General features: G+C 46.6%; 2 protein-coding genes across 6 annotated transcripts; one reads left to right on the top strand and one right to left on the bottom strand.

Moving 5' to 3' along the window:
- Nucleotides 1–30,887: 30,887 nt before the first annotated feature.
- On the bottom strand, nt 30,888–37,492 carry Mycl (MYCL proto-oncogene, bHLH transcription factor). 3 transcript variants are annotated; one of them, XM_036178297.1, is made up of 3 exons: nt 37,458–37,492; nt 36,252–36,756; nt 30,888–33,422 (listed from the first exon to the last, which is right to left on the bottom strand). In XM_036178297.1, exons 2-3 carry the CDS (start codon nt 36,745–36,747, stop codon nt 32,812–32,814), a joined length of 1,107 nt encoding a protein of 368 aa, XP_036034190.1. In that variant the 5' UTR covers nt 36,748–36,756; nt 37,458–37,492; the 3' UTR covers nt 30,888–32,811. The 3 variants fall into 3 exon arrangements, with proteins under 3 accessions (XP_036034190.1, XP_036034189.1, XP_036034187.1); XM_036178296.1 differs by lacking the exon at nt 37,458–37,492 and adding an exon at nt 37,119–37,340 and having other exon boundaries at nt 30,888–33,419; XM_036178294.1 differs by lacking the exon at nt 37,458–37,492 and adding an exon at nt 37,119–37,339.
- A 33,274-nt stretch (nt 37,493–70,766) lies between these two features.
- Mfsd2a (major facilitator superfamily domain containing 2A) lies at nt 70,767–86,031 on the top strand. Of its 3 annotated transcripts, XM_036179820.1 has the most exons (15): nt 70,987–71,029; nt 71,537–71,615; nt 72,825–72,959; nt 75,410–75,534; nt 80,830–80,968; nt 81,088–81,166; nt 81,657–81,814; nt 82,255–82,345; nt 82,483–82,604; nt 82,787–82,870; nt 83,271–83,354; nt 83,461–83,573; nt 83,792–83,935; nt 84,028–84,204; nt 85,565–86,030. In XM_036179820.1, exons 2-15 carry the CDS (start codon nt 71,562–71,564, stop codon nt 85,626–85,628), a joined length of 1,569 nt encoding a protein of 522 aa, XP_036035713.1. In that variant the 5' UTR covers nt 70,987–71,029; nt 71,537–71,561; the 3' UTR covers nt 85,629–86,030. The 3 variants fall into 3 exon arrangements, with proteins under 3 accessions (XP_036035712.1, XP_036035711.1, XP_036035713.1); XM_036179819.1 differs by lacking the exon at nt 71,537–71,615 and having other exon boundaries at nt 70,767–71,029; nt 72,828–72,959; nt 85,565–86,031; XM_036179818.1 differs by lacking the exon at nt 71,537–71,615 and having other exon boundaries at nt 70,768–71,029; nt 85,565–86,027.
- The last annotated feature ends 57,040 nt before the right edge of the window (nt 86,032–143,071 follow it).

Genomic DNA, 143,071 nt, shown 5'->3' with positions numbered 1-143,071 from the left:
GAGGATTCTGATGCAGAACTCTCAGTCCCTTTTGTAGTACCATGTCTGTCTGTGTGCTACCATGCTTGCTGCCATGATAACAGACTAAACCTCTATACTGTAAGCAAGCCCCAATTAAATATTTTCCTTTATAAGAGTTGCTATGGCCTAGCTGGTGGCACACGCCTTTAATCTCAGCACTCGGGAGGCAGAGCCAGGCGGATCTCTGTGAGTTCAAGGCCAGCCTGGTCTACAGACCAAGATCCAGGACAGGCACCAAAACTACACAGAGAAACCCTGTCTTGAACCCCCCCTCCCCCCAAAAAAAGAGTTGCTGTGGTCCTGGTGTCTCTTCACAGCAATAGAACACTGACTAAGACAGATCCAATGGGGAGGGAAGGAAAACAGGTGGGGTAGCCTCAGGCTTTCTTTTATTGAAGCTCACTATGTAGTACAGGCTGGTCCAAATTCAAATGGATCCTTCTATGGAAGCCTCCAAAATGCTGAGATTATAGATATGAGTCGCCTGTAAATTCTACCACTTCAGAGAAGCATAAACTTCAGATGTGAATTATTTTTAAAAGAATGCTAATCTACAATAATATGCAAATTATAAGTCTGTGTGACCAAAAAATGGGGGTGGGAGCAAATGATTAAAAAACTAGTACACAAGACAATACCAACCAGGTGTACTGGCACATATCCCTAATCCCAGCTTTAGTGTTACAGCTCTGAGGGTAAAGTTTTCCCCAATACAAATGTTGCAGCTCCGAGGGGAAATCCGCTGATGCCTGTTACAGCTCTGAGAGGTCCCCATGTAAGTGTTACAGCTCTGAGAGGTTCCCCATGTAAGTGTTACAGCTCTGAGAGGTCCCCATGTAAGTGTTACAGCTCTGAGAGGTTCCCCATGTAAGTGTTACAGCTCTGAGAGGTCCCCATGTAAGTGTTACAGCTCTGAGAGGTTCCCCATGTAAGTGTTACAGCTCTGAGAGGTCCCCTATATAAGTGTTACAGCTCTGAGAGGTTCCCCATGTAAGTGTTACAGCTCTGAGAGGTCCCCTATATAAGTGTTACAGCTCTGAGAGGTTCCCCATGTAAGTGTTACAGCTCTGAGAGGTTCCCCATGTAAGTGTTACAGCTCTGAGAGGTCCCTATGTAAGTGTTACAGCTCTGAGAGGTCCCCTATATAAGTGTTATAGCTCTGAGAGGTCCCCTATGTAAGTGTTATAGCTCTGAGAGGTTCCCCATGTAAGTGTTATAGCTCTGAGAGGTCCCCATGTAAGTGTTACAGCTCTGAGAGGTCCCTATGTAAGTGTTACAGCTCTGAGAGGTCCCCTATATAAGTGTTACAGCTCTGAGAGGTCCCCTATATAAGTGTTACAGCTCTGAGAGGTCCCCATGTAAGTGTTACAGCTCTGAGAGGTCCCCTATGTAAGTGTTACAGCTCTGAGAGGTCCCCTATGTAAGTGTTATAGCTCTGAGAGGTTCCCCATGTAAGTGTTACAGCTCTGAGAGGTCCCCTATGTAAGTGTTACAGCTCTGAGAGGTCCCCTATATAAGTGTTACAGCTCTGAGAGGTCCCCTATATAAGTGTTACAGCTCTGAGAGGTCCCCTATATAAGTGTTACAGCTCTGAGAGGTCCCCTATATAAGTGTTACAGCTCTGAGAGGTCCCCTATATAAGTGTTACAGCTCTGAGAGGTCCCCTATATAAGTGTTACAGCTCTGAGAGGTCCCCTATATAAGTGTTACAGCTCTGAGAGGTCCCCTATATAAGTGTTACAGCTCTGAGAGGTCCCCTATATAAGTGTTATAGCTCTGAGAGGTTCCCCATGTAAGTGTTACAGCTCTGAGAGGTCCCCTATGTAAGTGTTACAGCTCTGAGAGGTTCCCATGTAAGTGTTACAGCTCTGAAGGGAGAGGTATCCTGGCAGCTGGGAGCCAAGGAATACCACAAAGTCATACCACACAACAAACCTCACAGGAGAGATTTATTAGGAGAGAAAAACAGGAGGGTGGCCGCCTCTGCCCCAGCAAGCAACAGGAACTGAGCAGAAGACAGGCATATAGAAGGTCTTTGGGGGAGGAGTTTTCGAGGTTGGAGATTTCCAGGGTGGGGATTGGTGAGATTTCAAATCCTGAGCTTGGAGCAAAACCAGGGATTGGTGGATTTCATGCTCAGGGATTGGTGGGGTTTGGTAAGTTTTTTTTCACCTGGAAGTGAGCAAGGACCCCTACACCAGCTCTGGAGAAGGGAAAGTGGAAGGAATAAGGAGTTCAAGACTTGGCTGTGTAGTCAGCTGGAGGCTTGCCTGAGCTGCATGAGACCCTATCTCAAAAAACAAAAACACAACACACACACACACACACACACACACACACACACACACACACAACCACCACCACCACTACCAACAACAGCAACAAACCAACAAAATACCAAGCATAATACTCAGAAAGGTCTCACAAATCAATAACATACAAATGAAAACCATTGTACAGAAAAGAACACAATAAATGAGAAAAGAATATTCAAAAGCAGAAAAATGCAAAAGGCCAATCAATATACCCTTGAAAAGCCAACTGATGCCACTAAAAAAAGGAGGAAGAGGAAGAGGAGGGGGAAGGCAGCAGCAGGCAGGCTTATTGGTTATCAGACTAACAAGAATGAAAGACAGGTAATATAATACTGGGGTAGGGGGGAGACACATACCACTGATACAAACTTCCTTAAAAAAACAACAAAACATAATGTAATACATGCAGCTCAACAACAAAAAGACAAACAACCCAATTTAAAAATAAGCAACCAAGGGCCAGAGAGATGGCTCAGAGCACTGACTGCTCTTCCAGAGGTCCTGAGTTCAATTCCCAGCACCTACATGGTGGCTCACAACCATCTATGAGATCTGGTGCCCTCTTCTGGCGTGCAGGCATGCATGCAGGCAGAACACTGTATACATAATAAACAAATAACTCTCAATAAATAAATAAATAATAAAATAAATAAATAATGAATGGATAAATAAATAACTCTCAATAAATAAATAAATAAATAAATGATAAATGGATGGATAAACAAACAAATAAATAAATAAGCGAGCGAGCAGCATAAAGCCGCCTGAGGGAGGTTCATGCTTCTAAGTACAGCACTACCCGACTGAGACAGGAGAAGACCTACAACTTTGAGACCAGCCTGGGCTACATAGTTAGCCAGCCTCAGCTACATAGTTAGTTTAAAGACAGCCTAAGTCTACATATAGAGACCCTGGCTCAAATTAAAAATGAAGAAGGAAGTAAATAAATAAATAAATGAGTAAGTAAAGTGAGGCAAGAGGCTACAGTTCAGCGGTACAGCACTTGCTACAAGTGCTGGCGTATATGAGACCATGAGTCTCCCCTACACTGGGGAGAGTTACCAGATTTTTCGGAGTTTGGAGGCAGGGCTGGGGCTGTAGTTCGGCACTAGAGTGATCACCTAGCATGGACTCCATCCTTATCTCTGGGAAAAAAGGTCAACAAAACCACCAAGAGTCATTAGGGAACTATACACCAAAACTGAAATACTTTCATAATATTAGAATGATTAAAAGATACTACTTTCATAAGCATTAGAATGGCTTTTTAAATTTCATTTTTAATTTATTTAGCAGCAGGGAAGGGCATGCCCATGCCGTGGTGCTGTGTGGAGGTCAGAAAACAACTTTCCTAAGTCAGTTTTCACCTTCCATCAAGTGTGCCTGGGGTCAAACTCAGTTGTCAGAAAGTGTCTTAACCACTGAGCCATCTAGTTGAACCCAGAATGCCTCAAAGTCTTTTTTCTTTCTTTTTTTGAGACTATGTAACTTTGGCTGTACTGTAACTCACAATGTAAACCAGGCTGGCCTCAAACTCAGAGATCAGCCTGCCTCTGCCTCCCAAGTACTGGGATTAAAGGTGTGAACCACTACAACCAGCTTTAAAATAAAGATTAAAAAATATATACATCAAGTATTAGAGAAGATATGGAGAAATGGGCATCCTGATACACTATTGGTGGGAATGTAAAATTGGTGTGGTCATATGGTCATATTGGTTAAGAAGTTCCTTAAAGTTAAACACATAATTACCACATGACTTAGCAATGCTAGGTATATATCCAAATAATTGGGGTGGGGATAATCAAAAAGAGTACCCCAACTCATGAACATGCTGTTCCTAACATCCCAAAGGGCCAGTGGCCATCAGGTCAACGCACTTGCCTATCACCTAGTGTGCTCAGCCCCAGCACCTATGCATGGTGAGCAGGACTGAAGGCAGAACAAACCTACATATTTACCTGGCTAGACTGACAGGGAAGGGAAGGCTGACAGAAGCTGCTGGGGAGGGAATGGTGAAGCTGCTTAATGGGGGCTGGGATATTTTCTAGGGTGAGAATGTTTTGCAGCCAGATAGAAGTATTAGCTATATAACACTGTGAATTATGCCACAGAAACAACCATTTCATGTGGAATTTAAATAACCTCAATTTAAAAACAAACCCAACAGCATTGTCCTTAGGTCCGGGACTGCCATGGCACATGTATGACCCATTACCACACACACACACACAAATATCAGAACACTCTGGGAAACCCAGGACACACTACAGATTGCAAAAACCCACCAATTACAAATGTCTGCCACAACTAGAACAGGATGGGGGTGGGGACTGGGTATGGTGGAACACAACTGAATACTAGTATTTGGGAAGCTGAAGCAGGAGGATGACAGCTCCGGATCAGCATATGCACTTGCACACAGGCTTGCATACTTGTGCTCGCTCTCACACACACATAGACACTCAGGTAAAAGCAAAGGAGCTTACTACTAAAATCTGTGGCTAAACTAAAACTCCACAGCACTGTAGTTGGAAACTTTGGTGCCCACAGGAATAACTGCTGAGACTACTTTTCATGTTATAAGTTATATTAAAATGTAAATATATTATAGACAATAAGAAGGTGATTTCTGTTTACTGGGTTTTTCCCCTCTCTCCCTTCCTTTCTTTCTAAAATAGGGTCTCATGTAGCCCAGGCTAGCCTCAGATTCACTAAGTAGTCAAGGCTGATCTGGAACTCCTGATTCTTCTGTCTTTACCTCTACAGTGGTGGGGTTACAGGCATGTGCCACCACACCTGGTTTATTGTGCTTCTGGGGATGGAACCCAGAGCTCTGCGCTCATGCTAGGCAAGCATTCTACCTGTAATGCTACATCCCTAGCAAAAATGTTGTTTGGGGCCTTCTGTTTGTTTAGTTTTTGTTATTTGTTTGGTGGTTGGTTTGATTTCTTTTTATTTTTTTATTGTTAGGTGAGTGTGTGTGATGTGTCTGTATGAGTGTGGCAGTCAGAAGGCAATACACAGCGTGTCTGTCTTGTTTCCTCCAGCCTGTCCTCACATCTTCCATCATCATGATATGCTAAGAACTAGGAAAGTATCATAGGCATGAGCCCGGTCATCTAATCATGTGTCCTTGGTCTCCTCGAATCAGGAGAGCTTCCAGTTTTCCTTTAGCTTCATGTCCTCGGCTCATCTGATGGTACTGGTCAGTTCTTTTCTTCACCATCCCCCAATCTGAGTTGTGGTTTCTCACAATTAGTCTGGTGACACCTTCTGCCCTGCATTACATCAGGAATAATCAACCTGAGTTATCACCGGTGGCGGGAACTTTGACCGTTGAATTAAGATTGCATTTGTCTTGCTAGGTCTCTTTCCACACTACTCTGCCTTTCCATTCCAGTAATATGACAGCATCTGGTCAAATTCCTTAGAAATGAGTTACCAAAACTGCCCCTCGCTGAATGGAAGAGGATTTAGAGCCTTACATCCTGGAAGGATGGATAACAGCAGGATGACGGGATGGCTTGCAGGAAAACATTAAATACAGGACTGTGGTACTGGGAATGGTGACATATGCCTGAAACCCCAGCACTCTGGAGGCTGAAGCAGGAGGATTGTGAATTTGAGGCTATCCTGGGTGAAAGAATGAGATTCTGTCCTAAAAACAAACCAGCACGTGAGGATGGTTAGCACAGAGCCTGATGATCTGAGTTCAAGCCCAGACACGGTGAAAAGAGGGTACTCCCACAAGGTGTCCACAGACCCATCCCCACCATGACCCTGCACCTGCACTGTGGCACATTTGTAAGCACACACACACAATAAATACAAATTAAAAATCTAGAAAGAGCTGGACACATCTTTAATCCCAACACTCAGGAGGCACAAGCAGGAGGATCTCTGAGTTCAAGGCCAGCCTGGTTTACAGAACAAGTTCCAGGACAGCCGTGTGTGTGTGTGTGTGTGTGTGTGTGTGTGTGTGTGTGTGTGTGTGTGTGTGTGTGTGAGAATTCTAGAAAGAAAGCTCTTCCCAGAGCTCTGGTCAAGATGCTGCTGCAGAAAGACAAGAAGCCTGGGAGATCAACTACGAGTTTTGATTTGGTCCCTGCTCATCCAGCAGAAGATGGAATGTTGAACAGAGAAGATTTAAAGTCAATGGAAAAACTGAAAATCTGGGAAATGCTGTTCTCATTGAAGGCCTGAAGAATAAAATCACAGTTGTTTCTGAGAAACAGTTCTCTAAAAAAGCATCTGAAATACCTTACCATTTCTTGCTTAAGAAGAATCTTGGCATCTGACAAGGAGACTATGACCTTCGTTATTTCCAGGTCAGCCAAGATGAAGCTGGGTGACTGTCTGAGGACTATTTGGCCTTTGTTCTTTAATAAAATGCAAGTATGCTACAGAAAGAAACCTAAAAACAGACTTCAATTATCAGTGAATCAAAATCATTGTACTCTAAAAAAATTCTAGGGAAAAACTATCTAATTCATTCAACCACGCAGACAAATGCTGCAGAATCCAGGCTCCCTCTCTGACCCCCTCTCCCTTCCCGGTTTAAACCCCAAACCTCACAGCATGGCTTCTAAGGAACTCAACAATCCGTTCCTAGGGTCTGTGTTGTTAGTTTCACGTCCTACGACAGTCCCTCAAGAATTCTCTGTGCAGAGGGGAGCCTGCTGTTCCTGAAGTATGAAGGACATGTGCTTCTATGGAGACAATGCAATGCCTTTGGTATGTTGGTTCATTTTTTAAAATAATTTTTGATTTATTTATTCTAGGTTATGAGTGTTTTGCGTGCACATATGTACATGCACATGTATGCTGGTGCAGGAGGAGGTCAGAAGAGGGCATCAGATCCTCTGGAGCTGGAGTTCCAGATGGTGTGAACCATCTCTGACATTGTCAATGAAGCAGCAGGGCAGTGTCTCAGCTCAAGCCTCATCTGTGTTCTCCCCTGTGGTTTCCTATCAGCCAGTAGTCACTTCTCCTTTCTAACATGAGGGTCTCCCTGTGAGCAGCAAAAAGTGACCCTATATGCAGAACCTACACAGAGTAAACTGTATTAATATGGAAGTAAACCAAGTGAACCTAGGAACCATTATCTAAACACCGCCCCCTCTGTCTCCCTGTGAGTCAAAAACATTTGACATTTCCTTCTTGGCCTCTTGTCACGTTATTTTAAAGACTAGCTGCCGGTAGTGATAAAAATCCTCTGGATAGGCCCTGTCTCTTCCTGGTTAATAGGTCTTTGTGCCTTTTATCTGAGTCCTATGAAGCCACTATGAGGCACCATCCCATCTCTCCTTTCATATCCTGCCCCCCATGCCTCCCAGATCTCCCTGGAGCACTATCAGCCAGGCAGTCCTTTAGTACAAAACATTGTTCCTAAATTATGTCCCAAAGCAGACAAAGAGAACACAGAGTTCCACATCTATTGGCTGACACAGAGCCTGCTGACTAGTCAGGGTGCTAAAAGCTGTTTGCCTCTCTCCTGTAGCTTTGGGAAAACACAAAGAGAACTATGCTATGTCTGATACTGCTTCCCTCCAGGACTCAAAGAATTAGGGCATCAGAGACATTTCCTCTCCATAAACCCAAACAGATCCATTTGTCTCCTCTTAGCACACACTCAGTAGTCTCTATTTTCAAGCAGGCAGTGCACATGGTCAGCAACCGCCTTCAGGTTCCACAGTCACTGAAGGTGATGCACTCCATCTTGGATTTGCATGCCAAGATGCCAACCCAGACTGAAAGGAAGACCTTCAGTATTATCTTCCTGCACTGGATCAGACTCTACAAATGAGTTTGAAGAGCCAGATCCAATTTCCAGGTGTGCAGATGTCTTGCGGTATGATCTCTAAGCAGCTCTTTAATCTCTCTGTACCTCACTCAGTTTTCCATCCTGGAAAGCAAGGATTATGTTACTGGCTTCCCCTTGAATTCTGACTCTTACTGTTACATGAGAATATTTATGTTTCTATACATTGAGAAACAATCAGACTGTCAGTACAAAGGGTCGCTTCTGTCAGAGCCATACAGAAATGCACAGGAGAACCCAGAAGGAATCCCTAGGACAGTGATCCCTCAAAGAGTCGCTGACATCCCACTCCATAAACCACAGGCCTAAACCAGAGCCAAGCAGGACCTTCCCATGTTAGATGTTCAAGTCATTGTTTATTGGGCTCTCAAGACAAAAGCCCCACTTCAGACCTTACCAGTATGTTGTTATTTCATCTCAGTACTTAACTTTAGCACTCACTTCTCCCCCCCCACCCCAAACCCCGCTCCCTCTCTCCCTTCCCTCTTTCTGCCCAGGCTGGCCTCATACTCATGGGAATCCTCCTGCTTCAGCTCAAGTACAAGTATTTAATGGCATGAGCTGTGTCATTAAAATGCTTACTTATTCAATGCTTATCAAAAAAGTCTTCCCTAGAACAGTTACTTGTAAAAGGCTGCCATGGAATGACCCTGCCTCAGTTAGGATTTCTACTGCTGTGAGAAAGACCATGACCAAAAGCAACCTGGAGAGAAAGGGTTTATTTCATCTTATAACTCTCATGTACACACTCAATCAGTGTGTCAAGTCAAAACAGGAACCTGGAGGCAGGAACTGATGCAGAAGCCATGGAGGGGTGCTGCTTAGTACCTTGTCCAGCCTGCTTTCTTCCAGCACCTGAGACAACCGACCCCAGATGGCGCAGGGAGCTAGGCCCTCCTCATCAACCCAGAAAAGCACCTCGGGACAATCTGGTGGGAGTATTTTTTGAATGGAGGTTCCTTTGTCCCAAATGACTCCAGCTTAACCAAAAATTACCTAGGACAGTCCCTAAGGTTAAGTTAGGACAAAGGGTAACAAGATAGGACAGGCAAGACAATGAAGACAAAGGGCTAAGGCTCTAGCTCAGAAAAGTGCTCAGCCTGAGCTCAATCCCTAGTACCACCCACAGGAAGGGGCTGGGGGCGGGGAGGGCGGCTGGAGAGATGGCTCAGAGGTTAAGAGCACTGACTGCTCTTCCAGAGGTCCTGAGTTCAATTCCCAGCACCCACATGGTGGCTCACAACCATCTGTAATGAGATCTGGTGCCCTCTTCTCGGAATGCAGTCATTCATACAGACAGAACACTGTATACATAAGTAAATAAATCTCAAAAAAAAAAAAAAGAGAGAGAGAGAGAAGAAAGAAAAGAGAAAAGGAAGGGAGAAAGGGAGGGAGGGAGGGAGGGAGGGAGGGAGGGAGGGAAAGTCTAGCCAAATTCAGTAGCACATAATCTCAGCTCTTCAGGCACCTCCTAGGAGTTAACGAAAGAAAGATTAAGGAATGAAGACAGTCTGGGTTATGAGACCCTGAGGAAGGAGAGAGGAAGGAAGGGAGGGTGACCTAAGACAGTGTTGGGCAAGAGCTTGGGAAAAGGCTCCGTGAACACAAGTGCTTTGCTATGCAAGCATGAGGACCTCAGTTCTGATCCCCAGCAACCATGTAAGGGCCAGTGGAGCAATACACACCTCAGTCTATGCAGACAGGTAGGCTTCCAGCAAATATCAGTAAGCTCCAGGTTCAGGGAAAGACTGTCTCAAAGATAAAGGGGGTCAGAGAGGTGGCTCAGTGGTTACAAGCATTTGCTGCTCTTACAGAGGACCTGGGTTTGGTTCCCAGCATCCACAAGGTGGCTCAAATTGTCTCCAACTCTAATTCTAGAGGATCCAGTACTGCATGCACATGGTGCACTACTCACACATTAAAAAAAAAAAAAAAAAAGCCGGGCGGGTGGTAGTGGTGCATGCCTTTAATCCCAGCACTCAGGAGGCAGAGGCAGGTAGATCTCTGTGAATTTGAGGCCAGGCCAGCCTGGTCTACAGAGCGAGATCTAGGAGAGGCCCAAAGCTACACAGCAAAACCCTGTCTCGAAAAAAAAAAAAAAAAAAAAAAATCCTTAATATAATAATTAATAGCCTAGAGGTAGTGGTGCATGCCTTTAATCCCAGCAGTTGGGAAGCAGAGGCAGGCAGATCTCTGAGTTCAAGGCCTGGTCTACAGAGCAAGTTCCTGACCAGCCTGGGCTACACAGAGAAACCCTGTCTCAAAAAACAAACAAAAGCAACCAAGAAAGATGCCTGACATCAATCTGTGAATATGTGTGTGCACACGCTCAAATGTGTGTGCACAACCTGTGCTTATGTGAGACACAGTTTTACAATTTTGTTTAGTTAGTGGCATATTTCTGAATATAAACACTCAAAGAGCACACCAAATGGAATATTACAATTCAAAAGTAATAGTCACAGGGACTATAGTCTAGCTACTTGGGAGGCTGAGGTGGAAGATCACTTGAGTCTATGAATAGCCTGGATAATACAACCAGACCCCATCTCAAACCATAAACAAATAAAAATAAATTAAAACTCCACTTGGAAACTTGAAAAGCCTTTCTAATTATCACTCTCCACTCGCCTCCTTTTCATCTGTGGCTGTTAACAACAAGGAGGTTTCCAGCACTGCCTGGCCGCCCCACAGACTGAGTTTCTCCTTTGTCTCAATAAACATTCATCTTGGGTACCAACTTGATGCTAGATTCTATTTTGTGGCTATACCAAGTTTTAGTCCCTAACAACACATCCAGTGGCCAGTAGTCTGCTCAATACTCCATTTGACATTCATCACCATTATCCATATTATGAATCTCTCTCTCTCTTTTTTTTTTTTTTTTTTTTTGGTGAGTTTTAAAAAATTCTACTTATGGGGGGGGAGAGTTCACACATGCCCCAGAATCTGTAAGGAGGTCATGAGACAACTTTCGGAAGTCAGTTCTCTCTCACCACCATGCTGGTGCCAGGGATCAAACTCAGGGCTTCACTCAAGCTTAGCCACAAGCACCGTTACCACTGAACCATCTCAGCGGCCCTGCTGTTTGTTCTTTGAGAGCAGCCCTGGCCTCAAACTCAATATACAGCTGGAAATGACTTGATTTTCTGGTTCTTCTGCTTCTGCTTCCTAAGTGCCGTTACAATTTGTATACTGCCTAACCAGGTTTTCTATTATGAATCTTAAGGTACATTTTAGCTCCTGATCAAAATGCAGCATATTGCCGTGAGAGATGAATGGCCTACAGGTTAGGAACCATTCTCTGTGACTGAATCCTACAGCTCTTGCCTCATCTAAAGAGGAAAATCACTAGACATGTAAAACAGAAAACTGTGCTCAGTAACAGATCTACAGATCTTGGGCATAGTTCCTGAACTACTAAATAATGTCTACTTTATGTAACTTACTGTGAAGATTTAAAAATAGTATTAAGGGACTTGAGAGATGACACATCAGTTGAGAGTACTTACTGCTCTCGGAGAAGATGAGTTCAGTTCTCAGCACCCACACGGTGGCTCACAACCACCTGTAACTCCAGCTCTGGGGAACCTGATGCCTTCTTCTTGCTTCCAAGGGGACCCACACACATGAAGCATTCACACAATTATCACACATAAATTGAAAAAAAAATAAATTTTGAGAGTATAAGGCCTAGGGGCTGGAGAGATGGCTCAGTGGTTAAGAGCACTGGCTGCTCTTGCAGAGGAACTGGCCTTGATTCCCACATCCACATGTGGCTCACAACCATCTGTCACTCCAGACCTAAGGGATCCAATGCCCTCTTCTGCTCTCCACAGACAACAGGCACGCAAGTGGTATACAAATATGCATGCAGGCAAAACGCCCATACACATAAAATCATAATAATAATTTTAATGTTTTTAAAGAGTATAAAGCCATAGGGCAGTGGTAGCACATGCCTGCATTTATTTATTTTTTTTATTTTTTATTTTTTATTTTTTATTTTTTCCAGCGCTGAGGACCGAATCCAGGGTCTTGCGCTTGCTAGGCAAGCACTCTAACACTGAGCTAAATCCCCATCCCCAAGCACACGCCTTTAATCCCAGCATTTGGGAGGCAGAGACAGGCGGATATCTGAGTTTGAGGCCAGACTAGTTTACAGAGGGAGTTCTAGGGCAGTCAGAGCTACACAGAGAAACCCTGTCTTGAAAAAACCAAACATAAATAAATAGAGTATAAAGCCAGATATGGTAGCACATACCTATAACTCCAGCATTTAGGAGGAGGAGTCAGGAAGATGAGGAGTTCAAGATCATCCTCTGGGCTCTCCAGTTACATACTGAGCTTGAAGGCAGCCTGGGCTCCGTGAGACCTTGTCTTCAAAAAGACATCTTGTTTACATATTTATAAAATATATTCTGTGAAAGCATTGAAAGGAAGCATCTCCAGGGGTTGGAGAGATGGCTCAAAGGTTAAGAACACTTGCACACACACATATGCAAGCAAACATACATAAAATAAACATACACACATGCATACATACATAAAATAAAAATAATTTTTTAAAGTAGTAACTCCATTTGAGAAGCTGAGGCAAGAGGATTATGAGTTCAGGGCCAGCCTGGACTACACAGGGAGGAGACTTTGTTTCATAAAAAATAAACAACAACAAAAAGCATCCCCTCCTTCCAGGCTAGAAAATGAGCTCCAATTGTAACAGAACACAATGATGAGCTAAGACAGAAATGAAGAACTGGGTGTAATTGTGCATACTCAAGTCAACAGGACATAGATATTTTATTGCATATTTGCACTTAAAAGTAAAAAAAATCAAAGATCAATGTTCTCCAATTGGGACCAAGGGGGAAATGTTATAAACATCCAAAATTAAACACAGTTCAGAAAGATCAAAAATCTTCTATGTTTTTCATATATTAATAATCCTCAAGGATAAAGGAAATTTAATCCTCATATTCTAGTCACAAACATACAATTCTGAATGTGCCTGCAGGCATCCAGGAGCCAGAAGAGGCCACAGTGGATGGAATACAGGGTCTGAGAGAATGACCAGAAAAGGACCTCCCCTTCCCCTCAGCAGAACCCAGAAAACACTGAGGCTGCAGAAACCAACAACTCCCACTTGCCTCTCCTCTACCCAGCACCAAATGGAGCCTGCCAGAGCCAGAGGAGCTGAGAGACTCACCTTTCAGCTCAGCACAGCTGCGCCAAAATCACTCCATAAATGAGTGCTTTCTCCAGCTTGGGCAGAGACACTTCAGTGGACAGTAGTCAGTAACTGGTCAATGAGCTGAGAAAAATGGACTTAACTGCTCAGCTCTCAACAAGACACCTGTATCTATCAAGCCCCACAAGGCTCAGGGAACATCGAAGGGGTGGGGGTGGGACAGAAAAACAGTTATGAGCTGAAGGACTGGTCTCCATAGACACGGTTCAGTCAAGAGCACTGGCTGCTCTTTCAGAGGACCCAGGTTCCATTCTCGGCACCCACGTCGTGGCTCACAACTGTCTGTAACTCCAGCTCCAAGGGATCTGATTCCCTCTTATGACCTCCACAGATACTGCATGCACGTGGTATGCAGACATACATGCAGGCAAAACATTCACACATAAAAGGAAAAGAAAGAAAGAAGGGAGGGCGAGGAGAGAAGGAGGGAGGGAGAAAAGAACTGGAAAATGGCAAAGAATGCTATATCCTATCTTCTAAACATGACATGACTGTTGCTCTCATGGATTCAGAGTTCCTGGGTCGCCTACACAGATCAAGGCAGTCAAAATTCCATTGTGGATGATGGAGAAACCCTAGCTGAGGTGAAATTGGCAAGTAATGGCTGCTGGGGGAGGGGAGTAATTTGGGATTGTGGACACTGGTAGTTTGCTCATGCAGGCAGTACTCAGTGGGTTATTTTAAAAAAAAAAAGAGGGTCTGAATGTGGGAGGTCAGTGCTGGAAAAGACCCAGGACGGGTGGAGTGGGAATTGGGAATGTAGTAGTTTTGAGATAGAGTCTGTCTCGGAAACAAACATCATGATGAACAGCAGCTAAGCAATGACACCCAAGGTTATCCTCTGGCCCCCACAAACATGGGCACATGTACACAGGCACCCACACATACATAGCACCCACACAAAAGACGTGCTATTTGGGGTTAGGAGTGTAGCTAAATGGTTATGTAACTGTCCTAACATGCCCTAGGTTTGATTCTTAGCAACACAAGAAAAAAAAAAAGCACCATTTTAATGAAATGTTTTGTAATATTCGAAAGGTCTACCACATTGTCAGCAGTATAAGGCAGTGTCCTAATGGCCTACTCTACAACGACAAATAACTCAACTTACTCTCATACAACAGGGCTATGAGTAAATAACCATTCCTGAGACTACAACACTACAGAGAATAACCCTCATTACCAGAACCCACTTTAAGTAATTCATTTTAATTACTTAAAAATTAACAGAAGTTAAAATGATTGGCCAGAGTCAGGCAGTGGTGGCACACACCTTTGATCCCAACACTCGGGAGGCAGAGCCAGGCAGATCTCTGTGAGTTCGAGGCCAGCCTGGTCTACAAAGCGAGTTCTAGGACAGCCAGGATTGCTTCACAGAGAAACCCTGTCTTGAAAAACAAAAAAAAAAAAAAAAAAAAAAAAAAGATTAGCCAGGCATGGTGGCTCATGTTTGAAGCCTGACTGGGCTACAGAATAAGCTCCCATCTCAAGAAAATAACGAAACAACGACAAGATCACTTAAAACACGTGTTTGACTAGGTTTGATACATGAGGGATGATTTCTGAGAAAGGAATCAGCAAAGACATGGAACAAGTCGGATGTTTACGGAAAAGCAGGACGACCAAATCCAAGAGTCCTAGAGTATGCACCTGTCTACACCACTGCCCAATATATGCCAACAGACTTCGCCTTGGACGCCCTGTAAAATCTTCTGACTTGGAGCTTGGCCATTCTCCCAGGCCATTCCCCGACTCTGAATCCTGCATCACACTAGGCCATCTCTAGTAATGCTTCACCAGCCAGCCCAGAACCACAGAACACAAGGACTGGAGCGGCAGCTCCATCTTACTTACTTGCCCTTGGCAATCGAGTCTCCAAGGTATGGGGCACAGGACTATAATTCAACACACTTGAATTTCTTCATATGCTCCTCCCAACCATTATGCACACTGCTTACAAATCAGTGTTCCTACCACACTGCTCTTACCTGAACTCATCGCCCAATCCAGAAGACTCTGCCACGGTCCTATTGGCGCACGTCTCTTCACTGCCCTACATACTTTCCGCCCATTCTGTCTTCTTTTGTGTTCCTTCCTACTTCACGCCTTTCCTTTTTGCTTAGTTTTCTTTTCTTTTTTGGTTTTCGAGACAGGGTTTCCCTGTAACATTTTTCTATTTTTCAAACCTTCCTTTTATTTTTATCTTGGGTTTTTTTTTTTTTTTTTTTTTTTGAGACAAGGTCTCACTCTGTAGTCCTGGCTGGTCCAGAACTTCCTATGTAGACCACGTGACTCCCCAACTTATGGCAGTTCTCTTGCCTCAACTTGCTAAGAGCAAAGGTTACCATGGATGCCACCCTGCCCCACTTCAAGCTCTTCTTTAAAATTCATATTTACTTATTCGTTTCTTTTTATGTTCTGAATTTGTGTATCTGTGTATGAGCGCACGAGTATGTGCAGACACGCACATTGAGGCCAGAGAGGTCAACGGCAGGCATGCTCCTCAATTGCTCTCTACCTTACATTTTGAGACAGGGTTTCTCATTGAACCCAGGGTTCACCAGCTGACTAAACTAGCTGGCCAGCAAGCTCTGGGGATCCTCCAGTCTTATAGCCCCTGTGCTAAGGTTACAGATATGTGGTACCATACCTGGCTTCTTCATATGGGTCCTGGGGATCTGACCTCAGGTCCTCACTCTTGTGTAGGAGACGTTTTGCTGACCGAGCCGCCTCCCCAGCCCCGGGACTTCATTAGCGACTTTCCATGGCCTTCACTGACTTCTCCCTTCCTAAGAATTCTATAGCATGTAACAGTTTCTCATGATACTCAACACTTGTAGTCTATTTTCCTGGACCTGCCCACCGGCAAATGCTCTGTGAATAGCTCTGCTCACTTATTAGCTCTGCCTTGTGTCAAGTTTACCCAGACTTAATTCCCTGATAGAAGGAGTATGGTCTTATCGGCACACACAAAAAATAACAGCTGCCATACTTTTCCCCTATTACTATATTTGTAACACTTGTCCTAAGTTGTATTAAATGCTTCACATATTGTAGTTCATCTAATCATCCCAATGCTGCTGCTGAGATCCTTCCTATTTTAGAAAAGAGGAAGCAAAAGCCTTTTTGTTCAAGTCAGCCTCAAGTTGGGAAAAATGAGGCTGAGATTCAAGCTAAATTCTATCCCCCAAAGCTGGCACAAAGCAGGCTGCAAACAATACGGGTTGCGTTATCCCACTATTTAGTATATGCTGGTCTTACCATGAAATAAAGAGGGTAGAAACCACACCAGGAGCCTGAGGAGGGAGACTGGGGTAAAGAACTACCTTTTTGATTAGTGCCCATCGGTTGAGGTTCAGTGACTGACTGTGTAAGTTCAACACCTTTGAACATGTCTAACAGCTTTTGTAATCCTCCTCACATTCACCCCAAACGCCACCTACTCTCCAGCACACATGCTCCCACATGAGATGAATACTACATCCCTTCTGCACCTACTATTTCAAAGAGGACAAAAAGGTTAAAAAAAAAATCCTCAGCTTCGGCCAACATTTATCACAATTGTTGACCTTTTTCAGAGCTGGCCACCCTGCTCTCCAGTGTAACACTCAAACGTCTCACTTATTAATCACTTCAGCCTCGTGACTGAGGGAAATGGCATTTCCTCCACTTTACAAACAAAATAATGTTCAAATCAAAGGCACTGTTAATCTGAAGTCACGAGGCCAATGGCTGCCTCTGACAGCATTCTGGGTCGTCTTGACTATGCTGCTGCCCAGGAAGACACAGGTGGCATCTGATTTATCTTGGTCTCACTGGGCTAGAATTAAAATTATGGCAAAAGTTACGGGGTAATTTTCATTTATTGAAATTCACCGGATACATGTCAACCTTATACGTTCAAATACCTCTCCTCCACTTATTTGCAATGTGCCACGCACAAGGTCGCTTCACATTCCCAAGCCCCAACATTTTTATCCTTAAACAAAACTATTGGTAATATCTATTCAAACAGTAACGGCCTGAGAAGTGATCACAAGATACAGTCGGTACTGCCTGCCGTTGGATGGGTGCCTAGCAGGTGTGGGTTCCTTTCATCGGTATCCCCACAAGTGGGTCCACCCACTGCAGCCACGCGACAGGGTGTCGAGGAGTCCAGAGGCCAGCACGCGACCTCCAGGGTTCCCAGGCCCCGGGCCAAGCACGCTGTCATACCTGCATGGAGTCGGCGCTGACGATCTCGCCGCCGAGCCGCTGGCCTAGCTGCAGAGCCAGGGTGGACTTGCCAGTGCCCGTGGCCCCGAGAATCACTACAAGTGGCAGTGTTCGCCGCAGGCCCCGGAATCCAGAGCTCGCAGGAACCGCTCGTGCAGCCGCCGCCGCCGCCATCTTGAAGAGAAGTGCGCCTGCGCCGAAGCAGCTGTCCCCATGGCAACACTCAGTGCGCCGGCGTGGATCTCCGGCTCTGAAGGGAGGGTACAGAGGAGGAGGAAACTGCGGGACAAAGGTACCAAGCTTGGGAGGTTTATGACGTAACTGCCTTCGACTAGCTGAGATCATCTCAAGGATTTGCTTTCTCAAAAGAGAGATGGCAGGCCGTCTAAAATATTTCTGCCTACATTGTGTCCAGGTGCCCAGTTCGTTTTCTTCATAGCATTAATTCCAGTATAAAACTGCCTAACTGGCGCAGGGTGTATTGCTTGAGTTCTATACTACAGGCTGTTGTTAGTTTCACAAAGACAAGGGGCAAATTCTGACCAGATTATTGCTGTATCTTCCATGCCTAGCAGAGACACTCAATAACGATTGAGTGGACAGAGAAAAACGACCTGCCTACTTATGTTGGAGCTAGTAAGCTCAGAGACTGGCATTCTTCAAAGTCAGACCTGTCCAGTTCTCAGGCAAGGGCATGGCTCTCATGTTTGCATTCCACAGTCCTTCAGACACAGTCAGAAAGCAGGACAAAACTTTCCATCGGCATTGCCAAAGCCGTCAAGAGATAGGCTAAGAACAAAAGAACAAGCCGTGAACAACAGCCCACAAAATTAGAAAAGGAAAAACCCAGAAAGGATAAAGCAGATTTAAGTGAGGAAAAGAAAAATTAGAGCCAAAGATGACCAAAATTCAGAAGATTGCACACAAACCCTTTTAAGAAATGGCTTTAGGGGGTCCAGTGAAGATGGTTCAGCAGGTGAAGGTGCCTGGTGCCAAATCTGATGACCTGAGTTCAATCCCCAGGATCCACCTGGTGGAAGGAGTGAACTGATGCTCACCTCTGTGTACACAGACAGACAGCCACAGGCAGACAGACACACAAAATGAATTTTAAAATTAATAAAGAATGCCTGTGGACTCAGACAAACCTGGATTCACATCCCAGCTCTCAGGCTTGTCGGCAGTGTGACCTTCCATGAACATCACTTTTTTCCCCTCTTGTCTGGCGATTGAACCCAGGGCCTTTGCATGCTAAACATGCACTCTAGCACTGAGCATACCTCCAGCCCCTTACTTCACCTCTTAACCTCAACGATTTTATCTTTCAATTCCTCTGAGGATTGCCATAAGGGAAAGTGAAATGATGTCTGGAAAGTGCTTGCTACAAATGCCCTGGCGCATAACCACCACCATTTGTTGAACAGTTTGTATTATTATAATTGTACAATCCCATCTGCCTCCCCAAAGAAGTAACAGCAGAAACCTAAGGGCAGAGAATGTCTCAATAATGTGTAAAGATACTTGGATACCCCTTCTGTAGCAGCAGTTCTGCCCAACCTCCATCTAGCTGGGCAGTTTTAGGGGTCTGAGGATGCGGGTTAATGGTAGATCATTTGCCAGGTAAGCATGAGGCTCTGGGTTCAGTCAGCACTTGGGATGGGGAGGGGACATAAATGCTTTTTCTCTGAAGCTGCTTCTGTCTAGCTCCCAGGTTAAGCCAGAATTCCTTGTGTCAAAGTTTCCCCCTGAGAAATCCAGAGCATATGACTGGCCTGCCTAAAATGACTGCCATGGTATTTTTCAGTCACTTTGAATCTCTTTAGGCAAAATGGCTACTCTCGCAGAACTAAGCTAAACAGTATAGCTACATATGTTGTTTTGGAGAACTCCAGTCCCTAGTTCTTGGTCCCTAGTACCTCCTTTACTCAATCCAGGCTATTTTGATGAAAAGCCTTGTTCTCTCTAATTTGTAGTGCTCGCCTGGGGCTGGGTTTAAAATGGAGATGTGTGGCCACATATTGGCAGACACTCTCACTTGATGGTTGTTAGCTGTAGAGCCTTTGCCTGGAGACTTTCAGAGGGTATGGTTACCATGACAACCACCAGAAAGATGGCAGGCCAGAAGAATGATGCACATAAAGAGAAAGGGGAGGCTGATTTCATGATGACAGTCTGCCGATAACAGACTATGCTCACTCACAGACAGGCCAGCCCTGTCCCAGTTATGACCAGGTGACTGTTACCAGAGGAAAAGAGAAACAGGAGGGTGGAATTTACCACCAAGAGACCAGAAGAGGAAGAGGCTGGTTACCAAGGCAACTGGAGAGAAAGGAATGAAAAAAAAAAAAAAAAAAGGGCTTCACCACAGCAGCAGAAAATTGCTTCTAGCCAAGCAACACGGGGCTGTTGCTATAGAAACAAGGAGAACAGGGATCCTGTAGACCATGGGGAGAATCATCACTGAAATGCTGAGCAGCAAAGACTCCTAAATCAGAATGGAGCCTGTAGTCCAAAACAAATGAGGAGCAGTGAGAAAAAGCACAGCGCCGTTTCCATTCACTGCATTTCTGCTGGTCCTACCGAAAGAAAAGAAAGGCATTAACCCCCCCCCCCCTTTTTTTTATTTGTGGTTCTACTGTAGTGATCTTCTGAACTCTGAATTATACTAAAAACAATTCCTGAAAGATATTCGTAATTCGAAATTCTAATCAGAGGCATTGTGTTCAAGGGAAAACTAGGAAATGGAAGTCTATGACCAAGAGTTGATAAATGCTTCTGAGATGGCAAGTGCATAAAGCCTTCGAACGGACGGGAAGCACTGCAGAGTAATAAAGAAATAAAAGAAGGCACATGGAGAGTCAGGAGAGCTGTTTGTACTCACGCCCAGGTACTGAGCTTGACCCCTCTCTTCCATGAGACCAGAAGGGAAGAAACTCTGTTCTGAAAGGAGGCTCAAGAGAAAAAAGTATGTACATCACTTAAAGTGTATGTACACCCCAGGAAGAAAGGCTGCTGCAGAAGCCCACCTCTAACATCCTACATGTATCATGATCAGACTATAGCAAACAAAGAAATCCTAGAGGGTTTTTGTTTGTTTGCTTGCTCGTGTGGTGCTGGAGAACAAACCCAGTGGGTTCGTGTTTTTCGGGAAGGCACTCCACCACCATACTAAACCCTCAGCCATGAAATCCTACTTCTGAAGCAGATTCTTTCTACTTAGCTGAGGATGGCCCTCCACCATCCTCCTACCTCTGCCTCCCAAGCACTAGCATTAGAAGCATGAGCACCATGGCAGGCTTTCAGAGATCTTACTTTTAAATTGGGGTTGGTGGCACATGCTAATAATCCCAGTGCCTGGGAGTCTGAGACAAGAAAATTGTCATCAGTCTGAGGCTAACCTGGACTACATAACAAGTACCAAACCAGCCAGGTCTGCCTAGCAAGATGTAGTTTGGGGCACTCATCCCTGTCCAAAAAAAAGAAATCCTAGTTTTAAAGGCAAAAATGCCAAGATAGGTTTAGTTCAGAAGAGTAAGTTAGAAACATAAGAATTAGCTGGGTGGTGGTGGCACACGCCTTTTTATCCCAGTACTTGGGAGGCTGAAGCAGGTGGATCTCTGTGAATTCAAAGCCAGCCTTGTCTACAGAGTAAGTTCCAAGACAGGCTCCAAAGCTACACAGAGAAACACTGTCTTAAAAAACAAAAACAAACAAACAAACAAACAAACAAAAAAGAAACGTAAGAATTAGGTTCTAGGGGTTGGAAAGATGGCTCAGTGGTTAAGAGCATTGGCTGCTCTTCTAGAGGGTCCAGGTTCAATTCCCAGCACCCACAGGAAGCTCACAATGGTCTGTTACTCCCTTTCCAGGGGATCAAACAGACATACATGCATGCAGGTAAAACACCAATCACATATAAACACATAAAGCACTAAAAAATTAAAAAAAAAAAAAAAAAAAGCCAGGCGGTGGTGGTGCACGCCTGTAATCCCAGCACTGGGGAGGCAGAGGCAGCCGGATCTCTGTGAGTTCAAGGCCTGCCTGGGCTACAAAATGAGTTCCAGGAAAGGTGCAAAGCAACACAGAGAAACCCAGTCTCGAAAAACAAACAAACAAACAAAAAAAAAAGAGTTAGGTTCTGGGAACACCCAGGCTACTTGGAGGATATCACTATTCCTTCCTCCCCTTCTGAAATACCAAGGACAGCCAGCCACCTAATTTTCCCAGTGTGTGTGTGTGTGTGTGTGTGTGTGTGTGTGTGTGTTGCACATATGTGTGTGCAGGTGCACAAGAACATCTGTGGAGACCAAAGATCGACATCAGATGTCTTCCTTAGTTACTCTCCAACATATTTCTTGAGAGAGTTTCTCAGTGAATGTGGGGTCCACCAGTTTGGCTCCACTGACTGGCCAGCAAGCCCCAGGACTCCTCCTGTCTCTGTTGGGATTACAGGCACATGCCACCATGCTCAGCTTTTTATGCGGGTGCTGGGAATCTGAACTCAGGTTCTCGTGTTTGCACAGCAAACACCTTCCTGATCAAACCATCTCCACAGCCCCCAAATAATCTATTTGTTTTTAATTTTTAGCAGGGGGAGGTATAAGAAGGCAAAAGATGAAGCCAGGAGAGTAGAGGGATCATCTAAAGCAGATCATGTAGAAGATGTAAATATTTAAGGTGGCATTCTGGAGGATACTGTGGTGTTCAGAGCAGAAAGCTGAACAGGCCATGGGAGGCCTGAATTGTTGGTCTTCCAGGTGAGAAAGCTGGGTCAAAAGCAAACACACTGGACATGGTGACACACGTCTGTAATCCCAGCACTTGGGAGGCAGAGACAGGCTAGCCAGGACTACACAGGGAGACCCTGTCCTAAAAAAACAAGTGTGTGTGTGGGGAAACACTAGCTTTTTGATACAACCCAAGATACCCTGCAGCCCAACTCAATCCTACACATCCCAAAGAAAAACATATTTCCTCAGGGAAATATTTTGTAATAAACTCAGTGCCTAAATTCACATCTAATTCCTAGAGCTTCTGTAAGGGATTACCATTAAACTAGGTGGCTTAAAACAAGAGAAATTAATTTTCTTACAGTGTTAGAGGCCAAATATATGAAGTCAAGCTGTCTGAAGGCCATGCCCTTGTGTTCTGTCTTTTTGCTCTGGGTAATTGCCAGCAACTCTTCATAGTCCCAATGTCTGCCTATTTTTACATGAGTTATTTCTTCTCTTTCTTTCTTTTTTTTTTTCCCTTTTTAAAATTTTGTTGTTGTTTTTCAAGACAGGGTTTCTTTGTGTAATCCTGGTTGTCCTGGACTAGCTCTGTAGACGAGGCTGGCCTCAAACTCACAGAGATCCACGTGCCTCTGCCTCCCCAGTGCTGGGATTAAAGGCGTGTGCCACGACCGCCCCGCTCCTCTCAGTCATAGAATTTGCTCCAGAGCACACTGGCATCTCCTCAGAGACAACCTGTTCAGCCTAGTAGGAAATCTACAGTCAGGGTGGTGGAGAGTCAGAATGTGCAGACCTGTCAGAGGGGCTTTCCCATCCTAATCTCACGGGTGTTTCAAACTCTCTCTATTTGTCACCCTTCTCTTTCTCTTGGATGACATTCTGGGACTTACACATCTTTATATCACTGTGAGTTTCAAGCTTGTGTCTTCTATTGAAATACTTTTAAATTTTGTAGTATGTTTTATTTTTTTCATTGTGTGTGTGTGTGCACACGTGCTATGGTGTGTGTGTGTGTGCACGTGCTATGGTGTATGTGTGTGCAAAAGGCAGAGGACAACTTGCAGGAAGAGTTGGTTCTCTGCGGCCACCTTGTGGGTCCAAGGGATAGGACTCAGGTCACCAGGTCTGGCAGCAAACATCTTTTCCTGCTGAACCACTTCTCCATTGAGATCTTGTTTTGGATTTTGGTTTGCCATTTGAGACTTGGTCTTACTATGTAGCTCTGGCTGGTCTCAAACTAATGGTAACCCAACTGCCTCAGTTTGCCAAATGCTAGGTCAAACCATTTCTTAGACTGTATCTCCAGCTTTCTGTGGCAGCTTCACTTTGGGTTATCCCATCATCTCAGTCTTAATGTGCTCCAAACCACAATCAGTTTTCAGTTTCTTCCCTTGACTTCCTTATCTCTGAGTGTGTGTCCATTGTTCCTAGGACAGAGCTGTGTGTGTGTGTGTGAGTGTGTGTGTGTGTGTGTGTGTGTGTGTGTGTGTGTACATTGCTTAGGACAGAACTGTGCATGTTTGTGTGTGTGTGTCTATTACTTAGGACAGAGGTCTGTGTGAGTGTGTGTGTGTGTATGTGTGTGTGTGTCCATTGCTTAGGACAAAGCTGAGAACTTTGTGCATGCTAGGCAAATGCTTCTATTGAAGTACATCCCCAGTTCTGACTTCCCTTTTAGAGAATTTCAGGAGGATGTTTGTTTCTAACAGGATCCCTTAAGAAACCTCCTGTGACTCTAATTTGTCAAAATGAGAGTACTTGGCTGATAAATTGGACCAGATTGCTCCCCTTTACCTAGATCTGATACAGACTTCTAAATTTGTTCTCCAGTCTGTTCTCTGATCCCAGTACATCCTCCTCTCCTAGTATACTTAAATACACCACCTGTACGAGGACTTCATTGATGAGATAGCCACTGCCGTTCTCTTCTCTTTCAGAGTCTGCAGCCCTTGTCTGTGACCCTGTGACCCAGGCTCCTGACTAGTTTTATGACAACTTGACATCTGAGAGGAAGGAATGACAGAATGCTGCCGTAAAGACTGAGCTGTAGGCAAGCCTATAGAGAGCATCTTCTTAGTCAGTGATTGATGGGGGAGGGCCAGGCCTCTGCATCTGCTTCTGCTCCCAGGTTCCTGCCTTGGCTTCTCTCAGTGGTCTGTGACTCATGATATGTAGGTCAAATAAACCCTTTCTTTTCCAAGTTGCTTTTGGTTATAGTGTTCCATTACAGCTATAGTCACCCCAATAAGACAAACAGCCAGAAGGGAGAAATCAGAGCTGCACATACTGCAGTATGCATGGCTTTGACTACATGGGAGATGATACTCTAAGCACCCGAACCAATGTTCTTCTAAGTAGCATCTCAAGGCCACTAGCTTGCTTGCCTGTTAGCAGTATGTGCTAGCTAGCTGTTCTTATGTCAACTTGACACATGAACTAGAGGTATCTGAAAGGAGGAAAACCTAATTGAGAAAATGCCTCCATCAAATCCAGCTATAAGGTATTTTCTTAATTATTGATTGATGGAGGAGGGCACAGCCCATTGTGGGTGGTTTAATCCCTGAGCTGGTGGTCCTGGGTTCTAAAGAAAGCAGGCTAAGTAAGTCATGAGGAGCAAGCCTCCTCTATGGCCTCTGCTTCTGCTCCTGCCTCCAGGATCCTGACTATTTGAGTTCCTGTCCTGACCTCCTTCAATGATGAACATGGAAGTATAAAGCTGAATAAACCCTTTCTTCCCCAACTTTCTTTTTTATCATGGTATTTTGTTGCAGCAATAGAAACCCTAACTGAGATACAGAACAAATTCCAGGTCCTACCTTGAACTTCTGTGACAATCTTGGGGATGAGGAGACACACAGAGATTTAAGAACCATTTGCTTCTGCCAGGCCTGATGAGGCAGGTCGGCAATTCCAGCTTCTCAGAAGGGTAAGGCAGGACAATGGCAAGAGACCTGCGTGGACCTATCTCAAAATAAAAGTTTTAAAAGAGCACCAGGCATGGTTGAGACCCACCTGTAATCCTATCACTTTGGGTGGCTGATGCAGGAGGATTACTGCAAATTCCAGGTCAATTTGGTCTAATAGTAAGTTCCAGGCTAGCCCAGGTTACTTAGGGAGATCTTGGGTCAAACACATTAAGATTTTAGATAGAATAACTGGATGGGATCAGTTTGCTATGTCTGTCGAAAGGCACCACAGTGCCCTGGGAGGTAGAATGGAGGGTTTAAAACAGGCTTATAGACATACTATAGCTTCTGCCCACAATAGGCCCTGGATGCTTGCGGCCAGTCAGAGTCTCCAGTCTTTGCTCTCACCTGTTTTTTCTGCCTATCTCACTCACCCAAAACCCTTGGTGATCCTTCTATGATCACTCAGCATCACATGAATACACCAATGTGGGCACTACAGTTTAAGAACACATTCATGAAAATTTCATGTGTCGGGGCTGGGGTGCATGTTTGTGTGGAGGAAGGCAAGATATGTATTCAAGAATGTGTAGACACCAGAGGTCACTTCCCCTCAGACACCATCTACCCTTTTTCTTTTGAGACAGGGTCTCTCACTGGGACCTGGGGCTTGATGATGGCTAGGCTGCCTGGCTATCTACCTCCCCAACACTGGGATTACACGCTGACTCTGCCATGCATGGCTTTTTGCCTGTGGTGGGTTTTTTGTTGTTGTTTTGTTTTGTTTTGTTTTGTTTTTTTTCCTTTTTTTTTCCAGACAGGGTTTCTCTTTGTAGTTTTGGTTCCTGTCCTGGATCTTGCTCTGTAGACCAGCCTGGCCTCAAGATCTGCCTGGCTCTGCCTCTCGAGTGCTGGGATTAAAGGTGTGTGCCATCACCGCCCTGCTGGCTTTTTGCTTTTAAATGGGTTCTGAACATTGAACTCAGATCCCCATGTTTGTGGGGTAGTACTTTACCAACCGAGCCGTCTCCCCATTCCATGGGGGAAAAGTTTCTCATGTTACAAATTCCTTCTGTCCATCACTTTTCAAATAAGACTAATCTGTTGTCTAAATGTGGCTTGTTTAAAAAAATTTATATATGCATATGGGTGTTTTGCTTGAATGTTTGTGCACCACATGCATGCATGCCTGCTGCCTGTGGAGGCCAGGAGATCCCTTGGGACTGGAGTTATAGATAGTTGTGAGCAGGCACACGTAAGTGCTGGGAATGCAACCCAGGTCCTTAACTCTTAACTGCTGAGCCATCTCTCCAGCCCACTAAATTGACTTGTTAATATGGTTTCAATAATACCAATCATTTACTGAATAGCTAGCGTTGTTCACAACAACCCAATTAGGAAGGTGCTATTATTTTTACCTTTTTAAAACTTTAATAGTTAGGGAAATTGGAGCCAGGCAAGGTTAGTAACATGCCAACAATCATACAGCTAGAGAAATGCAGAGCCAACCTTTAGAATTGAGGTCTGTCGGGTCTGAGTGACCCCTTAACTATATTGTTTTCCTCAATTTTAAAGGCAATCCAGTATTTGCCAGGCTCCTAGTAGACCCCTGGCACTGAGCCTAATCGTTTAATAGCACACCTGATTAGAGACTTTAAGAACATATTTACATTTCCTTGCCAGGAGAATGGTAACATTAATATAGTTGATCCCTTTGGCAGAGCTGTTCTAAATAAACAGACATTAACAAAAGGCCGCCCACTGAGTTTGCAGTAGCAATGTCCACTGGTAAGGGAACTTTAAGCTGACACATTTAGAAACCTTCCTCTCCCCTCGATAGTCACTCAATCGTCAATGATCTCTGGCTACCTTATCCTTAGAAAGAAACATCTCCAGCATGCCTGTCACCTTTCAGCTCATCCCAGGCATCCTGACCCCTTTCCTCTTCTAAATCGAACATTCTGGAACACCCGAATTTCGGGCACACCTTTGACCACTTCAGGTCAATTGGAATAGTCTAGTGCGTCTCAGTTCCCCTACAACAGCCAATTGGAGCAGGAGTTACGCATGTGCTGCATGCACCTTAGCCTGGTATTGTTGTCAAAAGAGGATGACCTGTTTCCTATGTTGAGTGTAGCTTTTCCATGGCCCCTTGATGTGTGCATGCCAAGATGGGGGTGCAGTCCTGCAGGTGTACCTTTCAGAGTCAAACCTAATTCGTAGGCACCACTCTCGGAAATCCAGGAATAAACTCTGAGTTATTCTCAGACAAAGACAGAGGCAGGAGTTTGCAGAAATGAGCTAGGAAGGAGCTTAAAATACTTCACATTCCAGAAACTCCCTCCCTCCCCGCCGGAGACCGCTTTATTCCCGCTCCTTTCTCAGTCTGACTCAGAAGAGCTGAAGCTTGCATCGCTCCAGCTGGTACTGTGTGTGCGTTTAGATAACAGCTTTACTGCCTCCGAGTTGTCCAGTTTGCTCTTCTGTGAAATGGGGCCATCATTGTCCCCTGCTCTCTAGGTTCCTTGTAAAGATGAAGGTCTGCAAAGAACCGAACATTGATGCCTTTTCCCTGGGTCCTTATCTTTCTAGGAGTGCCCAGGGATTCTTTCAAGGTGTGTGATGAGGGGGTTGGGGGGAGACAAATCAGTCTCTTGAGAAATGGCCTCAGAAGAACATATATCTCGAATGTACCAGGTCCTGGGGTCTATTCCTAGCACCATCAAATATACCAAAACAAATAAAGAAGCAATTGGGAGGGCTTTTGTTTGTTTGATTGTTTTTTATTTCGAGACAGGGTTTTTCTCTGTAGCTTTGGAGCCTGTCCTGGAACTCTCTCCTTAGACCAGGCTGGCCTCGAACTCACAAAGATCCGCCTGCCTCTGCCTCCTGAGTGCTGGGATTAAAGACCTGTGCCACCATTGTCCCGCCTGCGAGTTTTAAGAATTTTAAGAACAGCCATCTTTGCCAGGTTTGAGGGCATAGGCTTGTAACCTCAGCATTCTAGAGGTGGAGGTGTGTGTGTGTGTGTGTGTGTGTGTGTGTGTGTGTGTGTGTGTAGTTCAAAGTCATTCTTGACTACATAGTGAATTCAAAGCCAGCCTGGCTGTCTTAAAATAACAACCACATAAAGACAAGAAAGCAAAAAGCAAAGAAAATGTTCCAGTAATCCTAGTCTGTCTCATAAAGTATCTCAAGGCTTGGAGAGAGAGAGATAAATTGCTCAGTGGTTAAGGGCCCTGGGTGCTCTTTTTCCAGAGGACCGGTGTTCAGTTCCCAGACCACATGGCTGCTCACAACTGTCTGTGACTCCAGTTCCAGGGTGTCCAAAGCCCTCTCTCCTGTCCTCTGTGGGTCCAGAACTGCATGTGGTGTAGACATATATGTAGGCAAACACCCATACACATAAAATAAAAATAATAAATAAATCTTTAAAAATTAAAAAAAAAAGCTTCCTGAAATATCTTCTTAGGTTCTAGGTATGTGACAGAGGGGCAGTCAGACAGAGAGCTCACTGGACAAAAGATCAGGCTTGCAAACTTGATTTTACTATATGAAAACCCACTGGGCCCAGTACGGTATGGTGATTATTGCTCATTTACCAGGCTGTGATAAAGATCGCCTCGGAGGCCAGGCGGTGGTGGCACACGCCTTTGATCCCAGCACTTGGGAGGCAGAGGTAGGCAGAGCTCTGTGAGTTTGAGGCCAGCCTAGTCTACAAAGCGAGATCCAGGACAGACACCAAAACTACAGAGACCAAAAACAAAACAAAACAAAACAAAACAAAACAAAACAAACAACAACAACAACAACAAAAAAAAACCCTTGGAAATCTGAAGAGCTAAGAGCTTTTCTGTTCATTTTTGATGCTACCTGAGATTGAACTCAGGGTTTTGCACATGCCAGGTAGGTGCTCTACTCCTGAACAATGTCCTAAGCCCCAAGAGAAGCTTCTAGAAACTTCTTGACCCTATTCAGGCTCCACAGGCATCCAGGCATCAGGCAGGCAATAATGCCCCAACTGTAAGGTAGGATTAGTGGAGACCCTGGCAGCCTTCTCTCACTGTAATGTTCATGGCATTTTGAAAAGCAACTGTTTTCTTTCCCCAGAGGGCATCTTTAGAGTAAAATTACCCAACCCCGCCACAGATGCAAGCTGATCATAGAACATTTGTTTCACTTCTGCCCAGAAAGGGCCAGCCAGACACAGAGGCCCCACACAGAGGCCATTCCATCAAACAACTATGGTGGCTCCCTGATTACTTCTTAGCACATCCCATGTTAATCAAACAAGCTGATCAGAATCATGTAACGGGTAAAGACCTCTGGCTCTAGGGAGAGGCTGAACTCTACTCACATCCCGATGCCCATACTCCTTTCCTAGCTGGGTGATTTTGCTTAGCTCTGTTTCTTTGTAGAACCTCATCATCTTCATTTGTAGCCCTGGAAAAATGGGGTTCACTGCGGGGCAATGAGCGGTGCCCCATGAGGACGGGCCATGGACAAATTCTCTCACCTTGCACTTAGATCACCGTAATGGGAGAACTCCGGAGAGCCTTAATTTTCCTTCCATTAATTGAGAGAGAGGAAACAACAAAAACATTACACCAGAAATTCTCAGAGAATTGTTTTAAAACTATCCTACAGCTGGGTGGTGGTGGCACACACCTTTGATCCCAGCACTCGGGAGGCAGAGGCAGACAGATCTCTGTGAATCTGAGGCCAGCCTGGGCTACAGAGCTAGTTATAGGACAGACAACCAGAGCTACACAGAAAAACCTTGTCTCGAGAAACTAACTAAATAGATAGATAGATGAATAAATAAATAAAACCCTCCTACAAATGGGCTTAGGAAGCTGGGTGTGGTGTCGTCTCACATCTTTAGTCCTGTTACCTGGGAGGCAGAGGCAGGTAGACTCTCTCTGAGTTCAAGGCCAGCCTGGTCTACATAGGCCAACCAAGGATATATAATAAGACTCAGTCTCAAAAGACCAAAAACAAGCTGGGCATGATCGCTCACGCCTTTAATCTCAGCATGTGGGAGTCAGAGGTAGGCAGGTCTCTGAGAATTCCAGGCCAGCCTAGACTATGTAGTGGGTTCCAGGATAGCCATGATTATGTAGAGGAGCAGACCGTGTCTCAAAATAAAATAAAATAATGAATAATCTCCCACACAAAAAAGACAAAAAATAAAACAAGAACTTCATAAGAACGGCCCCCATATTAAAGACTAGGGCTGTATAACTTAGAAGGAAATTCAAAACCTACAACTTCACTTGAAACCTGCAAAAAAACCCACTGAAATATTTCCACCCATCTCACAGATAAGGCATTGGGATTCAGAAAGGCAAAAATAGAAGGCCACAGAAGCCCTAGAGCTGGGGTTTCAAGTCGTGTACCATACAATTCAGCACTCTGCAATTCACAAGAGAATTTTGTTTTCGCTGAGCCCTGAGCAGACAGGACATTGTGTAGACATGTCTGAAAGGGCATTCAGGGACCCAGAGTGGGATGACCAGGTTAGCAACAGGGTAGAAAAATGCAGCTACCCAGATCGCTTGTGGCTAATCTGAAACAGTTTTCTCTGGCTCAGGAGGACTCAGATGGCGTATGCTACCCCCACTCTGACAGTTTTGAGAAATCTTTTATTAGAAGATGTCCCAGAAGGCAACAGTTTAAAATCAAGCAATTAATGATTACAACTAAATACAAAATTTCAGGTAAACTTGCCTTTCAAAATAAACCAGACCCTTGCAACAGGAGGTTTTTTTTTTTGTTGTTTTTTTCTTATACAAAAACAGTTAACACCACTTTGCAAAAAGCATACAAAAATACAGTATTAAAAAAAAAGACTCCCCACAGCACGTAACCCAGCAGCAGCTTATAAAACACAAGCCGTTCAAATGAGTCTTCAGTAGCCTGCTCCCCACCTGTCCTTCCAACATAGTCCCAGGAGTCCCTTGGTGCCTGAAGGTCCTGCCCCAGCAGGCAGAACAGCTTCTCCCAAAGCTTCCTCTAAGGCTCTCTGGGGCCATCATGGCCGGCCACTTTGGAAGTGTTAGCTGGTTTTGGAGAGCCACAGGTAGTATTTACTGTCCGACCCCCTCCACTGTTCCCCTACTTCCAAACCCAGGGCCAGCAGAAAGCAGTCTGCCTTCCTGGGCAGAGTTCTGAAAAGGTTGACTCTTCTTTCAGGCAGAGCTTAGGATCTCCTGAGGATGCCCACATGACAGATGCTAGCTAGCTTGGGTGACTTTCCCCATTGAGGACTGTACCTAGACTCCACCTGACACTGCAGAACAAGCTGGAGCAAGTCCCTATCTATCCCAGTTAACTGAGCAGCGCTCCTAGAGGGACCTTGTCAAGCCACCAGGGAGTGAGTGTACCTTCTGGGGCTCCTGATGAATCCAAGTGGCTACCCTCAAAGTATCTATAAGGCCCAGACTCTGGGGAAAGGATGTGTGTGACTCGGGGAACCCGATGGTGGCCGCAGAGCCCATAAACTCCTTGAAGTTGCTCGAGATGGACAGGTTTACACCGTTCCAGCAGAAGTTAGACAAAGTCAAGAACTGACTTGAGAGGCAGGTGGGAAAGAGGAAGTGGTCAGGCACTTCCTTCTGAAGCGCCTTCTATGTGCCTTGAGAGAAGGTTCCACGCTGGGCTTCAAATGGCCCTGCAGAAAATACCTGGGCAAGGAACATGTTCATAAGCCAGGATGCCAAGTCTTCCCCCCGTGACCCATTTTCCTGCATCCTGGAGACATATTTCTGATCTGCGTGAAAGGGTGCTGTGGTGCCCATTGCATTAACAAAAGCAGAAAGAAACCAAAACAATCCCTTGTGAGGATAGACAGGTCTCTCTCTGAGAAGGCCCAGAGAGCTCTGAGACAAAGATTCTACAGGCCAAGCCCTTTAAATGTTTTCAAAGTCAGCATTGAGAGGGGAGGGGAGGGTGTGGCCTAATATGCAAATGTATCTTAAAGGTTTCCACTCCTCGGCCACTGTAAAGTGTCTTGACAGTGAGGTAATGGTCCATGCTGATCAAGTCTGCAAGCTTGTCTTCACCCAGGACAGCTCATGTGTCTCCTGGAAAACAGAGCCTCGGGGACAGTATCCAGGCCCAGCTGTCCTTGCATCATCCCCAGAGACACCAGCATCCTTTCCTAGCCCAAAGCTCTAGCACAGTGTGAGATTTCATGCAGGCTGCAGCCCCTGACATTGTCCACCACCTGTTGCATAGCATCTGTCAGCCTTTTCTCCAGAGCTAGTGAGCTAGGCAGACCCCAAGTCTCCTCAGTCAGCTGCCTGCTGAGAAGCCAAAGGCGCCAGAGAAGACAGCACTCCCATGAGTCAGGGAAGAGGGAGAGTTGGGTTTCGAGGTTTCCAAGAATGCAAGCCCTTATTGTGTGTGCACTGGCTGCAATGCATTCTGGGATCTACTGTCCAGACTGCCCCCGCTGTAACCAAAATGTGCAAATTACTAAAAGGGAGAGAGAGGTTAAAAAATAAACTTGTGTGTGTATGACAGAGAAGTCAGGCTTTGCAGTCGGTTAGTAGCCACTGAGGTACGCGATTCTTTTCTGCAGTTGCTGCTGCCGACACCGGAGCTGCCTTTTCTCGGTAGCCATCTTCTTTTCAGCCCCTACCAGGGCTTGCAAGTACTCTAAAGCCTTGCTTAGGATCACGACTTTGGGGGCCTTAGAGCAGCTGGCCAGGGTGGGCACCTGGTCCCGTAGGGCTAGGAACCTCGAACGGAGGTCATTCCTCCTTTTTCGTTCCAAGAAGTTATGGTTCTTCCTCTTGGTCACATCCTCAGTATCAGAACTGACAGGTTTGGGGTGGCAGGACTGGGGAGCCTCGCTTTCTACCGGTGGGGGGCTCACAACCTCTTCCTCCTCCTCTTCTTCCTCTTCCTCCTCTTTCTCCTTGGGAGCTTCTATCTCCGGAGCCTCTTCCTGGGGACCCCTCTCAGGAGCCACCTCCTGAGAGCAGCTTTCTGGTGGAAAGCGGGCAGCATAGTTATGCTGTTGTTGGTGGATGGAGATGTGGAAGTGCTTCATGCAGGGGTCCAGGGGGTCTGCTCTCACTGTGATGGTGACTGGCTTTCGAATGTCCAGAGATCGTCTCTTCTCCACCGTCACAACGTCGATTTCTTCGCCTTCTGTGCAGGAAGAGATAGGAAGAGAAGAGACATACCCCATGAGGAACACATATACACACACCCTACAGCCTCAGTTTTCCAGGTCTGGACTTGTGAGCGTAGTCCATAATTTAGGTATCACCAAACTGAAGTGAGGAAAGAGACGGCCGATTCATTTATACTAGGGAAGTGTCAGAGGACAAGGGGAAATAAAATAAGGAAAATATTCTCCAGTTTCCTTCTGTACAACAAGGCTTGGATAAGAACAAAAGGCAGACCCAAACCAACAGCCCCCAGTCTGCACAGGCTCCCTCCTCCCCCACTGAGGAGATGGAAAGAGCTACTGGCCTGGGACAAAGTTTAGCTATACAGATCTTCCCCATTCGGGCTCTTTCATGCCCCATCAGAATTGTAAATGAGGGGTCTGTGGGCAGAGCTGCCCTTTGTTCCTGCCCAGCACAGCCTGCGCTTGGGAATTGTTACTTTTCACAAGTTATAAATCCTATTATTCCCCCACCTCTCTATTCTGCCATCCTTTCAGCTGAAGATGCAGAGAAGGGAGGGCTACAGCCGGGTCTCTTCAGTCACAGAGAGGAGGGAAGGGTTTCCCTCAGGAGCATTTTGTTCCCGGGTTCAATGGGTTTCTAAAGCCATCCATCATTTATAGGTCATCTGCCCCACCCCCACCTCTGGACCAGAAGTGGGTTGGATTTATAATCACAGGTCGCAGGAGCCTCAGGAACTTCACAAAGGTACAAAAACGACCATTTTCCCAAGGAGCTGCACCAGAGGCAGAGCAGGAACATGGGAGGGACCCAGATAAAAAGGCCAACATGCCAGGGACTCAGAGCCACCAAGAAGTAGCCGTACCATTTCCCTAGCTGGAAGGTCTGTGAAATGAACCCAACCTGGTCAGGCAATTAGGGAAAGACCCTACATTTTGTAGTCCTCAGTCCAGAAGGCCACCTTGAAAGCATTCTGGCCGACAACAGAGGGGCTCCCTTCTCTGCCTCCTTTGCATATCAGGAGGCTTGAGCCCCTTTGTCAGGAAGGTTTCCATTGTGTGGACAATCGCATTATTTCTCCATTAATAAAACCTGACCATTCAGCCCCTTGGCCTCAAAGCCTGTGATTGGCTGGCTAAGCAGTGTTTGGAATGCTGTTTTCCCCAGCCCCTAATCCCTATTGGCTGATCTGTGCAGTCAGTCACACTCCCCACCCCACCCCCTCATTGTTTGCAATCTGTTGCATTTTGTTCTAGGCCATGTGGCCAGAGAGTGAACCAGGAGCCCACAAACAGGTTCCGGTTAAAGGGCAGGTCAGAAAATGATTCAAGTTTCTGTCCATCCCAAACCTTTCGTTTTCACTGTTAAATCTCACAGCACAGAAGGCTGTATCTACGGAAGGTATCATTTAAGACACCCTTCTCCTGGGCAGAAAACAGTATCAGATTCCACAAGATAAGGGATGTCCTCGGCTGGACAACCAAGTTCATCCCTCCTCATTTTCAGAAGAAACGGAGGCCCAGATCAGATCCACTCTCTGACACTCCTATAATGGTCTGGATCGCAAATAAAGAACTCCAAACTTCCAAGATGATGATCTTTCCACACTAGCCCTCCTGGTAGAGCTGGACCTTCATTAGTTTCTGGTCTCAAGATTTCCATTTGAGCCGTTAGACAAACACAAGCTCTTGTTGCAGGTTAAAAATGACTTTAACACAACGGATCGAAGAAAAGACGACTTTTAATTTTGTTCTTCTTATTTCCCCCCCGTAAATGTACAACATCTTCCACAGCCAATTCCCCAGTTCCCTCTCAAATACCCATATTAGTTATTCTTTATTGCTGCAGTGAGTTTTCACTGTCTTAGTGAATGTGTCCAAAGCTTCCTTCTGCACCTGCAAGAGCATCCTCTCTGGTATTCTCATGAGTAGGGGGTTAAGAGGCTGGGTGGTCTGACCTCCCTTAATTCTGCCCTTTATCAGAATGGAGGGTGGCCTGGAGCATGGACCATTACCTCAACACCCGTTCTTCTCCCAGAGATGCGACAAAGTAGGAAATCACTGAACATTTGTTGAGTGTAGACTGAGCAGCTGAAGCCCACAGATGTATTGGGAGGGAGCGTAGACACCAGCTAAATCCAAAGCAACAGGCATGGTAGAGCCTTTCTCAAATAAGCTGCGAGTTAGACCCTCTATCAGGAAAGACTAGGGTAGAGGGTAGGAAAAAAAGCTGTCTAGGCAACAGGAGGATGGGGCCCATGCCTGTCTCTAACCCATCTGTTAAGAGGAGCGTTTACTCTCCCCCACCTGTCTCACGGGTCACACTGGCGATGAGGGTGCCTAAGTGGTAAGCAGTGGAACTGGGATAAGAGAAAAGAATCAGCAACTTGAAGTAAAGCATCGTGGTTTTTGCGAGGATGAAGGCTTTGGTTCTACACAAAAGGTTTCCTTAGTCTTTCCTCCCTTAGGGAAGTGTGAGTGTCTCAGGGCAAGAGACAGCAACAAAAAGCTTAGGGTGACCCTCTCAACCTCCCAAGGGCAGAAATCCCCTACAGTCCAACCTTAGTATTGTCCTCTCTAAGGGCCAACTCTCACCAAGTCGCCCCTGTCCCCTGGGGCTCCAATCACCATCAGAGGGACGCTGGCTCCCTCCTCACTTCTCCAAACTGTTTACCAACACACCCACGTGCCAGACAGACACAGCTGGGGGCTACACCGACAGCTTCAGTCTGAAAATGGGGACGTGGTGGGAAGGTTTAAGACCCAATGCTTGACCTCAGACAGCTGTAGAGGTTCTGGCCACCCATGGGATGCCTCCCTCTTTGCTAGCCCGGGGTGGTCCTTACCGGAGTCGCTGGGGCTCTCGGACCCGGAGCAGGCCTGAGTCTTGGGCTCGCCCAGCTGACATGGGGTGGCGGGCGCCGCGTTACTGGCTTCCAGGCTGGGAGAGCAGTCTGGGGTGGCGGGCGCTTTGGGCAGGTTCCCCCGGGGCGCGCCTGGGGCGAGCCGGTCGCTCACTACTCTCTCCAGCCGTTCCCGGGCGGAGAAGCCGCTCCACATGCAGTCACGGCGGATGATGGAAGCATAATTCCTGCCCCAAGCTTTCGAATGGCCCCGAGATTCCACCTCGTCCCCGGCACCCCCTCCGGGCCACGGCTCCCCGAGACTAATCCCAGAGGCTGGGTCCCCGGCGCCGGGACCTGAACCCCAGGGCGGCGACGTGGGGGGCGACGGCACCAGCTCGAATTTCTTCCAGATGTCCTCGCTGGGCGCCGTGGAGCGGTAGAAATCTTCTCCGCAGTCATAGTCGTAGAAATAGTGCTGGTACGAGTCGAAGTCCATGTCCGCTCCCTGCGGGAGGGAAGAGGAGACGTGCTGACTGCGGTGCCAGCCAAGGGAAGAGGCGGCTCCGAGTCCTTCGCCGCAGTCGGTTGCGGGGTTCTGGTCCCTCCCCAGGCCCACCGGCCTGCAGCCCGTGCCCTGACCCCTTGTCCCAGGAAGCCTGGCCTGGGGTCAGCACGCTCAGGACAGCTCGCAGCAGGCGGACCAAGCTGCGGGGAGCGAGTTCAAAGCAAACTTTGCCAGCACCGCCCGGAGCGCAGCTCTCAGGGCACAGCAGGGCCGGGCGGGGGCGCGCTGTCTCGAAGGCAGCCTGCAGCCTTGCAGCCTGCCCGTCCCCCGGGGACCCGCTCCCGGGCCACCCGCAGCCTCACCTCGCTCCCGCCGCCCGCCACCTGGAGCGGAGCGGCTCCCCGCCGGCTCGGGGAAGCCCGGCAGCCCGCACACACACACATGCGCGCCACCGAGCGCGCGGCCCCGCACTCACGAGCGCGCCCCCCGCGCGCGCTCCCCCCGCCTCGCTCGCACACAGCAGCCAGGACGCTCCCGGGATCGACGCGGGAGCGCGATCTGCAGGCGCATTGTTTCCCCGACTGCTTTATATCTCGTCGCGTGCCCGGGGCTTGGGGACCAGGAGGGGGGGTGGTCCCTAGGAGACAAGCCCCTCCCCCTCCCGCCCTCTCCCCGCTGGCGACAGGTGGGGCCGGCCCCACCTCCTGGCTGCACTGGTCGTCTCTATTCTGTCCCTTGAAGCCCCCCTAACAAATTGCACGCTGGGGAGCGCAGAGCAGAAGAGCTGATGTAGCCCCGCAGTCTCCTGGTGGAGGCGTGACTCTTCAGAGAGGCTCCTGCGGTCCCAGCGACCTAACTAAAGCCGCTCTCTCCGCCTACTCAGAACCAAGGACTGGAGCTGCTCCCCGCCCCACCCTGCTAGCCTACTTCCCAGGGCGCGCCCCAAAGGGTTCAGGTGCGTCCCACCCCTGACAGAGGTGGGGTAGGGGTGGGGGGAGGACACACTGCACCTCCACCGCGCCACCTGGCGGCCCTCTGCTCTGAACCCGGGCTTCTTCAACCCATGGCTTCAGCAACCGTTAGCCCCTTTCTTAGCTCGGTGACTCAAACCTGAACAGCAAGTGCAGATTCTGGTTTATGAAGCCTGCAGCATATAACCTCTCTGAGCCTCGGTTTCACATGTGAGATGAAGGGATGGTCATAACCTCATAGTGTCTCCTGGGAGAATTTGTTTACTAAAAAGAGCATCTTGGGAAGGGACATGTGAGAATGTGAACAGCACCAGCACAGGCTTAGCCCTGGGGAGGATAGTCAGATGCCCGCTCCAGGTCATAGCTGACACTTGGCCCCTCCTTCACTGCCCTGACTCCCAGAACTCATCCTCTGCACAAAACTCTCCTAAGAGCCGGTCTAGACACTGGGCTCTAGGAGTGTGGTAAGTTCATTCTGGCCCCTATTTTGCACTTCCTTGACTCCGTGGAATCGAGGTATTTGAATCTTTGCCTGGAATTCCTGGCCAAGATGATGGCTATACAATTCCTTTGTGTTATCATACACAGGCTACCTTCGGAGAAAGGAAGAAACTAGCTATACAGCCTGAGATTTAAGTCCAAGGAACTTAGGATAGCAGCCAATGCATCTAGAATCTTCCACCTGGCATCAAGGTCTGGTGTCTGGTTGTCTGCCATCTTCCTCCTACACTTTTTATCTAACTACTCCAAACTCCACGCTGTTGCCACCCTCGCAGACTGAAGCCAGGAGTACAAACACGTCCCTTTGTTTGGGGGCAGGGGACAGGAGGTGTGAGATGACCCATGAGTTGGGTGAGAAGGCAGGGGTGTGTGTGACTCTTTCCACTTGCTGTGTCTAAGGTGTGTGTGGGACATCCTTGAAAGCAAGAATCGGCTCTTAGTTGCTTTGTAACCCCTGGCAATATTTATGCACTGACTTCTGAGTGACCTAGCCAAGCAGATTTTATTGAGACAGCCTGTGTGCCCTGTTCTGTGCTGAACCAAGAAGCTCAGAAAAGGCTCCAAGTTTGATTGTAGCTCTGGTGCAGAGGGACTAGACTGCCTTTTGGTGTCTTGTTCCCAAGCTTGGTGTTGTTGGGGGTGGTTGCAGTACTGGCCAGGGGTTTTGGTTAAAATGGCAGAAACTAATATAAGCAGGAAATTAACTTTATAGGAAGAATTTGTTGCATAGAATTCATAGGAGGCTGGGAATCTATGTTTGGAAAATGGATCTACTTGGTTATTCATTTTGTTCGTTCCTTTTTTTTTTTTTTAGACAGAAAGAATGTCATTCTGTTGTCCAGGCTGGCCTAGAACTGACTGTATAGGGCCAGGTATGGTGGCTTATGCTGTAATCCCAACACAAACTTCTAATATGTTAAGACGAGGACAATCTAGACTGTCACCTGATTAAAGATTTTAATGTAATGAGGGCACAATGAAACAAACTTGTAATCCTAGCTACTTGGGGATCACTTGAGCATTGGGCAACATATTGAAACCCTGTCTCAAAAAAATTTTTTTTCTTCAGTGGTGGGAATTAAACCTAGGGCCTGATATAGGCTGGACAAAGATTCTACTCCTGAGCCATATCCCCAGACCCAAAGTATTAATATAGTTAAGAAAGTGTGGGTGCTAGTCAGTTGGTGCTGTGTCTGAGCAGCAGAGAAAGCCAGAGATCACAGAGAGTTGCCACGGTAATCACCAGCATTATCCATCAAGATGTCTCTGGCTACAAAAATGCTGGTCCAGAGGCCAGGGAGATGGAGGCATCATACTTTGAAGCCACCCAGTTCATGCCTGACCTAACTTACACTCTGGATCACCCAGCAATCCTCTGAAAGCTGTTCTGCTCCCCCATGTAAATTGGCCCACTGGAAGAGAATGCACTCAGCAACAGAGAAATCCAGACTGTTCCAAAGCCCCACTCCACCTTATAAATGAATGAATTGGCATCTGATTTGAAATATCAGTCTCATGAGCCTGGTTAATGTGTGTCTGTTCTGAGGAGACTGTTGCTGCTTTTAGGACTAACAACTGTGGTTTCTGAGTTAATGTCTGGACCCAGAACGGTGATACATTCACCAAGGTAACAAATGTTACCCTGGAGACATCCAAATTATGTGCAATTTTGTTGTTGTTGTTCTAACTCATTAAAAAATGTACACACACACACACACACACACACACACACACACACACATACACACGGGGGTGTATGTGACAACTTGTGGGGGTCAGTTCTCTTCCACCATGTGGGTTCTGGGGATTAAACATTGAGTTTGGCAGCAGGTGCTTTTACCCACTGAGCCATCTCACCAGCCCTGATGTTTTTTTTCTATTTCTTTGAGACAGAGTCTCATCCAGCACAGCTTGTCCTTTTTGACCTTACTATGTACTTAAGACTGCCTTGAACTCCAGATCCTCTTGTCTCTGCCTCCCATGTGCTGGCTGGCCTGCATTTTTAAAAATGTTACTTATTTATCTAGGTGGGATTTTTTGTTTGTTTTGTCTTGTTTTTGAAACAGAATCTTCTTTAACCCAAGCTGACCTGGAACTGGTGTCAATCCTTCTGTCTCAACTTCCCAAGTACTGGAATGATCTATCATTCACTTATTTGTTTTTGTTTTGCTTTGAGACAGGGTCTCACTCTGTAGCCCAGGCTGGCTTTGAGCTCATGGCAATCCTAAGGAAAGGGTGTGTGTGTGTTGGGAGGGGGGACTTATGCATTTAGTTGCAGACAACCATATAGTCAAAATAGCATGGATATTAACTATTTGTTTACTTAAAAACTGAGGACTGCTGGTCCGTTGTGGCGCACGCCTGTAATCCCAGCACTCGGGAGGCAGGTGGATCTCTGTAGTTCGAGGCCAGCCTGGTCTACAGAGCTAGTCCAGGACAGGCTCCAAAGCTACAGAGAAACCTTGTCTTGAATAAACAAAACAAAACAAAAACAAACGAACAAACAAACAAAAAAACCCCTGAGGGCTGGTTAGGTAACTCAGAGTGTAAAAGCATTTGGCCTTCAAGCCTGAGGACCTGAGGACTATATTTAATTTAACTATTATTGCCTGTATAGTTGGGGGTATGTGTGTGAGGGCTGGCATGCTTGTCACTGCCTATGAGTGTGTGGGTCCAAGGACAACTTTTGGGGGTCAGTTTACTTCTTCCACTGTGGACTCCTGGGTATCAAACTCAGGTGGTCAGGTTTGTATGGCAAGTGTTGTTACCTGATGAACTATCTTGCCCACTTGACCCAGCTCTCTCTCTCCCTCTCTGTCTCTGTCTCTCTCTGTCTCTCTGTCTCTCTGTCTCTCTGTCTCTCTCTCTCTCTCTCTCTCTCTCTGTGTGTGTGTGTTACCAGCCCAACTTTACCACTCCTTTTTAAACATTCTTCAGCATTGAATTGCTTCATTTTTCTTTTGTTTCTATGTACCTATTCGGTATTGAAACACCCGCCTCCCATTCACACCAGCTACAAGGATTACTTCAGTCCCTCCAACATACCAGGTTATCAATTTGTCAGTTACATTTCTCTTTTCTTGGAATTACTGTCTGGGAACCATTTGTCTTCCTATTGGAATACAAACTTAGTGGTTTCCTGGCCAGCTTCACCACTCTCAGCCTAGAACTTCCCTTCTCTCTCATTCTGGAAATCCCCGCTGCTTCTCTCCTGTGTTGATGGCCTGTCATCTAGAGCTCATTTCTTCCTCTTTCTTGATTTACTTCCTCACTCTAGTGAAGCACATCATCCAACATCAGCCTGAGAAAATGTACTTGGAATGAAAAGATTCTGAGATGCAGCCTTTCTGAAATGGTGTTTATTATACCCTCAATTTGGGTGGCTAGTTTGGCTTGGTATAAAATTTTAGAATTCCCCTGAGAATTGTAAAGGTGTTGCTTTCTTGTTTTCTAGCAACCAGGGTGTACTAAGAAGACCAGCATCATTTGTTCTGCAAGCCTTTGTATGTCACCTGTCTTTCTGAACTCTTTGAGCTTGTTCTCTGTCTCTGGCATTCTGAAGTCAACAATGTGCTCTTGTGTGGGTCTATTGTAATAAAGAATTTGACTAGACTTTGTCGCTGGGAGGCTGGAATTGAGTCTTGGAATTCCCCAAGTGTCAGAAGTGTCTTCATTATTCACGGTGGCCCTGATAGTTTGTACTAATAAGGTGATTCACTGTAGACCCTTATATAGTTTAAGATGACACATGCCAAAGCACCCAACCACATGATTAAAAATTGGTGCTTTGAGCCATCTGGTATCGATCTAATCTCTGGGGAAGGTGATGTAGAGCTAGAGTTGAGTTCAGTCATTTGAATAATGATCCCGTGATGACACCTACCATAGCATGAACCACCACCCCCCATTCATACTACCAACAATGAAACTCACAATTTTTGTGGGCTTACTAATTTTTTTACCATTATAGTTTTTATTTACTAAATGTTTTTTTTTTTTTAATTTCCTAAATGTTCCCTCTCTTCCTCTTCTCTCCCTACTTGCTTTTTTCTGTTTTTGTTTTGTTGTTTCAGACAGAGTTTGGCTTTATAATCCTAGCTCACATCAAACTCATGTTGTACCCCAGGTTGGTTTTAAACTTGTGACCCCCTGCATGCTGGGACTTCAGGTGTGAAACATAATGCTACACTTCTCTAAACGTTCTCTTTTTGTAGCTTCCTGTTCTTCCCCCCCTCCTCCCCTCTGAGGCTACTTATGGGTTTTATATTAATTTTAAAGCTTGAAAATTTTCTTTTTCCCTCTGTTTTTTTCTTTTTCCCTCTGTTTTTTTCTGTTCTCTTTGAATTCTTCATTGTTGGCAGTGCCCTGTAGCTTTTTGTCGGAGGACCTCCTCAAATGCATGCTGAGCCTTGCTGCCTGGTTTTTCAAAATTTATTAAAAATAATTAGGTTTGTTGATTGTATTTTATGTGCATGAACGTTTGCTTATTTGTATGTGTGTGCACCACATACATGCCTGGTGCCCAAAAGAGGTCAGAAGAGGGTGGATCCCACAGAACTGGAGTTATAGATGGTTGTAAGGTGCTGGGGATTGAACCTGGGTCCTCTGCAGTAACAGTAACTGCCCCTTACCCTGAGCCATCTGCCTAGCACCCTCCCCTTTTTCACTTTCTTGATAGTGTCTTGGATTCATAAAAGTTTTGCTAATTATAAAAAATTGGTTTCATGGTTTAAATTTATTTTTAAAATTTATTTTTTATTATTTTATTTTATATCTATGAGTGTTTTGCCTGCATGCCTCTCTGTGTACCATGTGTGTGCCTGGTGCCCTTAGAGGCCAAAAGAGGGCATCAGATCCCCTCGAACTTGAGAGACAGATGGTTGTGAGCCACCAGGTGAGCCTTTGAAATTGAACCCCCACCTCACCCCGCTCCCTGGAAGAACAGCTAGTGCTCTTAATTGTTGAGCCATCTCTTCCTTTACTTTATGTAATAGTGAGGCCGTGGTAGTGGGTGAACACGCGTGTGCAGAGCACATGTGTGGCGATCAGGGTTGGTTCTCTCCTTCCACCCTCATGTGGGTTTCATGGATGAATTCAAGCCTTGGCCTCGTTAATCCCCTGCCTCTACCTCCCAAGTTCCAGGATTATAGGCACCCACCACTGAACCTGCTCACCACTCACCTTTTAAAAATGATAAAAATTAGCTGGGCAGTTGGGGGCACACGCCTTTAATCCCAGCACTCTGGAGGCAGAGGCAGGAGGATCTCTGTGAGTTCGAGGGCAGCCTGTCTACAAAGTGAGTTCCAGGAAAGGCGCAAAGCTACACAGAGAAACCCTATCTTGAAAAACAAAACAGGGGCTGGAGAGATGGCTCAGAGGTTAAGAGCACTGACTGCTCTTCCAGAGGTCCTGAGTTCAATTCCCAGCACCCACATGGTAGCTCACAACCATCTGTAATGAGATCTGACTCCCTCTTCTGGTCTGTAGGGATACACACAAACAGAACACTGTATACACAAAATAAATAAATCTTTAAAAAAAAGAACAAAACAAAAAAGTTATATGTACGTGAATTTTTTTTTCTGATTTGTTGTCTGTCAACGTTTGATTTTTATACCTATCTTATAGACCTACATACCCAGGGCCATGCAGAAATTCTTCAGGTAAAGTTAGGTGTGATGACACATGCTCTTAATCTCAGCACTCAGGAGGCAGAGGCAGGCCAGCCTGGTCTACATAGTGAGCTCCAGGCTAGCCAAGGCTATATCGTGAGATCCTGTCTCACAACAAAAACTCAGGTGAAAGGTATTGGGAAGGAAAAGAGTTTAAAGGAGCCTTGGCACAAAAGTTTTTAGATGCTCCTCTATGGCTAGCCCATGTAACCCAGGCTGGTCATGAACTCAAAATCTTTCTTTCTCAGCCTTTAGAGTGCTGGGATTACAAGTGTGAGCCATCATGCTTGTCTGAGTATTTAATTTTGATAAAATCTAATTTGCTTTTTTTTTTTTTTTTTTTTTGCTGTTGTTACTTACAAATATTGATGTCATATTTAAGAATCAGTTGCAAGCCGGGCGGTGGTTTGTGGTGCACATCTTTAATCCCAGCACTCCGGAGGCAGAGCCAGGTGGATCTCTGTGAGTTCAAGGCCAGCCTGGAGTACCAAGTGAGTTCCAGGAAAGGGGCAAAGCTACACAGAGAAACCCTGTCTCGAAAAAACAAACAAACAAATAAACAAACAAACAAACAACAAAAAAAAGAATCATTTGCAAAATCTGAAGCCTTCTAGACTCATCCCTATGGTCCTTAAAGAGTAGAGTTCTAGTGCTTTTATTTAGATTTAGGTCTTTGTGTACATGCATGTGTGTGGTGCATATGTGTGTGTGATATACACGTGTGTGTGTGTGTGTGTGTGTGTGTGTGTGTGTGTGTGTGTGTTATACACGTGTGTATGTAAAGGTGTGCAGAGAGGCCAGGGGAGGGCATGGGGTGTCCTCCTCTATCTTTCTCCCATTTCCTTTGAGGAAGGGTCTCACACTAAAATTGGAGCTTGTATTTTTGAAGGGCTGGTAGCCAGCCAACAAGCTCCAGAAATCACCCCTCTCAGTGCTGGAGTTACAGGTCTATGTGAGACTTCACCTGGCTACTGGATGGGACCTGACCTCCAGTCCAGTGCTTGTGAATAAGTGTTCTTGTACATGGGGCCGTCTCTTTGGCCCCTATATTTAGATCCATTTGAATATTCTTTCCCTCTCCTCCTCTGTCCTCTCTTTTGTTTGAAAGGGTCTTGCTGTGTAGCACAGGTAGGCTTGAAACCTTCCATTCTCTTGCCTCAGTCTCTGGGGTGCCGGGATTCCAGGCGTTAGACACCACAGCCAGCACGAGTTGGTTTTCATATACGATATGAGGCGTGTGTTCAACTTTTTATCTTTCCTTCATTTTGTCCTCGTGAGTTTAAACGTCAATTGACTTTTTCCTAAACCACTCGTGGCATCAGTGGAAGTGCAGGAGTGAGTGGAGATAAACGCCTGTGTGCTCAGCCCTCACACTCAGCCAGCAACCTGCTCCTCCTTGCACACTACAGTTCTTACTTTCCTTCTGCAGACTGGACCAGGGAGTGTGGAGGGCTTTCTGGAGGAGGGAAATTTCATCTGAGCCTTGGAGATGTTGAGGATTCCAGGGGCTGGGGATGTAGAATGGGTAAGGCTTTGGTCTGAGGCCTGGCACTGCAAAACGAAACAAAACAAAACAAAAACACCAAGTCTCCCAGCAAAAATGAAGAGAAAGTGGGGAGAGGATGAGAAAGGGGCGTTAGAAGCATTTTAACCAGATTAAGGGCTAATTTTTCATTCCATATCAGTGGCTCCGTTATCTCTGCTTGGGTTTCACTGCAAAGCCCCCCTTCCCTGAGAACCCTCTAAGGAATGTGACCTTGCCCTAAGCACAGTGGGAAAAGGGTTCTGGGGACTTTGTGCTTAGCTCTGTAGACAACCTGAGGAAGCAGCCAGGCCCAGCAGGACAACAGCAGCTTTCATAAAGAGAAGTAAGTGGGTTGCACAGAAGAGGTCTCCATTAGGAAGCTGGTCAAAGTAGACCAGCTTGTACCAATCCTCAGTTTCTCCATCTGTAAGGTGGTCACCCCCAGTTTTAGTGCAATGCAGAATTAAAGTGCCGTCTGCTCAGCCTGGTGACTTGCCTGTCCCAGACAACTTCCAGAGTGCCAGTCTTCTGCTCTTTTTTTTCTTGGGGAATTGAGGCAAATGATCTGTTGTTGATTTCCCAGTCAATGCTTGACTCCATGACAGAGAAGCTGGAAAGCAAAGCGATGGACAGTCATGGTTTGGGGGCAGAAGAACCCAGGTGGAGCTCCACTTTGGGAAGATTACTTCCCAATATTCCAAGCACAGTGAGGGAGGCGGGGTGTTCTGAGCTCAGCTGGGTATCTGATTGTCTCCCTTTCCTTCTGTGTGGATGTCAGCCTTGCTTCCCAAAGTGGCTCTTCCAGTTTGCCTTCTTAGAGACCTGATAACCGGAAAGGGAAGGCTGGCCCCCAAGTCTGATGGGTTGATGTAGCCATCCTGAGCTGCTACTCAGGGTATGAGGTGTGTGTGTGTGTGTGTGTGTGTGTGTGTGTGTGTGTGTGTGTGTTGGCGTTTGTATGGAGGCCAGGGATGACCTTGAGTCAATCACCTTCTGTTGGAGTGCACTGTGTAGCAGGGGTCGGTTGAAGAAACAAGGCACTCCAAGATGAAATTTTAAGGCCTACGTGGCAGCAGGAAGGTCCAGCCTCTTCTGATGGATTGAACCCTGACCAGCTGTACAAAGGCATATTGATTGTTACACAAAGTCTTTCCTCATACCTGGGTCCCTAACCCTAATTTACATGTCTTACTGAGGAGACCCTCCCATGCCTCCATGACTCTAGTCCTTCATTATGTCTCGTGTGCAGTACACAATAATGCAAGTCTCAGGTGTGTGGGGCATCTTGTGACCAAAGTCATGGGATGCTTACAAAGCCCCTTCAGCAAAACAATCACTGTTTTCCACAAGGATTATTTAAGGTCAAAGTATTTCTAAAAAAAAAACAAAAACAAAAAACAGCTGTTCATTCTAAGATCTAAATTTCCACAACTTTTTGAGACAGGGCCTGTTGTCGCACATCACTGTACTCAGCCCAGACTAGCTGGCCTTTGGCCTTCTGGGGCTTCTCTTCTTTCTACCCCGCTTCATCATTAGTGTTCTGGGAATACAGAAACATACGAAAGTCTCTGCCTCTATGTGGGTTCTAGGGACCTGAATTCTTGTCCTCACAGGTGTATGGCAACAGCTTTGTGCTCTGAGCCATTTCTCCAGTTGAGAGATAGGGCTTTTGAGAAATCCTGGAGATAATGTCATTCACTGGGATGGAATACCAGGTGTGTAGTGCTTCAGGACAATTGAAAAACTATTGTATTTTTTTTTTTTTTTTAAAGCCCTGGCTGTCCTGGAACTTGCTCTATAGACCAGGCTGGCCTCAAAGCTCACAGAGATCTGCCTACCTCTGCCTCCCAAGTGCTGGGATTAAAGGTGTGTGCCACCACTGCCCGGCACTATGGTCTTTCTTGAAAGAACTTCCTTCTTCTTCTTCTTCTTCTTCTTCTTCTTCTTCTTCTTCTTCTTCTTCTCCTTCTCCTCCTCCTCCTCCTCCTCCTCCTCCTCCTCCTCCTCTTCCTCCTCCTCCTTTTCTTCTTCTTCTTCTTTTAGGTTTTTTAAGACAGGATTTTTCTGTGTAGTTTTGGTGCCTGTCCTGGATATCGCTCTGTAGACCAGGCTGGCCTCGAACTCACAAAGATCGGCCTGGCTTTGCCTCCCGAGTGCTGGGATTAAAGGTGCGCGCCACCGCCACCCGGCTGAAGGAACTTTCTTATGCACATAAATTCATACAGAGTGACACAAAGACACATAAATAAATAAATTTTTAAAAGAAAGAAACGCTTGCCGGTGAGTCATGGCAAACACTGCATGCCGTGCTCTAGGCACAGTTTCAGAATTACTTGGAAATGACTCTTCTGTCCACTAGAGGGAAACCCAGGCTAGAGAGATGGCGAATTCAACCAGGCTGGTAAAGCCAGGGAGACCACAGCCGGGGATCTGAGGGATGATGGAAGCCCGGTGCTTTGTGGGAACTGGCTTGTATCAGCTTGATGAGGGCCACTTGTTGCGTTTTCAGAGCTCGTGGGAGCTGGTTGTTAAACACAGTCATTAAAAAATTAAACTATACAAATGTATACTTAAATCAACGGTTCTAGAAATGACTGCAGCTGGGCATGGTAGCACATGCCTGTAATCTCAGCACTTGGGAGGTAAAGGCAAGAAGATCAGGAGTTCAAGGTCCTTCTTGGCACATAGTGAGTTCAAGACCAGCCTGGACCATATGAGACCCTGTCTCAAGATAAATAATATAATGATGCCAAACATAAAGTTTCAATTTTTACTCTACTTTACTGGTACCATCTCTGTTATGCAAGGAATATTATATAGTAGCATGCTACTGTCTCTCTTCAAATCTGATGACTTGAAATTGTCCATGGAAGAATATTAACTGCATGGAAACTCACACATGCTACAAAGCAGGGTTTCCCATCCCTGACTCCTCTCCACCGCAGGTTGATCTAAATGCATGCTATAATATCTTCGCTTAGGTCATTCTCATACCAGCTGCTGTCCTGAGGGGCTGGGCTTTTCCAGGTCTGGCCAGAGACACACTCACAGATGTCCCTGTGGAGGGACTGGTCCATTTCATCAGACTAGGCTGTTGGGGGCCCCTGGGATGTGTCACTGCTGTGGCATTGTCCAAGCGTGACCTGAAGGTGCTAGCCTCAGGCTCAGGGTCTGTAGCAGCTGCTGCCTACTCCAGAGACCTGTTCAGGCTTCCTGCCTGCCTCAAGGCCATCTTCTGGGATGGAACGTGTTTCCCCATCAGAAGGGAAGCTTCCTGAGGATCAGGGTTGGCTTCTACCTTCATCTACACCTCCAAGCTGGCTTCAAAACACAGCGGTGCTGGGAGCGCGTCTGTAATCCCAGGGAGGCAGAGGCAGTAAGATCTCTGAGTTCCAGGACAGCCAGGGCTACACACAGAGACCCTGTCTTGAAAAACCAAACAACGAAACCAAACAAACAAAAACCCCACATAGCATACAAGAAGACAGTGAACTGGGAACTAAGCTTGTGCCACCTGCTAGCAGTATGACCAGGTTAAGGCACTTTAACCAACAGATCTGGTCTTCTGTCGCTTAGCTTGGAAAATTAGGTGAACACTTCTTTAAAAGAAAAAAAAAAAAAATCCTGTGTATATCTGTGTCTGTCTCTGTGTGTGACTTGTGGGAGTCCTGAGACTGAACTCAAGTGAACAGACTTGGAGACAGGCACCTGTTGAGACATCTCCCCCAACCCAGGTAAATACTTGTTTATCAACAGGTCTGGCTTCTATGTAGACACAATGAGTTCATCCAAGCTCTCAGCCGCCTATTTCCATACCCAAGAAGGTGTCCCACGATGTGAAAAGTGCTGAATTAAAGGGACGCGCCCCCCTGCCCTGACATTGTGTGTTAAGGAACGAAGAGGGGTGGTGGTGGGCAAAAAACCCTGAGGAGTTAACAAACCCAGTAGTGAGGGAGTCTGTCCGAGGACCACACCGCTGGCAAAGTGCACCCTCGACTGGTACTAGCTCTCTGAGCCAAAACACTGCCAAGTGTTCCGCGCCTGATAAGGGGTACCTCTTCCCTATGGCCGTGCCCTCCACCTTTGCCCGGGCCTCTGGGTCTGGGATGCAAGCAGCCGGATGTGGCAGGCCCAGGGCTGCGCTGCAGGAAGCAGCGGCCGGGGCTGTCCTGAGCCTCAAAGCAGCGGAAGGGAGGGAGCAGCCAGCACCTGCATTGTGCAAGTCCCGCTTCCCGCTGAGCCGAACCGAGAACCCCTAAGCACATTCTGGCTCCCTGGTCAGGGCTGTGGTTCTCAAGCAGATATAGGCCGAACCAGAAGAGGATTTCTATGCTCTCTCACTGAGGCATTCGTGTATTCTTTCACCCATCAATCTTTGAGCAGATTCCACAGATCTTTGGCTCTTCGAAATCGGAGGTGGTCTCTGCAGAGTGGGTTGGAATCGTGGCTTCTCTACCAACTAGTGCGCAACTGACAAATGAACTCTGAGCTGTTGGAAGACGTTTCTCTGTGTTGGATTAAAAGTATGGAGGGAGCTCAGCCGCTCTGGAGAGTGCTGGAATCAATGAATTCTGCGTAGAGTACATCAGCAGTTAGTAAATAAGTGAAGGATTTTTAAAAACTAGTTTTGATTTTTATTATGACAAAAGATCGTTGGAGGGAGGGCACAAAGCTGCAAATTGAAAGTCTGTACAATGGTTTAAAAAACTTTCAAACTGATATACAACATTTAAAAGTTGTGAAATTTCAACTCAGAGTTTGGAGTCTTTTGAAAAAAATTGACAATGTGGGAGGTTGTGTTTTATAAGCTGTTGGGTTATCCTTAGAGGAGGTGTGCTCTCTTGCGCTCTCTCTCTGTATTTTTGTGTTCCCTCTTGCAAAGTGGTGTTAACTGTTGTATAAGTTTAAAAGAAGACCTCTTGGGCAATTCCCTGTTGCAAGGATCTGAAAGACAAATTTATTTTGAAACACAGATTTTTTTTTTTTTTAATTTAGTTGGGATCCTTGATTGGTTGATGTTTTTCAAAAATGGCCTTCTGGGACAATCTTCTAATGAAAGAATTTTAAAATATGTCATAATGGGGCAGTGTGTGTACCCATGGGGTTATCCAAACCCAGGAAAAGAGCTGAGTGGGTACAACTGGACCTGAGGCCAGGACTCAATAACGGGGAAGATGTAGCCACCTCACGTGGGTGGAGTGGACAGGACTGGTGACAGACAGTTGCTGAAAACAGGATTGACAGAACGTGGAGCTGCAGAGAGGGAAGACTGATGTTTGTGTTTCTGGCCTGGGAGAACGGGCGGGAGGCGGTCCCATTCACTGTTTTGAGGGCCTAAAGGAAGGTCTGTCTGCCTTTTAACCTGTTGGGTCAGAGAGTCTGGGTCAGTCACAAGGAGACTGATGGACCACTAGACCTCTAGTGGCCGGGAGAGAGATCTGGGTTTAAGATTCATTGTTGGTGAGACAAGACTTGGAGAGGGATATCATCAGTGCCAGCATTGTGTGCAGTCAGATGGGACCAGTTATGAGGATCCACTTCCTGTTAAGAAATTATGTTTAAGAGAATTGGAAGGATGTCAAAGGGAGAAGAGGTGCCTGAAAAGATCACCCCCAATCTGTAGTAATGGGCCGCTCCCCAGTGTCTCACCACAGAGGTGGACTGAGGAGTGGGCCAAGGGGACTTGGATTGGATCCTGCTGTAGTCAGGTAAAGGATGAGGTGGGGCAAGGTTCCAGGCTGGTTCAAACCCTTTTAGTACAGCTTCCTGCCCTCCAGGGTCACTTGATGAGCCCCCAGGTCACTGCTGGGAAGAGGAGGAAGAACCCAACTGGCTGGAGAGGGGGCAAATAGGACTCCAGGACATTCTTTTCAGCTGGGAGTGATGGGGTGCCATGCCAGCTCCCCAGACTTTTCCTGCTTCACTTCCTGCGGCTTTCAGGACCATCACCGAGGTCAGCCAGCATCTTGCTTGGGAGCTGGAGATCAGATGCAACAATTGACAGTGTGTGGCTCACCCTCAGAAATGTTTTGTCTAGCCCTCCTATATTTCCTCTGGAGGAAATAAAACTTTTCCCATTCTGGAGAAGAGGAAACTGAGGCTCAGAGAGCGGAAGGCACACAGCTGGAGAAAGGCAGAGCTGGATGGACAAACTCACCCCTCTAGTCTCTCCTGCTGTGGCCCCATTCCCCAATGGTCTTTCAGCCTTCCAGCCGGCTTGGAGTCTTGCTAGGCCCCACCTCTAGACAATCACCACATCCTGTAGATCCTGCCTCTCTACAGACCCAGCCTCTGCCCCCTTCCCCTTTACTTATGAGTCACTCTCCATCCGGGGCTCCTGGCCCGGCTGTGCCATTGGCTGCCTCTCTGATATCCCCACCTCCAGTCTCTTGTTCATATCAGCAGCCAGAGGGTTCTTCTACAGCATGATTCTGACCACGTCACCACCCTTAACTTCTGTCAATGATATCCCCTTGCCCTCTGAATAAAGTTCACGTTCCTAAGCAAGTCACCAGAGTCTACGAGTTGTTATTACCAGAGCGGATGCCACCGTCCTGAGCGCAGCTGTGCACTTCAGCCAGTCAGAAAGCTAGCCTACCTCTTCTGAACTGACTCTGTCCTGGGCTTTCTTGCTTGTTCCCACCACCTAGACCACCCACCACAATTTTTCCCCACTTTGATCTCTCTTACTCAACTCTGCCAACTGACACTTGGACCACCCTTTAAGCATAGCTCCATGCAGGGTCCTTTGCCAGAACGAGGTGAACCTGTGGCCTTGGTCGACAGGTGAGCAGCCACACCCTCTGTCTGTGCTCAACACTGTGCCTTACATATCGGCGAGGTTCTGCTAACACGTGGTGGGACTGCCTTCCTCTCAGCCTCCATCTCCTCCCTCCCAGGTCTGGATCAGCCCCTTGTCCTGGCCTGCATCCCTTCCAGCCACTGGTGGTAGCTTCAGGTCTGGTTCTTGGTTTAGTTCCAACTCTAATTCTAGCCCAGACCTGCCTCAAACTATGCTCAAACTGTAGTTCTTGGCCTGCTGCCAGCTTTGACTCAACATCCCAGTCTATTAAGAGCTTAACTCAGCCAAGTGTCTCCCCACTCTCCTGATCCCCAATTTTACTTCCCTTAGGAGAAGGTTCTTGCCTCGGTATTCCTAGTCAGAGAGAGTGGAAAGTGAGAAGCCTAAAAACAGAGCTCCCACAGCCTGCAATCATTACCCTAGCCTCGGACCAGCTAGCTGCAGCATCCTAGCCCTCAGGACACTGTGGGAACCAACAGCCCCCAGTTCAATGCAATAAACTACCATTGTCAGGCTTGGTGGTGCCTTTAATCCCAGCACTAAAGAGACAGATGCAGGTGGGTCTCTGTGAGTTCGAGGCCAGCCTGGTCTACATAGTGGGTTCCAAGGCCAACCAGGCTACTTAGTGAGACCCATAGTGAGATTCATTACCATTTACTGGCTGTGAGATGTAAGCCTCTCCTTGGGCTCCATGTCTGAGAGAATACAGAGGAGCAGGGGGTGTATTTCTATGGCCTCATACAGACAAGGCCCTGGGTTCTATCCTTGATACCTTAAGAGAATAAGATGAAAAGACATCTGGTGCAAGAATGACAGGAAGCAAAGCTGTGGACCATGAGGACTATGAGACCTTTTGCCCTTTCCTCGGGTCCCCAGGGTCAACTGCTATTGCACAAGGCTTTCTACCCCCATGGCATTGGTGGGCCTGGCACAGGTTGGCTTCCAGGCTCTTGGCTGACACTGTTGTCTCCAGGGTATCTTGTGTAGTAGATACAGAGCCCAGGCAGCATGCTGGAGCTCCTGCCAGAACTCCATGTCCCTGACGTCAGGAACACACAATGGTTCATAGGGTAGTAGGGCAAAGGCCAGTATTCCTTCTTTCCTATGGGCCATGTAGATGTATTTGGGTTAGAGTAATGTCATCTCTTCTCCAACTTCCTCTTTGAGTCTCTGTCTCCTTACAGGGCAAAAGGCAAGGATTCCTACAGATATAAGAACTTGGCACCAGGAATGGTGGCACATGCATTGAATCCCAGCACTCCGGAGGATCTCTGTGAGTTTCAAGGCCAGCATGGTCTACATAGCGAGTTCTAGGACAGCCAGGGCTCCATGTTACACAAAAAGACCCCGTCTTGGCCGGGCGGTGGTGGCACACGCCTATAATCCCAGCACTCGGGAGGCAGAGGCAGGCAGATCTCTGTGAGTTAGCGGCCAGCCTGGTCTACAGAGCTAGTCCAGGACAGGATCCAAAGCTACAGAGAAACCCTATCTCGGAAAACCAAAAAAAAAAAAAAAAAAAAAAAGACCCTGCTTCAAAAACAAAACAAAACAACCAAAAGAAAACTTCAGGGTGTACCATGTAGCACAGGTCAATTGAAGAAATAAGGCACTCCAGGATGAAATTTTAAGGCCCACATGGCAGCAGGAAGGTCCAGCCTCTTCTGATAAACCCTGAACAGCTGTACAAAGGCATATTGATTGTTACACAAAGTCTTTCCTCACACCAGGGTCCCTAACCCTAATTTACATGTCTTACTGAGGAGAGCCTCACATGCCTCCATGACTCTAGTCCTTCATTATGTCTCTTGTGCAGTACACAATAATGCAAGAGCCTCAGGTGTGTGGGGCATCTTGTGACCAAAGTCATGGGATGTCTGCAAAGCCCCTTCAGCAAAACAGGCACTGTTTTCTACAAGGATTCTTCTTTAAGGTCAAAGTATTTCTAAAAAAAAAAAAACAAAAAACAGCTGTTCATTCTAATACCTACCCCATACAGTGATTCGGCTAAATTCCTACAACAGAAAAATGTCAGGCGGTGATGGCACAAGCTTTTCATACCAGCACTCAGGAAGCAGAAGCAGGTGGATCTCTGTGAGTCTGAGGCCAACCTGGTCCACAGAGCAAGTTCCAGACAGCCAGGACTACACAAAGAAACCCTGTCTTGGGAAAGCAAACAAGCAAAGAAAGAGCTTGGGGACCTTGCTTGGAAAACATAGGAACCAACAACACTGATGGAGACCCGGATATGATGTAGCTATAGGTGCATGTGTGCTATGCATACATATAGCATTATATATATATATATATATATATATATATATATATATATATATATATATATATATATGGTATGGATATATTAGAATATTGAGTAGTGTGTCTATATCTGCAATGTGTGTGCCAGGGAGTTGGGGTATATAGGGTCTATATGTGATATGTGTAGTGGGAGGGCTCTGCCTATATGTCACATGTGTGTGGCATATGAGACCTGTGTGGGAGAATACGTAAGTATCTGGAGACAGATAAGGACCTGGGTGTCCACGTGCATTCAGTCTATATGTATGTATGTTTGTTATGGAAGGGGGTCCAGGGAACATTGAGTTGTGGAGCTCTGTCAGGCAGTGAGCAGGTGTTGGAATATTTGGGATTTCCAGCTGAAAACTCTCTGAGGTGACCTGGGCCAAAGTCATTGTCCTCTTGCTATGGGAACAAAGGACAGTAGAGACAGAGCTTTGGGACCTGACTTCATTTCTAAATAGCCAGATAGCTGCCCTGCCCCCCCCCCCATGTGTGTAGCCACATCAGAGAAATAAACACAACCTTTGGAAGGCTTGTGATATGTCTGGGAGGAGGCCCCAACAGGCAGTTTGTGTGGCCTCAGCACCCCACAAATTGCCCTGCCATTGACCGGCAGCTGAGATGCCAGGGCCAATGGCCATCCTGCCAATGACCAGTCCTGGGTTCTTCGTTCAGTGTCTGTGGCCAGCTTCAGGCTTTCCAGAGCTTCCTTGCCCAGGGCACTTGATCTAATTGCAAATCGACATCTCTTGGAACGCAAACCCGTGCCAGGGAAGTCTAGGGACACTTTCAGAGCCAAAATGTACATGGGCTAGTTTCTGCAGGAATCTACTTTTAACTGGGGTGTCCCCTTCTCCTCCACCCCAAAGTGTGCCTCTTCCCTCTGCAGAGGCTGTTCTTTCCCTCTCAAGATGACTGAAATGTGTGATTTTGGGGGCTGGGGAGATAGTTCAGTGGTTAGAGTGCTTGCTCAAATTGAGGGCCTCACCCACAAATCCCAGCAATCCATATAAAAAGCTGGAGTGGCCACATGAGCTCCCATCACCCCAGCACTGTTGGGGACAGGGGTCACTGGGATTTTCTGAATGCCAGCCTAGCTCCAAGATAAGAGAAAGATTCTATCCAAAGGGAATAAGTCAGAGAATACAAGAGTGGGACCATCCTAGTGAGTACAGGCCCCATTTCCCAAGAACCTGCACTTCCAAAAGTGCTCTCTGTGGCTGGGGTTGTGGCTTGCTTGGTAGAGTGATTATCTAGCGTGCAAAGAGCACTAGGTTTGATCCGCATCAAAGCACAAACTGGGTATTGCGGTACATTCCTGTAATCTCAACACTCAGGAGATAGAAGCAGGCAGATCAACAGTTCAAGATCATCCTCAGCTGCAGATCTAATTCAAGGCTAGCCTGGGATGCTTGAGGCTGTCTCAAAGAAAACAAAATACCTAAATGCCCTGGGTAGCCCAAACACCCTTTTCTGCCTCATTAACTTGGACTCATATCTCAATTTCAAGATACATGTCAACTCTTAAACTGCAACTACTTCCTGTCCCTTGATATCCATTACTGGGCTTGTCACTGGGGCTTCTTCTTCTTCTTCTTCTTTTTTTTTTTTTTGCTACCCCCATGGTTGGCATGGAGTAAAAAAAATCTTTATTTTCCAGAGTTCCTTGAAGTTAGGTGTGGCTGTGTGACTAAGTGCTGGCCAGCAGCTTAGGCAGAAGTAATTTGTGCCACTTTGGGGAACTGATGTAAAGGGGGAATGAGCTGTTTTTCACTCCAGCTTCCTTTAGGCTGGCTAGAATCTGACTGAGTATATTGATTGGGCCATGAAGTATCATCGTTCAGGATGGCAGGGGTTGGAAGAGAAGTATAATGAAAAGCACGAGGACTTTTATGACCTTGGATCTATTGCACTAGCTTTGGACTAATTATTTCCAGACTCATAACTAGTTGAAGAGTGTGTGTGTGTGTGTGTGTGTGTGTGTGTGTGTGTGTGTAAATACGAGTGCGCTTTAGGGGGTTGGTACTCTCTTTCTTCCATGTGGTTTCTGGGTATCAAATTCATGTTGTCAGTTAGGCTTTTTGGCAAGCACCTTTACTCACTGAGCCAGCTCACTGGCCCAGGTTTGAGCTTTTCTGTCGCCTATAGCCAAATCTAAGTCATACGAGCCCCTTAGGTAAGCAGATTTTCTTGGTTTCCCCAGCTTTCTCTGCAGACACACTGTATTCTAATTGCTTGATGTATCTGTTTATTAGTTCATGAGCTCACAAGGTTGGAGTCCATGTCATCTTCTAGACACGTGGCCCAACAAGGGATGTGCTAATTATATGAATAAAAGCATAAAATACACATTTAAGCACCTGGATATAAACAGATTCCAGTGGCAGAGGATGGCATAGACAAGAGGGTTAAGAGAAGAGGGCCCCTGAACACTATCATTGAAGGACACCTGGAGGCAGAAAAGCCCTTGAATAAGGCTGGATGTGGGGAGCCAGTGAGTGAGCAAGGACCAGGTAAAAGCCTACAGGGTATGTATGATACCATCATCTCTACTACCAGTTCACAGTGGCCTGGAGCTGAGAAAGGAGTCATTTGGAACTGACCCAAGATGGCGGAAGAAGAGGCTGGTAGGTGTGTCAGCATCCTGGGATAAAGAATCAGGATAAAAATCCTGAAGACAGGCTAGGGGTGGCTGCCCATGCCTTTGGAAGCAGCACTTGGGAGGCAGAGGCAGGTGGATCTCTGTGAGTTTGAGGCCAGCCTGATCTACAAAGTGAGTTCCAGGACAACAGGGCTGTTATATAGAGAAACCCTGTCTTGAAGAAACAGAGGGATAGAGGGTTGGCAAATCCTGAATGGCTTAGGAAGCAGGTGATGTGGGAAGGAATTCACACATGAGTAAACTGAGAACTAGACAGGTTTTTTTTCCAAGCATAATGAGGTCTCACCCTACCTACGATTCAAAATAAACTTACCAAATAGTTGTTGGGCTTTTTGTTTTTGTTTGGTTGGTTGATTTATTTTGTCCTCTGCAGGACTCTGGCCTCTCTCAGATTTCTCTTGGAGAGCTCCAAGAATCCCAGGGGCATTTCCCAGATACTTGGGCTCCCACAATTCCCTCCCTGCTTTCTCTCTCTACTGAAACTCCCAGTGGAGATGAGCCTGGTCAATGCCAATACTCCCTGGGGGACATTTATGTTGGGAAACCTCAAGGAGACCTAAGAAGATAGCTGGTGTATCTCTGGTCTGCACAGAAGCTACTGTCCAAAGTCAAGGGCTTGGCGTTAAGGGAAAAGCTTAGGACTCTAGAGTCGGGGGGCCCTGGATGTGCATCTTGACTCTGTAGTTCAGTAGCTCTGTGACCAACAAGTTGCTTAACTTCTCTGAGTCTCAGTTTCCCTATCTGTAGAGATAAGATAATAAAGAGTCTACCTCATGGGGTTGCTATGAGTTAATATGAGAAAATGCATGTGAATCCCTTAGCTCAGTGCTGGGCGTAGAATGAGTGGTTAACAAATGCTGCCGATTATGACTTCTGTTATCATAGTTCTTACATTCATGAGTGGTTAACAAGTGCTGCCAATTATGATTTCTACTACTAGAGTTCTTGCATTCATTAACTCTTTTAGCAAGTGAGCGCTAGGCATCCTCTCCTGGCATGTGCTCGGTGCATCAGCCGAAATGTTATTTTGAAGACTTCCTGGTATTGTAAACATCCCTTCGGTCCTCTTCTGTGACATTGTACGAGTAGTTTGGTTTGCTCTGACAGCCCTTTCCTCCTCAACTACCTGGAGAACTTGCCCTCGGAACTTCAACTAATGTTTGGTCTCCTCAAGGCAATTCGTTGGACTCCCCTGGCTGAGTCAGATGGCTGCTTTGGGTTCATTCCCACATGCTGAAGGGCATCTCATTGCAAGCTCTTTGTGGGGGGGGGGGAGACCAGGCATATGGACCCCCAGGACTGTGCACCATAGCAATTTTATCCATATCACTGCTGTTTCCCTCTGTCGTCATTTTTATTACTCTTATTTTAGTGATTTATTGACGAGTTTGCCCTCCCTCAGACTCTGGATGGAGGGATTCTGTCTGACACATGGCTCAGCAAATGCTGTCTGAAGTGAAGGCATCCTCAACTAGCTACTGCATGGCGGAGCTCCTATACTAGATGGGAAGAGAGAATGACCAACATGAGACACATCAGGAACTAAATGCAAACTCTGGGCCTGTAATCCCAGCTACTGCAAAGGTAGAAACAGAAGGGCTGAAAGTTCAAGGCCTGCTGGGCTACAGGAGCAAGTTCAAAGACAGCCTGGGCTAAGACAGTCTCAAAAATAAAAATAAAGGGTGGGTGGGCGGGGAGCTGGCTCAGTAGATAAAGTGCTTGCTGCACAAGGGTGAGGACCTGAGTTTCAATAACCAGCATGCGTGTAAAGTCAGGCATCATAGGCCAAGTCTGGAGCTGAATACTCCTATGACAAGATGGAAAGCAGAGCTGAAGAATCCTCTGAAGCTCAGGAGACCACACTTGGTTATGCAGCTGTGAACAACAAATGACACTCTGCTAACAAGGTGGACGACACATGTGTGTCCCTCTAAATGCACACACACACACACACACGCACACGCACACGCACACGCACACGCACACGCACACGCACCCCACACGTTAAAAAGAGCAGAGAAGGGTGAGATGGCTCAGTGGGTAAAGGCACTAGCTGCCAAGCCTGTCTACCTGTGTTCAGTTCCTGAACCCCACACTGAGACACCAACTCCCACAAGTTGTCCTCTGACCTCTACTTGCATGCAGCAGCATGTGCACCCTCCAGGCAATAAATAAATAAATGTAATTTAAAGAGAGGGGGCTCTGGGATAGAACTCAGTGGTAGAGTTCCTGTCCTAGCGTGTGTGAAGCCTTGGTTCAATCCCCAATACTAAAACGAAGAAAGAAAGAAAAGAAGGAAGGAGAAAAATCCAAACGAGAGCACACCCTTGAGGCTTTTCAAGGACGGATAAACAAGGCTGGACCATGGGACCCAGTGGGGACCAGAGCAGAGGCCAAAGGAAGAGAGATGTGCTTAGACAACCAAAGGCCCACACTTCTGGATTACTGTGCACAGGGGTGGGAAGAATTCCAGCCCTAACCCATGATTTTCACCTGGTCTGCGGTAAAGACGTGATCATTTCAAAGCTCTTATAGGAAGGTTATGCACCTCAAAGGAACCATTATGGGTTCACGCTTTCTGCCAGGTCTCTTGCTATTGCATGGTGGGCAGCGGCACAGACAGGACACATGCAGAGGTTTTGTTGTTGCTGTGGAAATACTTTGAGCCTTAGCATCACCGTAGGCAGGTGCCAGATTATAAAGCCTTTCAGAAAGCACCTCTTCTTCAGTATGGATTTAGGTTGTGCTACTGCACAGAAAAACCACTTTCGAAGTGTCTGCTTGATCCACATTTAGCCACCTCACTGCCATCCCCACTTGTTCTCAAAGGCCAAGTCTGAACAATAAGGAGCAGGCATAGCTTGTCGCTTCTCACGGGCAGAAAGATTTTAAGGGGACAAAACTCTGAAGTTCAAAACTGCCCCACCTGCCCCACGCTGAAACCCGTTTTCTACATTCCTCCATCCTGCCGTGATATGATTCCGGACCCCATAACAGACTTTGGGAGTTTCCTACCATTTCTTTTCTGATTGAGTTTGCCCTGTGTGTCTTGGGGAGTGTGGTTTTCTGTATAGAGCCTACTGGAGATTTTGCTGGTGGAGAACTGGAAGGTGGGATTGTAAGGAGGATCTGGGACAGGGGATCAAGTTAGGAACTGAATGTACCCCTAAAACAGCTGTGAAAAAACTGACCAGGTGATGCTGTTGTAACCCCCTTAGGGAGGGATGACATGTTCAATTTGTTTGTTTTGAGACAGGGGTTCTCTACAAAGCCCTAGCTGTCCTGGAACTCACTCTGTAGACCAGAGTCACCTTAAACTCACAGAGATCCGCCGGCCTCTGCCTCTCAAGTGCTGGGATTAAAGGTGTGCGCCACCACACCCAGCTGACATGTACAGTTTGAGATTTCTTATTAATAGATGCATTTCCCTGCAGCCATTCCTGTCACCTCAGTGAAGTTGGTTGCCTTGAGTTCCTGTGCTCGGGGGTAAGTGAAAGTGTAGGGTAAGCAAAGAGATCAGCTTTTCCACTCCTTGCTAGCTTCTCTGGAAGTCACTGTGAAGGAAGAGAGTCCACAGGACCAGTGGGGGCAATCTCACTGGGCAGGAGGCTTTGGAGCATCTTAAGGAGGAAGGGGGCAGCTAAGGGAGCAAATATGGAGTGGGGCTAGGAATAGTACAATGCTTGCTGAGTAAGCCTGGGCCTTGAGTTCGAAACCCAGAACCTACACAAAGCCAGGCACTGTGACTTGTGTCTCTCATCCTGATGGGATGGCAGGCAGAGACAAGAAAGTGCCCTGAAGGTCCCACGCCAGTTGGCCTGACTCACAGAGACCCTGTCTCAAATGAGGTGACAAAGTTGTCCTCCATGAGTGTGCATAAGCCCAACTGTATGTGTGCATGCACATCAACACACACACACACACACACACACACACACACACACACACACACACACGAGAGAGAGACAGAGACAGAGACAGAGAGGCAGGGAGAGACAGAGACAGAGAGAGACAGAGACAGAGAAAGTCTGTTATGAGGGAGAAGTGATCCAGGCAAGAGTATGCCTCTTGTAAACCCCCCCACTCCCACCCTCACCCCCCACACCCACACCCGCCCTCACCCCCCACACCCACACCCACCCTCACCCCCCCCACCCCACACCCCACCTCTGCTTGTGGCTAGGGGCTAGAACAGGGCAGTCTCTGGGAATGAGGATGAGGATGGATACTCCTCAAACTCAGATTCGAGCCTTGCATTCTGCCTCTCTCTCATGCTGATCCCCAAGAAGCCAGGCTGTGGGCTAGATCAGTGCTTCCTCAATGTTCTCTGCTTAGCAGAAAGGTCTTAGTAATAGGCAGGATGGCCTCTGGTCACCCGAGGACACTCCATATGCCACTTGCCCTATCCTTCACCTTCTACTTCCTCCTGGCAACTCAACCAACCTACTAGTACCTTCTCTTGGCCCACTGTCCCAGGAGGCGCAATGTTGAGCTTCTGAGAGGAAGAATGGGGTAAAAGGCCTTACTCCCTTCAGGAACATTCCACTGTAACCAGCATAAGCTGCACGTCAGAGACCACAGTTGACTACCTCAGTCTAGAACCCCAACCAGCCCCTAAGTTCATCTAGGGATGAGATCCAGAACCCAGATATCAAAACCATCCCAGTGCTAATATATAATCCAGAGCCCAGAACCCAGAGCCCAAGCCAGTCCAACCCTAGTGCAAAGTCTCAAGCCCAGAACCCAGGTTACAGAACTCAGAGAACAACCTGGGCCAGGCCCGAAGTCCAGCCGGAGCCAAAGACTAAGGCTCAGAACTTAGGTTCAATCCCAGGACTTAACCCAGCTCATAGACTCAAAGCCAAGTGCACAGAAGGCCCACTGTTCTGGTACTAGAACCCAGATCAAAGCAAAATGAGAGCAGAGCAGTTGAGTCCAACTCAGAACCCACCCAAAAGCCTAGAACCTAGGTCAGGTGCCTAGACCCTAGGTCAGGCGAGGCCCCATCTTTTTTGTTGTTTGTTTTTTGAGACAGGGTTTCTCTGTGTGTGTAGTTCTGGCTGTCCTGGAACTTGGCTCTATAGACCAGGCTGACCTCAAACTCAGAGATCTGTCTGCCTCTGCCTCCTGATCAAAGGCATGCACCACCACCGCCAGGCTTGCCAGGCCCCATGCTAACTCCAGATTTAAGAATCCAACTTTAAGCCAGGTGTGGTGGTGCAGCCTTTAATCCTAGCACTCGGCAGGAGGATCTCTGTGAGTTCAAGGCCAGCCTGGTCTACAGAGCAAGTTCCCGGACAGCCAGGGCTACACAGAGAAAACCTGTCTTAAAAAACAAGAAAGGCTAACTTGAGCAGAATTCATACCTAGCACTCTACACCCAGTCCAGAGGATACGGGCTCCCCGACACTCCTCCTAACATCAGCCAAAGGAGTCCAAGGATAGGACCCAAGGAGGGGGTTTCAGATGCCAACCTAACCCCTGGCGAGAGCTCCTGGAGGAGGTGCAGAAGGGCAGGTGGGTGTTCTCTAGTCTGGATGATCACTGTGAGGATTTGGAGACCGGACAAAGCAAGAGGCTTCCTCTGCGAGGGCTGCTCCTCAGAAGCCGGCTAGGGCAGGAAGCTGCAGCTGCTGCCCCTCTCTGACTTTGGGCCCTTCTCTTCTCTGGCCTCAGCACTCACAGGAAATGAGGAGATGCTTACTGAGACTGACTACCACAGAAGACCCTTCTTCCAGGTTTTCCCTTGGGGAGGGTCTGGAGGTTTTCAGACAGAGACTCTATTGCCCAGTCTAGTCTTGAAGTTGATGTGTAGCCAAGGAGGGCCTTGAACTCCCGATCCTCCTGCCTCTGGCTTTCTAGTGCTGAAAATACAGGGGTGTGCCACCATGCCCCACTTAACTTATCCTTACTCATCAACGTTTATTGAATGTTTAAAATTGGTTGCTTCAAATGGGAATAAAATAGTTTTGGTTTTTTGTTTTGTTTTGTTTTTGGTCAAGGTCTCCTGTAGCCCAGATGAGCCTCAAGCTTGCCATGTATCTGAGGATGGCCTTGAACTTGTGTTGCTCCCTACCTCTACCTCCCAAATGTTGTGATTACTGGCATATACCACCGTGGCCAGACTGTGCTGCACTGAGGACTGAACTCAGCATTGTGTGTGTGTGTGTGTGTGTGTGTGTGTGTGTGTGTGTGTGTGTGCCCTTGTATGTATGTGTGTAGTTGCATGTGCATGTGGACATACATGTGGAGACCAGAGAGCAATGCTAGGTGTCTTCCTCAGCCATTCTCCACCTTTTTATTATATGTGTGTGTGTGTGTGTGTGTGTGTGTGTGTGTGTGTGTGTAAGTCAATGTACAACTAGCAGGAGTCAGTTCTCTCCTACCAGCTGGATCCCAGGGATTGAACTCAGGTCATCAGGCTTGTCTGCAAGTGTCTTTCCTCATTGAATCATCTCACTGACCCTCCACTTTATTTTGAGACCTGTCTCTCATCAACTTTGGAGCTCACAATTGGGCTAGACCCACTGGCCTCCTTTCTTAGCACTGAGATTAAAGAAGCATGCCCAGCTTGGGATCTGAATTCAGATTCATATGGGTGTGCTGTGAGCTCTTTAACAATTGAGCTATATCCCCAATCCAATTTTTGTTTGGTTGGTTGTTTTCGTTTTTTGTGGCAGGGTTTCATTATACTGGCCTGAAACACACTAGATAAACCAGGTTGGATCACAGAGATTCTCCTGTTTCTTCTTCCCAAGCCCTGGGATTAAATGTGTGTGCCACCACTGCTCGACTCAGATTTTTTTTAAAATCCTCTGATTATTATTAAGAATTGAGTTCGGCGTGGTGGTGGCACATGCCTTTAGTCCCAGCACTTGGGAGGCAAAGGCAGATGGATCTCTGTGGGTTGGAGGTCAGCCTGGTCTACAGGGCGAGTTCCCAGACTATACAGGGCAACCCTGTTTCAAAAGGGCAAAAAGGAAAATTGAATTGGAGGGATTGAAGTGCTGCTGCTGTCGTTTGAGAGGATAGGATGAGAATCTGAGGATGCTTAGCAAGTGTCCTCTTTACCAAGCACACCACTAAAGCTCAGCAGATCCCATCACCCAGCTCAGGTTCTGAACCTCCCTCTGTAGCTCCGATCACTTCACTCTTGTGCTCCTCCCAGGGCTCCACTCTGCCTGTCGCACGATGCAAAGCTCCCACCACTGACCTTCACAGACCACGCATTTCCATAGCAACCAGTGCAAACTGCTGACTTCTCTTTGACCTTGTCACACCTGTGTCCCAGGCCTTCGCTTTGTCTCACATCCTACTTCCTCACCTCATCCTACAGCACTGAGCTCGGTCATTACCTCCTCATGAAGCCTTTCAAGACTTACATCCCTCAAACAGAGGTGTTCTCAATTCTGGGCACTCAGACGGAGTTTGACAGGCCTTGGTCATATCATGTGGTCATATTCTGCCTATATTTCCCTCCACAACTAGGTGTGATCTCTTCAAAACACAAGATGTGTCATACCTTGTTCATCTCTGTGCTGGTCTGAAGGAGGCTTAGATGACTGCATCCATAAGGCCACCCTAATTCCTTTACGTATCCTTTTGTGCTCTCCATCTCCCTCTCTTCCCACCTCTACCCACAGCTACATTTCAAAACATGATAAGAAATTTGTTTTCCCAGTGCCTCTTGGTCAAAAGCATACATCGTGGCAACCAGGAGCAGGTGAAGAGAAGAAGCTATCATGTGTTGTGACCTGTAAACTTTGTTTTGAAAACAGACGCTGTCTCGTTAGATCCTCAGGATAGCACCATGAAGCCTAAGCACAGATCCCATCAGATACAGGAGGCACAGAGAAGTTGTGACCTGCCCCAAATCACATATGTAACCAGAGACAGAACCCTGACAAACCTAGCTAGGTCCCAGCTTTGCTGTTATCTCTCCTTGCCTTTAATCAATATAAATGAGACCAAACATTATCATAAGGTCCTGGCGTGCCTCAGTGGAGATGGCAAGCAGCTATCTGTTCAGATGGACGAAAAGGAAGCCCAAAAGAGGAGATAAGACTCCAAGGACAGGGAAGCTCTGTTCCTTCCTATCCAATTAACCTGAGTCTAGGCTCTTCCAACTATTAATGTGTCAAGGCCATTGGACTAGGGCAAGGCCTCCTTGCAGAAACATGGTGTGAGCATGGGGAGGGCATGGTGCTAGCTAGTCAGGTAAGGAGAGGTGTGGCTCAGGCACTCATCCTCACTCTCTGACACTCTTTGCCTGGGCTCTTGCTCAAAGAGCTCTTCACTTGATCTCAGGAGCCCCGAGGGCACCTAGTAGCTTGGCATAAACCACTGCAGCTTCCCTACCCAGCACTGGATGGTCTTAGCATGGCCTTGTGAGCCTAGGATGACAAGCTTTGCCCACTTCTGCCATTTCATCTTTACATCTCCTCAGCAGTAGGAGTAGGGCTCTCTTTTGTCTGGAGACAGGGACCTTGAACTTGTGAGAGTGCAGAATAAGAAGACCCTGAGGCACTAGTTGGAAGCAGGGGCACCGGTTGTCCCACGGAATCTCTGTGGACTCTCTATGTTCCTCAGGTCCCGGAGAACAGGGGGTTGGAATCACCTATCACCAGCTCAGGAAGCTTTTCTGTGGAGTGGTCCATGGCCTCATGAGATCAGATGGAACGGTCTTAAGGCCTCTCCTGATCCATAATTACCTAACCAATATTCCAGGAACTAGCAGCCTCAAGTGGCTTCAAGGGCCCTCCAGACACTTCTTCTCCAAGGAGCCTCTTTTGGGACCCTCAAAGTTCCCTCCTCCTCATTTTCTGCCCCACCTCCTCTTCATGGGACAAACAAAGGGACAAGATCAGAAACAGGCTGAGACATCCCTACCTCAGCAGCTACTCCAGGAAGCCTTTGCTCCAGGCCCTGCCTGTTCCCTACAGCACCCCCACCCAGGATGTAAATTTGCCAGTGAGTTGTTGAACCAAGTATGGGCTTGACCCTCTTCTCCAGAAGTCAGGGTCATAGGACTGACAGGTTGGGACTGCAGTCAATCTTACCACTAAGTGACAGATTGCAAATGCTCCACCTGGCAGCAATAGTATTCAGCAACCCTTCCCCTCAACAATAACATGCAAGTACCAGCTTCCAAGTCGTTCTCTGGTTACTTGCCCTGGCAGCATCCCAGTGGGCCAGAAATACCATCTTGAGTCATTAGATGTAATCTAGCCCCCAACCATTTACAACAAACCTTTTTTTTTCTGCTTGTTGAGACAAGGTCTTTCTATAGCCCTGGCTGTGCTGGAACTCTCTATGTAGACCAAGCTGGTTTCAGACTCACCGAGATCTGTCTGCTTCTGTCTCCTGAGTGCTGGGATTAAAGATGTACAGCTAGTTACAAGTAGATTTTATCTCTTTGACAAAAAGAACCTTACTTGGTGAGGTTTTGCCCGGTGTAGAAAGTATGATACAAACAACAGCAACAATGAAGTATACTTTATACACTGCTTACCGCCGTGGTCCTCAACCTTCCTAACGCTGCGACCCTTTGATACAGGTCCTCATGGTGTGGGGACCCCAACCAGAAAACCATGATTATTGTTATTATTATTTGTTGGTTTATTTCGAGACAGGGTTTCTCTGTGTAGCTTTGCACCTTTCCTGGGTCTCGCTCTGTAGACCAGGCTAGACTCGAAGTCACATAGATCCACCTGCCTCTGCCTTCCGAGTGCTGGGATTAAAGGCGTGCGCCACTGCCGCTCGGCTAAAACTATTTTTGTTGCTACTTCAAAACTGTAATTTTGCTACTGTTATAAATTTTAATGTAAATATTTGGTATTCAGGATAGCTGGTATGTGACCCCCAAAGGGGTTACGACCCACAAGTTGAGAACCATTGGCTTTCTGTGTGTCAAGCTCACTATTTTAAGCATTCCATCTAATCTTCATATACTCATGCCAAACCAATGAAGTAGTGTGTGTGTGTGTGTGTGTGTGTGTGTGTGTGTGTGTGCATGTGCGTGCACGTGGAGGGGCAGTGTATATTCACCCAGGAGCACACATGTGGAAGCCAGAGGGCAACATCTGGTGTTTTCCTCTATGGCTTTCTACCTTTTTTTTTCTTCCAAGACAAAGTCTCTCTGTGTAACCTTGGTTGTCCTGGAACTTGCTCTGTAGACCAGGCTGACCTTGAACTCAGAGATCCACTTACCTCTGCCTCTTGAGTGATGGCATTAAAGACATGCACCACCCCCACTCCCACTCTCTGATTAGGCTAGCTAGTCTTGAAGAACCCTCCTCCCTCAGTCTCCTAAGTGCTGAGATAACAGGCATGCACTACCATGACAGACTGGGAATCAAACTTGGGGCTTTATGCATGTTAGACCAGCATCCTACCAACTGAACAGTATTCTTATCCTCTCTGGGACCTTTGTATATACTCTACTTCTCTACTTCTGGAAAGGATGGGGGATCCAGAAATTCTCTGGGGGAGTACCCAGTTGCAACCTTGCATGGATACAGAGAGGCACAGAGCAACACAGAGAACTTACACTCATTTGTCCTTACCTGAGAGCCTGGGCTAGACCCAGAAAAGGTACTGGTGGCTAGGACAGTCCTACCATTGGATAGGCAGCTTCCTGCCCACTAGGGAGTTCTTTCTCTCTTGAGAGGATGGTGGCTGTGAACAAGGGGTCCAGGTTTATGATCCAGTCTTCTGAGTCTCATAGAGCTGGTGAGGTGTCCAGAGCTCTAACAGTCACCTAGGTGCTGGGCCTGGTGGTCTGGATAGGAGGAGGGAGAAAGAAGAATGTCTAAAGGGACTAATGGAGTCACATGGTCAGAACTGTAGGTACCTGAAGGCTAACAACCAAGTCTGTTATCAAGTTTATAAAATCAAACCCTTGCTAATCTTCTTTCAGTCTTCAGTGTCTCTATGGAATGGAGGTAATAAAAACACCCTAGCTGGTGCTGGAAGAAATGAACTAGATGGTATATTCAAAGCAAAGCACTGAGCACAGTGCTTGCTCAAGACATGCTGGGTATGTGCTAATTGGGAACTGTTGTGTTTATGCTGCTCTGACTCAGCTTACGGTGAATGATTATCTCTAGGGCTGTGTTACTGGGCTCCGTCCTGACCAATACGGATAGAAATGAAGTTGTCAGGGCGAGCTGGACCTGAATTTATAGTGGAAGAAAATTGTGGGCAACAGAGCCAGGATTCAAAAAACGATTTCTACAGGCTGAAATAAGCATGATGACATTATTCTGCTGAGAGCTTGACAACATTACACAAAATAGAGGATGGTGAAGAACCTTGACTTGACCCCAAGCTCTGGTGCAAAGGATCTGAATGATTTAGTTAGCCACAACCTGATGGGAACTGATCACGGGAGAGAAAGGCTCTGAAGCCTAGCAGTCTTAGGCTGCATTAACAATGTGTCGTGTCCGGACTGGGGGAAATAATAGGCCTATTGTGCTGGCTTGGTCAGGCCATATCTGGAATCTTGCATTGCTACACTGACAGACTGGAATCAGGCCAGGAGGGGACCAGCCCAGCCTCAGCTCCTGAGCTCTTGTGCTAAATGCTTCCTCTACAGTTTCTTGTCATATCCCCCAAACAACCCTATTAGATAGGTTCCTACTTTGCACACAAGGAGGTTAACAGGATTGTCCAGGATCAACTGTAGAGCTGGTACAGGGAGGTGCCTGCGGCTTTTCTGAATGGGCTCCTCTGGTGTTTGAACATGCATTCACTGTAGTTTAGTGAGATGTGGAAGTAAAAGAGATATAGTTTTTATTTCAAGGAGCGTAATCTGGCCTGGTGATTCAGATCATTTATGAGATGCTATGATTCAAGGGAGTAAAGAATTTAGGGCTGAAAGAGATCAGAGAGGACATTGTAGTCAAATCAAGACTAAAACAGGGAAGAGAGAATGGGTAGGGTCACACGGCTCACAGTGGGGACATGGAGCCCCTCTGTGCCTTCTTATGGGACAGGGTTGTGTCACACAGCTCACAGTGGGGACAAAGAGCCTGCCTATGCCTTCTTATGGGACAGGGTAGTGTCACACGGCTCACAGTGGGGACATGGAGCCTCGTCCATGCCTTCTGATGGTCTTCACCGTTTCACTGGCTTGTTTCTGTACAGCGGATGTGCCCAGATGGGATCTGCCAGGACGCACCAGGGAGCATGCTGTGATCATCATGGGGGAGTCGGATCTCAATATCTCTTCCCTGCAATTTGAATTAAAAGGGGGAAAAAAAAAGGAGTCCGGCACAGAGAAACACAGGTCCTGTGTGAGTGGCCTCTGAGAATCTCAGCAGTAACTTCACTGATGAGGGAGAGCTGGATTTCACCCAGGCTGCTGGGGATCTGGGAAGCCTGGGGTGGTTAGCAGAGGTGGAAGAAAAGGCTGCTCTTTGCTGGTAGCTATGCCTGGTCTGTTTAGATGAAGGTCCTCTCTTTCAAGGACCACATTCCTCTGTATTCTCTTTCTCAAAGCTTTCCTTTTTTTTTTCCTTTTTGAAACAGAGGCCTTTTGGAGTCTTGTATCTCCCAGGGCTTCCTGTCTGGGGGCACATATACCCAGTTCAGCCTTCTGTAATTTATGCTGAGAGGCAGAAAGGAGAGTCATGAGCAAAGACTTAGGAACCGGACAAAACCTTCCTGGCTTGTACACTCTGTCATAACAGCTGCCCTCTTCTCCGTGTCCCCCTTTCCTCAGCTATAAAATGGGGATAATAATAGTACCACCCTCAGATGGAGTTTGTGAGCACCCAATGAGATTGGGTTAAGCCTTTTAGAAGCTATCCATAAAAGGCTGCTTGCTGTGCTCATGACTCCTTCGTATGACTTGAGAGCTTCCCTGCTGGAAGGGGCAGCCGATGAGCTGGCTAATTTTTTTCTCCCATTGAAAAAGGCTCCCTAGAGCTGGGCAATGGTGGCGCACGCCTTTAATCCCAGCACTTGGGGGGCAGAGGCAGGCGGATCTCTGTGAGTTCGAGGCCAGCCTGGTCTACAGAGCGAGTTCCAGGACAGGCTCCAAAACTACACAGAGAAACCCTGTCTCGAAAAGCTAAAAAATAAATAAATAAATAAATAAAATAAAAAACCAAAAAAAAAAACAAAAACAAGAGAGAAAAAAAAAAAAGAAAAGAAAGAAAAAAGAAAATGTCTCCCTAAATATCAAAGGCAAAGGAATGGCCGATCTTGAGACATGAGAGGGGTACATTGATAATGAAAGTTGCAGCCTATGACCTCAGGTTTGGGGGAGGTGAGAAGCCACCTGACTCCAGACTTTACAGGAGGCAGATCGGGGTTCAGAAGTCGTGGGCTAGCAGGCTCGATTAAGGAAGAACTCACTCTGGGGGACCTCGGGTAGGTCACTTTCGGCCTTGGGCTTCAGTTTCCTTGGGCGAGTCAGGTGGGTTTCTCAGCCTTGCTTAGGTGGTTAGGAGCACGCGTTGCCGGACGCCGGCTTTGAGAACGTGGCTGAGCAGCGAGGCTCCGCCAGCGGAGTAGGGCAGGCGCGTGAGGGGATTGGCTGGAAGCTCAGGACCGAACCTTTAAGAGGCGCGGAGGGGGCATGCGAGAGGAGTTTTCCTTGCCGGCGATCCTGGTTTGCTCAGAGCTGGCGAACGTGCTGGTAGCTGCTGCTGCGCCTAGGACGGGGAGACCCAGGCGAGTGCGGGCCCGCAGAACACAGGAGCATCCCGGCGTCCCGGTTCCAGACGGCGTGGCCCGCGGGTCATGGCCAAAGGAGAGGGCGCCGAGAGCGGTTCCGCGGCAGGGCTGCTCCCCACCGGCATCCTCCAAGCTAGTGATCGGCCGGTCCAGGTGAAGGTGAGGTCCCGAGAAGTGGGCACAGGGGCTTCTGGGGTAGGCCTGGTCTTGGGACACTGTGGCGGGTAACAGGGTACGATGAGGCTTGGAAAAAGAAGGAAGTTCAAGTGGTGCTCCGGGACCGGAGAGTGATGGAGAAAGTCTGTAGCCTCTTTGCTCAACCCTCCACTGGGTTTGCGCCAAGAGCGGTGCCGGCAACTCTGCATGGCGTGGGGCTCTCCCCAGCGCTCTGGCTTCTCCTGTGTTGAGCCACGCTCGTTTCTGTCCTTAGATCTGGAGAGACGCCCCCAAATCTGAGAGTCCCCTTGGTTCTCCATCTCTCACCACCCCCTCCTTCGCCCCCTCCACTCTCACGCTTTAACTCTGAGAAGGGCCACTCAAGTTCATTCATAAGAACAAGGGCTCTGCTCTTAAAGGAGCCGCATTCCGAAAGCGTTTGTGTGACTATGAGGGTTCACAAGCGCAGCGTTCCGCGTGTCTCCACTCTCTTTCTCTGACCGGTCCTAGCTCTGCGGATCTATTTAACCAGCCCATGGAACCATGCGGCCCCAGGAAAGGGATCGCCGACAATAGACCTGCTTGGGAGGTGCTTAACTTTTCCTTTTAATTTTATTAACTGATCTTGGAAGGAGCGAGTGAGCAATTATGCTGTTACCCTGTATGAGTAATCTCTACTTTCCCCGGGCAACCTCAGCCTCCCCTAGTGCTCCACCCGGAGAAGGCCGAGCCCTGCACCTGGAGCCCTTTTCACCCCTCTCCAAGGTCCCCTAGTTGCTGGATGGGGTCTGTGTCAGGGAGCCGGAGGGTAGGGCTGCTCAAGGGTTTGCCTGGAGCTGAAGATTGCCTACAGGGGCCCAGGAACTTTGGGGCAGATGGAAGGAACAGCTGTGGCTGCAGCGGGCTGGGCTGGGGCCTCCGGCAGCCTTGGTGCCCTCAACCAGTAGGCAGGTGGATCCTGGCTCTTGCGGGGCATCAGGGAGGGAGTCTGGGCTGGGCTCAGGCAGCTTTTGGCAGCAAGAAGATTTACAGGTTGTGGCAGCTAGTGCGGGGCGGGCACCAGTCCACTGCTACAACATGCTCTCTCTGGGTGACTTGGGAAGGAACAAAGGCTGAGGACCTGGGAGTTTTTGTTTGTTTGTTTGTTTGTTTGTTTGTTTGTTTTGGTTTGGTTTGGTTTGGTTTTGGTTTTTTTGAAACAGGTTTTCTCTGTAGCTTTGGAGGCTGTCCTGGAACTCACTTTGTAGCTGGCCTTGAACTCACAGAGATTCACCCGCCTCTGCCTCCCGAGTGCTGGGATTGCAGGCGTGGGCCACCACCGCCGGCTTTTTTTTTTTTTTTTTTTTCCCTTTTTTCTTTCTTTTTATTGAGCTGAGGATCGAACCCAGGGCCTTGCGCTAGTGCTCTACCAGGGTGCTAAATCCCCAACCCTATTTTTATGTTTGTTTGTTTGTTTGTGACAGGGTTTCTCTGTGTAGTCCTGGCTGTCTAGGAAATCGCTCTGTAGACCAAGCTGGCCTTAGAGACCTGCCTGGCTCTGCCTCCCCACACCTGGCCTGGGAGATGATCTTTAAAGATGGAGGGTGATAGGTTTCCTTAAGAGTCAAGGGGAGATGGGGGAGGGGCGGGGGGATAAGACTGAGTTTAAGGGCAACTTCCCCTGGGGTAGGGGAAATGGGATTTCCCTAGGTGGGAACTGGGCAGGGTGGAGGAACTGTTCCTCCTGGCCCAGTTGGCTGGAGACTAGGTTGGAGGCCAGAATCCTGGGTTTGTCTTCAGTCTTCCCTTCTCCCCTCAGAAGGAACCAAAGAAGAAGACCCAGCAATTGTCCATTTGCAACAAGCTTTGTTATGCAGTTGGAGGGGCCCCATACCAGCTAACGGGCTGTGCCCTGGGCTTCTTCCTGCAGATCTACCTGCTGGATGTGGCTAAGGTGAGTGACCTGAGCCTCCTCCAGTATCCAGAGGTGGGAGGTGGGAGGCTGGCTCTTCTTGGTAGGTTCTTCACCCGGTTATCCCCGTGGTAAAACAGGACCAGAACACATTCCTTGGCTGCCACTCAGGGTCGCAGTGGATAAGAAATAAGGCTTTAGGAAGTGTCCAGGAAGGGAGTCTGTCTTTCTGCCCCAGGAACCATGGCTGGCAACTCTCCCTTGCCTGGCAGGCGCAATAGAGCCTGGAGGACTAAGCAGTGGCTGTGAGGGAGAATGGGACCCGTTGGTGACGCTGTTCTTAGAAGAGACTGGCACACCATGTCCCTGGCTGGAAGACAGTCAGCTGGCTTGGCTCAGGGTTTTAGTGGATGTTACCAGGCTCTTAGGAGAAACGTGTCTCACCTTCACCTGAGAAGTGGCAGCCTGGTGGTGGGTAGGGAAACCTGAAGGTGTGGACATGTGTTAGAGTGCCCCAGTACTTGGGGTCTCTGATGGGGAGGGGTAGTTTGGGTGAAGCAGGGCTACTGTGTGTATTTGAGAAGCCTTGGCCAGCAGCCTGGCATCCAAAGAATTCACCCTGTCTGGATGAGAGAGTGGGAGACTGAGTAACCATGGCTCCAGCCAGGGTGCCCTCACTGGCTCTTTTCTGGGTAGCATCACTGGGCAAGTGAGGCATATTAGTTTCCATTTGCAGGTGTGGAACACTGAGCCCCAGAAAGTACAGAAGACTCATTCAGTAGCTAGGTTTCAAACGGTTCCCATGGCTGGGCCCCAAGGGGGTTATAAATAAGAGGAACCTGCAGTTGAGCATAAAATGGGGTTAGAGTAATGGGGTGAGTGTAGGGTAGGGGCGTAAAGTTCAGGAAGGTGGCCAGCTTTCCGGAGCGGGGTTTTAACAACTGGACATGGTGGCACATGCCTGTTAGCCCAACACTTAGGAGGCTGAGACAGGAGGATTGAGATTGCAAAACCAGTCTGGGACCCTGTCTCAAAAATAAAGTATAAAAAAAAAAAAAATCAAGGATTTATGGATGAGGTTGAAACCAAAAAATCTGTATTTAGAACCTAGAGTGTTTGAAGGTGACTGACCACTTTCTAAAAAGCATCTATAGAGCAGGCATAGTGACACACACACACACACACACACACACACACACACACACACACATACACACACTCATCTATAATGCCAGCACTGGGAAGGGGGAGCCAAGAGGATGATCCTTGCAAGTTAGACACCAGTTTAGTCTACTTACCAAGTTCTAGGCCAGTCAAGAGTACAAATGAGCTCTCTCTCTCTCTCTCTCTCTCTCTCTCTCTCTCTCTCACATAATGTCATGGTCAGGGGAAGTCACTGGACAGATTGCTCAGTGATTAATGGTTTGCTGCTCTTTTCAGAGGACCTGAGTTGTGAGTGCCTGTACCAGGCCACTCAAAACCACAACTGTCTAGAACTCCAGTTTTAGGGGATCCAATGCCTCTGGCCTCCTGTATTCATTCAAACAACCCCCTCCACACACACACACACACACACACACACACACAATCACATAACTTAAAACAATAAGATGAATTCTTAAAAAAAAAAAAAAAAAAGATAAAGGAAAGCATCTATAGATTCCGTTGTCCATATCCAGGATAAAGCCTGACCTCATAAACCACACTACAACCCATAACTCTTACACAGATGAGCAAACTGAGGTTCACTGCTGTTGCCCAGGGGAACAGATACTAGCTCTGTTATCAGGTGGTCAGGGACTCGGAACTGTGAGAGGGAAGGAAGGAAATGATTCTGTGTTCATTCTGTCTGGTGAGATGTTTTTAAGTGTGGCAGAGGGAAGGAAAGATCCAGAGAAGCTGTGAACACAGTCCTACTCCGATAGCACAGTTATCAGAGGAATGCTGTTGCCTCATCATAATCATTATTACTATTATTTTGGTTTTTGGAGTCTATGTAGTCTTGACTGTCCTGTAACTCACTCTGTAGACCAGGCTGGCCTTGAACTCACTGAGATCTGCCTGCCTGTGGGATTAAAGGTGTGTGCCACCATGCCCAGTTGCTGTTGTAATTAATTATTGTTTTCTCACAATGTGGGGGAATTGAACCCAGCACCTCATCCATTCTCAGCAAGCTACCACTGAGCTGAGCCCCCGGCTCTGCTATTGTCACTATTAAGGAAGTGAGGGAAACTGGGCAGTGGTGATACACATCTTTGATCCCAGCACTGGGGAGGCAGAGGCAGGTGGGTCTCTGTGAGTTCGAAGCCAGCCTGGTCTACAGAGTGAGTTCCAGGACAGTCAGGGCTACACAGAGAAGCCCTGTCTTGAAAAGAGAAAAAGTGAGTGAAAATGTCTAACATCCGGGTGGGAGCGGGTCTCCACGGCCGGGCTGACAGTGAGGAAATTCCTGCTGCGGTGAAATGTCTTCTTTGGCCTCTTCCCCATGGCAGGTGGAACCGCTTCCTGCTTCCATTATCCTTTTTGTGGGCCGAGCCTGGGATGCCTTCACTGACCCTCTGGTGGGCTTCTGCATCAGCAAATCCTCCTGGACCCGGCTGGGCCGCCTCATGCCCTGGTAAGTAGAGATGCTCCTTCACAGTGCAGAAGGCGAGGCTTCCGGTCTAGTTGTCCGTCAGTCCTTCTACCTCTTGTCACAGGCTGGGGCTTGAGGGGGACAAGGGGACACAAAAGCTCAAAGGTGTTGAAACCCCAAGCTGAGGCCTTCGCTGCCCCAGACATGGGCGCTGGGACACCTAGCCAGTTCATTTCTGGGCTGGCCCAAGTGACGTTGGTGACCCTGGAACCCTCAGTTCTCCCACTGGTCACTTCTGTAGTGGCAGAAGTTGGTCTTCAGAGCGGTTGGGAGGTTGCCTGGGTTTCAGTGGCAGCGTCGCTACTTACAGCTGTGTTGTCTTGAGCAAGTTACTTAACATCTCTGAACCTTAGGGAAAATGGAGGTATGGTGAGGATTTTAATATGTACACCACTCAGAATAATGCCTGGCAGGTATTGATACGCAATTTGACGTTCCTTCAAGGTGGTCAACGGTAGGACACTTGGGTGGGGGCGACACTAAGAATGGGATTGTTCCTACTTCTTCCCTTGGTGCTGTTCAGCCTCAGCCTGTGGGACAAGGTTGGGGGAGGCAGTTGCCATAGATCAGACAGGGATGGAGACGCACAAGACAGGCCAAGCCCGGGCTCTGGTTCCCTCCAGGACATCCTGCTTCAGGGGGTGGGAGGGGGGGTGTACCCCTTTCATCTCCAGCCCATCCAAGCTTAAGTGGGCGCCTTCCTGCCCCAGGGGCGCCCATACCTGGTCTCCGGCCTTCAAAGCTCTTCCAGCAGCCTCTGCACCTCCACGGTTTCCTTTCCCACGAGGCCCCCCACCCACCCCAATCCAGCCAGCCCCTGGCAAAAGCCCAGCTTGAGGCCTTTGATCCAGGCTTCATGGCCAAGGGGATGGAGGGGAGGGCAGGAGAGCCTCCTTTACCTGGGCAAGCTGCTGAGGGAGCTCTGAGCACCAGCCTGTGAGACTTGGCCGGGTGCCGGCCTCCTGGCAGCTGGTGGCAGGCGGGGCCCGGCTCCCACATCGCCTCATGAGGCCCAGCCAATAGGAGGCTGCTGTCTGATGCGCTGCCTCACAGGGTTACTCCCAGTCACATCGAGTTCCTAGGCCAGCCTGGCCGACCAGCGGCCTGCCTAAGAGGATGAGGAGTTTGGGGAAGGCTGAGGAGGAGCCCTGTTCTCTGAGGAGACAACGTGGAGGGGGTGGAAGGAGGAGGAGGGCCAGCAAGTACTCCCTGAAGGAGGGAGGTCTGAGGACTTTTGCTTGGTCGGTGTGATAGGGGAGTTGCTGGGGACCCCTCAGGCTGCTTTCTGGGTGGCAAGTGCCTGGGCGTGTGTCAGAATACACAGGGGACGGCTCATAGGCTGAAGGGCGCTTGTGTTCATCCCAGGCTGCACCTCCTCGCGCCCAGAGACCAGAAAGAGTCTGGGTCTGTCAGAGTTGGTTAGTGTTAGCCCTAGCCGGGTCTCCTCCCAGACGTTAGGGCAGTTCCGAGCCCAAGCCCCTCCTGCAGACCCCAAAGATGCTGCTGTTCTCTTTCCCAGGACTTCCTAAGGCCCTCTGTGAGACCCTGTCAGCAGGGTCACACCGCGATGCAGCAGGCTGCCCCTGAGGTTGGTTACCAGGCGTTGCCCACTTGTGGCCCTGGCCTGTAGTGGTTCGGGAAGACCTCTTCTCCTGCTGAGCCTTCCTGATGTGATCACAGCAAACACTTGACCTCCCAAGTACTGTTCAACATTTTTTCTGTCAACTCATTTAGGACTCGAGCCTACTCCAGAGTTGAAGTCCTTACATTTATTTGCCTGTGAGGTGTCCCTTTCTCCACCTTATCTCCTGATTCCATCTCCCTTGCTCACTGCACTCCAGCCCATGGGCCCTGCCGTTCCATACTCCTTCCTAAGGACCTTTGCACAGACTGTCCCCTGCCTGGGCCCACACTTGCCTCAGAGGTCTGTAATGCAGCCTTTCTGACCATATCCACGCCTTCTCAGTTACTGCCCTCTCAGCCAGCTGTGAACTGCACCTCAGTCTCCTGGCTACTAGCCTGCTTTAGTCTCTACAGCTTTAGACTCCTCTAGCTTGCTCCCTTCTCTCCACAGCATTTACCACCGTTCGATATGTTTTACCTGTATAACGACTATGAGAAAATATATATAGCATAGCATTTCCCTTATTTGTGGGTTTATTTGTGGTAGAACCCAAATGTAGGGCCTTGCCCATGCCAGGCAAGCGTTCTTCAGCCTTGATCTTTGTTTGGTTGTGTTCTTTGAAGACTAGGTTTCCTGTAGCCTAGGCTGGCCTCCAACTCATGGTTCTCCACCTCCTAAATGTTCAGATGATAGTCATGTACCAACACCTCCAGCTCAACCCTTGTTTGGTTTGGTTTGTTTTTGAGACAGGGTCTCGCTATGTAGCCCTGGCTGCCCTGCAACTTGTTATGTAGACCAGGTTGCCCTCAGACTACAGAAATTCACCTGCTTCTGCCTCTTGAAAACAGAGACAGGGGAGTCCTTGAACATGAGGCCAGCCTGGTCTGCATGATTACATAGAGAGACCTTGTCTCAAAAAAATGAAAAAGCAAAATCACACACACACACACACACACACACACACACACACACACACAGAGTGTATGAGTGTTTTGCTTGCATGTACAACTGTACCTGGTACCTGAGGAGGTCAGAAGAGGACTTTGGATCTCTTGAAACTGGAGTTATGAATGGTTATGAGCTGCCATGTGGGTACTGAAAATTTAACCTAGGTCTTATGCAAGAACAAATGCTCTTAATTGCTGAGCCATCCCTCTAGCCCATGTCCTTCATTAAAAAAACAAAAAAGGGGCCTGGAGAGATGCCTCAGTGGTTAAGAGCACTGGCTGTTCTTCTAGAGGTCCTGAGTTCAACTCCCAGCACCCACATGGTGGCTCACAACCATCTGTAATGAGACCTGGTGTCCTCTTCTGGCATGCAGGCAGAACACTGTATACATAATAAATAAACAAATCTTTAAAAAACAAAACAAAACAAAAACAAAAACAAAAAAAAACAAAACAGATCTCACTAAGTAGCCTAGGTTGACTTTGAACTCACAATCTTTTTGCCTCTGTCTCTTGAATGTGGGGACTCTAGTCCTGCACCACTCTGACCAGCTCATTGTAATCTTTTGTTGTTGTTTTTTCCAGATAGGGTCTCTCTGTAGCCCTGGCTGTCCTGGAACTCACTCTGTAGCCCAGGCTGGCCTCAAACTCACAGAGATCCACCTGCCTCTGCCTCCCCAGTGCTGGGATTAAAGTCACCTGGCTCATTGTAAACTTTTTTTTTTTTTAAAGATTTATTTATTTATTATGTTATGTATTCTGCCTGCGTGTGTCCCTACAGGCCAGAAGAGGGCACCAGATCTCATTATAGATGGTTGCAAGCCACCATGTGGTTGCTGGGAATTGAACTCAGGACCTCTAGAAGAGCAGTCCGTGCTCTTAACCGCTGAGCCATCTCTCCAGCCCTCATTGTAAACTTTTAAGGTGTCCGATAAAGTAGTGTTAAGCATATTCACACCCTTGTGTGACCATCACAGCGTTCTGTCCCATTATCTTTTTGTTGTTGCTATTTTTCTGCAAAGCCCTGACTATCCTGTAATTTGATTTGTAGAACAGGTTGGCTTTGAACTCAGAGGTCTGCCTACCTCTGCTTCCCAAGTGCTGGGATTAAAGGCACACACCACTACTGCCTGGCACATCCCAATGCTTTTTCATCTTTTCAAACCAAAACTTTGAGTTCATCAAAAGATAATCCCTACTTCCCCCTCCACCTATCAATCTGTCAACCACTTTTTTGTTTTGTTTTGTTCAAGAAGGGTATATGGTGGTGGGGTGTGTGTGTGTGTGTGTGTGTGTGTGTGTGTGTGTGTGTAGGTCAGGGGACAACTTTCAGGAGTTGATTCTTTCTGCCATATGGGTTCTATGAATTTGAGCTTAGGTCATCAGGCATAGTAAGTGCCCTTAGGAGCTGACACATCTTCCATATGAAACTATGGATTTGACGACCCCCCCCCCAATAAGTTAAACTGTATAATACTTGTCTTTTAGACACTTGGCCATTCCTCAACGTTCTCTGTTGTAATATGTGTCAAGAATTTCATTTAAAAATGAATCTGAGGGGATTTAGCTCAGTGGTAGAGTGCTTGCCTAGCAAGCTCAAGGTCCTGGGTTCGATCCTCAGCTCAAAAAAAAAAAAAAAGAATCTGAATAGCATGTAATTTTTGTTGTTTACCAACTAGACTGTGAGTTCTGTAAGAGCAATGGTGTCTTTTTCTTCACAGATACATCTTCAACAGTCAGAATAGTTCCTAGCACATCACCAAGCTCCATAAATATTTGAGTAAATGTTGAATGTAGGCAGTGTACTATTTCTCATTTTCATATGTGAGGAAATGAGTCTCAGAGAAGTTAAATAATTTGCTCGACTAAGTTTGTTTTTTTTTTTTTAGACTAAGTTTTTATAGTGACAAACTCAGAATTGGACCTCAGAAGTATGTGTAACTCAAGGCCTTTCTCTTTTTAAAAATATGTATTGTGCGTGTATGTGTGTGTGGGCATGTCTGCAGACACGTGGGCATGCCACAGTATATGTGGAGGCCAGAGGACAACTTGTGGGAGTCGTTCCCTCCTTCCACCTTGGTGTTCCGGGGAAGAGTATCAGGCTGTTAGGTCTGGCAGCAAACGCTCTTACCCACTGAGCCGTCTTGCTGGCCTGAGGCCTTCTTCCGTTTAACCTTTGTATTTGGCTTCCTGTGCTAAAGCTGTGAAGTTGATCCATCCTGAGGAATAGCCTCTCGTGAGAGTTTGGACTCACATGGGAGCCAGACATTTGTTCCCCATCCTCCTTACAGTTCTGTGACTGGGTCCAATCCTCTTCTGCGGACCCTCTCTTCTCCTTCACCAGACGCTGGCCTCTCCCACCCAGTCTAGTTTCCCTGTGTGTATACAAATGAAGCATGGAGGGCAGAGGACAGGTGTTAGAATGTCCCTTTCACTGGGACTCCTGCTCCAGGAAAGACATGCATGAGACTCGGAGTCTGACCCCATGCTCCTTGCTCTCTGACCCCTTCAAGCTCCTTGCTCAAGATTTTGATCCAGGAAGTTGCCTTCTTCGATGCTCCAGGCACAGCCATCAGTCTCTTCCCCTGAGGCTCTGGGTCGGGAGAGTTCAGAGTAGAAATTTCCTTCTCTGTTGATGGGCACCTGTGGGACAGATTTGGGCTCTTAGAATCCTCTTGCCTCCGCTCAGACCTTTCCCTTCCTCAGGATCATCTTCTCCACTCCCCTGGCCATCATTGCCTACTTTCTCATCTGGTTCGTGCCTGACTTCCCTCTCGGGGTGGAAAGGTCGCATGGGTTCCTTTGGTACCTGCTTTTCTACTGCCTTTTTGAGACGCTGGTCACGGTGAGTGTGGGCTCCTCCCCTTGGTACCTTGGTGAGGGGCAGGGTCAAGGGCGATCCCGGGGGACCTCTGCGTGTCTCTTCATCCATCTAACTGGCCGAGAGTGTCTCTTCCATTACAGTGTTTCCATGTGCCCTACTCAGCACTCACCATGTTCATCAGCACAGAGCAGAGTGAGCGAGACTCCGCCACTGCCTACAGTAAGTCCTTCTCCCATCAGCGGGGGGCCCTGGACCTCTCTGCTCCTAGCCCCCCTCCCATACCTTGTGCTTTGTGGGCCCAGCTCTTTGCTCTACTCTTCAGTGTGTGTGTGTGTGTGTGTGTGTGTGTGTGTGTGTGTGTGTGTGTGTGTGTGTGTGTGTGTGTGGTGAATCCCCTTCCCTCTGTCCCCTGTCTCTCTGTAATGCTGGGGATTGACCCCAGAGCCTTGTGTTTGCTAAGCAGTCACTTGACCATTGAATTATATCCCCAGCTCATGAAAGGATATTAAAAAATAACTCAATCCCTTTATTACTCAAGCGAGACCCAGAGGGGTACAAGTACTGGTCTGAAGCCAGGAATGTAGGTTGAAATGTCATCCTCCCGCCCCGTAGCTCAACTCACCTGGAGCCAAGAGTGGCTCCTGTATGACTCTCCTCCCTGGGCCTACAGGCCATGTAGCACATCTAAAATGACCCTTTCCCTGCCTAGGGATGACTGTGGAGGTGCTGGGTACAGTGATAGGCACAGCGATCCAAGGACAAATTGTGGGCCAAGCCAATGCACCTTGTCTCCAGGACCACAATGGCTCTGTAGTGGCCTCAGAAGTTGTCAATCATACACAGAGCACCGCCTCCCTCAAAGAAACGGTGAGGCCCCTGGCAGGGCAAGGATTTATTGGGGGAGAGCAAATGGGGTGCTTTGCAGTTCTCCTAAAAGCAGTAAAAGTAGCTAGTGTCTATTAATTAGTGGGCATCTGGTAAATGTAAATATTAGTACGTGCATCTACCCACTTTATAGACAAGGAAAGTGAAGCCTGGGAGGCTGAGTAACTTGTCTAGGGTCCCAGTGGGTTGCAGAGGTGGGGGAAGACTTGGGGTGTGGGCTCACACAACTACGTAGTCTGGCCGTGTAACATTTTGTATACTTGGACTTAGCCCAGCCTTGGGAAGCAACAGCAGGTCCAGGATGACCGTCCTGGTTCACAGATGGAGACAGTGAGGCCCCCACAGGAGAAAGGCCTGGCCTGAGATCGTGGAGTGGGGCTGCTGGGCTGAGATCAGACTGACCCTGTCTCTGTATGTCATAGCAAAATGCATACCTGCTGGCAGCAGGGATCATTGCCTCCATCTACGTCATCTGCGCTGTCATTCTGGTCCTAGGCGTGCGGGAGCAGCGAGGTGAGAAGCTGCTGAGGAGGGTTCAGCCCACAGCCCGGGGGTGGGGTGGGGTGGGGTGGAGCAGAACCCCTTCTGCCTGGTCCTCGGGCTTTGGGAGGGACTTCTGCTCCCTCTTCATTATCCTTTCTGGTCCCTAGAGCCCTACGAGGCCCAGCAGGCCGAGTCGATGCCCTTCTTTCAGGGCCTCCGGCTGGTCATGAGTCATGGCCCCTATGTCAAGCTCATCGCGGGCTTCCTTTTCACCTCCCTGGCTTTCATGGTGAGTGAGTGGGGCCTGAGATGTTCTTCCTCAGAGTGGGTCTGATAGGAGTGGGGCTGGAGGAAGATTTGGCTTGTGGTGAAAGCTCGGGGGCAGGTAGGAGAGAGTGGGGCAAGTAGGGGTCTCTGGAATCCCTAAGTCACCTCTTTCCTTTTGTTTCCTTGTCCTGCCCCATCTCCCAGCTGGTGGAGGGCAACTTCGCCCTGTTCTGCACCTATACCTTGGGCTTCCGAAATGAGTTCCAGAACCTTCTCCTGGCCATCATGGTGAGTACAGGGCATATGGTTAGCTGATGAATGGGTCTTTGGACAGTCAGAGGGTACCTTCAGGCTGGTCCCTAGTCTTGAAGGGATGAGGGAGGTTTCCCTGGACCTCACCAGCAATCGCTTCGGGAGGGCTTATGAAAGGAGGATTTGAGGCTGGATGGTTACAGTGCCCAGTCCAGGAAAAACAAGGACACCAACAACTTTGTGCAGCTTTGCATTTGGAGCTCTGAAAAGCCCGGAGGATGGCTTGCTCTCAGTTCCCCCGGGAAGCCATCAGACATGCCTGTCGACTTCCTCACTGCCAGTGGCTGACCTGGGAGCCTCTTCGGGGCCCTGGAAAAGGCAGGGAGGTTCTCTGCAGAAATAACCCACCTCCTTCACCGTTTTATGTTGCTCACAGCTCTCGGCCACATTCACCATCCCCATCTGGCAGTGGTTCCTAACCCGCTTTGGCAAGAAGACAGCTGTATATGTTGGGATCTCAGTGAGTGGGGCTCAAGGGGTGGAGTTTGGGCTGAATTGGGTCTGTGAGGAGGGGCTTACAGATGGGAGCCTCCCAGGTGACCCACCTTCCCCATTCTCTGTCCTAGTCAGCAGTTCCTTTTCTCATCCTGGTGGCCCTCATGAAGAGCAATCTAATCGTCACTTACGTGGTGGCCATAGCAGCTGGCGTCAGCGTAGCAGCTGCTTTCTTGTTACCCTGGTAGGTAGATACAGGCTCACTGAATTTATTCCCCTTCCCGCCCCCCTCCAGCTGGGGAGTGTGCTCCGGTGGCTTCTGCCCTGCCTTTCTGTGGGTCTGGGATGAGGGGGGTCTGCAGTCCCTAGAAGGCAGTTCCTTCCCATGGACACGGATACCCTATGAATGGGCTGGTGGCTAGGTGGGGGTAACTCATGGCTGCCACCACCCACTCTGCGTAGGTCCATGCTGCCCGACGTCATTGATGACTTCCACCTGAAGCACCCTCACTCCCCTGGCACTGAGCCCATCTTCTTTTCCTTCTATGTCTTCTTCACCAAGTTTGCCTCTGGAGTCTCCCTGGGTGTCTCCACCCTCAGTCTTGAGTGAGTGGCCTGTGAGTCTTGGGCAAGGCTGGGGACGGGGGCAGGGCCCAGGCACTTCATTCTTACCACTCCTTGCCCACTGGGTCCCACAGCTTTGCTGAGTACCAGACACAGGGATGCTCCCAGCCAGAACAGGTCAAGTTTACACTGAAGATGCTGGTGACCATGGCGCCCATCATCCTCATCCTCCTGGGCTTGCTGCTCTTCAAGCTGTACCCCATCGATGAGGAGAAGCGGCGGCAGAATAAGAAAGCTCTGCAGGCTCTGCGGTGAGAGCGGGGGAGGGGAGGAGGGTGTGTGTGAATGTGTGTGAGTGTGAATGTGTGTGAGTGTGTATGTGTGTATGAAGGTAAATGTGTGTGTGTACGTGAGTGTGTGTGAGTGTATATGTGAGTATGTGTGAATGTGTGTCTTATGAGAGTGTGTGTGAGTGTGTACGTGAGTATGTGTGAATGTGTGTCTTATGAGAGCGTATGTGTGTGTGAGTGTGTGTGTATGAGTGTGTGAAGGTGAATGTGTGTGTGTGAGTGTGTACGTGTAGGTGAGTGTATGTATGAGTGTATGTATGTAAGTGTGAATGTGTGTGTGTGTGTGAGTATGTGTGTGTGCATGACAGTCTAAGTGCTCAACTTGTACCACTGATGACAGATCCAGCAAACGCATAGCTACATGCTAGGTACTACATCGACTACTTCTGTATGTATTTACTCAACAAGCAACAAGCACTTTCTGAATGTCAGCATTGTGGTAGGAAGAACAAAAACAAACAAAAACAGAAAACGGCCAGGCTTGGTGATACACGCCTTTAATTCCAAAACTCTAAGAGGCAGAGGCAGGTGGGTCTTTGTTAGTTTGAGGCCAGCCTGGTCTACATAATGAGTTCCAAGATAGCCAGGGCTAGCCAGGGCTATGTAGAGAGACCCTGTCTCTACAACCAAACAAAACTCTCTGTCCTGAAGGAGCTTGTGTTTAGAAGTATGCTTTCAGGACAACCCCCGACACACTCCTCACACACTCCCCCCCCCCCACTCCCACTCCCACCCCTCCTATCCTCCCCCACCTTTTCCGCCTTTTAACAAGCCCATCCTTAGGCAGCTGAGGTGTTTTGTTTTTGAGGCAGGGTCTGTCTCATTTAGCTCAGGCTGGTAAACTAGCTGTGTAGCCAAGGCTAACCTGGCTCTGCCTCCTAAGTACTAGGGTGACAGCCACCACTCCCATGGCAAGATTCTTATGATTCCTGTCCTGCAGATGAAGAAAATTGAAGTTTGGCCAGGAACTGTGGATAAGGCTTTGAGCCCTGCCCTGTATTCTAGCTGTAACCTGTACTCTGATACCCTCCTGGCAAACAGGTCCTCTGGCGTGGCCAGAAATGATAGGGCAGGGTGCAGTGACTCATGCTACCGTGTCAGCCAGCCAGAGCCAGTGGCTCTCTGAGGTTTGCGGTGGCCTCCTTCGTTCAGCAGGAACAGCAACCAGAAGTTTCTGGGCCGACCGTAGGAGTGAGAGCAAACAGTGCTATGGTGTAGACAAGACTGACAGCTGGCTTGAACTCCAGGGCCAAGATTCCTAAGGCAGGTGGCAGCGGAGGAGGGTGAAGATGCTTCCTCTAAGCTGTCTTTTCTGTTGCAGAGATGAAGCCAGCAGCTCAGGCTGCTCTGATACAGACTCCACAGAGCTGGCCAGCATTCTCTAGGACCTGCCATGTTACCTGAAGCCACCACACAAACGACCTGGGGCACCCAGGTAGCATGAGGCACAGGATCTTTTTTGTCCTCGCACTGAACTGCTGTTCTTCCTGTGTCAAGACAGGGACCAAGGACTGGATGGAGGGCGAGCAGCCCAGGGCATGTGTGCTCACTGCAGGGCTAGCCACTCCCTCACCTCCTCACTGCCTGCCCACAGGGCCAAGCCCTAGGGCTGCTACTGTGAATATTTTATGCCAAGGACTGACTGGGGCTAGCTCAGGACACTAATGTAGAAACGTTTTATACAGAGACTAATTAATAACTTAATGACTGTGTACATAGTGATGTGTGTATGTATATGTCTGTGAGCTATTAATGTTATTAATTTTCATAAAAACTGGAGAACAAAGCTTCCTCTTCCATCTATGTTCTTTACCATCCATGGTGGGTCCCGGATAGCCAATGGGCTCACAAAGTCCTGGGTGCCAGTGAGTGTGCCTGAGGGTACAATAGCAGCCTTGGCTGACATTTACTCTGTACCAAGTGCCTTATGCTAGTTTGGCACACAGTTCATGGTGATCTCACTGAACCTGTGGAACTCTTGTGTCATGGCAGGACTGTCCTTGTCTTAAAGAGAAAAAAAATGAAAAGCCAAGCTCTAGCATTAAAAGAGGTATGGCTGGCTGGTGGCGGTGGCCCACGCCTTTAATCCCAGCACTCAGAAGGCAGAGGCAGGCGGATCTCTGTGAGTTCAAGGCTAGCCTGGTCTACATCGTGAGATCTAGGACAGGCTCCAAAACTACACAGAGAAACCCTGTCTCAAAAAACAAAAACAAACAAACAAAAAAAGGTGTGGCTAAAGGCACATGGCAAAGAATGATGTAAGTGGAGCTCTATCCCGTCTCTGTGAGACTCTTAGCACATTAACTACTGTTCCCCGTGTCCCCATGTGTGAGAAGGGCTAAGGAAACAGCAGGCCACTGCTGTTCTGTCTGTCACCATGTGTATACCTGAGCCTGTGGGGCTAAGTGTACTGGTTGGGGGAGGGGGGTCTGTCGTGTCCCTGGAGACCTTTCCCATAGCTGTTGTCAGTGATGCTGAAGGTGGAGACTGTATGTGTGTAGGTGTGGGTACTAGGTAGTGGCCTGGCTCTGGTGGGGAAAGGCCCTGGTTAAAGTATTTGTCCCATTCCCGACTCGTCAACATTCCCACTGTAGCCAAGTCAAGTTACTCTTGCTTGTACCATCTTGTAAATCCCTGAAAACTTAATAGTTGGCTTTTACAAGTTTGCAAGGGTTAGCCTGCCATACCGCTGGGTTGCACACACCCAGGTCAGGCTCCTAAAACACAAGGAAGTGAAGCTGGCGGGACCAGGAGAGACTAGTCCAACCTCCTTGTTTTACACACAGGTAAATGAGACCCTGAGAGAAGTGTTGGCACTGTTTGGTGCTGCTTGGCCTTTGAGTTCGGGCTCTGTTGTTACAGAGAAATTTTTTGTACGTGTTTTAGTATACATGTTCTTGCACACTAATTCATTCAGTCATGAGTTCCCTACGAGGAAGGTACTGTTATTGCTCTGGCTGTACAGATAAGGAAACCAAGACCTGAGGAAGCTGAGTGTCTTAACAAAGGTCATTAGTAAGTGGGTGGGTTGATTTAAGTCCAAGCTGTTTGGCTGTTGGCCCTGTGTCTTTCATCACTTTAATGATGACTAGTTGGATCCTGCTAGGCCAATCCAGTGGCCTTTGTAACTGCCATCTTCAGTCAGGCCCCTGGCAAGACAGGGGCCACGGGGCCTAGGCTGGACCCTGCATCTGGAGCACTCAGGGATCCCCCTCCCCCATCTCAGGGATTTTTACAATGTTTACAAAGGCCCCTCCTGTTTCCCTTCCCTTAATTCTAACCAATAACTACCAAGGTTTGTCTTTGTGTAGCTTTTGCGCCTTTCCTGGAACTTGCTTTGGAGACCAGGCTGGCCTCGAACTCACAGAGATCCGCCTGCCTCTGCCTTCCGAGTGCTGGGGTTAAAGGCGTGCACCACCACTGCCTGGCTGTCTTTGTTTTTTATTTTTGTTTTATTCTTTTGGCACTCCTGGGGATCAAACTCAGGACTTTGCTCAAGCTAAGCAAATGCTCTGCTACTGTAACACACCCATAGCCTACGGCTTATCTTTTTTTTTTTTTTTTTTAAAGATTTATTTATTATGTACATAGAAGAGGGCTCCAGATCTCATTACAGATGGTTGTAAGCCACCATGTGGGTGCTCGGAATTGAACTCAGGACCTCTGGAAGAACAGTCGGTGCTCTTACCTCTGAGCCATCTCTCCAGCAGCCCCTAAGGCTTATCTTTAACACAAAATAACAATGATGATGATGTGCATATTGTTCAATAGAGTGCTTGTCTGCCATGTATGAGGCACTATGTTCAATTCCCGGTGCTGCAAAAAACAAACAAACAAAAAACTACAAAGATTAAATTTGTAAGTTTGCTCCTTTTCTATTGCTACAATTATTTCTCAGATCTCTGCTTACCTGGGCCTTCATGCATCTGCTCCCTGGGGATGTCGATGGCCCTGCAACCCACACCCACCCCCACCACACACACAGCCTGAGATCCGGATGCAGTCCTTTCTTTAGCCCACCTCTTGATCCTAGACTATTCTTCTTTGGCTATACTACTTGCAAGTGCTCACCCAGCAGGTCTTGGTTCCAGCAAGCCTCCGTGAGGTGGTTCTGCTCCCTAAGCCAGCTCCAGAGCCTTACCTCCCTTATGGTCTCTTACACATAGGCCGTGGCTAAAAATGGTAGGGTGGGCACGTGGGACTGGATGAGTGAGTGAGAGCCCACTGGAGAACGCTTAGGTTAAACAGGGCAGACCAGGCTCCTCCTGACCCTCTAATATACTCTTGTCTGGGGAGTCCCCCAAATGTTCTATGGAGATTTAAACGCATAACCCTGCCTCTCCAGTTCTGTGCTCACAGAAAAGTGCCTTTCTCCTCAAAGGCCCTCTTCTGTATGCATAGGAGTGACTCGGCCCGTACAGGACATAGCGAGACGGGGAAGGAAGTGGTCTAGGATTCCAGAAAGTTTTCCTTAGACATCTCACTAGTGACCTCGAGAGGCATTGACTACCCCAGGCCCTTCTAGATCCCTCACACTCCCCATCCATTGGAAGACATGATATGGGGCTTCCATCAGTCTGGATCCCACATTCTGCAGCCACCTCTGTCTTTTCCCAGGTCCTGGCCCCCAACTATTTAACATTCCCCCCTCCAACTCCCACCACTGCAGAGGACCAGGTGTGCTTTTGGCGCCACCTACTGGGAGATAAGAACAAGACTGTCACATTGTAAAAAACAAAAAGTACAGCTCAGTCATTGATCTGAGATGTTATTCCATATATACAGTGAGTCTGTCATATGTCATGCATCTGCTAGGCTCTAAGGACATTGGTGGAAAACCACAGAGCTTGAATTCTTGGTGGAGAAGCACAATGACTAGACAGGATGTAATAAATAATCTCAGATTGTAAGGCCCACAAGGTGGCTAAGTGGGTAAAGACCCTTGCCACCAAGCCTGGCCCGAGTTTGATCCTCAGGAATCTCATGGTGGAAGAAGGGACCTGACTGGTACATGCTGCCCTCTGCCTTCCACATATGTGCCATGGTGTGTATCCCTCACAGTATCCATTAGTAAGCAAACTGATTAATTAAAAAACAAAATGAAATAAACCATTTTAGAGGACTAGAGAGATGAATTAGTAGTTAAGAGCACTTGCTGCTCTTCCAGAAGACATGAGTTTGGTCCCAGCAACCACAGGATTCGCTACCTTCTTCGGGGCTCTTCAGGTACCTGCGCACATGCGGCATTCACTCACACAGACACACATCTAAATTAAGAAAAATATTTTATCTTTTATTTTATTCTGGATGTGGTGGTACACACCTTTAATTCCAGCACTCAAGAGGAGAGCAGGCAGATCTGTGAGTTTAAGGCCAACTTGGTCTACACAGCTAGTTCAGGGCCAGCTTGAGCTATATCATGAGACCTTGTGTCAAGAAAAAAAATCTTAAAACAAAACCAAAACCAACAAAATATAATTTCAGATTGTAATAAGCATATAGAAGAGAGGGAGAGAGAGAGATGTGACTGTAGATGTAACGGGCTTGTTAAATAAGAAACACAGAACCGATTGCAGAGTTAAAAACCACGAGGTCAGAGCAAGAGCGGAAAACCTTACCCTTCACTGCTTCTGCTGTCCTTCCTCTCCGCAAGAGACCTACTTCTGTGCATCCTGTCTATTTATAGACTTTCTGTTCTCCTCTCTCATTGGTTGTAAACCCAGCCACATGACCTCCTCGTCACTGCCTGTTTGTGCAGACCTCCAGGTCTTCTATGGTTGGTATTGAGATTAAATGCGTGTGTCTGCCATGCTGGCTGTGTCCTTGAACACACAGAGATCCGCCTAGCTCTGCCTCCCAAGTGCTGGGATTAAAGGCGTGCCCCACTACTGCTCGGCTTCTGCTTTGGCTTGCTCTGACCTCAAGGTAACTTTATTGACATACAAATAAAATCGCATTTCAATACAAATAAATTATCACTATATGTGACCAAGGAAGATTAGGTTAGAATGTTCTAGAACTCATTGACATTTGGCTTCAATCAGGAAAGAGAATTAGCCAGATGTTTAAAGAGTTTAGAGTCAAGAAGAATAGAAAGAAGAAGTAGCCACTACAGGTCCTGAACTACAGAAAAGCTTGGTGTGTTTGAAGGACAGAGAACCTGGTGCTTCAGAGTGGAAGGAACTTAGATCATGGGCAGGCCAAGCTTCAGCTAGGGGGTTTCAAGGTCCAGAACCCCCAGGATTTCAAAGACCACATGAGGATCTGAAATTAAATTTGAGTGCTGTCAAAATACCATTGAAAACATTTAAATAGGAAAGCGATTTTCATTGGAGGAAAAAGTCTGCTGGCTCCTGATGATTGCATTACCAAGAGTCAACCTCACTAGGCATGGTGGCTGCGCAGGCCCTTAATCCCAGCACTCTGAGTTCGAGGCCAGCCTCATCTATACAGTGAACCCAAGACAACCAGGACTATGCAGAGAGCCTCAATTTAAAATGAAAGAAAGAGAGGGAGGGAGGGGAGGAGGGAGGGAGGGAGGAAGGAAGGAAGGAAGGAAGGGAGAAAGAAAGAAAGAAAGAAAGAAAGAAAGAAAGAAAGAAAGAAAGAGAGAAAGAAAGAGAGAAAGAAAGAGAGAAAGAAAGAGAGAAAGAGAGAGAGAGAAAAGAAATCTTGAGGGCAGGAGCGCACAAGGCTGGATGTGTGGCACATATCCCGTATTACCAGCTGAAGGTTCCTAAGTGTGGGCCTTACAATCCTGCCCCCATCAGAGGAATCATATAAAGTACCAAATCAGAGGAAGTACATGCCAAAAGCTGTCATGCACTAGGACACCAAGGGCAGACACTCTAGTTATTGGACACAGTATTGAGTGAGCCCTTCTTCTGCCCCGCCCTCTTCTAAGAGTAGGGCTTCAGCGCAATCCCGCCTTTGTGGACTCTTTCCACGCTCGGAAAACCGAGACTGAGCGAACATGCTCATGAACGTTACCAGGAAGAGGAAGGAAATACGGAAGTAACAGTGAGATTAGATTGAAGAAAAGCAAAGAGAAGAGGGAGACCAGACGAACTGCCTGTGCTAAAGCTTGGAGGCCAGGCTCCGGCATCAAGGAATGAAGAGCAGAGGGACAAGAGAGGCCGGGTGGGTGGCAGTGGCGGTGGCGCACGCCTTTAATGCCAGCACTCTGGGGGCAGAGGCAGACGGATCTCTGAGTTTGAGGCCAGCCTGGTCTACGGAGTGTGCTCTAGGACAGGCAGGGAGGACTACAGGGCTACACAGAGAAACCCTGTCTCTAAAAACTAAAAGAAATAAAATCAAAAGAACACCAAGTCAGTAAGGGGAGGCTGAGGGTGTAGGCAGAAGAGGATGGGCACACACAGCTTTCAGTCCTGTGCTAAGACGAGTGTCGTTAATAATTTGAAGCAGGTGTGACATATTGCACATGAAAGATTTAGAAGGACCGTATCAACTTCTCTGAGGCGAAAGTGTAACAAATATCAAATACGAGTACTATAAAACTTGTTTTGGGGACAAGTAATTAAAATCTCTTTCTTTTCCTCACCTTGTGAGACTTGTATGCAAACGTTTAAACCCCTCTGCCCCTTAAAGGCTCCTACTGCATTCCAGGAATCTGATGGCTTAGAACAGCGGAGTCCCCTTCCCTTCCGCCTTCATTTCCTGTTCTTTTCAGCCCAGCCAATCGGATAAGACTGTGAAGTGGATGGCAGCCAATGGGGAAAAGATGCCCTGAGTTAGAATGAACCAAGTACTCCTGCCCCCCTGCTTGCTCTTGTGAGCATGCTCTCTTCACCAGGAGTAAAGTTGGCTTGGCTCAGACACTTCAGTTGGAATTGTGGTCTCTTTTCATTTCGACCCCAAACTTATTTCTAACAAAAGACTCAAGGAAGGGAGAGTAGTATAGAAAGCAGGAAAACTTAAAAAAAAAAAAAAAAAACTTTTTAATTTTTAAACACTGCTGCTGCTGATCATGTTGTGTGTGTATATGTGTGCATATGTGTGACACGAGAGGGCACACATGCCATAGCATGTGTCTGAAGGTCAGAGGGCAACTTTGGGTTCTCGATTCTTTCCTTCTGCCTTTATGGAACCCAGTAAGTGCCCTTACCTGCCCATGTGTCTCACCAGCCCAGTAGGAAGCCTTTTTTTTTTTTTTTTAATTTAAAATGTCATGTTCCCAGAGTGAATGAAGTTCTGAACACGCCACCTGGGTGCTGGCGGTAGAGAACAGAGACGGTGGCTTGGCAGCAAGTTAGCCTGGGACAGATGGAGGGAGCGAAGAGAGAGGGAAGGACAGGGAAAGGTGGTGCCTGGGGTGGAACTTGGGAAACAGTGAGCGGCATCCCATTTGGCAACACACAAGTCACCAGAAGAGCAGCCAGCACGAGAGGAAGAAAAATCTATCTGCCACTTGTTTCTACTGTTTTTCGTAAAACTGAGAGAGAAGTTGCCCTTAGGTGCTCGGCTGTCCATGCCAACACGGCTCTGGGTTCAATTCTTAACGATGAAATAAAGGCGGGTGGAGTGGGGGTGGGGAGGAAGGAACTCACTGGTGAGGACAGGACAGTTATAACCAGTCTTGTCTATTACCAACGTCAATATGTAAATTACAGTACACAATGCCTGGAGTAAATGGCACATGCTTATAATCCCAGTATGGAGGAGGCTGAGGCTGGAGGATGACCAGTCAAAGGCCAGCTTGGGCTATACAGTGAGACCCTGGACATGAAGCTCATTAGAGGTCTTGTTTAGCATAAACAAGACCCTGGAATTGATCTTCAGGACCACAAAAGCAAACATGTAAATAACGGCACTGGCCAATGCAATTGGATAAGAAAATAAAATGAAAAGGGTGCTAGAATAAGTAATATTACCTTCGTTTGTCAAAGATGTGTTTATTCCAAGAGAATCCAAGTGAATCAACTGAAAAACTACAATTAAACAAGAAAACTCAGTAGCCGGGCAGTGGTGGTGCACGTCTTTAATCCCAGCTCTCGGGAGGCAGAGCCAGGTGGATCTCTGTGAGTTCAGGCCAGACTGATCTACAGAGTGAGTTTCAGGAAAGGCACAAAGCTACACAGAGACACCCTGTCTCGGAAAAAAAAAAAAAAAAAAAAAAAAAAAAAAAAAAAAAAAAAAAAAAAAAAAAAAAAAAAAAAAAACTCTGTAAGAAATGGGGTATAAAATGAGTGTACTTGAGCCCCATCATTACCACTGCAAAAGTGAATAGTTTTAAAAAACAATGTACAGGGTTGGGGATTTAGCTCAGTGGTAGAGTGCTTGCTTAGCAAGCACAAGGCCCTGGGTTTGATCCTCAGCTCCCCCCCCCCAAAAAAAACCCCAAAAACAAAAACAAACAAACAAACAAAATGTACAAGGCAGGCCCTTACATATACAAAATGCAATAAGTTGTAACTAACTACATTGTGGCCCATAGTAACCACTATCACGTGTGGCTATTAAATTCATTATGATTAAATTAAATTCAACACAATTAAAAATTAGAATTCATTTCCTCAGTCACATAGAGTCCCCCTCCAGGTTCTCAGAGCTACATGAGGCTATGTGCTGTGTTGTCAGAGAACATTCCCACCACTGCTCAGGATCGAGTAAGAAGATACAGTAAAATAGAAGACTTCATTTCTGAGAGAGGAAAAATAAGATAATAAACCAACGCATCATCTAGTAACAGGAAAGAAGTAGTTTTTTGTTGTACCACATGACGTAGTTTTTGGACTTCATATACAGATCTCCCTGAACATTAGGACACAAAATGCCATCTTTTTGAGACTCTTTTCTCTGATTCCTTCAACCTGGGTGATCTTCACTACTCAGAATATTCCATATTGTGAAGTTGTCTACTTGGAAAAACTAATGGCAACTCTCTCTCTCTCTCTCTCTCTCTCTCTCTGTGTGTGTGTGTGTGTGTGTGTGTCAGGGGGTTCCAAGACAGAGTTTCTCTGTGTAGCCCAAAACCAATACTTTCAGTCACTCATGGACAGACCCAGAACAGCCAAACTTTTGATAGCCTGATGTGCACACCCCAGCTGCAACAGTGGCCATTCCTTTATGAGTAGTCTTCTGCAAGGCTGTAACCACTCTTTTTGCCATGCATTCTCATTTTTTCCCAAGACTAGGTTTCTCTGTGTAGCCCTGGCTGTCCTGGAACTCATTAAGCAGGCAAGGCTGGCCTTGATCTCAGAGATCCACCTGCCTCTGCCTCGGAGTGCTTGGATTAAAGGCGTGTGCCACCACCACTTGGCTGCATTCTAACTTCTAAAGGGAAGCTGTGTCAAAGAGATTAAGACGTTTACTGCTGGTGTGCTCTTTCTTCAGTACGCAGAATCTAGACGAAAGTCGTTCAGATAGCATTAGAATTCATCACGGCTCTCCTTACTCTTCAATTCTGGACATCAACAGAAGGAAGGCATTTACAACACTGTGATATTTAACGTGCAGAAAACTAACGTGTTTGTCTAACAGGAACGAGCACCGAAAGGCCAAGGGCGATTGAAAAGTTCTAGCCAGATAAGCCCTGAGTGATAACTATCTTACTTAACATTTAGTCTTCTGATCCTGGTCTCTCTTTTCTTCCTATAAAAGGGTTTTCTTGTACCAATATTCTCTAATGATGATAGTCCCTTGTCTTTGTCAGGGTCACTATTGCTGTGACGAAACACTATAACCGAAGCAACCTAGGGAGTGTGGCAGTTTGAAAGTAAATGGCCCCAAAGGGAGTGGCACTTTTAGGAAGTGTGGCTTTGTTGGACTGGGTGTGGTCTTGTTGGAGGAAGTGTGTCACTGTGGATTGGGCTTTGAGGTCTCCTATGCTTAAGCTACTCCCAGTGAGACAGACCACTTTCTGTTTCCTGCAAGATGTGGAACTATCAGCTCCTTCTCCAGCACCAGGTCTGCCTATAAGCGGCCATGTCCCACCATGATGATAATGGACTGAGCCTCTGAACTGTAAGCAAATCATCTTAATTAAATGTTTTTTGTTAGAGTTCCTGTGGTCATGGCGTCTCTTCACAGCAATAGAAACCCTAATCAGACAGGGAGAAAAGGGTTTATCGGGCTTACACTCCCATATTGTAGTTCATCACTGAAGGAACAGGAACCTGGAGGCAGGAGCTGATACAGAGGTCATGGAGGATGCTGCTTACTGGCTTGCTGCTCCCCATGGCCTGCTCAGCCTGCTTTCTTATAGAACCCAGGACCACCAGCCCAGGGGTGGCACCTCCCATAATGAACCGGGCCCTCCCCCATCAATCACTAGTGAAGAAAATGCCTTCAGGCTTGCATACAGCCTGATCTTGTGGCGGCCCTTCTCAATTGCCGCTCTCCAATGGCTCCAGCTTGTGTCAAGTTGACATAAAACTAGCCAGCACACATTTTCAGAACTCTGGCTCTTGAGTAAACTGCCTTCCACAGCAGGCTTCATTTCTCTGGTGCTGGCTCTAAAAACGTTCTTTTTAATTAGCATATACTGCATCAACTTTCTTGCTAGCTCTAAAAAATGTTCTTTTTAATTAGCTTATACTGCATCAACTTTCTTGCCGGCTCTAAAAACGTTCTTTTTATTTAGCTTATACTGCATCAACTTTCTTTCTGATATTTTCAAGCAAACTTTGTTTTGTTGGGCTGGAAAGATGGCTCAGTGATTAAGAGCACTTGTTGCTCTTGCAGAGGACCTGGGTTCTATTCCCAGCATGCACATGGTGACTCACAACCAACCATCCTTAACTCTAGTCCTGGGAGAGCCAGTTCCTTCTTCTGATTTTCCTGGGGACCAGGCACACATGTGGTCCACATACATACATGCAGGCAAACAAAATAAATATGTTTTTTGTTTGTTTGTTTGTTTTGTTTTTCTAGACAAGGTCTCTGTGTAGCTTTGGAGCCTGTCCTGGAACCAGCTCTGTAGACCAGGCTGGCCTCAAACTCACAGAGATCCGCCTGTCTCTGTCTGCCTCCTGAGTGCTGGGATTAAAGGCGTGTGCCACCACCGCCTGGCAAAATAAATAAAGTAAAAATGAGAAAAAATTGTTTTGCTGATTCTCCTCTCCTATCTCCAGCTCCCTTGCCCACTTCTATCCTACCACAGCCCCCTTCTGCCTTCATGTTACATCTGTCATACGCTCCTCCTAGTTTCTTTCCGTGGTTGTGATAAAATACCCTGATGAAAAGTGACCTGGGGAGAAAGGAGTTTTCTTCAGTTTTCAATTCCAGATTACAGTCTGTTGTGAGAAAGTCAAGGCAGGAACTCCAATCAGTTGCATCACATCCACAGTCAAGATCAGAGAGCGGTGAGAGCATATATGCTCATTCGCTTGTGCTCTACTTTTATATAGTTCAGGATACCCTGCCTAGGGAATGTATCACCCACAGTGCCGGCACATTCCATCTCAGTTAATCTAAGATAATCCTGTACAGGTATGCGCATAAGCCAACCCAATGTAGGTAATTCTTCATTGAGAGTCTCTTCTCAGGTGCCTAGTTTGTGTCAAATTGACAATTAAGGTTAACTGCCACGCCCCAACATCCCCTTCTCCAATGCCCCTTTCCTCCTCTCATGGTCTCCTTCCTGGTTCCATAGTCTGTACCAACGCTCACCTCCATTTATATACATGCATGTAGACGTTAATATATAACATTGTGAATCAGGATCTGCAGTATTAGGTCCAAAAGAAACTCTGGACAAATGACTGTCTATGGAGCATATTAGCATATTAAAGCACATGCTGGCCTCGGGCTTTCTCAGCATCACAACTCCCTGTGGCTCTTCTCAGCTCTTCTCACCCTGCCCCTATCCTAAACACCTCCAGCTCATGGGCTTCACTTCCCCCAGCTTCTCATTCCCATATAACCCTGCCATTTCGGCCATGCGCTCTCTTGGTCTTCAGTTTTCCTCTCTTGCTCTCCACCCCCATCCCCATGGCATAGCCCATTGTGCCTGTCATTTATTTACCACTTTCTCTTCCTGCTGTGGAACCTTCCAGATGCCTCTGGCTGTGCTCTCCCTCATATCTAATAAAAACCAACCCTCATGTGGTGGTTTGAAAGAAAATGGCCCCCAAAGGGAGAGGCACTATCAGGAGGTGTGACCTTGATGGAGGAAGTGTGTCATTGTGGGGGCCAGCTTGAGGATTCTTTTCTCAAGCTTCCCTCAGTGTGACTGTTAGTCAACTTCCTGTGGCCTGCAAGATGTAAGACTCTCAGCTCCAGCACCATATCTACCTGCATGTTGCCATGCTCCACGTCATGATTATAATGGACTGTACCTCTGAAACTGTAAGTGAGCCTCCTCAATTAAATGTCTCCTTTATGAGAGTGGCAATGCCAGGTGGTGGTAGCATACTCCTTTAATCCCAGCACTCGGGAGGCAGAGGCAGGCGGATCTCTGTGAGTTCGAGGCCAGCCTGGTCTACAGAGCTAGTCCAGGACAGGCTCCAAAGCTACAGAGAAACCCTGTCTCAAAAAACAAAAAACAAAAAACAAAACAAAACAAAACAAAACAAAAGTGGCCATGGTCATAGTGTCTCTTCACAGCAATAGTAAACCCTGACTAAGACACCCACCCCCCAACCATACCTTGGAGTGGTCACATCCTCACTTTATATATATGCATGTAAGAAAGAACATGACATTTTTGTGTACTGGCTTTTGAGTTGAGACATTATTTTTATTTTATGTGTCAGATCTAAGAGTTACAGTAAGAGTTACAGACAGTTGTGAGCTGCCATGTGGTGCTGGGAATTGAATCCGGATCCTCTGGAAGAGCAGTCAGTGCTCTTCCCTGCTGAGCCATGTCTCCAGCTCCTGCTTTTGAGAGGCAGGCAACTAGACACCTCTGACCTTAGCAATAAGCTACAACAGAAAAAGGCCATTCTCTTGACTTCTTCCTTTCCGACCCACCATGTTAACAAATGTCCTATGTGGTCTATGTCGTGCCATGGTGGGGTTTTCATCTTTGTGCTCCTTTTGGTAACTTCACTATTTAAAATGGCTCTCAACTATAATATCAAAGGTTGTTGACAAGAAGCTTGTGAGAATTCATGTGTTAAGTAAGCTTCATTCAGGCATGAAATCAATGTTAACAAGTCAACAATACATGTTCAATAGTGTCTTTAAATAGAAGCACACGTTATGCACTGATCGGTTAGCAATAATGCCACAAGCAGAGGCTTTCAGGAATCTAACCTCGTGTTTCTCCAGAGATCAATTGTCTAGTATTTGCTAATTTATTATTTGTGCAGACTTTAGAACATAGCCAGGAAGAGTGATGAAAACTTTGTCTCTCTCTCTTCCTGGAGTGTTGGTCCTTAGGGCAAGGTCTAGGAAAATTGTCCTTAGGATATAAATCAGTGCCTGGCAATAGGAGTCAGGGAAAAGAGAGAGAAAGATAAGAAGCAGAGATATGGGAGAAGAGGTCCAAGCGAGTTAGGGCTGAGTGTTCAGATCATATCTAGACTCCAGGATCTAGAGCCCAGCCCCTTTCTCCTCCAGGGTGGACAGGCTAGGGCTCATATCTCCAGAGCAATCAAGGAAGTCCCTGATTGCTGTGGCTTCAGGCTGGTTCCGGGAGAGGCCTAGGCTCTAAAGAGGCCTGGCCCTGGGCGAGCCCTGACTGCTCGCTGCTCTGGGAAGTTGCCCTTCCTCTGACATAAATCCCTCTGAAACTGGCTAGGGTGGGTGTGCCAGGCCCTTGCCATCTAGATGATACAATGTGGCCAAGTGACTTGAGAAGAATCTTAGATATCTTAAAAGTAACCTGAGATAGGAGAAGTAGAGGGAGACGGAAGTATCTGCCTTCCTGGTGGTTTCTTAAGAGATACAAAACTCAGAGCCTCTGAGTCTCCCATCTTTCTGGACAGTCAAAACAACCACAACACCTTCCCTTCAAGGATTCCCAGGCAGCATCAAAAGACCCCAGAACTTAGAAAACCCCGGAACCACCTCTCTTAGCCTCCAGTTTCTGAGAGGGGAAGGGGGCAGGAGCAGAATAGAATGTCAGGATTTTTTTGAGGGAATCCCTGTTCACAGCAGACCTACTCTTCTTTCACTAGGATCTTGTGTTTTCTCCTGTATCTGCTATTTCCTTGAGTACCAAGCAAGACTTATTCCGTGTCCTATTTGTAAGACGTCGGAGTCTGGTCTGTGTATGAACTAATGGCGTGACTGCCCCATGGGATGGTGGAAGGAAGGTCTTTACTGTAGATATGAGAAAGAACAGCCAGAGGCATCTGGAAGAGTCCAGAGCAGAGAGAAAGAAGCAGACTGGATATGGCCAGGGCTCTCTGTGAGACGGGAGAACAGCAGGGAATAGAGACCAACGAGAGCAGAGTGAGATCGCAGGAGCAGAGCACAGAGAGCAGAGCAGGAATAGCAGGGCTATAAAGAGAATGCGAAGAAGAAGCCGAGGGGAAGGAGTTGAGAATCAGGAGAAGCTAAGGGTTAGGTTTCAACCCTGGAACAAATGGCGGAGGTGCCTATTTAACACATCAAAGCAGGCACTGCCCATGGGTTCTCCCTGTATCCCTCCATCCCTACCTGTGACAGGGTCCTCCTGGATGGCAACCCACCCCCTACCCTGAACTCTCCAGCCCAGGGGCTGGGCTGCTCTTTCCTATACAACCAACCATTTTGGTTACCTATTCCCTTTGTCCATCTGGTCCTCCTGGCTGTTTTGCCTGGTTCCCCTCTCTCCTCTCTTCCTTTCCCTCCCCGTCTCCTCACATGGCACAGCTCAGTCTGGTCATGTCCACTCTGGACTCTCCCAGATGTCTCTGCCTCCCTGCCTCTGGATAGACTCTCCCACATATCTGTAACAAACTTTCTCTTCCATAACTAGGAATGTTCCTTTTCTTTCTTTCTTTCTTTCTTTCTTTCTTTCTCTCTTTCTTTCTTCCTTCCTTCCTTCCTTCCTTCCTTCCTTCCTTCCTTCCTTCCTTTCTCTCTCTCTCTCTCTCTCTCTCTCTCTCTCTCTCTCTCTTTCTTTCTTTCTTTCTTTTTCAGTAAGAAGGGCTAGGATGCTAGCATGGGCTTTGAAGTGTAAAACAGGTACTTGTGATACTGAAGGAGCCTAGAGGCCAGCATGAGCTTTGATATGGTGACAGGTACCACAGGTAGCCAGCCACCTGTCCCTTCTGCCAGAGGTAAGGGAAATGACTCCTTTTGTAGCCAGGAACTGGCTTCTCAAGTCCTGAGGTATACTGGCTTTTATCTAACCACCAGAAATCCTCCTATAGTCCAAGTTGAGCTCATTTCTGGATATTTGGACTGCATTTTGGAGTTTGGGGAACTGGAGTTTCCTTTGATTCTGACAGTCTGTGCTTGGACCACAGTGTATGCAGCAGCATCCACTATCCCCATCAGGTACCGAGAGCCTGTGAGAACTTCCTGATGTCAGATTTCTCACCTGGGAAGTGAGTTAATGTAGTAAGAAATATTAGATATTATCATTTTCTGTCAAACACTGTAAAACTTTTTTTAATAGCATGGATTCAAATCTTTTATCACCTGATTTCCTTTATTTTCTTTGCTCAGATTCTTTTAAAACTAGCTAATCAGGAAAAACTGTGAGGTCAGACCCCAGCCAAAGCAGAAAAGACACACTACTGCCTGCCTTAGAGTAAAAATCAAGGGTGTTTTCTGTCCACACGCTTCCTTTTCTTCTGCTGTGCATCTGCATTTTTTTTTAAAGACAGGGTCTCACCATGTATTTCTGACTGGCCTGAAACTCCCTATGTAGACCAGGCTGGCCTTGAACTCATAGAGAGACCTGCCTGCCTTTGCTTCCTGAGTGCTGGGATTAAAGGCGTGCACCATCATGCCCAGCTCATCTGATCAGAATGCCTTGCTAAGACACTTTAATTGGAGGGGTACACTCTTTCTCTGTAACCCTGAGCTTCCTCCTAATGACATCAAAGGAGGTATAGGCATAGCACATCCTGCTTCCAACCCTTCCCTGCCTCCGGCGTGACTCAGACAGCCTGGCTCTGCGTTCTTCTTGCTGGTCACCCACCATCCTTAGAGGGCTGAATGAAAGGTCCCTTCCTCTGTCGGAGCTCTAGCTCCTCACTTCCGAGACCTGCTTATTGTCTCTCTCTCTCTGGTGCTGGGGTCTGAACTGTCTCAGAGTCCTGCCATGCTGTAGTCCCTCTGTCTGTCTGTTCATGACGTTACTAACTCTACTAACAAATGCCTTATTCTCCAGTAATCCATCTTAGTGTTCTCTGGACTCTGACTCCACCCCCACTTCCAAGACCTAATGCTCTTTAGACCTTCACTTCCTTCAAGGCCCAGACTTCCGAGTTAATTCCCAGAAGTCTGATTTCTAGCAAATGGGCTTGGTCATTTGGGAGGAGCTGAACCTGCTCTATAGTCCTGAAATGGATCCAATGGCCAAGGAAGAAACCTGGGTCGTCCAGCCCAACCCTCGCCGGATCAAACATTGCTCCTGTGGCTCTATTTGCATATGTCATTGGCCGACAGCTCATTGTGATCTAAGGTTGACTTTTGTTTTTGGAGAGTGGTATTAAAAAGTCCTTCCTGTCTTGAGTATCACACATTTCTGTTACTTGAAAATTGGGGGGAATCCCATAAGAATCACTAATACTTGAGAAATCAGAGTTCCCTCTTGGGGTTTCTAGTCTCATTACTAAGAGAATTTAAGAACAGACTCAAATGGAAGCTCGGGGACAATTTTATTAGAATTTAAAAGAAAAACCTGTGAATCCTGGCCACTGCTAGTGCTGGGGAGGAAGATGGAGAAGGAAGTTGCTAAGGCATTTGAGTTGAACCAGCATGAGGTCAACTACATCGTGGTGGACAGAAGGGGGCTTCAGAGGGATAGTAAGGAGTGCGCACCAGAAAAAATCATTCTTAGGCTCTGGCCAGCACCCAAAAGGAAAATACAGAAAGCCAGGAGGTGGTGGCGCACGCCTTTAATTCCAGCACTTGAGAAGCAGAGATAGGTGGAGCTCTGTGAGTTCGAGGTCACTCTGGTCTACAGAGTGAGTTCCAGGACAGGCTCCAAAGCTACACAGAGGAAACCTGTCACAAAAAAAGAAAGAAAGAAAGGAAGGAAGGAAGGAAGGAAGGAAGGAAGGAAGGAAGGAAGAAAGAAAAACAAAAACAAAAAACAGAAGATAAGAAAAAAGAATACTTTTTGAGTCAGGCAGACCCAGCTAAAACTCATGGTCCCAGCAGCTGAGCAACTGCACAAAGGATGGGAATTCTGGGAAGGAAAAGCACATTATTTCACTAAGGACCAATTATTCCTCCAATTGCATTTCTTTAACATAGTTTAAGGTGAACCCGCTTTCCTGAAGGGAGGTCCCTTAGCCAGGCCAGTGACCTGTTCAATGGAATGTTAGGTCTTCGCTCAAGCCGGAGACTTCATCCTTCTGACCAAAAGGAGCTAGTTTGTCCTTAAGGCCCCTTCCCTGTTGCTATGGCATCTCCTCATGACTTGCCCACAGTTTCCAGCTCTGACCATTGGCTTCTGCCTCCAATGCATCCTCTGTCTATCCCATTAAAGACTTGTAGATAACAAGTCAAACCACATTTCTAGAGATGAAATCAAGGCTTATCATTCTTTGAGTTATATTTGTTCAAATATTCTGTTTGTGTGTGGGGGTTGGGGAGCACACATTATTTATTTATTTACTTATTTTTGGTTTTTCGAGACAGGGTTTTTCTGTGTAGTTTTGGTGCCTGTTGTGGATCTCGCTATGTAGACTAGGCTGGCCTCAAACTCACAGAGATCCACCAGCCTCTGTCTCCCAAGTGCTGGGATTAAAGGCATGTGCCACTGCCGCCCAGCTGCATTTATGTTTTTATAATAAAAAACTTTTACATGTATTACAGTTTAATTTACATACAAGAAAGTATATAAATTGTAACCATACAGCTCAATTACTCTTCATGGAACCCTCTTCCAGTTGAAAACCCAGGACACGCCATCTTCCTAGAGAGTCCCTCATACCCCATGTATTTATAAACTTGTGTGGGAACTGTTGTGCACACTAAACACATGCCCTTACTGTAACAAGGTCTCGAGGTCTGCTTTCGCTAAAGGCACCGACTCTTTACTTTGGCCTACAAATGTCCGATGGCTAAGAGCAGGATTTACAACTTGGCCTTTCTGGGGGCTGGAGAGATGGCTTAGAGGTTAAGGGAAATGACTGCTTTTCCAGATGACCCAGGTTTGATTCCCAGCACCCAGATGACATCTCATAATCGTCTGTAACTCGTACATGTGGTGTACTGATACATATGCAGACCAAAACACCAATGCACGTGCAATAAGTGAGTAAAAACAAAATTTGACATTTTGTTTCCAGTTTACTGTCTCTTTTGCTCTGAGGCATTCTCTTCTGCAGTCACCCTGGACTTAAGGGACAGCAGTAACTGGAGGAAATTAAGCCCCACTCAGCAATGACCCTGTTATCACTGTAAGGTCCTGCCTGGCCAATCCTAAGATAGTCAAGCCAACAAGATTGACACAATGATGCATGGTTTTTGCCCTCCCCCCACTTACGTCCCTTGGCTATATAACCTGAGAACTCATCTTGCTCCCTCACGAAGGCAGGGCTACTATTGCTGATTGCCTGTCTCCCTAGTATCGTTATGCTGATTAAAATGCCTTCCTGAGGATTGTTGATCACGCAGAGAACAGGAATTCAGTTCTCAGTACCTCTGTTAGATAGGTCACAATCGAACAGATTGTGTCTTGTAACGCCAGTTTCAGGGAATCCAATACCCTCCTCGGGTACCAGCACACACACACACACACACACACACACACACACACACACACACACACATGCATGAGCATGGGGGGAGGGGAGAATGAGAGAGACACTTTGAGCCATCTATCTCTCCAACCTTTAATTTCATTTTTTAAAATCATTTTTAAGAAAATATTCAGGGTCTGCCTGGCAGTGGGGCATACACATCTTTAATCCTAGCTCTTGGGAGGCAGAAGCAGGTGGATCTCAGAGTTTCAGGTCAGCCTGGTCTACAGAGATAGTTCCAGGACAGCCAAGGCTACCCAGAGAAACTTTGTCTTGAAAATCCAAAAATCAATCAAACAATCAATTTCAGGGTCCTTTGATTATGTGCACTTGGGAATATGCTTGTCATCTTACACACACACACACACACACACACACGCACGCACGCACGCACGCACGCACGCACGCACGCACGCACGCACGGAGATAATGTGCCTGCCTGGAGTTTGGTAGACCATTGCATTGAATAACCATTAAATGTTTCATTGAATTGACCATTTTGGAAACAAAATGATATCTAACTACTATTGAGACTTCTAACTCATGAATATGTAAAATTTTGTGCATGTGTTTAGGTCATGCTTAATTTACTGAAGAATGTTTTGAGAGTTGCAGACATGGCTCAGAGGCTAAAAGCACTTGCTGCTCTGGCAGAGGACCCAGGTTTTATTTCCAGAACCTATATGGTGGCTCACAATGTCTATAACTGCAGTTCTAGGGCATCTGATACCATCATCTGACTTCCTCGGGTACCAAGCATGCAAGTAGTACACAGACATACATACAGGTAAAACACTCGAACACATAAAATAAAAATTTAAGAGAGAAAACGAATATTTTATTGTTTTCAGTGTTGGGTGTAGAGACAAAAGGCCAAAAACAAAGCAAGGTTCCCACACTTCAACAGGCAACAACTACTTTTTTGTTGTTTTTTCAAGACAGGGTTTCTCTGTGTAGTTTTGGTGCCTGCCCTGGATCTCGGCTTTGTAGATCAAGCTGGCCTTGAACTCACAGAGTTCTGCCTGGCTCTGCCTCCTGAGTGTTGGGATTAAAGGCATGTGCCACCGCCGCCTGGCACAACTACTTATTTTTTTTTAATGTCTATTTTATGTTATGGTGTTTTATCATCTATAATATAATGTTACATTGTGATTTTTTACATGGACATCTAAGTGTAACCCAATTACCAGTCTCAAGGAAAATTTACACTACTAAATTTATAATTTCATAAGAGAGTGAGATGTCCATGTGCCTACCCTGATGCACTTATTCCCCCCACCCCCAACACACAAATTCTCTTGCTGATTAGACCAGGTATCTTCCCCTTTAACTGCTACAAGCAGAGCTTCCACTCCTCTCAGAGGTACCACCTCCTGTCTGGGAACATGCCTGCTACTTTCCTGCAGTGTATTTCAGTTAATTCTGCCCTTTTTGTGTCTTTGGTTAACTCTTTTTTTTTTTTTTTTTAAAGATTTATTTAATTATTATGTATACAGTGTTCTGTTTGCATGTATGCCTGCAAGCCAGAAGAGGGCGCCAGATCTCATTACAGATGGTTGTGAGCCACCATGTGGTTGCTGGAAATTGAACTCATGACCCCTGGAACAACAGCCAGTCAGCCAGTGCTCTTAACCTCTGAGCCATCTCTCCAGCCCCCCCCCCCCTTTTTTTTCAAGACAGGGTTTCTTGTGTGTAGCTTTGTGCCTGTCCTGGAACTCACTCTGTAGCCCAGGCTGGCCTCACAGAGATCTGCCTGGCTCTGCCTCCCGAGTGCTGGGATTAAAGGCGCGTGCCACCACCACCCGGCCACCTTTGGTAAACTCTTTATACCAACATATCACAGGTCTTCCTTGCGTCACTTTGAACAACATTGAGATCACACATATTTTTCAATGATTTATTCTTAAATACTTGCCCTTTTTTTTTTCCTTAGCTGGGCTAGATGGCTTTATTCATGGTCATGGGAGGCAAGAACTTTGCCATGAGTTTATACCCAGCCAGCATTTGATGTTTTTGATATGGTTGCAATAATTCATACATACAAACATACATACACATATATATGTAAATACATAAAAAAGTTTTTGTATTTTTTAAACAAGTTGTCTTAGGGTTTCTACTCCTGTGAAGAGACACCATGACCACAGCAGCTCTTCTAAAGGAAAACATTTAATTGGAATTTGCTTACCATTGCAGAGGTTTAGTCCATTATCATGGCAGGGAGCTTTGCAGCATGCAGACAGACGTGATGCTGGAGAAGTACCTAAGAGTTCTACATCAGGATCCGTAGGCAGCAGAAAGGGAGAGACGCTGGGACTAGCTTGGCTTTTGAAACCTCAAAGCCCACCCCCAGTGACACACTTCCTCCAATACGGCCACACCTCCTAATCCTTTCAAATAGTGCCACTCCCAAGCATTCAAATCTATAAGTTATGGGGGCCATTCTTATTCAAACTACCACACCAGGTCTCTGTTCATACCTCAGGTGTGCCCTGAGCTCATGACGATCCTCCTGCCTCAATCTCCCAAATGCTATGATTACAGGTATGTACCACCATACCCAATTATGACACTGTTTTGTGAATTTCATTTCCCAACTACTCATTACTACATAGAAATGCATTTGCTTGATTGCATATCCAGCAGACTTCTAAAATTCACCGTTTGATTCTATGAAACTTCCACATTTTTAAATCAGAAAACATTTTTATTGATCTTTAAGTCTGTATGTTGATTCCCTCCTGCTCAAACTCAAATCTTGGACTCAACATGATTTTCTTAGTTCTGTGAGATTGTCGTAGCAAAATGCATAGATGTGGTGGCTTAAATAATAGCCATCAATTTCTCATGGCTCTAAAGCCTGAAAGGGACATGATTTGGTGCTGGGTGAAGAATTTTGCAGACAGTCACCTTTTTGTTGTGTTGCATAAGGGAAGGGGAGAGAGAGGAGAGGGAGAAAGGGAGAGAGAGAGAGAGAACAGACAGAGAGAGACTGAGCAAGATATCTCTTCTTAAAGGGCCCAGATTCTATCATGGAGACCCTACCTTCAGAACCTCCTCAAAATCTCACTGCTCCCTGGCTTCACCTCCTGTTATTCTAACAACCACCAGAAGTTTCCAGGACCCCTGTCTCAAGTGTCTTTTCTCATCCATGTTTCTTTCTGTGGTTTGCTGGTGACTCTCAACTCTATTACACCAAAGTCCCTTTTTATCGATGTTCTTTTGTTTTGTAAATTTATCTTATCTCTCTTTTTGCTTCTAGAATATCTTTACAAAAGTTATTTTATGTGTATGCGGGATTTGCTAGTGTGCATGTGTGTACATGCACCGCATGTGTGCCCGCTGCTTCCAGAGGCCAGAAGAAGGCAACAGATCCTTTGGAACTGTAGCTATAGATAGAAGTGAGCCACCGTGTGGGTTCTGGGAACCAAATCTAGGTCCTCTGTAAGAGCAGTGCGTGCTCTTAATCACTGGGCCATCTTTCCAGTTCCTGTTTTTAGAATATTGGTTTAATACATGTATACAATGTTTCCTAATCATTACCTCACCCCCTTTCTCCTCCAGCTTTCCTAGGACATCCCTCAACAACACCCCTTGCCACCTTCCAGTTCTCTCCTTTGTTTTAAAATAACCCACCAAGTCCCATTAGTGTGGCCTGCTGGGATGTTGGCTGATCTGTCTTGTGAGCTTGACCTGGTACAGGTCTTGTGTAGATAAAAGCTGTAAGTTCAGAAGAGAGCCTTTTACAACCCTCCTTCCCATCCTCTGACTCTTACATTCTTCCCACCCCCCTCTTTCTCCATGAACCTGGAGGAGTCATTGATACAGATGTCCCATTTAGGGCTGACTATCCAAAGTTCACTTACTCTCAGCACTTTGGCCTAAGTGTCTGCATTAATGTCCACGGCAGACGTGCATCTCCCACAGTAGTAGTGATCTACAGAAATGTGGTGATTTGAATAGGAATGGCCCCCAGAGGCTCATGGATTTGAATGCTTGGTCACCAGGGAGTGGCACTATTAGGAGGTGTGGCCTTGTTGGAGGAAGTGTATCACCGGAGGTGGGCTTTGAGATTTCAAATGTTTAAGCCATGCCCAGTGTCTCTTCTTTTCCTGCTGTCTGCAGATCCAGGTGTAGAACTTTCGGCTCCTTCTTGAGCACCATGTCTGCCTACATACCACCATGCTTCCCGCCATGACAATAATGAACCAAGCCTCTGAATCTGTGATCCAGGCCCAATTAAATGTTTTCCTTATAAGAGTTGCTGTGGTCATGGTGTCTCTTCACAGCAGTAGACCTCTGAAGACAGGGAACAAACACAAATACTTAGAAGGTCGTTTGATAATGTGTCTGTCTAGCAAAATAATAGCAGTAGGTTCCTCCACATCCCCAGGGCTTCCCCAGCCATGGACTTTTGACTAGGTTTGTAGAAGGGGATATAAATTATTTTGCTGGAGCAGGCCTCAGATCCAATCAATCAGAGATTGTTTGGTTTGTAAACTATTTTTTTCATGACATACATACAAAACAAAAGGAAATAAATAATACAATGTATTCATAGGTGTGGACACCTGAATTCAATATTCAACATTTAACTATGGTTCCATCTATGATGGTTTGAAGGAGAATGGTCCCCATAGGCTCATATATTTGAATGCTTGGCTCCCAGTTGGTGAAACTGTTTGGGAAGGATTAGGAGGTGTGGCCTTATTGAAGGTGTGTCACTGGGGGAGGCAGGGATGGTGGGGTGGGGTAGGGGGGGGGGTGGTGATGGCCAGGCTTTGAGGTTTCAAAAGTCCATACCATTTCCAGTTAGTGCTCTCTGTCTCCTCTCTCTCTTTCTCTCTCTCTCTCTCTCTCTCTCTCTCTCTCTCTCTCTCTCTCTCTCTCTCTTTCTCTCTCTGCATTATGCTTGTAGATCAAGATGTGAGCTCTCAGCTACTGCTCCAGCACCATGCTGGCCTGTCTGCTGCCATGCGCCTCACCATGATGACCATGAACTCTAACACTCTGAAACTGTAAATTAAAGCCCCAAATTAAATTTCTTCTTTTATATGTTACCTTGATCATGGTGTTTTATTTATTTTTTTTAAGTTTTTTGTTTGTTTGTTTGTTTTTTGGTTTTTCGAGACAGGGCTTCTCTGTAGCTTTGGAGTCTGGCCTGGACTAGCTCTGTAGACCAGGCTGGCCTCGAACTCATAGAGATCTACCTGCCTTTGCCTCCCGAGTGCTGGGATTACAGGCATGCACCACCACTGCCCAGCAATTTGTTTATTTTTAATGTGGTGTTCTGCCTGCATGCCATACCAGAAGAGGGCACCAGATCTCATTACAGATGGTTGGGAGCCATCATGTGGGTGCTGGGAATTGAACTCAGGACCTCTGGAAAAAGGGCCATTGTAATTAACCTCTGAGCCATCTTTCCAGCCCCGGTCATGGTGTTTTAATCATAGTAATAGAAAAGTAACTAAGAGCTGGGCAGTGGTGGTGCACGCCTTTAATCCCAGCACTCGGGAGGCGGAGTTTGAGTTCAGCCTGGTTTACAGAGTGAGATCTAGGACAGGCTCCAAAGCTACACAGAGAAACCCTGTCTGTCTTGAAAAAAAAAAAACCAGGAAAAAAGAAAGAAAGAAAGAAAGAAAGAAAGAAAGAGAAAGAAAAGTAACTAAGACACCGCCCATTTCCATTATTTCTGTTTCTTCATCACAATATTGTAAGGCAAATCCTGGGTACTATCTTATTTCACTCTGCTTCTCTCAGTATCCATGTCTTAAAGACATAGACAATTTTCTTATCTATCTGTGGTGTCACTGTCAAATTTAACAGGACGTAAGTTAGTTCTTCGGTGTTATGGAATGACATCTGTCATTGCTGAATGCCTCAGGTCCCATCATGGCTGGGTTTGCTCACATTTAGATTTGAGAAAGGGCTTTATATTACGACGAGGAGTTGAATCGAGCCCTGCAGTGTCTTTAATCCGCAGTCCTTTCTCCCTCGTCGTTTTTTAAACCACGGGTTTACTGCAGAACCATTTCAACTGTCCTGTAAAATGTTCCACATTCTGGACCAACTCCCCTTTTTACAACACGTCCTTTGTGACTTGGCTCGGCCCTGTTCTGAAATGAAATGCAAAGATAATAAATATGTCTACTGTGTTAGTTAGGGCCTGGCAGGAAACAGATGGCACACTCAAACCCAGTCTGACGGAGACCTGTGTAATGAAGGGAGTATTGTCAAAAAAATATTGGCAAAGTTATGGGAGTCAAGAAGAGCGATGAAGCGCCAGAGAGTCTCTGCCGCCCACAGGCCCGAAAGGACAAGATAGGAAGTAGTGACCTCTTTTGGCAGGACTGACTGCAAGCCACTGGGCAAGTGAGCTGGCTGGTGCCCTTCTTAGATATAGCTTCTGAGGGCAGGGAGTGGGGTACAAAAGAAAATAGTGGATCAGGAGGGTCAAATTGAGAACACCCACAACAACTGTGCATGGGAACTTTCAAACTAATGAGCTGTATACAATATTATACATTCAAACAGACCATGCACAGCTTCATGAGAAGCCCTGACGTCACTGTCAGATGCTTAAAGCCATTCCTGGAGTTACTCTATTGATGACAATACTTGTGTATGTGGACCAATCTAGGAGACCTGGACTGGGGAGATGGCTCAATAGAAAACAAACAAAAGCCGGGCGGTGGTGGCGCACGCCTTTAATACCAGCACTGGGGAGGCAGAGCCAGGCGGATCTCTGTGAGTTCAAGGCCAGCCTGGTCTACAGAGCAAGATCCTCTGTAGACAGGCATCAAAACTATAAAGAGAAACCCTGTCTCGAAAAACAAAAACAAAAACAAAGACAAACAAACAAAAAAAAAGAAAAGAAAAGAAAAGAAAAGAAAGAAAGAAAGAAAGAAAGAAAGAAAGAAAGAAAGAAAGAAAGAAAAGAAACAAGAAAGTAAAAACAAACTAAAATCAAGATCAGGAAGCTGCATAGAGGACCCAAGATCTGAGCAGCCATGGAAAAGGCTTTGGCTCTAACTCTGAGTGAAACAGGGAACTATTGCAGGCACAATCTGACCAAGCTCTGTGGTGATTTTGTTTGTGCTCTAAAAATAAAGCTTGCTTGGAGATCAGAGTACAGAGCTAGCCATTAGTTAACCATAGAGGCCAGGCAACGGTGGCACACGCCTTTAATCCCAGCGCTAGGGAGGTGGAGCCTGAAAGTGATATGGTTGGGCAGAGAGAGGAACGTAAGGCAGGAGGAGACAGGAGCTCACCCCTTTCAGGCTGAGTAGCTGGTGAGGTGAGAGGCAGCTGTGGCTTGCTCCTTTGTCTCTGATCTTGCAGTTTTCACCCCGATATCTGGCTCCAGTTTTTATTATTAAGACCAGTTAGAATTGGAGCTACACAGCTCACATTTAGAAGTCTCTGACACTGTCATCTCTCGCTCTGTCCTCTTCCCTGCATGCTCACTGCCCTCTCTCTCTGGTCTCGACCATGCCCGGTTTTGAGCTGCTTTGACACATTAAAGTCCTCTGGCCTTCTGTCTTGAGTGCTTCCTTCAATCTGTTTGCCACACGATTTTCATAGAGACTTGTCATTTCTCTTTTTTATTTACTTTGGGGGGGTCAGGATCAAACCTGGTACCCCCATGCATGCCGGCCAAATGAGCTACTGCTGAGCCACATCCTCAACCTGAGAGATTTTTCTTAAACACAGATCTGACTGAGAGGTCTTCCCCATTTTCAGCATGCCATCAGCTCCCCCTTTCCAGAGGACCTCTACCATGGCCTCTGCCCTTGTATCCCACTGAGACCAAGCATGCGCCAGTTTCAGGTCAGTCTCTCTACTTGTGCTCTGGAATCTTTTCTCTTCCCTAGTCAAGGTCAAAGCCTTTGCTCTTAAAATTACTACTTTTCTGCAACATTATATTTCCTCAGGGTTGGGGGGGGGTTGTTAAAGTAGTGCATACACATCTCCCTCATTAGCAAAAAGAAAAGTCTTTCTTCAGAGACTGCTTCCTTTGTCTGCTGTCACTCACAGCTCTCCCAGTGGCTGAGCTGGTAAGTCATGGCCCTTCAAGTGTCTTTGGCTGAAAGCAAAGAGAATATGGAATAGGAAGGAGGGGAAGTAAGTTATACCTCTGAGTATGGTCATGTGACTTCATGTGGAAATAGACTATTACAATGCATCTTTTCTTCTTTGTTCTCTGTGTGTAGATATTTTTCTTGTAGTTTTTGAAACCAAAACATTTATTTTATGACTGACTGTTGAAATTGTACCAGCCACCCTCTTGGGATTAGATGTTGCCCCTTTGTGGAACCCCTGTCTGAATCTAAGACAGACGATCTCTAGGTGCCTCATTCAACAGTCCCAGGATGGTTTGGTCTTTCAGCCTTTGCATTCCAGTTACCCTTTGTTTTGCACCTGGCAGGCTTCCCACATCAGCCCAGATGGGCTTCCGAAAGGTGATGAGATTCATAGCCTCATCTGGGGCACAGTGTGTACACCTGACTGAGGTACTTTCCATGTGATGACGTTCCCTTCAACAACTTGCTTCTGCTGCTGAAGCCAAAGAAATGTTCTGTATATATTCATACACACACACACACACACACACACACACACACACACACACACACACAGAGTTTGTTTTGTATTGCTCAGAATCAACCCAGGGCTTAGTATATGCTAGGCAAGTACTCTAAGTACTTGCCCTGAGCTGCGTCCCCAGCCCATATATTTGTATGTACTAACATATTAATTAACTTTCCCTCTCTTTCTTCAGTATCTTTATAGGGATTGGTAGGGGTTAACTTTGTGACTTCATCTTTCCTTACAGGACACTGAGGTAGGATCATAACTCAACTAGAAGAATTAATTAATGCCACTCTGAGATTAATTCAATGACTAATGGGGCTTTTCATCTTCCTTCTGAGGTAGGGTGAGATAGTGGTCTTAGTTTACTGGGCCTGTGTCTCACTCTGTTTCTTGTTACCATAACAAAATACCTGATACTAGATTTTTATTTATTTATTTTGTAAAGATGTTTATTTGTGTCTATAGTTCTGGAAGTTATCAGACAGCTAATATCTGCTTGGCTTCTGGTGAAGGCCTCCTGTGGGAAGATCGAGAATGATCATGCATCTGCAAGCCCTTTCTGCTCTTGAAGAGGACCCAAGTTCAAATTCCCAGCACACACAACTGCCCATAACTCCAGTGCCAGGGAAATCTGACACTTTGACCTCCTAGGCATTCTCATTCATGTTCATGTGACACGCAGAATTCCCGTTGTGTTCTGTCAGTGAGAGAAAGGCACACTGGTGAGATTCAAGGCCTGAAGGAAAAAAGAAGCCATCATCATTAAGCCACTGGTGAGGCCTTCATCAGCCAGCAGCCAGGAATTTAGGGTACAGCTTCCAGGCATTACCATGAACCACCCACTTTGGTGTTTCTGGCAGATGAGATCACGGGTGCTTGGGCCTCATGAGCTCCACACTTCCTGATTCCCAGCGCCAGCAAACGTCTTTGGCTAGAGATCCTTTTTTCCATCAAAATACTTCTCAAATCTGTTATTACTAAGTGTTCTTCCTTTTCCTTAGTTGCACAAGCACGGAGGCCCAGTGGAGCAGGCCAGGGCAGCTTGGCCCCATTCTCCAATCCAGAGCAGAGGCGCAGAGTGACAGTAGACCTCCTACCACAGCTGGAATTTGTCACAAAAATTCATGTGTTAGAAGCTCAACTCTTACTGGGCTTGGTGACCCATGACTTTATTTTTTATTTTATTTTATTTTATTTTATTTTATTTTATTTGTATTGAAATCTGATTTTATTTGTATGTTAATAAAGTTGCCTTGAGGTCAGAGCAAGCAGAGCAGAAGCTGGGCGGTGGTGGTACACGCCTTTAATCCCAGCACTTGGGAGGCAGAGCTAGGTAGATCTCTGTGTGTTCAAGGACACAGCCAGCATGGCAGACACATGCCTTTAATTTCAATAGCAACCATAGAAGACCTGGAGGTCTGTACAAACAGGCAGTGACGAGGAGGTCATGTGGCTGGGTTTACAACCAATGAGAAAACAGAACAGAAAATCTATAAAAAAGATAGGACACAGAGAGGTAGCTCTCTTGCAGAGAGGAAGGACAGCAGAAGCAGTGAAGGGTAAGGTTTTCCGCTCTTGCTCTGACCTCGTGGTTTTTAACTCTGCAATTGGTTCTGTGTTTCTTATTTAACAAGCCAGTTATATCTACATATTTTATTTGGTTTTTTGAGACAGGGTTTCTCTGTAGCTTTGGAGCCTGTCATGGACTAGCTCAGTAGACCAGGCTGTCCTGGAACTCACAGAGATCCACCTGCCTCTGCCTCCCGAGTGCTGGGATTACAGGTGTGCACCACCACCAGTGACCTATGACTTTAATCCCAGCCCTCAGGAGACAGAGGCAGGCAAATCTCAGAGTTCGAGGCCAGCCTGGTCCACAGAGTAAGTTCCAGGATAGCCAGGGCTACACAGAGAAAAACCAAAACCAAAAACCAAAACAAAACAAAAAACTCAAAACAAAAAAAGAAACTCAATTCTTGATGTGTCCATGTTGGCATGGGACCTTTAAAAGGCTGGCAAGATGGCTCAATGGTTAGAGGTACTTGATATGCAAGTCTGATGACCTGAGTTTGATTCCCAAGAGCCCTTGTAAAGGTGGAGGAAGGAAACCGACTCCATAATGTTGGCCTCTGGTCTTCCCATGCACCTTCCTGACACATCACACCTCCCCACAACAACAATAATACATAAACAATTTTAACCAGGTGTCTCCAGGACAGAACTGTCATGGATGTGTTAACAGTATTACAGGAGGTGTCCTGTCAACACATGCCCAGTCTCCTCAGGTTTTCTTACTGAGTGGCACCTTTCACCACAACAAACCCACGTCACATGTGATCCCGGGAGCCTGGATTTCCCAGCCTCCAGATCCACGGGCTGAATCAACTTCAATTTGTTATGAATTATGCAGCCTCAGAAATTCTGTTACATCAGCACAAACCAGACTAAGACACACCTCTGGACTTTGGTTCTACCCCTCTTCCCAGGGAACACTAGGTAGGTGGTTGTTTGCAGGGCCTGGAAAAGGATGAAGTCGATCTAGACCTTAGCAGCTGTGGCCGTGACTCAGTGGTAGCGAGCCTGCCTTGTGCATACGAGGTTCCAAGTTTGATAGACTGCCAGCTCACAACCAAGTGGGAGAGTAACTACATAACCTCCCTGAGTCCCTGTGCACTTGTTTCAGAAAAATCAGAAAACACAATGGTAAGGCGAAGAAGAGAACCCCAGGCTGTGTCTCCTTCCTTCTCCTTTTCTCTGGACTCCTTGTTGTAACACGGCACAGGCGTAGCCTGGAGGATTCTCAGGGTTTAGTTTCAAAGCTTTGGCAGAGCCTTTGTGCCATTGTGTAGAAAGGGGAGAAGTCATTAAGAGGTACCTGACTCTTCAATAGACTTGCCCGGTATTCCCAGCAGGCCTAAAAGAGCACTATTTGAAAGGACAGGGATCAAAGGAAGAAAACTGTTCTTCCTTGCCCAGAGAAGTTCCGAGTCCTTTGTGAGAGGGGCAGCTTTGCTAATTATGGGAGTGAAGTGGCTAGGTCAGGAAGCCCAGTGGAGAATTGTAGAAACCTCCAAGGGAAAGTAGGCAAGGAGGTGCAATATAGGCCAGAAGTGGGAGGTGCCGCCTTCCCCTTCCTGTTCTGATAGAGTTGGGGGTATTAGGGCTACCTTTACACCGTAGGGCTGCTGGCTGCACGTTAGGAACGTGTGCCTGCTCTCTGAGTGGTGTCCCTCCCTGTCTGGTAAGAAGAGTGTGGGCAGTGTGACTTCAAGGTTATGCGAAGCAGCGCTGATTGGCAGCCTTCATTGTTGACAAGTGCAAGGTACATCTGCCAACAGGAATGGAGGACAAAAGGAGGGAGAACTGGGTGAGGCCTGGGCTCGCTCTGGGGTGCAAACATACCCATGAATGTGAAAAGCTCTTAATCCTTGGAGGTCACTTCAAATCAGCTCTAACTGCAGTCCTAAACCCTATGGGGGATTCTACACTGTCCATTAAGAATCCTGAATTCCTGGGGATTGCATTCTTGGGCCATCTTTCTGGTTTTTGGATTCCTTCTCCTTTTCTCCTTGTAGAACTGGGAATGGAAATCAAGGCTTTGCTTGTACCAGGGAAGTACTCTACCATTGGGTTGTATCTTCTTCCCTGAGATCCATTCTACAAGTACCATCTCATGTGTTTCTTCCACATTCTACGAGCACCACTCATTCTTAACATTCATATGGTATTTGATGGGGACTGGAGAGATGGCTCACAGTTAAAAGCACCAGAGGACCAGGGTCTGATCTCCGGCACCCACACGGTGGCTCACAAACATCTCAACTCCAGCTACAAGGGATCTAACACCTTCTTCTGGCTTCCATGGGGCACTGTGTGCCCTTAGTGCACAAACATCCATGCAGGCAAAAATCCCTTACACAAAATAAAAATAAATACATTCTAATAAACAAATAAAATATTTGAGAATGAGTGATAGGAAAATGAAGTGTCAATTGTGATATTAAAATGGTGCTGGTTACTGGCAGAAAAGTCATGGGCCACGGCCATGCTACCAGAGTTACAAAGAGCTTTATTAAAAGAAGGAGAGGGGAGCTGGAGAGATGGCTCAGAGGTTAAGAGCACTAGCTGTTCTTCCAGAGGTCCTGAGTTCAATTCCCAGAACCCACATGGTGGCTCACAACCATCTGTCATGAGATCTGGTGCCCTCTTCTGGTGTGCAGGGATATGTGCAAACAACATTGTGTACATAATAAATAAATAAATCTTAAGAAAAAAAAAGGAGAGGATAGGAGTGGGGAGAGCCAGGCCTGGAGAGAGAGAAAGAAAGATGGCGGGAGCAGAGAGCAGGGAGCAGGGAGAGAACACAGAGACTATGGGGTCCATCCAGCTTTTTAAGGCCGGGATTGTGTGACCACGCAGCGGGGACATAGTCACCAGTGCCTGCTGATGACGTAAGACACCAGACCCAGAGGAGTGAGGGCAGGATCCTAGAAGTTTGTGTTTGTGTGGTTCAAACCCAAATGAACTCTCCACCACTCGGGTCCCTCCCAGTTTGAAACAAATATCTACAATAGGTGAGGTACACTCAGACTTCAAAGCAGGAGGAAATCCCATCTCAGAACTCCTTGGTGTCCTCATTACCATGCAGCGCTTTGCACACTCCCCCATCTTTCAGGATGCTCTGACTTTCCTTTCCTCCCTCCCATCTCCTTCCTGGGCCTGTCTTCTCTACTCCAGGTTTATTTCACCCTGGCATGCAGAACAATTCAGAACCACCACCACCACCACTGGTTCTGGACCTCAGCTCTGGTAACTCCACCCACTGAGTAGAGTCTTGTAGTTGGTGGGAAGCATCCTCTTCATACTACATCATCCAGCTTGTATCGAGTTGAAAAGAAACAAAACAAAACCCCACCAACCACCGTAGCCTCATTCAGCACTGCGGGTTTTCTGGTGACTCTCTGGGCTGGACAACACTTAATAGAGGGAACACAGGACAGTAAGTAGAGTCAGGAGAGAGAGCTTTAGCCAGACTAGAAGCTCAAGTTGTGGTGTGGATTTCCATACTGCTGGGAAAGACTGGTGCTCCACCTATCTAGTTTAATTGGGGGTATATTAGCCCCATTGACGTTTCTTTACATTGAAATCAAAGTCTCTCAATAATGAATGCTTTAATTTGGCACTATTTAAAGTACAGAAGAGGTGAAGTTAGTTAGGCTAGGTTTTGGATTTTGTTTTTTGTTGCTGTTGTTATTTTGAGACAGGGTCTCACTATGTAGTCCTAGATGGTCTGGAACACACTGTGTAGATCAAGTTGACTTCTGCCTCCCAAGTGCTAGGATTAAAGGCATGTACTACCATACCCAGCTCCTTACTACTGATTCTTAAATACTTATAAAATCAGCAAATACATGGCTGGATAAAGTGTTTGCCAAGCAAGGGTGAGGACCAGAGTCCAGACCTGTCGTTAATCCCAGCATGTCTACAGTGAGGTTGGAGCTGGGGATGGGAGAATGCCCTGAAGTTCTTAGGCCAGCTAGCATCTGCAGAGGTGAATGAGAGCCTTGTCTCAGAAGAACGTGGAAGGTGAAGATGGACACTGGAGGTTGTCCTCTGACCTCCACTTCTGCACACATATGCTGTTACCTCACAGTCACATGAACACACTCACATCCACATTAGAGAGAGAGATAGAGATAGAGAGAGAGAGAGAGAGAGAGAGAGAGAGAGAGAGAATGAGAGAGAGAAGTTAGTGAAAATGTGTTTCTGTAAGTCTTTTACAAGAGTGCGCACATGCTTGTGGGTGCTCACACACATGGAGGCTAGAGGACAACCTTTGGTGTCATCCTCAGGAATGCCATCCACTTCTTTGGAGGCAGGGTCCCTCTCAGTTTGGAAATTCACTGATTAGGCTAGGCTGGCTCAATAATAAGCCCCAGGGATCTGCCTATCTCTACCTCCCAGCATTGAGGATGCTGGCATGTGCCACCATGCCCAGCTTTATTTTATTTACTTATTTATTTATGTTTGCACAGGTACTAGAAATAAAATTCAGGTCTTCATGCCTGAGCAGCAAGTTCTGAACTGACTAAGCTGTCTCCTCAGCCACAGCTTCATTAGTCTCCAATGCCCTGTGTCGGAGATGATGAAGGGGAGGGTAAGAAGTTGCTGTAGCATGTAGCTTCCCATTGCTATCATCAAATGATTAAAGCCCTTAGTGGCCCTGGGTTTCTCTCTGTTCCTGTGATAAATGCCATGACCAAAACCAACATGGGAAGGGAAGGGTTCGTTTCAGCTTACAGGTTACACCTGATTGAGGGGAGCCAGAGCAAGTGAGCTCAAGGCAGGAACCTGGGAGCAAGAACTGGAGCAGAGACAAGAGAGGAATGTTTCTTCTGGCTTGTTCAGCTACCTTTCTTATACATTTCAGGCTCACCTGCCTAGGGGATGGCACTAACCACAGTGGGCTGGCCTCCTACATCAATTAGTAGTTAAAAAAAAATACCCCCATAGACATTCCCACAGATCAATTTGACGGAGACAATGTAACTGAGTCACTGTGTAATTGAGGGTCCTTCTTCCCATAAGCTCTGGATTGTATCAAGTTGACAGTGGAAACTAATTATGACACTCCAACTGTTGTCAGCTTTGACCCACAAACACATCGCTGTGAGCCATATTCTTTTCATTTCCTGTCCCCAAGGTCTTCTATTCCTATCACAGTATAAATCACAGTGCACTCTTTCCTCCCTTTTGTTAAAAATAGATTTGTGGGCTGGAGAGATGGCTCAGAGGTTAAGAGCACCAACTGCTCTTCCAGAGGTCCTGAGTTCAATTCCCAGCACCCACATGGTGGCTCACAACCATCTGTAATGAGATCTGGCACTCTCTTCTGTATATATAATAAATAAATAAGTCTTTAAAAAAATAGACTTGTTTTCTCATATAGTGTATCTTGATTATGGTTTTCCCCTCCCTCTGCTCCCCCAGTTCTTCCCACCTCCCCTCCCATCCAGATCCACCCCCTTCTCATTAGAAAACAAACCGGCTTCTCCCGGATAACAATCAAATAAAGAAACAAAACTAACACATCAGAATATGACCAAACAAACAGAAGGAAAAGAGGCCAAGAAAAGGCACAAGAAACAGATTTAGACGGAGAGACCCACTTGTTTACACACCCAGGAATCCCATTAAAAACCCCAAACTGGAAGCTGTAATGTATACATAAATATCCTGTAGGGCTAAAAAAGAGGAAGGAGCCAGCCTGGTTTACAGAGCTAGTTCCAGGACAGCTGGGGCTGTTATATAGAGAAACCCTGTTGAGAGAGAGAGAGAGGGAGAGAGAGAGAGAGAGAGAGAGAGAGAGAGAGAGAGAGAGAGAGAGAGAAGAAGAAGAAGGAGGAGGAGGAGGAGGAGGAGGAGGAGGAGGAGGAGGAGGAGCAGGAGGAGGAGCAGGAGGAGGAGGAGGAGGAGGAAGAAGAAGAAATATATAAATAAAATATAAATAAATTAGTCCTAACATGACATTATGAGACCAAGAACCCTCCAAATATGCCATTGAATTCATTTTTCTGTTAGCCATCTAGTAGTGGGCATACGGTCTACCATAAGAGTAGTTTGTTTCTCCAGTGAAACTCCTTTGGAGAAAACTAAACTTTCATTTGCAAGTGGTTATCTGCTGGAGATAGGTTCTGGGTTAGGGATGGAGGCATGTGTTCACTTCTCCTTACAGCTCCAGGACCCCAGCTGGTACAGATCTGTACAGGCCCTGTACATGCTGCTTCAGTTCCTGTGAGTTCTTATGTGTGTCCATCCTATTGATTCAGAGGACCTTGTATTCTTGGTGTCCTCCCTTCTGGCTCTTACACTTTTTCTGCCTCCTCTTCCTCTTTTTCCCCCCTGAGACAGGGTTTCTCTGTGTCCTAGATGTCCTAGAATTCGTGTGCAGACCAAGCTGGCCTCGAACTCACAGGGGGTTCCCTGAGCCCTGAAGGGAGGGCTTTGATGGAGACATCTTGTTTGGGGCTGAGTGTTTCAAGGTCTCTCACTCTTTGCATATTGTCTGGCTGTGGATCTTTGTATTTGTTCCCACCTGCTGCAGGAGGAAGCTTCTCTGATGATGGCTGAGCAAGGCACTAATCTATGGGTACAGCAGAATGTCATTAGGACTCATTATTGCTGTTCCCAAAACAGTAGTATTTGGTGTTGCTCTAGATCCCTGGGCTGTCTAGTCTCAGGTTCTTGGTCACAGGATCAGGTATGGGTTCCATCTCATAGAGTGGGCCTGAAGTTAAATCAGATATAGGTTGGTTACAACCACAAGCTCTGTGCCACCATGACACTAGAGCAATATATCTCTCAGGCAGGACAGCATTGTAGACCGAAGGGTCTGTAGCTGGCTTAGTGTTTACCTTTTCTTTGGCGGTGTGCAGAGTATCTTCCTGTACCAGACACCAGCATGTAGGCTGAAGGCTATATGTAGGCACCAGCTTGACTGCTCTGTTAAAACACAGTACAACTTTTAAAAGCACCAGTCTTTTTAAAAATTCTGGTTTATTTAAAGTTCAATGTTTCTTTAGAAATTCAAAGACCATTAACTGGAGATTCTTGTAAACTCCAAAATACATTACATGCTTCCTTATTCCAAGAGGGAAAAATAGGGGTACAGTTACAAGATCAAATCAAAATCAAAATCCAACTGGGTAAAAATGCCCACAGACTTGCCCATGGCCAATCAGATGGAGGTAACTCTTCAGCTGAGGTTCCTTCCTCTCAAGGACCCTCCAGTTGTGTCAAGCAGACATCAGAAGCTAACTATGACATTACTTATAAAGAGAAAAGATGTATTGAGCTCCCAGGTCTGGAGGCCGCGCTGAGATTGGGTGAGTCTCCGGCGAGAGCAGTTCCCCGGGCAGGAGTGTGCTGTGGACCAAACCGAATTCCCTTCATGAGCCAGGAAGCAGATGAGAAAGAGGGCGGCTGGGGTCCACTCTCAATAGCTCTCATGAGACCCCACCTCTGAGACGTTCTACCACCTCCCCAGGGTCGCCGTTCTGTGGGGGACAAGCCTGTAACTCATGGACCTTTTGGAGACACTCATTCGAACCATGCCAGTATAATAATTGCTTGGGGGTAATTTTACCTAAAAGTGGGGGTAGAGCTACCTCTGTAGCTACAGTTTCTAAATGCTTTGATCGTTCATTTGATCATTAGAGTAGAGATGGAAGCAAAAACTTCCATGTATAAGCAAGTTAAATAAGCTGGAAATCTCCCTGTGTGCCACATTGAACTGCATCACGCCAGACATCAGTGAACCACAAGAGGGAAGGACGTAGGGCCAAGTACATCTACTGTTTGCGCACTGATCTCACTGTTCCGTGGAAAAGAGGCCAGTAAGCTAACATGAAGTGTCATCAAGATATCTAGACATGGGGCTCAGTGCAGCTAGTAATAGCTATAATTCTCTAGTCTCAGGAGATCCTACACCCTCTGCTGGCCTCCATGGGCTCTGCATGCACACAGTACAGAGACATACATGAAGGCAAAATAGACACATTAAAGAAAAAAAAAAAAAAGCTGGGCGGTGGTGGAGCACGCCTTTAATCCCAGCACTTGGGAGCCAGAGGCAGGCAGATCTCTGTGAGTTCGAAGTCAGCCTGGTCTCCAAAGCGAGTTCCAGGAAAGGCACAAAGCTACACAGAGAAACCCTGTCTCAAAAAATCAAAAAAAAAAAAAAAAAAAAAAAGAAAGAAAGAAAAAGAAAAGAAAAAGAAAAATATATCTAGAAACATTTCTTTTCTCTTCTTTCTTTCTTTTTTTCTTTTTTTTTTTTTCCCGAGACAGGGTTTCCCTGTGTCCTGGCTGTCCTAGAATTTGGTGTGCAGACCAGGCTGGCCTCAAACTCACAGAGATCCACCTGCCTCTGCCTCCCAAGTGCTGGGATTAAAGGTGTGCGCCACCACTGCCCAGCAACATCTGTCAGAGTTCTTAGCAAGCCCTTTTGGGGTTTGCTGAGTTAAAAGCATGGGTGCCAAGTGAGTGACCTGGAATGATTAAACAGAAGCCTTCCCAGTAGACTGACAACCTCTGCTGAGCAGCCAAGAACCACAGGCACCCCACACTTCCTTGTTCTCTTCCCTTGTGTCTTCATGCTGCTGAGATCCTCAATTTCCTGTTCCTGAGAGCAGACACACAACCTGGGAAGAGGGCAAATGTTTTAAAAATAAGTTCTTTTTTATTTTATGGGTATAGGTGTTTTGACTGTATGTGTAGCTGCACCACATGTGTACCATACCCATGGAGGCCACAGGAGTAGGATCCTCTGGAATCAGAGTTACAGACAGTTGTGATCTGCCATGTGGGTGCTGGGAATCAAACCTGGGTCCTTTGAAAGAACACCAAGTACTCTTAACTGTGTAGCTATCTCTCCAGGCCACACCAATTTTAATTATATGTTGGTGTATGTACATGCATGTGGGTATGTGCACTCAGAGACCAGAGGCCTCAGATCCGCTGGAGCTACAAAGAAGGTTGTGAACCATTTGATGTGGGTGCTGGGAACCAAACTCAGGTCCTTTGGGAGAGCAGCAAGTGCTCTTAACCACCGAGTCATCTCTCCAGCCCAGTGGGAAATTTTCTTTTAAAGGAAAAGAAGGCCGGGCCAAGGAAGTGCTCAGAAGCTAAGAGTACTTCCTACAGAAGCCTAGTGAGCAGTCTGACCCTTGGAATCCACACAAGGGTGGGAGCAGAGCCAGATGTGGTAGGACACACTTTTAATTCCAACATCGGAGAGGAAGAGGCAGGAAGATCTCCATGAGTTCAAGGCAAGCCTAGTATACATAGCAAGTTTCAGGATAGATAAGGATATATAGTGAGACCCTTGTTAAAAAAGAAGAAGGAGGGGAAGGAGGAGAAGAAGAGGAAGAGGAAGAGGAAGAAGAGGAAGAAGAGGAGGAGGAGGAGGAGGAGGAGGAGGAGAAACCATCTTTACAAAGCTGTCCTCCTGACCTCCACACACATGCTGGGGCACACAAACACCCTCCACATACACGTCATGTGCACACACCCAACAATATTATAAAGGATACAAAAGTATGAGCACAGGGAATGGAGCTGGAGCTCAGTTACAGAGTGCTTGTGTGGCATGCATGAGGCCCCGGCTTTGATAAATTCATTCTCAGCACTGCACAAGCCTGGCACAGTTGTACATACCTGTGGTCCTGGCACTTGGGAAGTAGAGGCAGGAGGACCAGGAGTTCAAGGTCATCCTCAGCATCATAGTAAATTGAGGTCAGCCAAGGATTCATAAGAATTTGCCTTAAAAAAAACACATTAAGAATATGAATACAAAATTAAGTACACGGGGGTTGGGGATTTGGCTCAGTGGTAGAGCGCTTGCCTAGCAAGCACAAGGCCCTGGGTTCGATCCTCAGCTCAAAAAAAATTTATTAAAAAAAAAAAATTAAGTACACGGTCTTGGAAGGGCATGCCACAAGAAAGGGCCATAAATTAGGTTCCATGAGTTTCACAGTCAATGTGCCTCCAAGTCTGCCCAAGATTTAGAAAGCCTCTTCCGGCCCACTGTATTTTTGGCCATCTATTATTTTGGAAGACAGCATGGAAAAGAACCAAAGTCCATGGCATTCATTTCTGCTGAATGGATGGCATAACATCAGAGCAGCCTGGGTCACAGAATCCAGCCTCTTTAGTTCATCAAAGGCCAACTTTGAAACGAGAGAAGCAACTGGACATGGCAGGAACCTATCTGGAAAACATCCGGGTTATTATGAGTGTTTTCCAAGGGTTCTCACACTGATTGCTCAGAAGTTGTTCACAGCGCACAATGCAGTGTGGAGAAGAGCCAAGCTCGGCTATTTATAACTTTCTATAGCAACAACATCGCCCCACCCCACCTTTTTCAAAAATTTCATTTTATGGGGCCTGGGAATATGGCTCAGTGGTAGAGTAAGTATATTACGCTTAGCATATATGAGACCTCGGCTTCAATCTCCAGCAGCTAATAAGTAGATGAATAGATCATTAATGGGGCAGCCTCCAGGTTTCCCGTACTGTGGCCAGGAGTGATATGTTTACCTGCTTCCTTTCATACTGACCTGTGAGTGGATCTGATACGATCTGACTTGATCTCAGCTGTGGTTTGGAGACCTCCTAGTGGAACAAGACTCAGTGCCAGTGGATGAGTTGGGGGCTTCAGTAGTAGAGGCAAGAGATGTCAGGGTTTAGTCTTGGTCCTGAGGACTTCTGAGAAAAAGTTAGATTCTGGGTATCTTTGGAAGGCAGAGTCAACAGAATAGATGGTGAATTAGATGCAGGGTGGATGGCCGGGCGGTGGTGGCGCACGCCTGTAATCCCAGCACTCGGGAGGCAGAAGCAGGCGGATCTCTGTGAGGGTGAGTTCGAGGCCAGCCTGGTTTGCAGAGCTAGTCCAGGACAGGCACCAAAGCTACAGAGAAACCCTGTCTCGGAAAAAAAAAAAAAAAGATGCAGGGTAGAGACTGAAGGACAGGGGGAAAGAGCTCAAGCTCAAGGGTGTTTCTAGAGTTTTGCCTGAACTACTAGAGAAGTTCCAGAAGAGGTGAAGATAAAGCCAAGCACATGTTTGGAAAAAGACAAGAGTTCTCTTCTGGAGAAATAGGGATAGAGAAAGCTGACCCACGGGAGCAGGATGTTCCGGCATGATGTTACTGTATAGCAGGGCATTATACAGTCTGGGAAGCACTCTACCACTGAGCTACGTCCCCAGCCCTTATTTGTTTATGAAGAGTAGTTGGGGCTAGAGAGCTGGCTCAGCTGTTAAGAGAACTGGCTGCTCTTGTAGAGGACCCCGGTTCAGTTCCCGGCACCCACAGAGCAGCTCACAGCCTTCTGTAACTATTTCCAGGGGATCTGCTGCCCTCTTCTGGCCACCAGGGGCAATCAGACAGGCACATGGTGAGCAGGCAAACGCTCATACACATAAAAATAAAGGAATCATTTTTATTCCTAATGCAAGGGTCCTGAGCCTCACTCTTGGGGGTGAGAACTCAGCCATGCACCTGGCAAGCTAACTCAAAGTGATGAAGCTGACGTGACAAGCCGTGAACAGCATTTGAAAGCAGGACAGGACCTTGAGCGCATATTCTGATTTCCACAAGTGCTGTCCCTGGAGAAATTTGGTTTTTTGCCAAGTTCTCTGCATTTCTAAAAAGGAGTTTTGTTTTACTTAACCCTTTGATAGAAAGAACAGTGTATTTTGTTTACATTTTCTCACAAGAGAGCAACAGGCCTTTTGGAATTGGAACTACCATATGGGTGTCGGGCACGGAACCCTGATTTTTTGCAAGGCCAGCAATGCTTTTACCTGCCGAGTTGTCTTTCCAGGGCCCCCAAATAAAGAAATCTCTTAAAAAACAGAGAGCTTTCATTTCCTATGTAGGCTTGATCAGCCTCCACATTACCATTCTCCTGCCTCAGCCTTCTCAGTGTTAGGAGTATAGGCTACGTCATTGCTTCCAGCTTTACAAAACAGACAAACAAACAACAACAAAACCCTTTTTCTTTTCTTTTTTAAAAAAAGATTTTATTTTTCAATTATGTATGCAAGTGTGCTGTGTGTGAGTATGTGTATCTGGGAGTGGGTATGTGTATGCACGACTATGTGTTGTAGAAGTAATTCTAAACAGTTTTATTAAATAAGAAACACAGAGCCAGCCAGGCGGTGGTGGCACACGCCTGTAATCCCAGCACTCGGGAGGCAGAGGGATCTCTGTGAGTTCGAGGCCAGCCTGGTCTACAGAGCTAGTCCAGGACAGGCTCCAAATCTACAGAGAAACCCTGTCTCGAAAAACCAAAAAAAAAAAAGAAAAAAAGAAAGAAAGAAAGAAAAAAACACAGAGCCAAATAAAAGAGTTAAAAGCCCAGAGATTGAGCAGCAGCCAAGAGCTAAGACCACCTTATCTTACCACTCTCTGCTGTCCTTCCCCTGAGAGAGAGAGACCTTCTTTCTGTGTCCTTTATATTGCCTTTCTGTTCTGCCTTCTCATTGGCTGTAAACCCAACCACATGACTTCCTCGTCACTGCCTGTCTATACAGACCTCCAGGTCTCTATGGTTCGTACTGAGATTAAAGGTTGCTACTTGGCTGTGTCCTTGAACACACAGAGATTCTGCCTGCCAATTGGTCGGATTAAGGGCAGGTGCCACCACAGCCGGACTTCTGCTAAATGGCTTGCTCTTAGCTCTGATCTCCAGGGAACTTTATTAGCATACAAATAAAATCACATTTCAGCACAAATAAAATATAATAGTATGTGGGTATGTGCATGTGTGTTTGTGAATGGGTAAGTGCATGTGTGTCTGTGAATGGGTATGTGCACGTCTGTGAAGGTGCCTGTGGAGGCCAGAAGCATCAGATTCCCTAGAACTGGGGTCGCACAGACTCGATGTGGGTGCTGGCACCTGAACTCCTATTCTCTGCAAGACCAGCAGGCACTAACTGCTGTGTCATCTCTCCAGACCCAGGAATTTCTTTTGATCACAAAACTGACCAGCATTTGAGCCCTAGTCTGTGGGATATGAATCTAAACATTTGAATTTTCAAGTCAGTCAAGGAGGGGGCTCTATAATTACAATGCAAAGAACATATGTGTGCAGGTAAATTTTGTTCCTTTTACCCTAACACATGGATAGTTGTAGCCTGTCAGTATCCTAACTGAGCATAGCCAAATTAAACTTCCCCTGGAAGCTTTCTCAGTCTTAAAAAAACAAACAAAACAAAACAATAAATATAAGAAGGAAACTCAGGATTACTTTATTTATAATTTCAACAATGATATTTAAAAGACAAGTCTCAGGGATAAATTACCAGCAGTGCTGAAAGAGAATCCATGTCCGGTGGACAGTAGTCTTCCGGGTGCCTTCCCATTACTTTTTTTTTTTTGGTTTTTCGAGACAGGGTTTCTCTGTCTAGCTTTGCGACTTTCCTGGAACTCACTCTGTAGCCCAGGCTGGCCTCGAACTCACAGAGACCTGCCTGCCTCTGCCTCCCAAGTGCTGGGATTAAAGGCGTGCACCACCACTGCCCGGCACCCCATTACTTTTTATAATTTATTTATTTTACGCACATTGGTGTTTTGCCTGCATGCATGTCTGTGTGAGGGTGTTGGGATCCCCTGGAACTGGAGTTACAGACAATTGTGAGCTGCCATGTGGGTGCTGGGGATTGAACCCGGGTCTTCTGGAAGAGCAGTCAGTGCTCTTAACGGCTGAACCATCTCTCCAGCCCAACTTTCCCGTTACTTAACTAGCTAATTAATGTAATGATCTCCTTCATGAGCAAAAATGTGCTTATATTCTCCAACAAGAGACAATACTTTTCCAGTTATGTCATTTCTTCCTTCCTTGGTTTCATTTACTCATTCACTGACCATTAATGAAAGCCTCTGTATACCAGGCACAGTACCAGGCAACCTGAACACAGTTCTGAGCAGAGTGTCTTCCTTGCTATAACGGGGCTTTCTTTCCAGTTGGAAGGTAGAAAAGTAAACACATGGGTCTTCCAACTTCAGTAATCCCATAGATTAGATAAGCTGAAAAAGTCCTTGTTCCAGACTGGCTAAGAAGAATCAAGATACAGAATTGATGCCTAATGTGGGAACATCTCCAGGGTCCAGAGTGAATGCAGAGCCGAACTCCAGGGTGGTGTGAGAGGAGACCCAGCAAAGCTGTTCCAACATTCAGAAATACTCTAGGCGTACTCCAGGTGGGAGGATGCTACACAAGGATGTGAATATCGGGAGGTGGGAATCATTCTACCTTGATGGCTGAGTTCCACAAACTACCTGGCACAGCACTAAACCAAGTGAGGTGCTGGCCAGTCACTGTCCAGACAGTATGGAATGGGGATGGGAGAACAGAATTACAAATGCCAGGAGGAGAGACTGGAGAGATGCCTCAGCACTCAAGAGTGCTTGTTGCTCTTCCAGAGGACCCGAGTAAGGTTGCCAGCACCCACATACAGAGAAAAGGGCGGGCGCTTGCAACGGCTAGGCTAGTAATTCCAGCTCTAAGGGATCTGCTGCCCTCTTCTGGCCTACGGAGGCACTGCACCCATGTGCACACTTTCCCCCTTCCCTACATTATATATATTATATTATATATATTTATAAAAAGACGAAAAAGCCAGGTGTTGTGGCACACTTTTTTAATTCTACCACTCTGGAGGCAGAGGAAGAAGACTCTCTATGAGTTCAAGACCAGTCTGGTCTACATATCAAGTTTCAGGCCAGCTCGAAAAGAACACCTCCCTCTCAAACAAAACAAAACAAAACAAAAAATAAACCCCAAACCAAACAAACAAACCCCAAACAGACCAAACAAACCCCACAATAATCAGATAAGACTGTAAATGGGGAGCATATCACTTCTTTTATGGATCATGATTTATTTTTGGTTGAAGTAGAAGTTATACGCATAAAGTTAGATATATTTAAAAGGCAATAAATCGGGTGGTGTCAGCTCAAGATGGATCTCTGAGTTTGAAGCCAGCCTGGTCTACAGAGCAAGTTCCAGGTCAGCCAAGACTACACAGAGAAACCTTGTCTCAGACCCCTCCTACCCCCACCCCATTGCTCACAAAAAGGTAATTATCCTTCTCTTGCCCTAGAATTATGTGTGTGGTGGACTGGTGCTGGTTAAATCTGTCATGTGCCCACAAGTTACTATGGAGGAGGATCATGATCAAACCCAGGGTGAGTGTGTGGGGGGAATGGATGCCATTACTGGGCACGGGTTGTGTCTTTTTGGAAGGAGCTGAGTGTGTCTTTTGTTTGTCTTTGAAATAATCATATTATGTGAGGCAGAAGCATTTAAAAAATTGTATATGGTATTTTAAAACGTGGGAACATGTTGCTTGGCAACCCGTGGTTGGAATGCAGAGGACATCTGTTGTTTTCCTCCATCAGCCTTTCTGTGGGCCTCCCATCGCTTTCTTGTGGAGAAGCCCGTCCCCCACTGCTGTCAGTCACGGTTCAAAACCCCCCTGGTCAAAGGATGATGTCCCATCACAGCCAGGCCAATTGGAAGCAATTCCTCTTGGGAACAACAACAACAACAAAAAAAAAAAAAATAGCGTGGGACAAGAGGGCAAAAACCACTCGGCATTGATTAACTCCGGGTTAGGTAGCAGTGTGAAGGGATTGTCTGTGATCTGCGTATCTGGAATCACCTCGATCCCTGATATTTTAATATAATACTCTCCTGCTCTGATTGACAGTTTTTTCCGGATTGTTTTGAGTCTATGTATCTTTCACATTTTTCTTTCAATAAATATTTTAGTTTTTGACACAGATCTTGCTGGGTAGCCCAGGCCTGTCTTAAACTGATGTTAGTCTTCTCCCAAATGACGGGATTAGAGGGCGGGAACCACACTTGGCTTTCTGTTCCTTCTTCAGTGTGTCAGAGCTGGTGGCTGTTGTTTGCAGCCAGAGAGCTTTAATTCCCAGTGGCTCCTTTGGCACTAGCTCAATTGGGAAAACACTCTAGCAAGGGGATGCATAAGTGAGAGGAATTATAATGATCAAGCTTTTCCAATATATGCGCATGGCAATTTCCTCCCCAGGCACACCTCCACAGTGTGTAAGTTAGCAAAGCTCTCTGGGAAGATGCCAGAACTTTCTGATACGTTGTACTCAGAACTACTCCCTAAGGTGTACCTTTTTAACTTGGCAGGCAAGAGGGCCACGGTAAAAGCATTTGCCCTGTAAGCCTGGGGGCCTGAGTTTGATCCCTGGAACTAACTAGTGGTAGAAGGACAAAATCAACTCGTTTGCAACTTGTCCTCTGGTTTTCACACATGCACGGTGGTACAAACACATGGCATACACACACAACAGTAATAACAATAACATGCACTATAAAAACCTCTAGGAAACGTCGCTTGTGTAGACTATGGTGTGAACGGCGCCTTTGCGTTGTGTGGTGGGGGGCCCTGTGCACCTCTCTCTTCTTGCCCTTTTGAGTCAGTCCTTCTGCTGACTTTGTTCTTTGACACCTCCTCCTGACCTTGAATTTGTTTTTCTCAAGTGCATCATTGAGCTTCTACGTAAGCAGTTAAGGTCTTATCAATGCAGACTGGTTTGCTTCTGCTGTTTTGTTTGGGGGTTGTTGTTATTATTTTGTTTTGTTTTTGAGACAAGGTCTTGTTAAGTAGGCCCAGCTGGCTTAGAACTCGATAGGTAGACCAGGCTGGCCTCAAACTCAGAGCTTAACCCAAACTCCACCTCCGGTTTGCTGGGATTAAAGGCAGGCGGCACCACACTGGCCAGATTGATTTCTTTAAAAAAAAAAAAAAAAAGAAAAGAAAAAAAAATTAATTAAGAATAATTTCTTTAAAAAAAAAAAAAGATTGACTTGAGCTGGGTGGTGGTGGCTTATGCCTTTAATCCCAGCACTCAGGAGGCAGAGCCAGGTGGATCTGTGTGAGTTTGAAGCCAGCCTGGTCTACAGAGCGAGTTACAGGACAGGCACCAAAAGCTACACAGAGAAACCCTGAATCAAAAAACAAAACAAAACAAAACAAAAGATTTATTTTATTATTTTTATTTATTTATTTATTATTTTTAATTTACTTTTATTTACGCTTATGTGTGTGTATGTCTATGTATGTATGTGTGCCTGTGCCCATGGAGGCCAGAAGAGGACATTAGATCCCTGGAGTTAGTGTTACTCATTGTTGTGAGCTGCCTGATGTGGAACTTCAAGAAGAATATATGTTCTGAAATGCTGAGCAATCTCTCTAGCCTCCTATTTTATTTGTAAAATTATGTGTGTGTATGTCTGTATTCAGTTATGTGCACATGCATGCAGGTACCCTTGGAGTCAGATCACCTGGAGCTGGAGTTAGAAGAGATTGTGAGCTACACAGTACAGGTACTTGCACACCAAACTCATACATACCCTCTGCAAGAGCAGGACATACTCCATTCCCCAGGTTGATTTCTTTGGGTCTGAATAAAACAGTGGAGAGATTTTGTTACAGTTATGCCTGAGGGTACATCCCTGTAATTCTAGCGCTTGGGGGATAGAAACAGGAGGATCAGGATTCAAGGGCATTCTTGGTGGGCCAGCCTAGGTAACAAGACTTTGTCTCAAACGAAACAAAACAAAAAAACTTTTTTTGTGGGTGTGGGTGTGGGTGGGGGGTGGGTGTGGGTGGGGGGTGGGTGTGGGTGGGGGGTGGGTGTGGGTGGGGGGTGGGGGTGGGTGGGGGGTGGGTGGGGTAGGGGTGGGTGGGGTGGGTGGTGGTTTCAAGACAGGGTTTCTCTGTGTAGCTTTGTGCCTTTCCTGGAACTCGCTCTGTAGTCCAGGCTGGCCTCAAACACACAGAGATCCACCTGCCTCTGCCTCCCGAGTTCTGGGATTAAAGGTGTGTACCACCACTCCCTGGCCCTAAAAAACTTTCTTAAGGTTCTAGGAGAGCTAGATATGGTGGCACTCACCTTTAATCCCACTGCTCTGGAGGCAGGCACATCTCTGTGAGTTTGAGGCCAACCTGGTCTATGTAGAGAGTTCCAGGCCAGTTGGGGCTGCATAATGAGACCCTGTCTCCAAAACAAACAGCAACAAAACAACAACAAAAGGCCCCAGAAAATGTGCTGAAATGGTAGAGGAGCCTAAATTCGTGTGTGAAGTTGACGCCCTCACTCCCATGTGGTTGTTCCAGGAGACGACTCCTGTAAGGAAGTAATTAAGGGCACACTAAGATTGGAGCCTTAATTTGGTAAAGTCAGTATTCTTGTGAGACATCAAAGGAACACACCTCACACCTCCACACAGATACACACCTCACACCTCCACACAGGTACACACCTCACACCTCCACACAGGTACACAAGGTCACTGGAACACAGGGCAGTAGTTTGCAAACCAGGATGTAATGGCTCACCAGGAACCAAATTAGCTGGTACCTTGATTTTAAACTTGCTAGCTTCCAGAACTGTGGGCAAATATCTTTCTGCTCTCTAAGCCATGTGGTCCATGACATTTTGTTACTGCAGTCCAAGCAAAGACAGATTTAAATAGATAGATGGAAGTGGCAAGAAGGCTATTCTATTCTTCAAGAGCGCTGCTTCTAGACTGTCCCCATCTGGCTAAACAAGGAAGTAAAAACCATGTTTTTTTGTGAAGAGGATCAATCAATAACAGATGTGAGAATATAGTATAGAATCAGCTTTGTTATGGATTTTATTGTTTTCCGTAATACATTATCTATAAACATTGCTCACTATAGCAAGGTAATTATCAAACCGTCAAAACACACACACACACACACACATACACTATAAAACACAAACCCTATTAGCCATTAGAAAAATACAAACCAAAACCATAATGACTGAGCCAAATAAAAACAACAAGCAAAGAAAACAGGACTGGAGAGATGCTCGGTAGTTAAGTATGGAAAAAAAAAAAAAAAAGACTGGACTTATTGGGTATATGCCCAAGAAGATTAAAAACATGTTCATACAAAGCCATGGCTATTCAAATAGCCAAAAAGGGGAAGGAGGAGGGGGCACAAACAGCCTAATGTCCATTAGTTGGTGATTGTATAGAAATGTGAGCTGCCCATAACTGAGATGCTGAGTCCCCAAATAAGTGAAGAGACAGATGCCACACACGGATGAAGTTTGAAGGCATTGTGAAGGAAACAAGGACCACATGCTACACACTCCTATTTACACGAGTGTGAAGTAGGAACCTGGAGCAGAGCTTGCCAAGTCCTAGGCGAAGGGACTAGGGAAGGGCTGTTAATGGGCATGTGGCTTCTCTTGGGGGTAATAAAATGTTTCTGGAATTTGGTGATGGCAATGGTTGTACAATCTTATGAAAAGGAACATATTATGTACTGGGGTGGTGGTGGTGGTGGTGGTGGTGGTGGTGAATTTTATAGTGTGTGAATTACGTGTCAATAAAGAACACCAGAAATGATAGCAAGGTGATTTCAGTGCTTGTAGACTTTGGTAACACCATCTGACCTTGCGTTTTGTTCACCAAAATGTTAAGGAAGAAGGCACGTCTGAGGGTTTGGACATGCCAACAGCAGCACTCCCCACAAGCATATGCATGGATTTGATCTCCAGCACTGCCAAAAAGCTTTTGCTAGAACAAGAGAAATGACTGATTATGAATTATGACCCTCTAACTTTAAAAAACATAAACATGCTAATTATGGTTGCAACACAAAGGTTTGCAAAATACAAACTGCCTGAAGACATAGCATAGAAAGTCAGCATTTCCTTTAATTCTATGTAGAAATTAATCTATGTAAAAACATTCATAGTTTAATGTCAATCCTAATACCTCCAATGCATAATAAATACTTTCCTTTTTACATTTATGTATTTATTTATTTGTATATGTGAATATGTATGTGTATGGGAACATATGTACCATAGCACATATGTGGCAGCCACAGGACAACTTGTGGGATTAGGTTCTCTTCTTGCACCATGTGGGTTCTGGGGATCGAACTCAGGTCTTCAGTCTTGGTGGCAAGTGAGCGCCTTTACCTGCTGAGCTATCTGGCCAGCCTTCTTTTGTTTTAAGAGTCTAAAATCCAAAACAGGATTGCAAGCTTGTAGTTCTTTTTTAAGGTTTGTTTTTATTTGTGTGTGTGTGTGTGTGTGTGTGTGTGTGTGTGTGTGTGTGTGCAGCATGTGCAGGTGTCTAGGAGAGTGTTTTATCTTCTGGAGGTAGAGTTACAGGTTGTGAGCTGCCCTATGCGGGAACTAAATTAGGTAGTTGCACAATTCAGCTTGCTGTCACTCCTGGTGTTCTTAATTAATGTATGATTCACATACTATAAAATTCACCTTTCCAAGTGTATAATAAAATGACCTTTGGTTTGTTGGTTTGTTTTCCAAAACAGGATTTCTCTGTGTAACCCTGGGTATCCTGATCCTAGCACTAGCTCTGTAGACCAGGCTGGCCTCAAATTCAGAGATTCATCTGCCTCTGCCTCCTGAGTGCTGGGATTAGGTGGCATGCACCACCACGGCCTGGCTGAAATAACCTTTTTATATAAATAAAATAATAAAAAACAATCTGTGAGATTGCACAACCATCGTCGTTACCACATTTCAAACTCACTGTTCAGGGGTAATCCAGCCTGTCATGATGGAAGGTGTGGTGGCTGGCACCCCTGGAGCCAAGAGCAGCTCCTGTCTGTGGTAGCAGGAGTGTGCGGTTCGGCTTGTTACATTTTGGCAGATCAAGGATGGGATAACTCAGGTGGGAGGTGGAGCCCAGTCTGAAACCCTCACAGTCCACACCCATATATCTAATTTCCAGCTAGGTCCCATGTGTAAAAAAAAGACTTCTTACCTTTTCAAAACTGTCACCATCTGGGGACCAAACAGCAAACATTCAACCATGTGCACCTTGGGGTGGGGGCATTTTACAACCAAACTTTAAAGAGAATTACCCTGGCACTGTTTTCATCATCTAGGGCCAACAAGGACATAAGCAAATTAGATGAAAAGAGAGAGGCCTTTGTACCTAGACCCACCTAGAAGCAGGAAGTAGCCTAGTCATTTGTAAAGTTAATTTCCTTTTGGATGATTCGGAGGGAGCAACCAAGAGCCCAAATGTTGAGTCAAAACCACAGGGAGTGACCCTCAGGCAGCTGAGCTAAAGTCTAGGATTTCAGAATTGTCTTTGCTCCCATTTTGCTCTGTTTTTGAGAGTGCAACTACAGAGGTTACCCCATGCCTTTCTGGTTTGTGTAAGAGGCAGAAACATGCCTGTTCAGTTCACCGTGTAAGGAAGGGCTGTCCAATCAGGAGATAAATCAAGGAATATTATGATAGTCTCAGTAAGAGATGATGTGGCTTTGAGTGGATAACTGTTGATAAAATGATTATGTAATGAGACCCAGAATATATTTTGAACTTAGGCCCATAGGTTTTTTTGGAATATTAGAAATGATTCATGGCTAGGCAGGACACTGAATATGACGCCACAATCTTTAGCTTGAAGAACTAGGTACATGAACATCCCTCTGTGACTCCTTAACATTTTAGATCTTCCCAAATGCTGGGATTAAAGGCATGCACCACCATGCCCAGCTAGATTTATTTATTTTTATGTGTATAAGTGTTTTGCCTGTGTGTATGCATGTGCACCAATCTGTGTGCCTGGGTCCACAGAGGTCAGAGAGGCCTTTGGAGGGGCAGAAGGTTGTGAGCTGCCACATAGGGACTGAGAACTGAACCCAGGTCCTCTGAAGGAGCTTCAGATGTTGAACCATCTCTCCAGCCCCTCCCCTGTGACCCCTTTTGACTGTTTATTTTCAGAGGAAAAATTTCAAGAGTAACCACTGTGTCTGTTTTCTGACTGTCCACTTTTCCCTCCCATGTGGTCTCTGTTGACTGGCCCTCTACAAACAATGCTGCCAATGTTGTCAATGGTCATCATCATGCTACGCTTTTTGGTTCTCTTCTTTACATGGTCCTCATGCGGCGTTTAATACAAACTTACACTGTCTTTTTACTAAGATTTACCTTCTATGTTTATTTGTATGTGTGTGTGTGTGTGTACTTATGTACAGGTACCCACGGAGGCCAGAACAGGACATCAGAAGTTACAGGCAGTTATGAGCTGTGGGTGAGCATGGTGCTGGGAACTGAGCTTGGGTCCTCTGAAAGAATATCAAGTGTTCTTAATAGTCAAGCTGTTGGGCTGGAGAGATTGCTCAGTGGTTAAGAACACTGACTGGTCTTCCAGAGGTCCTGAGTTCAATTCCCAGCAACCACGTGGTAGCTCACAACCACTTGTAATGAGATCTGGTGCCCTCTTCTGGCCTGCAGGGACACATGCAGGCAGAACACTGTATACATAATAAATAAATAAATCTTAAAGAAAAAAAATCATTAAAAAAAATAGTCAAGCTGTCTCTCCGGCTCTCTTCCCCATGCCTTTAAAAAGCTTCTTCTCTCCTCTTGGCAATATTTTTAAAGAAAAGTTATGTGAATTTGCAACATTTATTTATTTATCATTTATTTGGACTATCTTGCAAGGAAGATCACCCCGATTGGAATATCTATAAGGCTCATCACTTAACCTTCCTTCAGGGGACCCAGTGTGCCTAAGGACATATCACTGGTCTAGCTGTTTCAGCCTGGTGGTATGTGATTACTCAGCCTTCTCACACCCATGCCATGTGTCAGTCACAGCTCCTCCAGTCACTCCTGCTCACCCTCCAGTCCCTTCATTTCTTCTCATCCTACTGCTAAGCCATCTCCACCTCCTGCATCCACTTCCTTCTCTGGCTCCTTTGTGTTTATTGTCCCCCTTACTCATGGTCTGGCTTTAGAAAAGAGAGTAGGGCCAGGAACTAAACCACCTTCAGGACTAAACACACACACACACACACACACACACACACACACACACACACACACGCAATGGGGGAGGAAAAGGAAAAACCAGGAAGCCCAAGAGATTAATGTCTGTTCATTTCCCATTCCATGAAAATGGCCCCATTTTAATACCTTTTTTTTTTTTTTATAAATGAGCTTTTTTTTTTTTAAGATTTATTTATTCATTATGTATACAGTGTTCTGCCTGCATATGTTTGCATGCCAGAAGAGGGCACCAGATCTCATTATAGATGGTTGTGAGCCACCATGTGGTTGCTGGGAATTGAACTCAGGACCTCTGGAAGAACAGTCAGTTCTCTTAACCTCTGAGCCATCCCTCCAGCCTCCATTTTAATACCTTTTATATATCGGGATTGTATACAAATATTTCATTTGAAAAGTAAAGACACATCATATTAGATTAACGATCTTCCTTGCAAGATAGTCCAAAATCAGCTAGGTGGTGGTGGCACACGCCTTTAATCCCAGACTGAGGCAGGAAGATTGCAAGTTGAAGGTTTGCCCTTGGCTAAAGAGTGAGTTCAAGATTAGCCTGGGGACTGGAGAGATGGCTTGGTAATTAAGAGCACTGGCTGTTCTTCCAGATGACTGGGTTCAATTCCCAGAACCCACATGGCAGCTCACAACTGTCTGTAACTTCAGTTCCAGGGGATCTGGCATCCTCACATTAGTATAATGCAACCAAAACACAAATGCACATAAACTAAAAATAAATAAATAAATGAAAAATGCCGTCTGGGCCGTGGTGGCACACGCCTTTAATCCCAGCACTTGGGAGGCAGAGCCAGGCAGATCTCTGTGAGTTCGAGGCCAGCCTGGTCTACAGAGCGAGATCCAGGACAGGCACCAAAACTACACAGAGAAACCCTGTCTCAAAAAACCAAAAAAACAAAAAACAAACAAACAAAAAAACAACCAACCAAACACCCAAACACACACACACACACACACACACACACACACACACACACAAACCCTATCTCAAAACAAAACGGGGGGGCGGGGGGGGGGGGAAAGATGTGTAGCCCTGGCTGTCTTGGAACTCACTCTGTAGACCAGGCTAGCTTCAAACTCACAGAGAACCACCTGACTCCACCTCCCAAGTGCTGGGATTAAAGGCCTGTACTACCAAGTCCAGCTCCCCTATCTGTCATTTCCCTCTATTATTTTACTTTTTAAAAAATTTTTTGAGGCAGAATTTCTCTGTGTAATAGTCCTGGCTGTCCTGGAACTCACTTTGTAGACCAGGCTGGCCTCGAATTCATAGAGAGATTCACCTGGCTCTGCCTCCCAAGTGCTGGGATTAAAGGCGTGTGCCACCAGCATCCAGCTTCCCTTTATTCTTGTGCTCAGGCACACTCATCTCAACTTCTTCCTTTTTTTCTTTTTACATTTTAAAGACAATTTATCTTTATTTTTATGCCCATTAGTGTTTTGCCTGCATGTGTGTCTGTGTGAGGATACACAGTTCAGAAATCCTGGAACTGGAGTTACAGACAGGTGTGAACCGGTATGGGTGCTAGCAATTGAACTCTGGTCCTTTGGAAGAGCAGCCAGTGTTCTTAACTGCTGAGCCATCTCTCCAGTCCCTGATCATCTCAATTTCTTGAGCATGCTTTCTGCATCCTGTCACATTGTGTGTGTGTGTGTGTGTGTGTGTGTGTGTGTGTGTGTGTTTCTTCACTGTAATAAAACCTGTTAACTGTTGCTGTCTGCTGTGTCTGAGGTTTTCCCTTTGCCTTTTAATTCTTTAATCAGAAGAGAAACGAAAGCCAATAACTCCTAGAAATTAACACTTTTGCATCAAAGCCTGATATATAAAATATACACACTAGGGCCATTTTCTTTTTCCTCTTTTTTTTCCTTCCTTCCTTCCCTCCCTTCCTCCCTTCCCCCCTCTCTCTCTCTCTCTCTCTCTCTCTCTCTCTCTCTTCCTCCTTTCCTCTATCCCTCCCTTCCTCCCCGCCTCTGTCTGTCTCACTGGGAATCACTGCACAGCCCTGGCTGTCCTGGAACTGCCATGTAGAGTAGGCCTGGAACTCACAGACATCCACCTGCCTTGCCTCCTGCTGAGAATTGAACCCAGGTCCTATGGAAGAATAGTCAGTGCTCTCAAGCCCTGAACCTCCTCTCCAGACCCACAAGTGGGTCGTTAGTGGATCTTCATTCTTGTTAGTCTGGTTACATTGCTCTGTCAGACTGGGAAAAATTAATTTTTCCTAACTTGTAATTTAAAAGAAAAACTTAACACCATTGCAGAATGAAATTTACTTACTTAATGGGAGGATTACCACCCAAGTTTGGAATCAGATAACTCTGTTTTCAAATTTAGACCCTGACTAAGCAAGTTAACTAAGGTCAACTTCAGTTTCCTCATCTGAAAAGTGGATAAAAAAAAACAAAAAACTTCTAGTGTATTAAAAGACCCAGGATTGAACAGGATCTCAAGAAGTCTTAAGATTTACTCAGAAACTTCTTTCATCTTGAAATATACAGGACTCTCTGAAGTCAGAATTGGCAAGGCTGCCATCTTGTGGCGATTTAAGCTTGTGCTGGTTAACATCATTCCCAGCAACTAAAAGATGTCAGACACTCCAGAGAGACTTTGGGATAAAGATAATAATTAAAAACAAGGTTGTGCCATTACTGGAAAAAGCAAGAAATAAAGGACCTAAGAAGGAACCTTTAAGAACCCCAGCATTCTAACAGCTTAGATGCAAGATTGTAAAACATCAGAAGTGGGGTTGGTAGAGTGCTTGCCTAGCAAGCACAAGGCCCGGGGTTCGATCCTCAGCTCAAAAAAAAAAAAAAAAATCAGAAGCAAACTTCTGCCCACCAGGGTTCTCCCATTGTGCTGTAAGCCTGTATTTAAGACCTCCCTCCATCAATAAACGGCATTCAGCATTCAAAAAGAAGAAGGAGGAGGAGAAGGAGGAGGAGGAGGAGAAGGAGGAGGAGGAGGAAAAGGAGGAGGAGGAGGAGGAGGAGGAGGAGGAGGAGGAGGAGGAGGAGGAAAAGGAGGAGGAGATGGGGGTCAAGATCATGATGGGGAAACCCACAGAGAGTTGACCGGTGCTAGTTGGAGCTCACTGACGCTGGACTGACAGCCCGGGAACCTGCATGGGACTGAACTAGGCCTGCTGAATGTGGGTGACAGTTGTGTGGCTCGATCTGTTTGTGGGGTCCCTGGTAGCAGGACCAGGACTTATCCCAGGTGCATGAACTGGCTTATTGGAGCCCATTCCGTGTGGTGGGATACCTTGCTCAGCCTTGATACAATGGGGAGGGGCTAGGCTCTCCTTCAACTTGGTATGTCAGACTCTGTTGACTACCATGGGAGGCCTTACACACTCTGAGAAGTGGATGGGGGCAGAATGGGAGGGAGGTGAGGAGGCGGGAGAAGGGGAGGGAGGGGGAACTGGGGTTGGTATGTAAAATGGAAAAAATTTTAATAAATAAATATATTTAAAAAAAAAGAAAAAGAATCCCAGCCCTCGGGGAGGCAGAGGCGGCAAGATCTCTGAGTTTGAGGCCAGCTTGGTCTGTAGAGGGAGTTCCAGGACAGCCAAGGCCACACAGAGAAACCCTGCCTCGGGAGGGGGGGGGGGAGAAAAACAACAACAAAAAGAATCATCCCACCTGTCCTGAGCAATGATGTACACCTTTTCTTTAATCCCAGCACTGGGGAGGCAGAGGCTTATGCATCTCTGTGAGCTCAAGCCTGCTTGATCTACATAGCCAGTTTCTTGACTTGCTCTGCCCTCAGGCTTGAGGGGACTTCTGCTTTTACTTTCCCACCTGTTGAGATAAACCTTGACTGCTTACTCTTAAAACAAAACAACAACAAAAACCAAACCAAACTCAAACAAAACAAAACACCCCCTACCCAACCCCCTACACCAACAATAACAGTACTTCCTTCTAGTAGGGAACTCTGAAAAGGGGAAGAAACAGTTGTTTTGAGCTGGAGATACGGCTCAGAGGTTAAGAGCACTTTTTGCTCTTGCAGAAGACCCAGGTTTGACTCCTAGCATCCACAGGGCAGCTCAAATGCTAGATTATAGTCAGCAAAGGACAGGAGTGAGCACATGTGGCTAGTGGCTAGGAGATTCAATTGCGTCGGAGCTTCTCCAACTTTAACGATAACTGGGAAAACAGGAGTTGCTGTTATAGGATAGTACATTCCAGAAGAGCAACTTCACCTGTAATTCCAGTTCCAAAGGAGTCCATGTCCTCTCTGGCCTCCATAGGTCCCAGGCACATACAGGGTGCACAGACAAAATTCAGGCATAATGCTCATACACATAAAATTGCAAATCTAAAAAATGAAGTCTTGACTGAGTTAGGTGTTTGAGATAATGGCTAAAGCTGATCCTGTCTTTTCTTTTGAAACTCTTTAAAAGCTTTTTAGCGGATTTGACCATTATGAGCATGTTTGTTTCCTATGTACCCAAACCACAGTTTCCACTCCTTCTGAAGGTCTAGAGGGAAATCTGTTCCTCTCACCTTGCCACCTGCCTCTGTTTAGTACTGGTTATTAGACCATGGGGCTACCCGCTTAACATGCTGATCACTCTAGAAGGCCAGATCTCTCCTGCAGGTCTCTCCTTGGGACAGTGAGTTAAGAAACTTGTCTGTCTTGTGCTATTTCCTGGTTTGTTTATTTTATTTTATTTTCCATCGAGTGTGTGTGCGTGCATGTGTGTGTGCACGTATCCGTGTAGTGCACATACACGTGCAAATGCCAGCAGAGACTAGAGGTGTCAGATCTCCTTTTCCGGGGCTTAAAGCCACCTGGGTGGGTGCTGAGACTTGAACTAGGGTCCTTTGGAAGAGTAGCAAGCGCTCTTAACTGTTCAGCCATCTCCCTAGCTCCCAGCCTGTGATTTTACAACCCTCCTAATCCAGGGTCCTACCCATTGAAGACTCCTCCGTTCTCCTTGCCACACAGGCCCAGGCTATCCTGGTATGAAACTTCTTCTCAGAACAGATATAAAAGTCAAACGTTTCCTTTGTTCTGGGGATTTCTCTGAAGGGCTCCTTCTCTGGGACCCCCCATTCATCATAATGGCTGTCTTTTTTAAGTCCTCTCAGCTACCTGGCTTAATAAAGCTCCAGGTTTTAAAGGGAATCCTCTCCCTCTCTTTAGGTCCTGTTGTCCTGTTTTCGATACACTGTACTTTTTCAGCATCCTTCATGAGACCATGTTCCAGGCCCTCTCTCCCAATAAAGCGTAATTATGTGTCAGCTCCTTTCCCTAACCAGCCAATCAATTATGTGGGCCTCTCCCCGCTCCCCATGAGGACTGAATTTAGGACCCGGAGCAGGCAAACACCACCACCGGGTTCCTTTTCCAGCCTTTTCAATGCCCTCTCTGCTTTTCCTACCACCTGCTCTCTTTCCTTTTCCTGTTTTGATCTTCTTTGTTGTTTTATTCACCTCCCCCATCCCCACCCCCTTCCGGGAACCCAACTCAAGGCTTTACTCAACCCCAGAGGGCTGTTTGCCACATCTCTGACTCTGTCTTCCCTCCTTCCCTTTTACAGGTCCATGTGATTATGTTTATTTTGTCTGGACAATCCAGGATGCTTTCCCCACCTAGTCTCCTTAATTTAATCACATTATGCAAGATCTGTCTTGTCATAAAAGGTAACATGGTCACAATGTCCAGAGTTTAGGATGTAGGCATTTTTGGAGAGCTGTTATTCCCCTGTACCACAGTGCATTTCTCTTAGTTTTATATTTAGTAACGAAACGTTGATGGGTTAAAATCATGGAGAGCATTTAGACACACACACAAAAACCTAGAAGATCTAGTAAATGTTGCCAATCAGGATTTTACTCTCCTGGAAAAACTGCTGCTAAACCTTTCTTGCATCCACACCTCTGGTCACAACGGCAGGCGTATTATCAAACAGAGAATTGTCAACTAGTGTGCTGGCTAACACCTGTAATTGCAATACTTTGGAGGCTGGGGCA

This window comes from Onychomys torridus, chromosome 2 (assembly GCF_903995425.1).
Source record: "Onychomys torridus chromosome 2, mOncTor1.1, whole genome shotgun sequence".
Taxonomy (NCBI): domain Eukaryota; kingdom Metazoa; phylum Chordata; class Mammalia; order Rodentia; family Cricetidae; genus Onychomys; species Onychomys torridus.
Note: the sequence above shows the minus strand (reverse complement) of the source record. Positions and strands in the feature narration are given on the sequence as shown.

Coding starts and splice junctions, on each gene's coding strand:
- Mfsd2a (XM_036179818.1), top strand. CDS start 70,937: ATGGCCAAAGGAGAGGGCGCCGAGAGCGGTTCCGCGGCAGGGCTGCTC. Junction 71,030..72,824: donor ATCGGCCGGTCCAGGTGAAG/GTGAGGTCCCGA, acceptor TTCTCCCCTCAG/AAGGAACCAAAGAAGAAGAC. Junction 82,871..83,270: donor ACCTTCTCCTGGCCATCATG/GTGAGTACAGGG, acceptor TGTTGCTCACAG/CTCTCGGCCACATTCACCAT.
- Mycl (XM_036178294.1), bottom strand. CDS start 37,199: ATGTGTGTGTGTGCGGGCTGCCGGGCTTCCCCGAGCCGGCGGGGAGCC. Junction 36,757..37,118: donor TGGCGGGCGGCGGGAGCGAG/GTGAGGCTGCGG, acceptor TCCCTCCCGCAG/GGAGCGGACATGGACTTCGA. Junction 33,423..36,251: donor CGAGAGCCCCAGCGACTCCG/GTAAGGACCACC, acceptor CTTCCTGCACAG/AAGGCGAAGAAATCGACGTT.